We start from the raw sequence: 106,933 nt of genomic DNA on the forward strand, positions 1-106,933 counted from the left end.
TGGCAGCTCTCAGCCACTCTGACCCCAGCCTATAGCTCTGCATGGGGTTGCTGTGGCCAAAGTGCAGCCCCTGGCACTTGGACTTGTTGAATGCCATCCTGTTGGCCTCTGCCCATCTGTCCAGTCGGTCGAGGTCCCTCTGCAGAGCCCTTCTGTCCTCTAACTGACCAACATCTGCTCCCAGCTTGCTGTCATCTGCAAACTTGCTGATGACTGACTCAATGCCCTCATCCAGATCATCAATGAAGATGTTAAAGAGCACAGGGCCCAGCACTGCTCCCTGGGGCACACCACTGGTGCCTGGCTGCCAGCTGGCTGTGGCACCATTCACCACCACTCTCTGGGCTCAGCCTCCAGCCAGTTCCTAACCCAGCTCAGAGAGCTGCTGTCCAAGCCAGGGGCTGACAGCTTGGCCAGCAGTTTGCTGTGGGGGACAGTGTCAAAGGCCTTGCTGCAGTCCAGGCAGACCACATCCACAGCCTGCCCCACATCCACCAGGCAGTCACCTGGGCATGGAAGGAGATCAGGTTGGAGAGGCAGGACCTGCCCTTCCTAAATCCATGCTGGCTGGACCTGAGCCCTTGGCCATCCTTCAGGTGTGCAGTTATTGCCCCCAGGATAATCTGCTCCATCACTTTCCCTGGCACTGAGGTCAGGCTGCCAGGCCTGGAGTTTCCAGGTTCCTCCATCCGACCCTTCTTGTGGATGGGGACCACCTTGGCCAGTTTCAGTCACCTGGGACCTCTCCAGTGAGCCAGGACTGGAGGAAAACGATGGAGAGCGGCTTGGCAGCTCATCTGCCAGCTCTCTCAGCACCCTAGGATGGATCCCATCCGGTCCCATGGACTTGTGAGTGTCCAAGTGGCTCAGCAGGTCCCCAACTAATTCCTCATGGATTACCAGGGCACTACTCTGCTCCCCGAGCCCATCGCCCAGCTCCGGAGGCCACTCCTCCTGAACTCCTCCTGCCTGGCTGTTAAACACTGAGGCACAGAAGGTGTTCAGGACCTCAGCCTTTTCCTCCTCTGCAGTCACTGTGTTCCCCTCCAGGTCCAATAAGGAGTGGAGGTTCTTCCTGCCCTTCCTTTTAGTGCTGATGTATTTGTAACAATGCTTTTTATTGCCTTTCACAGAGCTGTTCAGCTTCAGATCCAGCTGGGCCTTTGCCTCCCTAATTTTATTCCTACATAATCTAACAGCTTCCTTGAACATACCTGGAGAAGCCTTCCCCTCCTTCCAAAGGTGATACAGCCTCTTCTTCCCCCTTAAATCCTCCAGGAGCTGCTTGCTCATCCAGGCCCAGAGCCTTCCCCTGGGCTCATCTTTCAGCACGTGGGAACTGCCAGTTCCTGTGCCTTCAAGAGCTCCTGTTTGAAGTAGGTCCAACCATCCTGGACCCCTTGGCTCATGAGGGCTGCTACCCAGGGGACTTTACAAATAAGTTTCTTAAACAGGCTGAAAACACCTCCAGGCAGGAGGCAGCCACAGCCTCCCTGGGCAGCCTGTGCCAGAGTCTCCCCAGCCTCACTCTCAACAATTTCTTCCTCATCTCCAGGCTCAATCTCCCCTCTCCCAGCTCAAAGCCATTGTTCCTCATCCTGGCACTCCCAGCCCTTGTCACAAGTCCCTCCCCAGCTCTCCTGGAGCCTTCAAGCACTGGAGGGGTACAAACTCGTGCCACTGTACCTTACCTTGCTCTCACCTCCTCTTCCTTTGTCCCCAGCCACTGCTCAGAGCATCTAAATGCTGGATGTGAGCTACCTGAGCTAATGCCTTCATGAGCAGAGATGGCTGAGCTGTGGCAAAGCTGAAGCAGGGAGGCCATGAGAGACATTCCTGCTGTAGGAAGTCCTGAGGAGAGCTGCTGCCAAGGCCTGGTGCTTCAGGGCAAAAGCAAGGGTCACTCTGCCACAGGCACTGTGGCAACTGCTCCAGGAAGAAGGTGCTGGTGCCAGAGCTGAGGGAAGCACCCAAGGCTGTTTGCTCAGGTGATGAAACTGCTGGAGGAGATTTGAGGAAGGATGGTTTGAGAAAGTGGTGATGAGGAATCAATTAAGAAATCAGCACTGGAGGAGACAGAATCACAGAATGGGAGGGGAGGAGGGACCCAGAGCAGGGGCACCCAGGGTAGCCCAGGCTGCCACTGCCCATAGCCTGGCAATGGCCTTCAGCCTGGGGCTGTGCTCTGTCCCTGGACATCAAACCTGGTTCTGCAGAGGTTGAAAAGTGGCCAACCCCTGTCTGTCAGGACATTGGCAGCATGCTCTGAGCATCTCTTAGCAGGACTTCAGAGAAGGTTGGGCACTTGCAGTGCATTGTCTGCCAGGTGCCTGCAGGGAGGGTTGTGGCTGGGGGCTTCCAGGCATGGCTGAGGTGAGCTGAGACTTCCTGCCTGGCATTGCAGGTGGCTAAAGAGAGTCACTTCTCTCAGCTGCTGGAGCTGAAAAGACAGCCACAGGAACAAGAGTTGACCTGGTTCTGCCTCCTTGAGCATCAGAAACTCACCAAGAAAGAAACAAAGATCAGGCAATGACCTGACCTTTAATTAGCCTCAGTGCTTCGACTCAGCTAAACCTACCTCATTACTGCTGAAACTGGGACCAGGCCTGAGATCAAAGGATCACAGAATGGAAGGGGTTGGAAGAGACCTCTGCAGATCCAGTCCAAGCCCCTGCCAGAGCAGAGTCCACCAGGACAGGGCACTCAGAACACATCCAGCTGGGGCTGGGAAGGCTCCAGAGCAGGAGACTCCACAACCTCTCTGGGCAGCCTGCTCCAGGGCTCAGCAGCCTCACACTCAAGAAGTTGCTCCTCATGGTCAGAGCTTCCTCTGTTCAACTTTGTGCCCACTGCCTCCTGTCCTGTGCCAGGGCACCACTGAGCAGAGCCTGGCCCCAGCTCCCTGACCCCCAGCCCTCAGCTATCTGTAAGCATTGATCAGATCCCCCTCAGCCTCCTCTTGCCCAGGCTAAGCAGCCCCAGCTCTCTCAGCCTCTCCTCAGCTGAGAGCTGTTGCAGTGCCCTCAGCAGCTCCCTGGCCCTGTGCTGGACTCTCTCCTGCAGTTCTTTGTCCTTCTGCAGCTGGGGAGACAGCTCAGGGGGCTTGAGCTGGAGAGGAGGCACTGTCCTCCAAGCCCATCCTGTGTTGCCTTTGGGGTTGTTTTTTTTGTTTGGTTGGTGGTTTTTGTTTGTCAAAGAACTACCCAGACACCACCCCGGGGTTCTGTGTGGTTTTATTTCACCTGAGAGACCCAGAAAACATAAAAATTACCCCAGAAAGCACACAAAAAACCCCACAGAGAAATATGGTCCTGGAGGAGCATGGAGTCAGAGTGTGAGTTCCTAGTGACCAGTGGGAGCTCAGAGTTTGCCTCACTCAGCCGTGCAGAGCTGTGCCGAGCCAGGCGCCAGGCAGCACAGCTCTGCTGGGGTGCAGAGCACTGCTGGGGTGCACAGCCCTGCTGGGGTGCACAGCACTGCTGGGGTGCAGAGCTCTGCTGGGGTGCACAGCGCTGCTGGGATGCAGAGCACTGCTGGGGTGCAGATTGCTGCTGGGGTGCACAGCACTGCTGGGGTGCAGAGCCCTGCTGGGGTGCAGAGCCCTGCTGGGGTGCACAGCGCTGCTGGGGTGCAGAGCACTGCTGGGGTGCACAGCGCTGCTGGGGTGCAGAGCCCTGCTGGGGTGCACAGCGCTGCTGGGGTGCAGAGCTCTGCTGGGGTGCAGAGCCCTGCTGGGGTGCAGAGCGCTGCTGGGGTGCACAGCGCTGCTGGGGTGCAGAGCACTGCTGGGGTGCACAGCGCTGCTGGGGTGCAGATTGCTGCTGGGGTGCAGATTGCTGCTGGGGTGCAGAGCTCTGCTGGGGTGCAGATTGCTGCTGGGGTGCAGAGCTCTGCTGGGGTGCACAGCGCTGCTGGGGTGCAGATTGCTGCTGGGGTGCAGAGCTCTGCTGGGGTGCACAGCACTGCTGGGGTGCAGATTGCTGCTGGGGTGCACAGCTCTGCTGGGGTGCAGATTGCTGCTGGGGTGCACAGCCCTGCTGGGGTGCAGAGCCCTGCTGGGGTGCAGAGCGCTGCTGGGGTGCACAGCGCTGCTGGGGTGCACAGCGCTGCTGGGGTGCAGAGCACTGCTGGGGTGCACAGCGCTGCTGGGGTGCAGATTGCTGCTGGGGTGCACAGCCCTGCTGGGGTGCAGAGCTCTGCTGGGGTGCAGAGCCCTGCTGCGGTGCAGATTGCTGCTGGGGTGCAGAGCTCTGCTGGGGTGCACAGCTCTGCTGGGGTGCAGATTGCTGCTGGGGTGCACAGCGCTGCTGGGGTGCAGATTGCTGCTGGGGTGCACAGCTCTGCTGGGGTGCAGAGCACTGCTGGGGTGCACAGCGCTGCTGGGGTGCAGATTGCTGCTGGGGTGCAGATTGCTGCTGGGGTGCAGAGCTCTGCTGGGGTGCAGATTGCTGCTGGGGTGCAGAGCTCTGCTGGGGTGCACAGCTCTGCTGGGGTGCAGATTGCTGCTGGGGTGCACAGCGCTGCTGGGGTGCAGAGCGCTGCTGGGGTGCAGATTGCTGCTGGGGTGCACAGCGCTGCTGGGGTGCAGAGCACTGCTGGGGTGCAGAGCTCTGCTGGGGTGCACAGCGCTGCTGGGGTGCACAGCCCTGCTGGGGTGCAGATTGCTGCTGGGGTGCACAGCGCTGCTGGGGTGCAGAGCACTGCTGGGGTGCAGAGCTCTGCTGGGGTGCACAGCGCTGCTGGGGTGCACAGCCCTGCTGGGGTGCAGATTGCTGCTGGGGTGCACAGCGCTGCTGGGGTGCAGAGCACGGCTGGGGTGCAGATTGCTGCTGGGGTGCACAGCCCTGCTGGGGTGCAGATTGCTGCTGGGGTGCAGATTGCTGCTGGGGTGCAGAGCTCTGCTGGGGTGCACAGCCCTGCTGGGGTGCAGAGCGCTGCTGGGGTGCAGAGCCAGCTGCTGCCATGCTGGGTGGGCAGCAGCCCAAAGGTGTTTGGGGAGCAACTGAAGTGGGACAGCCCCAGGAAACAACAATGAAAAATCAATAACAAAAAGCCTCTGCAGAGCCCGGGGCAGAAATGAAGTTCCTTGACTTCAGACACAGCCTCTGCTGTCTCCTGGGGCTTCTGGGCAGCCAGCGTGGGGTGGCTTCAACTCTAGAAGCAGCTGTGAGCAGGCAGTGGGCAGTGCAATGCTGAGCTTCACCTGGATGGAGCACTGCAGTGGCTGTGGGGAGGGAGCTGGAGTGGCAAGGCACTGACTGGTCAGCAATGTGCCCTTGTGGGCAAGAGGGCCAAGGGCATCCTGGGGTGAGCCAAGGGAGGTTCTGCTGCCCCTCTGCTCTGCCCTGCTCAGACCACAGCTGCAATCCTGTGTCCAGTGCTGGGCTCCCCAGTTCCAGAGAGACAGAGACCTGCTGCAGAGAGTCCAAGGGAGAGCCAGGAGCATGCTTAGGGGACTTGAGCATCTGCCCTGTGAAGAGAGACTGAGAGCCCTGGGGCTGTTTAGTCTGGAGAGGAGAGGGCTGAGAGGGATCTGATCAATGCCTATCAATACTTGAGGGCTGGGGGTCAGGAGGAAGGGGCCAGGCCCTTGTTTTGGTGGTGCCCAGTGATAAGACAAGGAACAAAGAATGCAGAATACAGACTCACAGAATTTCACAGACTCATCAAGCCCAACCTACCCCCAGCACCACCTGAGCAGCTAAACCATGGCACCCAGTGCCTCAGCCAGGGATGGTGACTCCACCACAGCCCTGGGCAGCACATTCCCATGGCCAATCTCTCTTCCTGGAAGAACTTTCTCCTCACCTCCAGCCTAAACCTCCCCTGGCACAGCTTGAGACTGTGTCCTCTTGTTCTGGTGCTGAGGGCCTGGCAGAAGAGCCCAACCCCCTCCTGGCTACAACCTCCCTTCAGGGAGTTGGAGAGAGCAAGAAGGTCTCCCCTGAGTCTCCTCCTCTCCAGGCTAAGCAACCCCAGCTCCCTCAGCCTCTCCTCACAGGGCTGTGCTCCAGACCCCTCCCCAGCTCACACCAGGGTACAAGCTGGAACTTCTTTGGTGTGAGGCTGCTGAGCCCTGGAGCAGGCTGCCCAGAGAGGCTGTGGAGTCTCCTCTGGAGAGTTTTAAGCTCTGTCTGGCTGTGTTCTGTGTGCTCTGCCCTGGGTGACCCTGCTCTGGCAGGGGCTTGGACTGGATGACCTCTGGAGGTCCCTTTCAACTTCTACCATTCTGTGTTTCTGTGATAGGAACATGAGAGGGGGAAGGACACAGGAATAAAGCTGTCTTGACCCAGAAGCAGCCCCAGGCCGGCAGACATCTCCAACACACACTCACCAGAGCAGGTCAGGGCAATGCAGAGCTCATGCAGGAGGCCAGAGGCAAGAGGCTCAGGACATCATTTTCTCCTCTGTGCTTGCTGCCCTCCTGCCAGCTGCAGAGTTCTCTTCCAGCCCTCTCTGGTCTCCAGGAGGCTTTTTGAAGGACAAGTGCCAAAAGCCATGCCCATGGTTGCCCCTGGCTGGCACAGGGCAGACCCTTGGCTCTGCCTTGTTCTGCAGGTGGTGTGCAGTGATGGGCCAGCAGGACAGGGCAGGCCCTGCCTCTCCTGCTCTGCAGCAGCAGTGCACAAGCAGAGAGGCTCAGCCAAGCTCCTCCCAGGGCATTTCAGGCAAGTCCAGGAACTGGAGGACTTTGGCACCCCCAGCACTGGGGAGCAGTTGGGTTTGGGGTTGGCAGAACTGCCACCAGGGCAGCAGCTCCTGCAGGGTCCATAGTGATTAGCACCGTGAAAAGCTCCAGAGAAAACTGCTGGAAAGAGTCCCACTGAGCTCTGCCAGCACTGGGAAGAGCTCCTGCAAGGCTCTGATGGTCTGCAGCCTCTTAGCTTAGACACCTGCTAAACCCCTGAGTGTGTCCTGAAGCTCCCCTCAGGGCAAAAGGAGGCAGGCAGTGGGAGCCCAGCCTGCTGCCCTGGGTCCAGCTGGCACTGGGCATGAGCATGTGGAGGGGGCCAAACACTGTGGCAGCCCTGACCTGCTGGAGGGCTTTCAGCTGAGTGAAAGTTTCCAGGCTGCTTTTGCCCAAAGAGAATTAAGAAGGGATGAATTGAAGAGTGCAGGGAAGGGGTGGCAGAGGAATGGGTGCTGTACCTCTGCAGCCAGGACACCCCAGAAAGGTCAGAGCTGTTTCAGTAACCACCACACACAGGAGCTGGGCTGAAGCCTGCCTAGAAACCTACCTGGTAACTAAGTGATAGATCAGGTGCCTCTGCTTGTGGTGTCTGCATGCTGCAGCTCTCAGGAGGCAAGCTGGGCCCGGCCCTGGGGCAGGGCTCCCTCCTCAGCCAGCTCTTCCCCTGCAGAGGGACAACCCCCGGCTGCTTTCTCACGGCATCACACCTGCAGTGCCTTCCAAAGCCACACAGACGCAGTGCTGAGGGTGATGGTTTAGCACTGCTGAGGGTGGTGGTTTAGCACTGGCCTTGGTAGTGCCAAAGGGTTGGATTGGATCAACTTTTCCAACTGAAAAGATGGGGTCCTGGGATGCAGCAAGGAAAGTGTGGCCAGCAGGGCTGGGGAGGTTCTGCTGCCCCTCTGCTCTGCCCTGCTGAGACCACAGCTGCAATCCTGTGCCCAGTGCTGGGCTCCCCAGCTCAAGAGAGACAGAGACCTGCTGCAGAGAGTCCAGTGGAGGCTGTGAGGATGATGAAGGGAATCAACCATCTATGCTGTGAAGAAAGGCTGAGAGCCCTGGGGCTGTTTAGTCTGGAGAGGAGAAGGCTGAGAGGGATCTGATCAATGTCTCTCAATAGCTGAGGGCTGGGGGTCAGGAGGAAGGGGCCAGGCCCTTTTCAGTGGTGTCCTGTGATAGGATGTGGTGGGTGCAATGAGCAGGAACTGGAACACAGAAGGTTCCACCTCAACATGAGGAGAAACTGCAGCAGGCTGCCCAGAGAGGTTGTGGAGTCTCCTGCTCTGGAGCCTTTCCAACCCCCCCTGGATGTGTTCTGAGTGCCCTGCCCTGGGTGACCCTGCTCTGGCAGGGCTTGGGCTGGGTGAGCTCTGGAGGTCCCTTCCAGCCTCTACCATTCTGTGATTCTGTGATGCCCTGTGCAAAGTTTACTTCTGACAGGTAGCCAGTCAGTAGTCCTTGCTAACAACCTGACCCTTGCTAGGAGCTGGTGATGCCCTGGGCAGCTCACGCTGAGACCTGGCAGGGTGCTCAGCTGGGGCAGTGGTGCTGCAGTCTCCTGTTACAGAAGGCCATGAGGATGATCAGGAGCTGGAGCACCTCCCCTGTGGGGACAGGCTGAGGGAGCTGGGGCTGTTCAGGCTGGAAAAGAGGCCTTGAGCAACCTTGATGAAGCCTTGAGCAGCCTGGGCTGGTGGGAGGTGTCCAGGCCCATGGCAGGGGCTTGGAACTGGCTGATCCTTAAGGTCCCTTCCAACCCAAACCCATCCATGAATCACTGAGCGGTTTGATTTTCCCCCTCCTATGTTTATAGACTTCCAACACATGCAGAAGCTCTCCTACAGTACTGCTCCAGAGTGCTTGAGTCATTTGCTGTGCTCCAGAGTTCATACTTGCAGTGAAGCACTTTCAAACCCCCTCCCTTTGGCATCCTCTGCTCTTATTGTTCCCTACTTGGGCTGGGCTCCCTGGGGCTTTTACCATCTAAGCCCCACAGGCCTTTGCCAAGCCACCTCCTCTGCATGTCCTGCAGACTGTTTTTGTTTCTCCTCTCTTTGCCTGCTAAAGTCTCAGAGCCTTTTGCTGGGGAACAAACCCCAACCATTCCTACAGAGATCTGTCCCCAGAGAAGCAGAGAATCACAGGATGGTCAGGGTTGGAAGGGACCTCAAGGCTCATCCAGTTCCAAGCCCCTGCCATGGGCAGGGTGAATGTCATTGTCAAAGCAGGATCCTGTGCCTGCTGCAGGGAAAGGCAGAATCAGTTTGACTCAGTTTGTCATGTCCCAACTGCTTTGGGCAAGGAGCAGAGCAGGGAAGGCAAATGCCAAGGGCTGTGAAATCGCAGAACCAGAGCTTCACAGCTTGCACTGGGCTGGAAGGAACCTTTAAAGGTCACCTTGTCCAACCCCCTGCAGGCAGCAGTGATGCCTCCAGCTAGAGCAGGCTGCACAGGGACACAGCCAGGCTGAGCTTGGATGGCTCCAGGGATGGAGCCTCAAGCACCTCCCTGGGCAGCCTGTGCCAGTGTCTCACCACCCTCCCTGTGCAGAGCTTCCTCCTGATGGCCAACCTACCTCTGCCCTGTTCCACTTTCAAACCCTTGTCCCTTGTCCTGTCCCCACAGCCCCTTCTGAACAGTCCCTCCCCAGCTGCCTGCAGCTCCCCTGCAGATCTTGAACTGCAGCTCTGAGGTCTGCCTGGAGCCTTCTCCTGTCCAGGCTGAACAACCCCAACTCTCCCAGCCTGTCCCCATAGGAGTTCTCCTCTCTAGCCATCTTTGTGGCCTCCTCTGGACCACTGGAAATACTGGCACAGGCTGCCCAGGGAGGTGCTTGAGGCTCCATGCCTGGAGCCATCCAAGCTCAGCCTGGCTGTGTCCCTGTGCAGCCTGCTCTGGCTGGAGCTGTCCCTGCTGCCTGCAGGGCTTGGACAAGACCTTGGAGCTCCCTTCCAACCCAGCACAATCTGTGACTCTGTGAATTCTGTGGTCCTCCCTCTCACCCTGAGCTGTTTTCAAGCTGTCAATTGCAAAGCAGTTTACCTTCTCTTTCCTCATTTCCCATCCTCACATTGTTTCATTTTCCTGGCTGAACACAAGGTGTTGAAGTGTTCCAACCACTACCATCTGCCAGTGGCTGCAGGATGTAAAGCAAGGCTCACATCTCTCCACTCCTCTTGCACCTGCAGAGGTGGAAAGGCAGCAGCTGTGTGCCCCCAGCCCAGGCCTCTCTGCTGAGGGTTTTCACACAGAATCAGAATGGTCCAGGCCAGAAGGCAGCTCCAGAGCTCACCCAGCCCAACCCCCTGCAGGCAGCAGGCACGTCCTCCACTGGATCAGGTCACCCAGAGCCCTCTCCAGCCTCACCTGCAATAGCTCCAGGGATGGAGCCTCAACCACCTCCCTGGGCAGCCTGCTGCAGTGTTCCAGCAGCCTCCTGGGGCAGAACTTGTTCCTCACATCCAATCTCAATCTGCTCTGCTCTCATTTCAAACCATTGCCCCTGGGGCTGTCCCTGCAGGCCTTTGCAGTCTACCTGCAGCCTTCCTCTAGCCCCTTTCAGGTACTGGCAGTCAGCTCTAAGGTCTCTCAGGAGCCTTCTCTTCTCCAGGCTGAGCACCCCCAGCTCCCTCAGCCTAGAATAGAGTAGAATTAACCAGGTTGGAAAAGACCTTCGAGATCAGCCAGGCTCTTCCTGAACACCTCCAGGGACGGTGACTCCACCACCTCCCTGGGCAGCACATTCCCATGGCCAATCTCTATTCCTGGAAGAACTTTCTCCTCACCTCCAGCCTAAACCTCCCCTGGCACAGCTTGAGACTGTGTCCTCTTGTTCTGCTGCTGCTTGCCTGGGAGAAGAGACCAACCCCCACCTGTCTACAACCTCCCTTCAGGTAGTTGGTGAGAGCAAGAAGGTCTCCCCTGAGCCTCCTCTTCTCCAGGCTAAGCAACCCCAGCTCCCTCAGCCTCTCCTCACAGGGCTGTGCTCCAGACCCCTCCCCAGCTTTGTTGCCATCCCCAGAGCAGAGCTGCTCTAACTCCTTGAGCATTTTCCTGGCCTCCTCTGGACCCTCTTCATCAGCTCCAGGTCCTTCCTGTACCGAGGGCTCCAGAGCTGCAGACAGTGCTCCAGGCAGGTCTCAGCAGAGCAGAGCGGTCCAGGAGCTGGCAGCTCCATGGCCACTGGGTGTCAGCAGCTGTACTGGGACTGGAGGAGGGAGCAGGGGCAGCATCTCCTCCGCCAGGATTCACTCTGTCCAGGAACATCCAGGGTGGGGGACAATGGCTCTGTCCCCAAGAGGCTCCTCCCTCCTCCTGCCAAGCACAGAGGTGCCACCACCTTTGGCCAGCCAGCCAGTGCCAGGCTGCCCGATGGGCACTGCCAGCCCTCATGCCTCCTGGTGTGGCGACCACAGCCCTGCCTCCCGCGGTGACACTGCAGCTGTCTCACCTGTGGCATGTGGCAGCAAAAGCAGCCTCTGAGCCTGCCATCCCCCCGTGCCCTCACCCACGGGGATGCACCATCAGCTCCCTGCCCGGGAGGAGCACCTGGGGACCCGGAGGGAGGGCCCCAGCAGGCACACGGCTGTCCAGGGCCCTGGCTGCAGGCTGTGCCTGAGGCTGGCACTGCCCAGAGGGCAGCAGGGATGGCAGCTGTGTGTGGTGTGAGCAGGGCAAGGACCTGCTCAGCCTGCTGGCAAGGCTAAGGGGCATCAGGGAGGGTAAAGGAGAGAGGCTCTGGTGGAGCCAGGCTCTGCCCTCCTCAGGTCACAAACAGGAGCCCCTGGCTGAAAGTCCCTGGGATCAAGGGGGCTCTGTACCCTGCCCCTGGCAGGCCAGCAGTGGAAGCCTGAGTGAAGAGAGTCACTGGAGGCAAGTTCATGGTGGGGGCAGCAGGCCAAGTCCCTCCTTGCCCTCCTCACTCCCCAGGAACTTCTGTGAAGTTTCTTACTTCAGCTCCTGCTGGGGGACTTCAACCACCCCAACTTCTGCTGGGAAAGCATCACAGCAAGCTGGAGGCCATCCAGGAGACTCCTGCAGTGCCTCAGTGATGACTTCAGCCAGGACATAGGCAGCCCAGCCTGAGGGGCTGTGACACTGGCTCTGATGGTGCCCAGCACGAGTGAGCTCTCTGCTGAGGTCAGGGCAGCCTGGGCTGCAGTCACCACGCCCTGGGGGAGTCCTAAGGGCTGGGAGTCAGGCAAGGAGCAGAGTCAGGACCCTGAAGCTTAGGAAAGCAAACTTCCAGCTCTTCATGGAGTCAGTCAGCAGGACCCCTGGGAGAGGACAGGGACAGGGGAGCAGAGCAGAGCTGGCATGTTCCTTGGAGTGCAAGAGCTCTCAGTCCCCAGGGAATCAGGCAAGGAAGGGAAGAGGCCAGCTTGGCTGAGCCAGGAGGTGCTGGTCAGACTGGAAGGCAGGAGGGAACTGCACAGGCAGCTCAAGCAGGGACAGAGGTCCTGAGAAGGGTACAGGGACACTGCCCAGGTGTGTAGGGATGGGGTGAGGAAGGCCAGGGTGCAGCTGGAGCTGAACTTGGCAAAGGATGGGAAGCACTACAAGAAAGGTTCTACAGGTGTGGCAGCAGGAAAGGAAGGATGAAGACACCCTACCCCAGTGATGAGTGAGAATGGAGAGCTGGCAGCAACAGGAGGAGAAGGCTGAGGCTCTCAACAACTTTTTTCCCTTGGTCTTCAGGCACAACCTCACTCCTCACATCTCCTGAGTTGAAGGAACACAAGATGGGGACCAGGCTACAAAGTCCTTCCCACTGTGAGTGAAGACAAGGTTTGTGGCCCCCAGAAGGCACCTGACATAGCCAAGGCTGTGGGACCTGCAGAGATGGATGCCAGAGGCCTGAGGGAACTGCCAAAGAACCTGAACAGTCCTGGCAGGCAGTGAGGACCCTGGGGGCTGGAAGGGACACAGCACCCCTCTTGTAAAAAGGGCAGGAAGGAGGAGCCTGGGAACTACCAACCTGTCATGGAACAGAGCAACCAGGCAGAGAGGGACCTGGGGGTGCTGGTTGATGGTAGGCTGAACATGAGCCAGCAGTGTGCCCAGGCAGCCAGGAGGGCCAATGGCATCCTGGCCTGCATCAGGAAGAGTGTGGCCAGCAGGAGCAGGGAGGTCATTCTGCCCCTGTACACTGCACTGGTCAGGCCACACCTCGAGTACTGTGTCCAGTTCTGGGCTCCTCAGGTCAGGAAAGAGGCTGAGCTGCTGGAAGGTGTCCAGAGAAGGGCAACAAAGCTGGGGAGGGGTCTGGAGCACAGCCCTGTGAGGAGAGGCTGAGGGAGCTGGGGTTGCTTAGCCTGGAGAAGGGGAGGCTCAGGGGAGACCTTCTTGCTCTCTCCAACTCCCTGAAGGGAGGTTGTAGCCAGGTGGGGGTTGGGCTCTTCTCCCAGGCAGGCCCCCAGTACCAGAACAAGAGGACACAGTCTCAAGCTGTGCCACGGGAGATTTGGGCTGGAGGTGAGGAGAAAGTCCTTCCCAGCAAGAGAGATTGGCCATGGGAATGTGCTGCCCAGGGCAGTGGTGGAGTCCCCATCCCTGGAAAGTTTAAAAACAGCCTGGCTGAGGCCCTTGGTGCCATGGTTTGGTTGGTCAGATGGTGCTGGGTGAGAGGTTGGACTGGATGATCTCTGAGGTCTTCTCCAACCTGGTTAATTCTGTGATGCTGTAATCGTTCTGTGGTCCAGAGGAGGCCAGAAAATGACCAGAGACTGCAGAACCTCTGCTGTGGGGACAGGCTGAAGGAATTGAAATTGTTAAGGCTGGAGAAGAGAAGGCTCCAGGGAGACCTCAGAGCAGCCTTCCTGTGCCTGAGGGGAGCTACAGGAGAGCTATGGAAGGACTGTTCAGAAGGGCTTGTAGTGACAGGATGAGGGACAGTGGCTTTGAGCTGGAAGAGGGCAGAGTTAGGCTGGGCATCAAGAGGAAGCTCTGCAGAGGGAGGGTGGTGAGACACTGGCACAGGCACAGGCTGCCCAGGGAGGTGCTTGAGGCTCCATGCCTGGAGCCATCCAAGCTCAGCCTGGCTGTGTCCCTGTGCAGCCTGCTCTGGCTGGAGCTGTCCCTGCTGCCTGCAGGGGTTGGAGAGGATGCCCTTGGAGGCTGCCTTCCAGCCCAATGCAGTCTGTGATTCTAAGCTATGAGCTTGGCCAAGCTGGTGCTGCCCCCTGCTCTATGTCTGTGCCTCACTCTGGCATCTGCCCCTGCATCCCTGAGCCACCCTGGGTCTCAGCACCCATCCCCAAGCCGCTGCTCTCTAGGGAGGACCTGGATCTTGAAAGGGTAGCACAAGCCTTTAGGCTTCAGCTTCTAGATGCCAATGCTTTGGGAGCACAGTAAATAATGACATAATGAAACATCTGAGGAGCCTGATGGGCCCAGCAGGTTTGCAGCTCACTGCCTTGTGCCTCAGGGGGCATTTGAGGGCACTGTCAAGCTCCTGAAGTGTAGGCAGAAGCAGAACTTTCTCGAGGGGTCTGTGGCTCTCATAGCTGCAAGGCAAACAATGGAGCTGCTGCATGTGCTTAGGAGCAGGTCTGGAGCACCACACTGGGGCTGAGCAGCTGGCACAGCTCTGCCCCTGCCTGTGGCAAGATGCTCTTCCCAGAGTGCCAGCTGAGGAATGAGAGCCACAGCAAGCTTGGCACCAAACCCCACCCCTCGCCTCCCTGCCATCCTGGGCTGCCTGCCTCCTGCAGTGGATCCTCATCCAGACATGGCACAGGACTGTGTTGGTCAGGGGAGGGGAAGGGAGGGACTTGTGACAAGGGCTGGGAGTGCCAGGCTGAGGAACAATGGCTTTGAGCTGGGAGAGGAGAGACTGAGAGTGGAGCTGAGGAAGGAATTGTTGAGAGTGAGGCTGGGGAGACTCTGGCACAGGCTGCCCAGGGAGGCTGTGGCTGCCTCCTGCCTGGAGGTGTTGAAGGCCAGGCTGGATGAGGCCTTGAGCAGCCTGTGCTGGTGGGAGGGGTCCCTGCCCATGGCAGGGGGTTGGAGCTGGATGAGCTTGAAGGGCCCTTCCAACCCAACCCCCTCTAGGATTCTCTGATCAGCTTCCTGCATGGAATGGCTGCAGGAAATGCACACAGAAGAAACCAGAGACATCAGAGGCAGTTTCCCATCCCTCCTCTAGGCACCTGGACATCCCTTGTGCCTTCCCAGGCTCTGACTGCAGAGCTGGTGCTGCTCAGGGGAACCTGTGAGAGCCTCTCTCCCACCCAGAGGAGTCCCTCTGACTCATAAAGCCCAGGAGAGCATCGTCCCTGCTTTTATCTGATGTTCTAACCCAGGACTATTGGACTGGAAATAGGCTTCAGTCTCTGGGGCTTGCCATAGAGCCACAGAGCTGCTGAGGCTGGAAGAGACCTCTGAGATCACCAAGTCCAAGCTCAGCCAGAGCTCACAGTGCCACCACTGCTGCTGAGCCTCTGCCCCTGCACCACAGCCCTCAGCACCACATCCATGCAGCTTTCAAACCCCTCCAGGGATGGTGACTCCAGCACCTCCCTGGGACAGTGCCCGAGAGCCCTTACTGGGAAGATACTTTTGCTACCATCCAACCTGAACCTCCCCTGGCACAGCTCAAGGCCATTTCCTCTTATTCTGTCACTTGTTGCTTGTGACAAGGGACAGATCCCCACCTGGCTGAAGCCTCCTTTGAGGAAGCTGCAGGGGGAGATGATGTCTCCTTCAGCCTCCTCGACTGAAGACTAAAGAACCCCAGTTCCCAGTTCTCAAACTGGTCTTGGCTGGAGGGTGCCCAGAAGTCTGAAGCACTCCTGCTGAGACCACAACCTTGCTGCCTGCCAGCTGCAGCTGAGTCCACTCTCAGCAGCAGAGCTGAGGAGGCCAGCACCGTGGTTTGTTGCCCTGAAGCAGGGGCATGAAGGTGCTGGCTGCCAGCTGGAAACACAGCACAGAAGTGTTTAAAAGCCAGACAGGGCAAGCACAGAGGAGGCTCCCAGCCCTTCAAGCTGTCCTTTCAACAGCACCAGCACCAGCAGGACGTTACCTCAGTGCTGCAGCCTCCAGAGCAGACTGTGCCTGGCTCCCACAGTCCTCCAAGTCCACAAGAAGGCTGCTGTGAGTCAGTAAAACTCAGAGGTGTGACTGCAGGCAGCCAGCCCTGGGCTGGCTGGCTGTGGATGCTGCTGAGAATGCAGCTCAAGTCTGGCTTCATGCAGTGTGGGGCTGGGAACACACAGTGTGCATGATCCTTGAATCACAGAATCACTGAGGCTGGAGCAGACCTCTGAGACCATCAGTTCCAGCCCAGGACCCAACAGCACCACCAGACCTCGGCACTGAGTGCCACCTCCAGGCCTTCCTTGAACACCCCCAGGGATGGGGACTTCACCAACCCCCTGGGCAGCACATCCCAGTGTCTGATTGCCCTTTCCATGAGGAATTGCTTCCCAACATCCAGCCTAATCCTCTTCTGGCACAGCTCCAGGCCATGCCCTTTCCTCTGGTCACAAGGTGCCTGGGAGAAGAGCCTGACCCGCACCTGACTACTGCTTCCCTTCAACCTCATCATGAGGAGAAACTTCTTTACAGTGAGGGTCACAGGGCCCTGGAGCAGGCTGCCCAGAGAGGTTGTGGAGTCTCTGGACACATTCAAAACCCACCTGGAGGCATTCCTGGGTGGACTCCCCTGGGTGATGCTGCTCTGGCAGGGGGGTTGCACTGGATGGTCTCTGGTCCAGCCTCTAAGGTACTGTGACACTGTGAGCTGTAGAGTGTGATAAGGCCTCTCCTGAGTTTCCTCCTCTCCAGGCTAATCAAGCCCAGTTCTATCAGCCTCTCCTCATCAGACATTCCCCCCATTCCTTTCCCAGTCTGGTCACTCTGCTCTGGACCCACTCCAGCCTTCACATTGTGCTGCCCATGGGAGCTGTGCTGCCCTGGGATGGCATTGCCAGCCCTCCTCCAGAGCCCTGGCATCTGGGATGGCTTGGCTGGGGCTGGGAAGGGGCAGAGCACACAATTAGTGCTCCTGCTTGGAGCTCTTTGTTCCTCCCCACTCTGGGACACAGCAGCAGGGAGGTCAGGGGTGCTGTGGTGCAGATGGGCTGGCTTGGTGCCTGAGCTCTGCCAGGCAGGAGGCTGAGGACAGAAGGGCTGAGCTGTGCCCTCCTACTGTGCCCCTGTAGCAGCAACTCCTGCTGAGTGCCAGAGCTGAGCCCTCAAGCAGCTCTCTGCTTGCTGTCACTGTGGCTCATCAGGAAGTGCAGGCCTGGAACCCTGCACTGGTAAGAAACCTGCTTCCAATTGCTGCCTTATTTCTGGCCCCTTTTGTGTGTCAGTGGCTTGTGGGGGGTTGTTTTTTTCTTTAGCCTAAGCAGATCCTCTTCTGCTAAGGACAAGCACTCCCTGATGTCCTGCTGGAGAGCTTTCTTCATGCCTCTTGGCTGCTAGGAAGAAGCTAAGCCTTCTGCTCTCTTCTCATTAAAGGAGCTCTCTGTGCCCCTGCTTAGACTTGTGTCCCCCCACCATGCCTATCACCAGGGCAGCTGCTCTGCTCAGAGCCCACCTGCAGCACTGCCTCCAGCTCTGGGCCCCCAGCACAGGAAGGACCTGGAGCTGCTGGAGAGGCTCCAGAGGAGGCCACAGAGATGAGCAGAGGCTGCAGAACCTCCCCTGTGGGGCCAGGCTGGGAGAGCTGGGGCTGTGCAGCCTGGAGAAGAGAAGGCTCCAGGGAGACCTCAGAGCAGCCTGCCAGGACCTGAAGGGCTCCAGGAGAGCTGGGGAGGGACTTGTGACAAGGGCTGGGAGTGCCAGGGTGAGGAACAATGGCTTTGAGCTGGGAGAGGAGAGATTGAGCCTGGAGATGAGGAGGAAATCCTTGAGAGTGAGGCTGGGGAGACTCTGGCACAGGCTGCCCAGGGAGGCTGTGGCTGCCTCCTGCCTGGAGGTGTTGAAGGCCAGGCTGGATGAGGCCTTGAGCAGCCTGTGCTGGTGGGAGGGGTCCCTGCCCATGGCAGGGGGCTGGAGCTGGAGGAGCTTTGAGGTCTCTCCCAACCCAACCCATTCTCTGAATACAATCTCCAGGGCCTCAGGGGTCAGTCACTCTGAGCTGCAGATCCTCTCTGAAGACATTTTGAGACCTGAACTGTTGGTGCCTCCACGGCAGGCACCCTCACCACAGCCAAGCCCTCTGCTGGGCTTCCCCAGTTACCTGTTTACTGAGCAGGGTCCTGACCCTTGGGGGCTGTGGGCTCTGCAGGAGGGGCACTGAAGTCTTCCTCCCCAAGAAGCTGCAGAAGAGCTCACCCTGGCCTAGCCTTGAGAGAAGGGCTCTGACTAAAATCTGCAGGGGCTGTGATGAGCACCCAGCAGCAGGACCTGCCTGCTCCTTCTGCAGGATGAGACACCAGCAGCAGCACAGGCGAGGGAAGAACTGCTCTGAATGTGAGCAAAGGAAAGCAGGCAGTGGTCTCTAAGAGGCAGCCTGCAGATGGCTCTTTGTGTGTCAGCATCTGAAATAACTCAAAATGCCACAATTAGACCCTGCTAAAAGCATATGGTGGCTAATGAGGCTGGGTTTAATTAAACACCAGTTGATCCAATTTGTTGAGCTAATTACAATTCCACCACAAGGCATCTGTGAAGGAAGGTGAAGAATTTCTTCCTTGGATGTGAGGAAGAAGTTGTTGCCCAGGAGGGTGGTGAGAGCCTGGCACAGGCTGCCCAGGGAGGTGGTGGAAGCCTCCTGCCTGGAGGTGTTTGCAGCCAGGCTGGAGGTGGCTGTGAGCAACCTGCTGTGGTGTGAGGTGTCCCTGCCCATGGCAGGGGCTTGGAGCTGGCTGAGCCTTGAGGTCCCTTCCAGCCCTGACAGCTCTGTGATTCTAAGTTCAGAACAGGGGATTTAACACCCCCTGCCTGATGCTGCAGGAGGCATTTTCCAAGTCACTTCACCAGGGTGGAGGGGCAGCAAACTGTGTGGCAGGAAACTGCTGGGGAAATGGTGTTTCTGTGCTGAAGGAAGCTTGGGGAAGTAGAACATGAGGCAGCATCCATGAGAGGTGTCACATGCACCAAGGGTTTCCACAGTAACAGGACAGGGGAGGCCACAGGGATGCTCCAAGGGCTGCAGCAGCTCTGCTGTGAGGAGAAGGCTCCAGGGGGACATCAGAGCTGCTGCCAGGAGCTGAAGGGATCCTGCAGGAAGCTGCAGAGAGACTTTTGCTGAGGGGGTCTGGAGCCAGGCCAAGGGGCAAGGGTTTGGAGCTGAGGCAGAGCAGGGTTAGAGTGGAGCTGAGGAAGAAGCTCTTGAGAGTGAGGCTGGGGAGACTCTGGCACAGGCTGCCCAGGGAGGCTGTGGCTGCCTCCTGCCTGGGGGTGTTGAAGGCCAGGCTGGATGAGGCCTTGGGCAACCAAGTGTAGTTGAGAGGTGTCCTGCCCATGGCAGGGGCTTGGAGTAGAGGCTCCCTGAGGTCCTTTCCAGCCTGAGCCATTCTAGGATGCTACGATTCGATCACTGTTCACCCACTGGCCCTCCTGAGCAGTGTGTGGAGCTCTGCTTTCCCCACCACAGAGCACTCAGAGTTTGCTTCATCACCTTTGTGTATTGCTGGGCCCCTCCTCAAATCTTTGAAGTTCATAGAACCACAGAATGGGTTGGGTTAGAAAGGACCTCAAAGCTCATCCAGCTCCAGCCCCCTGCCATGGGCAGGGACCCCTCCCACCAGCACAGGCTGCTCAAGGCCTCATCCAGCCTGGCCTTCAACACCTCCAGGCAGGAGGCAGCCACAGCCTCCCTGGGCAGCCTGTGCCAGAGTCTCCCCAGCCTCACCCTCAACAATTTCTTCCTCATCTCCACTCTCAATCTCCCCTCTCCCAGCTCAAAGCCATTGTTCCTCATCCTGGCACTCCCAGCCCTTGTCACAAGTCCCTCCCCAGCTCTCCTGGACCCCTTCAGGTCCTGACAGGCTGCTCTGAGGTCTCCCTGGAGCCTTCTCTTCTCCAGGCTGCACAGCCCCAACTCTCCCAGCCTGGCCCCACAGGGGAGGTTCTGCAGCCCTCTGCTCATCTTGGTGGCCTCCTCTGGACCCTGTGCCAGAGTCTCTCCACCCTCTCTGTCAAGGATTTCTTCCTCATCTCCAGTCTCAATCTCCCCTCCTCACTCTTCAGTCCATTCCCTCCCATCCTATCACTACAAGCTCTTGTAAAAATTCCCTTTCCAGCTTTCTTGTAGGTCCCTTTGGAAAGCCAGCACCTAGGAGGCCAGGCTTTAGCAACCTTTTCCCTGCTCAGCACAGAGTGGAGCAGATCCCCAGGGCAGGGTGCCAGGGCATGCTTTGTTAGGTCCTAAAGCAAGACCCTGCCCAGGGAGCATGCAGAAGGAGCCTGGAGCAGGGTGCCCCCCTGGGCCTGTACCTGCACCCCTCCTGCCAGCAGCACAATCCAAGGTTCAGCAGAGTTTCCAGCAATTTATTTCCATTGGTTTGGGTTGGCAAAGCCCTCTGAGCTCACCCAGTCCAACATCAGCCCAACCCCACCATGGCTACCAAACCATGGCCCCAAGTGCCATGCCCACAGGGTTCTTCAACACCTCCAGGCATGGGACTCCACCACCTCCTTGGGTAGCCTGTGCCAATCCCTGACCACATTTTTCCTCATCTCCAAGCTAAACCTACACCCAGTGTGGCAGAGCCCTCCTGGCGTGGCTCTGCAGCTGGCCAGCAGCCCTGGCTGCCCTGGCTGTCCCTCCCTGTGCCGTCCCTCACCTGCAGGCTCTCCACCTCCTCCTTGCCCTGGGCCTGCAGCATCCCTGCAGAGCTGAGGGAACAAGGCAGCATGGAGGCACTGTGTCAGCTGCTGCCAGCTCCAGAGCACGAGTGCTGGGGTGGGTGCAAGCAAGCCAGCAGAGGAGCTGGGACTTGAAGGGAAAGGAGTGTGAGGCAGAGCAGCCACTGCCAATGTCACAGCCAGAAGGAACAACGGAAAGCTTCTTTTGGCACTTGCACCCCCAGCTCTACCCTGGCACTGGAGCAGTCCACACGTCAGTGACACCCACAGCTCCAGCTGATCTCCCCAGCACAGCTCTCCTGCTCAGCTCTTCAGCTCTGCCCATCTTTCCAAGGGGAGGCTGAAGCGTTCTGACATCTCCTGTTGCTCCCAGGGGGCTCTGGGGTACCAAAGCCACTGTTCATCTGTGCACCTCTCTGCTTCTGCCCAGGCTTGGTGCTCCTCCTAAGCTTTTTTTTGGGGGGGAAGGGGTGTGTGTTTGTGTGCTTGTTTCCCCAGCAAAAAGCTTCTGTTGCATTTTCCACCCCAGTCTGCAGTGGAGTCCAAGCCAAGTGCAGCTCTTGGCTTGAAGCTTTCCTCAGGACCCAGGGAGGAAATCCATCCAGGAGGCATCTGCATCTTTAGCACATGCTGGACAGTGCTTTGGGAAGGTGGAGCTGGCATCAGACACCCTTCATTAGCTTGAAACTAACAACAGCCCTGAAGAGCTGCTGGTGCTTTGCCTTCCCCCCCTCCCCTGCCTTTGATTTTATCTCCCCCTTTTAAAAACAGTTTTTCTTTGGGAATTTGGGTCTGGATGTCCAGGGCTCTGCTGATGGCTCCAGCACTCCAGCTGACTGCAGGCAGCCTGCTGACTGGGAAGGGAAGAGCACTGGCCAGGCTCCACAGCAGTGCTGTAGCTCTGGGCAGGGCTGTCCAGATTTCTGGGCTCCTCAGGTCAGGAAAGATGTTGAGCTGCTGGAAGGTGTCCAGAGAAGGGCAACAAAGCTGGGGAGGGGTCTGGAGCACAGCCCTGTGAGGAGAGGCTGAGGGAGCTGGGGTTGCTTAGCCTGGAGAAGAGGAGGCTCAGGGGAGACCTTCTTGCTCTCTCCAACTCCCTGCAGGGAGGTTGTAGCCAGGTGGGGGTTGGTCTCTTCTCCCAGGCAGCCAGCACCAGAACAAGAGGACACAGTCTCAAGCTGTGCCAGGAGAGGTTTAGGCTGGAGGTTAGGAAGAAGTTCTACACAGAGTGATTGGCCATTGGAATGTGCTGCCTGGGGAGGAGGTGGAGTCACCATCACTGGAGGTGTTCAGGAGGAGACTTGATAGGGTGCTTGGTGCCATGGGTTAGCTGTTTGGGTGGTGTTGGATGATAGGTTGGACTTGGTGATCTTGAAGTTCTCTTCCAACCTGGTCTGGTCTATTCTATTCCATTCTATTCTATTCTATTCTATTCTATTCTATTCTATTCTATTCTATTCTATTCTATTCTATTCTATTGGCACTGATCAGGCTAGATGTGAGGAGGAAATTCTTCCCCATGAGAGTGGTGAAGCCCTGGAATGGGTCGTCCAGGGAGGTGGTTGGGGCCCTGTCCCTGGAGGTGTTTAAGGCCAGGCTGGATGAGGCTCTGGCCAGGCTGATCTAGTGTGGGGTGTCCCTGCCCATGGCAGGGGGGTTGGAACTAGATGATCCTTGTGGTCCCTTCCAACCCTGACTGATTCTATGATACTACTATGATACTATGATCACAGAACCACAGAATTGTCAGGCTTGGGAGGGACCCCAAGGCTCAGCCAGTCCCAAGCCCCTGCCATGGGCAGGGACACCTCACACCACAGCAGGTTGCTCACAGCCACCTCCAGCCTGGCTGCAAACACCTCCAGGCAGGAGGCTTCCACCACCTCCCTGGGCAACCTGTGCCAGGCTCTCACCACCCTCATGGGCAACAACTTCTTCCTCACAGCCAATCTCAATCTCCCCACTTCTAGCTTTGCTCCACCCCCCCCAGTCCTATCCCTCCCTGACACCCTCCAAAGTCCCTCCCCAGCTTTCTTGGAGCCCCCTGCAGATCCTGGAAGGCCACCAGAAGGTCTCCTGGGAGCCTTCTCCTCTCCAGCCTGCACAACCCCAACTCTCTCAGGCTGTCTCCAGAGCAGAGCAGCTCCAGCCCTCTGCTCCTCCTCCTGGCCTTTCTCTGGGTGGCTGATGTGAGGCACTAACCTCCCTGCTCACACACCAGATCAAATCAGTAGCTTCACATCAGCACTGGGGCAAAAACTATTGCAGGCTTACAGCCACTAAACCAAGCAGAGCCATGCTGAGGGGAGATGCCTTGAGGCATTGCCTCTGAACTGTATCTCCTCCTCAAAGCCTCTGGGTAGCTGTTCTTATCTTCACTGAGCACAGAACTGAAGGAGCAGGCACATGGCCTCCAAGGGGAGCCTTTGAGCCTCTCAGAGGTCCTCAGAGACACCAGGTCTGGCATTCCAGGCTTCACTGTGTGCTGCAACATGTCACAGATGTAGAGCATAGAACCACAGAATGGGTTGGGTTGGCAGGGACCTCAAAGTTCATCCAGCTCCAGCCCCCTGCCATGGGCAGGGACCCCTCCCACCAGCACAGGCTGCTCAAGGCCTCATCCAGCCTGGCCTTCAACACCTCCAGGCAGGAGGCAGCCACAGCCTCCCTGGGCAGCCTGTGCCAGAGTCTCCCCAGCCTCACTCTCAACAATTTCTTCCTCCTCTCCACTCTCAGTCTCCCCTCTCCCAGCTCAAAGCCATTGTTCCTCAGCCTGGCACTCCCAGCCCTTGTCACAAGTCCCTCCCCAGCTCTCCTGGAGCCCTTCAGGTCCTGGCAGGCTGCTCTGAGCTCTCCCTGGAGCCTTCTCTTCTCCAGGCTGCACAGCCCCAGCTCTCCCAGCCTGGCCCCACAGGGGAGGTTCTGCAGCCTCTGCTCATCTCTGTGGCCTCCTCTGGAGCCTCTCCAGCAGCTCCAGGTCCTCCTTGTGCTGGGGGCCCAGAGCTGGAGGCAGTGCTGCAGGTGGGCTCTGAGCAGAGCAGAGCAGAGGGCAGAATCCCCTCCCTGTGCTGCTGCTCTCCCTGCTCTGGCTGCAGCTCAGCACTCAGCTGGCTCTGGGCTGCCAGGGACCAGTGCTGGCTCCTGGGGACTTTGTCACCACCTGACAGCCCCAAGGCCTTCTTCTCAAGGCTGCTCTTGAGCCACTCCTCACCCAGCCTGGACCTGTGCTAGATGAGCCAGCTCAGATCTGGAAACCATGAAGCCTCAAGGCTTTGTGGCTGAGCAAACCCTGCCAGCCTTGCTTCTGGCCTGTGGTGGGGAGGGCTGTAAGCCCTTGTAGCTGAGGAAGGTTGAGGGGCTGGCCCCATGAGTATGTTCCCCAGCAGAGGCAGCAGACTGGTCTGGCTGCTGGCGTGGAGCGCCGCTGTGCACGCTGCGCCTTGCTGGCAGCCTGATCGTGTCCCATCTGGTTTGGGAAACAAAGCAACCCACACTCCCAGCCCCCAGCACCATTTCCCAGGAACTGTTCTCACTTCTTCAGTCCCAGCTCGAGCCAAACCACCACCACATGCTGTTCAGAAGACAGAACCATACCTGAGCTGACCTTTGAGGACCCACAAGCAGCTTCCAGCAGGGGCTCCCAGCAGGGCAGTCTTAGGGAAGGGCTTCCCGAGGCACTGCCATGGTTCATGGCTGCAGCTCAGGAGAACCAAGCTGCTGTGGGGACAGCCTGACTTGGGCTGAATTGCAGAGAACAAAATGGGTTCTTGGAGCTGAGGTAATGCAAACATGTGGTTTTGTTTGGTTTCTGACACTTCTTCTTGGAGGCACCAGGGAGAAGAGGGGGAACAGCTCCATCCCCACCTTCTATTGAACAGGTTTTGGGGGGTGGAAGAGTTGGGATGCCTGAAGTGTGGGGGAGAAGTGAAAGTTGTCCTCATGCTCATTGCTTTGTTTTGGTTGTGGTTGGGTGTTTTTGGTCAGGACAGGTTCTTTTCCTTCAGGAAAGCTTTTCACTGGGGACAGATGAAAGCAAGAGAGGGCACATTCAGTCATTTATTTTCTCACAGGCCATGGACAAGAAATGAAGAGTGATTAAACCAACAAACTTCCTTTAATAAATTAATAGCAGCATCACAAAACCCCTGATGTGAAATGGCCCAGAGGAGCTTGGGTAAGTGACAGTTATTCAACCATGCCAGAAACCTCCTCACTGGCTGGCCAGGAGAGAAGGCAGGGGCCAGAAGGCAGTGCCCTTGTCTGCCTGTCTGTCCAGACAAGTGATGTAGGTCAGTATGGGTCCAGCTGAGCATCCACAGTCCAGCTATTGACAGGTCTGGCCTGGAATTTGTTAAAAACATTGATAAAAACTCTGTAAGGTCTCTGTTCAGCTCCCATTATTTACACCCAGACAGAGCAGGCTCCCTGTTTGCCCACCCAACACAACCAGCAAGGGGAGGACCTGGAGGCTCCTAGGCAGAGGTGATGCCTGCCTGTGGCCTTCTGCTGAGCTGGGAGATGCTGTGGACAATGAATCTGTTCCCACCTGACCCTGTTCCCACCTGTGCCAGAAGTTACTCTAGTTCAGCTTATTGCTAAATGCTTTCCAAGCCTGTGGTTGGCTTTTCAAGACATAGAGAGAGATATATATGTATATATATGTACAGCCTCACACATATACACACACATATACAGCTCTGGCAGAGGAGAGCCAGGAGCCTGGGAGCTGGAGCCAGGGCAGAGCAGGGCAAGGCAGCTGGGAAGGGCCTGGAGAAGAAATCTGATGGAGAGAGAGTGAAGGAGCTGGGGCTGGTTAGTGTGAAAGAGGGGAGGCTGAGGGCAGACCTCCTGGCTGTCTACAGCTCCCTGAAGGGAGGTTGTGGAGAGGCTGCTGCTGGTCTCTGCTCCCAGTAATTAGTGACAGAACAAGAGGGAAGGGCCTCAAGCTGCAGCAGGGCAGGGTTAGGCTGGACAGCAGGAAACATTTTTTCCCATCAGGAGTGGTCAGGGTTTGGAATGTGCTGCCCAGGGAGATGGTGGAGTCCCAGGCCTGGCTGTGTTTCAAGGTGCTTTGGATGTGGTGCTTGGGGCTATGGCTCAGGGCTGAGCCTTGCAGGGCAGGGCTCTGGGTTGGGCTTGGTTATCCTGAGGCTCTTTCCCAGCCTGAGTGATTCTGTGGTTCTGTGATTTCAGTGAACCAAGGTGAACCAAGGCCTCCAAAGCAATGTGGATCCTTTCTGAGTTTTCTTCACCCTTTGAGGCAGCCAAATCTGGTTCAGTGCAAAGGGCAGTTGCTGAAGGCACAAATTTGTGTCTCTGGCCAGTCCTTTTCCTACTGGTTCCCAGCCCTCTTTGGAGAGGCAGGAGGGTTCCCAAGCACTCCAGCCTGTGGTGGTATCAGCAGAGGGGCACATGGTGTGTATCTGCTGCCTTCTGCACGGGGGAAGGGAGGCTCCACACTGGGACAGCCCTCCTGCCTGCATGGAAGTAGTCCCAGGAAGAGATGAGGAAGAAGGAAGGACTATCAGCTTCAGTCATAGGATCACAGAATTGTCAGGGCTGGAAGGGACCTCAAGGCTCAGCCAGTCCCAAGCCCCTGCCATGGGCAGGGACACCTCACACCACAGCAGGTTGCTCACAGCCACCTCCAGCCTGGCTGCAAACACCTCCAGGCAGGAGGCTTCCACCACCTCCCTGGGCAACCTGTGCCAGGCTCTCACCACCCTCATGGGCAACAACGTCTTCCTCACAGCCAAGCTCAATCTCCCCACTTCTAGTTCTGCTCCATCCCCCCCCCCCCCCCCCCCCCCCCAGTCCTATCCCTCCCTGACACCCTCAAAAGTCCCTCCCCAGCTTTCTTGGAGCCCCCTGCAGATCCTGCAAGGCCACCAGAAGGTCTCCTGGGAGCCTTCTCCTCTCCAGCCTGCACAACCCCAACTCTCTCAGGCTGTCTCCAGAGCAGAGCAGCTCCAGCCCTCTTCTCTGGGTGGCCCAATGCATCATGCTGGCAGCCACCCAGCAGCAGATGCAGTGCCTGTGCTGCATTCTGATAGCATCCTCAGAGGCTGCTGCTCACAGTGCAGCACACTCAGACACTCAGCAGGATTTCCCATTTCTTCTGCAAGTCTGGTGGGATGAACACAACCAGCTTAGGGCACAGGCAGTTCCTGTCAGGAAAAGGCAATTTCTCCATGCCCAGAGAAAGCTTTGCTGTTCTGAAGACTTTCACAGACAGCGATGCTCAATGCATCCACTGCAGCATCTGGGTTAGTGAATGAAGATGGCAAACACTTGTAGACAATACTCCACACAAGGAGAACTACATGGAAGGCATCACCCTAGAGGCACAGTGCCAGCCAGACGTGCTGCCTTGAAGGCAGAGGGGAGGATCAGTTCAGATTATCCATGGTGTGCATTAAAAGCAGATTACTTAAGCTGCATTAAATGCTGCTGTGGGTGCTCTGGTTGAGATGTAAGTGGCATTAATGAGATGTCCTATCATTTACCTGGGGACTCAAATGGGCTGTATCACATTTAACACTTCAATCAGATTAATCTTCCATGTAGACCAGCTCCAGGTCTGCTTCCCTCCTGTCCCTGGCCATTGTTTGCTTTTCAACCTCATCACCAGCTAATTGTTCTGGTCCCATACTATGCCCTCCCCATCCTGAGGCAGAAGAAAGGAGCAGGGGCCTTTGTTTAGGCCTCTCTCCTGTGTGCTTCAGCTCACAGCCCCAGCCAGCACCACCTGTACAGCAGCCCCTGCTCACCACACACAGCAGCAGTTCATCATTGCACTGCAAGTCCCAAGAGGTTGAAAACCAAAAGCAAATGCTAAAGAAGCTAAGGAATAAATAGATGTGAGGACTGAGCCCTTGTTTTTCTCCAGGTCAACCAAAGACCCTGATCATCTGAGCAACCTGTGAAGCCAGTGCCATTCACACTGAGCACAGCTTGCTCCTTCCCAGAGCTGATGCTTAACTGTGAGATCCCAGGAGGGCTTCCCATAAGTCAGAGGCCCTTCCATCTGTAAGGTGGTTGAAGCAGGCCACTGGGGCTTCTCATGCTGCTTCTCCAAGGGTGCAAGTGATCCCAGCCAGGAGCACAAAACCACACCACAACTGAATTCCCCATCTTCCTGAGGGGAGCTGGAGACTCCTGGGGAATTGAAAGCAAACAAGAGGATTGGAGAGGGAGTCAAAATCTAGCTGAGGTCCTTTGGAAAGAAAACAGTAGGATTGGAGTGGGTATCAAGGTCTAGCTGAGATCCCTTGCAAATAACACAAGAGGGCTGGAGAGGGAATCAAATACTAGCAGATGTCCATTGGAAAAGAAACAAGAGGATTGAAGAGAGAATCAAGGTCTAGCTGAGATCCCTTGGAAAGATCACAGGAGGATGGGAGAGGGAATCAAAATCTCAATGAGGTCCCTTGGAATGAAATGAAGAGGACTGGAGAGGGAGTCAAGCTCTAGCAGAGATCCCTTGCAGGGCAAGGTTACCCCAGCACGCCGGCAAGCCACTGCCCATCCCAGGCCACGTCTGGCTAGGTGCCTGCAGAGCCACCAGGCTGCTGCTGCCTTTCTGCCAGCATCCTGTGCAGCCCTGCCATGGTGTGGACCAAGGTGAGGATTTAAAGTATATATTTACTGTCAACTTGAGAAAAGAAAGGTCTACTGGCCCAGAAGACTTAGGAGCAGGTATTCTCTAGCTAGCTATTGTCGTGCCACTCTGGACACCAGCAAGTGCCACCTGAGATAAAGATTCAGCATTAGGAGGAGGAGGGTTTTTTTTACTTGTTTGTTTGTTTGTTTGTTTGCTTTGCTCATGCACTGGAAGAAGAATTCAAACACTTTTGTTTTTCTTTTGTCCATGACATTAGGCAAAGTAACTGATAGCTCTGATCCAGTAGGAACAGTAAATTATAAAACAGTAAAGTATAGTCAGAGAGAGGATTCTCAGTACTGAACTGGAAGGACAATTCCTTTGGGTTTGGTGGGGGTTTTCCCTTAAGAGAAAAAAAAAGACAAGAAAAAAGAAAAAAGGAAAAAGAAAAAAGAAAAAAAAAAAGAAAAAAAAGAGAAAAAAAAGGGGAAAAAGAAGAAAGGAAAAAGGAAAAACAGGAAAAAAGAATAAAAAGAAAAAAAGGGAAAAGAAAAAAGGAAAAAGGAAAACAGACAAAAGGGGAAAAGAAAAAAGGGGAAAAAGAAAAAAAGGAAAAACAGAAAAAAGGGGGAAAAAGAAACACAAGAAAAAAGAAAAGAGAAAAAAAGGGGGAAAGAAGAAAGGAAAAAGGAAAAACAGAAAAAAAAAGGAAAAAAGGGTAAAGAAAAAAGGAAAAAAGAAAAAAGGGGGGAAAAGAAAAAAGGAAATAATGAAAAAGGGGAAAAAAGAAGAAAGGAAATCAGAAAAAAGGGGAAAAAGAAAAAAGAAAAGGGAAAAACAGAAAAAAGCAAAAGAAGGAAAAAGGGAAAAATAGAAGAAAGGAAAACAGAGAAAAGGGGAAAAGAAAATAGGAAAAAATAAAGAAGGGGAAAAAGAAAATAAAGGATAAAGGAAAAAAACAGAAAAAAGGGAAGAAAAGAAAAAAGGAAAAAAGAAACAAGGGAAAAACAAGGGGGAAAAAAGGAAAAACTGAAAAAAAGGGGGGAAAAAGAAGTAAAAAAGAAAAAAGAAAGAAAAAGGAAAAAAAGAAAAAAGGGGAAAAAGAAGAAAGGAAAACAGAAAAAAGAGGAAAAGAAAAAGAAAATGGAAAAAGGGTGAAAAAAGGAAAAAGAAAAAAGGGGGAAAGAAAAAAAAAAAGAAAAAAGGAAAAACAGGAAAAAGGAAAAAAAGAAAAAAGGGGAAAAAAAACCGAAAAAAGGGGGAAAAAAAGGGAAACCAGAAATAAGGAAACGAATAAATGAAAGGAAGAGAGAAGCAAGAGGCTTTGTTGAGAGTGCAATATTTACATCGTCCTGGGCCCAACACGTACACGTTTACACCATGCCACCTCATCCGCAGGCAGACCTCAGCCAGGCCACCAGAGCGCCTCCGGCTGCCCGGGGAGGAGCCAGGCTGACAGGCAGCTCAGCCCCTCTGGAGCCAGGCTCACAGGCAGCTCAGCCTCTCAGGAGCCGGGCTCACAGGTAGCTCAGCCCCTCAGGAGCCAGGCTCACAGGCAGCTCAGCCCCTCTGGAGCCAGGCTCACAGGCAGCTCAGCCCCTCTGGAGCCAGGCTCACAGGCAGCTCAGCCCCTCTGGAGCCAGGCTGACAGGCAGCTCAGCCTCTCAGGAGCCGGGCTCACAGGTAGCTCAGCCCCTCTGGAGCCAGGCTCACAGACAGCTCAGCCCCTCTGGATCCAGGCTCACAGGCAGCTCAGCCCCTCTGGAGCCAGGCTCACAGGTAGCTCAGCCCCTCAGGAGCCAGGCTCACAGACAGCTCAGCCCCTCAGGAGCCAGGCTCACAGACAGCTCACCCCCTCTGGATCCAGGCTCACAGGCAGCTCAGCCCCTCTGGAGCCAGGCTGACAGGCAGCTCAGCCTCTCTGGAGCCAGGCTCACAGGCAGCTCAGCCCCTCTGGATCCAGGCTCACAGGTAGCTCAGCCCCTCTGGATCCAGGCTCACAGGCAGCTCAGCCCCTCTGGAGCCGGGCTCACAGGCAGCTCAGCCCCTCTGGAGCCAGGCTCACAGGCAGCTCAGCCCCTCTGGAGCCAGGCTCACAGGCAGCTCAGCCTCTCTGGAGCCAGGCTCACAGGCAGCTCAGCCCCTCTGGAGCCAGGCTCACAGGCAGCTCAGCCCCTCTGGATCCAGGCTCACAGGCAGCTCAGCCTCTCTGGAGCCAGGCTCACAGGCAGCTCAGCCCCTCTGGAGCCAGGCTCACAGGCAGCTCAGCCCCTCTGGATCCAGGCTGACAGACAGCTCAGCCCCTCTGGAGCCAGGCTCACAGGCAGCTCAGCCCCTCTGGAGCCAGGCTCACAGGCAGCTCAGCCTCTCTGGAGCTGGGCTCACAGGCAGCTCAGCCCCTCTGGAGCCGGGCTCACAGGCAGCTCAGCCTCTCTGGAGCCAGGCTGACTGGCAGCTCACCCCCTCTGGAGCCGGGCTCACAGGCAGCTCAGCCTCTCTGGAGCCAGGCTGACTGGCAGCTCACCCCCTCTGGAGCCAGGCTCACACGCAGCTCACCCTCTCGCTCACAACATTGCAGCTGTTTATAGAGAGCTCGGAGGTCCCTGGCCGCAGCTCCAGCCCCTCCTCGGCCTCCTCCAGCTCCACGCTGTTGAACTCGTTGCCGTTGCGGTAGCTGGTGAGGGTCAGGTCCTTGCCGCACAGGGCCGTGGAGGCCACGTTCAGGCACTGGTTGTGCCTGGGGGCGGCTCTGTGGGCGCCGCGGTAGTGGCAGCGGATGTAGCTGGAGAAAGCCCTGCGGTAGGTCTTGTTGAAGAGGGTGTAGACCAAAGGGTTCACCCCCGAGCACACGTACCCCACCCACACAAAGACGTCCAGCAGCTCCCCCAGCAGGTCCCTGTCGCAGGCCTCCTTGCAGAGCACGGACATGACGTTGGTGATGAAGAAGGGGCACCACATGACGAGGAAGAGGAAGAAGACGATGCCCAGGACCTTGGAGGCCCTGCGCTCGTTGTTGATGGACTGCATGGTCCCCTTGCGGAAGAGCACGGCCTCCCTGCTGGCCGGGGAGTTCAGGTGCGAGGCTCCCTCATGGTTCTGCAGCATGGAGACGTGCTCAGGGTTGTTCTCCTTCTTGAGGCAGTTGACGCTGCTCCTCCTCTGCTTGGACACCTCCCCGCACAGGAACACCGACGCCTGCCTCTGCAGCACCTGCACCGTCAGGCAGTAGGTGATCACCATGATGATGAGGGGGATGAAGAAGGCCATGAAGGAGCCGATGAGGACGAAGTTCTCGTCGTTGAGGACGCAGGTCCCGTTGACAAACACCCTGGAGTCATCCTGCAAACCAATAACCGGAATGGGCATAGATATTCCTAGAAGAAGGAGACCAGAAAAGAAAGGGTTACCTGCATGGCTGGGGGCCCCAAAGGGGGAGCAGGGCTGCTGCAGGTCCGGCATGCAATCGCCCTGCTGACCAAAGCTGCCAGAGAGAAGGTACTGCTCCCAGCTGGAAGGGATCAGCCTCACCCAACAGCACTCCTGAGAGAGCAGCTCCAGGACGTGAGCAACTCCTGAGAGAGCAGCTCCAGGATGTGAGCAACAACTGAGGGAGCAGCTCCAGGATGTGAACAATTCCTGAGAGAGCAGCTCCAGGATGTGAGCAACAACTGAGGGAGCAGCTCCAGGATGTGAACAATTCCTGAGAGAGCAGCTCCAGGATGTGAGCAACAACTGAGGGAGCAGCTCCAGGACGTGAGCAACTCCTGAGAGAGCAGCTCCAGGACGTGAGCAACTGAGGGAGCAGCTCCAGGACGTGAGCAACAACTGAGAGAGCAGCTCCAGGACGTGAGCAACAAGTGAGAGAGCAACTCCAGGATGTGAGCAACAACTGAGAGAGCAGCTCCAGGATGTGAGCAACAAGTGAGAGAGCAACTCCAGGATGTGAGCAACAACTGAGAGAGCAGCTCCAGGATGTGAACAATTCCTGAGAGAGCAGCTCCAGGATGTGAGTAACTCCTGAGAGAGCAGCTCCAGGACGTGAGCAACTCCTGAGAGAGCAGCTCCAGGATGTGAGTAACTCCTGAGAGAGCAGCTCCAGGATGTGAGCAACAACTGAGGGAGCAGCTCCAGGATGTGAACAATTCCTGAGAGAGCAGCTCCAGGATGTGAGCAACTGAGGGAGCAGCTCCAGGACGTGAGCAACAAGTGAGAGAGCAGCTCCAGGATGTGAGCAACAAGTGAGAGAGCAGCTCCAGGATGTGAGCAACAAGTGAGAGAGCAGCTCCAGGGCGTGAGCAACTCCTGAGAGAGCAGCTCCAGGATGTGAACAATTCCTGAGAGAGCAGCTCCAGGATGTGAGCAACTGAGGGAGCAGCTCCAGGACGTGAGCAACAAGTGAGAGAGCAACTCCAGGATGTGAGCAACAAGTGAGAGAGCAGCTCCAGGATGTGAGCAACAACTGAGAGAGCAGCTCCAGGATGTGAGCAACAACTGAGGGAGCAGCTCCAGGATGTGAAAAATTCCTGAGAGAGCAGCTCCAGGACATAACTCCTGAGAGAGGAGCTGAGAGATGCCACTTGTCACTGGCCTCCTTTTGGACACTGAGACGTTGATTGCAGCTGAGTGCAGCCATCCAGCCAATGCCTTATCCAGCCAATGCCTTATCCAGCCACTGGCTTCTGCCTTTGTGGCCCCTTCTCAGCTATCTCAGTGCAAGCAGAGGGTGGTCTCTGCAAGTTCTGCTGCCCAGGAACGTCCCCACAAGCAGTGTGAAACTGAGAGGGAGCCCAGAGACAGCCTTGCTCCATTTCTTGGAGGAGCCAGTGAGACAGCTAGATGGAAAGTCTGCGGCACGCAGCCACCTGATTCCTACCCCCTGACTCGAATACAGGGCTGAAAAGCTGAACAGCAGGCTACAGGAGAGCAGAAAAAGACACAACTAAAATGGGAATCAGATTGAGATGAGAGTCTGAAATCAGAAGCCCAGCTCCAAGCCCTCCAGCTGAAAGGGAGGAAGACTTAAATGACTCAATTATAGTAATAACAACTGGAGCACAGCTGCCAGCTTCTCCTCAGCTCAACACAGGCTACCCAGCCTCAGGAAGCACAGCATCTGCCAAAGCTCTTCTGCCCTGGAGGCACAGCACTTTTTCTAGTCATGGACTTCATGGCACAGAAGAGATTAAGAACGAGGATGAGCAGAGGGCTGGAGCACCTCTCCTGTGAGGACAGACTGAAGGAGTTGGGGCTGTTCAGTCTGCAGAAGAGAAGGCTCCCAGGTGACCTCATTGTGGCCTTCCAGGATCTGAAGGGGGCTACAGGAAGGCTGGGGAGGGACTGCTCAGGATCTCAGGGAGTGATAGGACTAGGGGGAATGGAATGAAGCTGGAGGTGGGGAGATTGAGGCTGGAGGTGAGGAGGAAGTTCTTCCCCATGAGAGTGGTGAAGCCCTGGAATGGGTTGTCCAGGGAGGTGGTTGAGGCCCCAGCCCTGGAGGTGCTTAAGGCCAGGCTGGATGAGGCTGTGGCCAGGCTGATCTAGTGTGGGGTGTCCCTGCCCATGGCAGGGGGGTTGGAACTAGGTGATCCTTGTGGTCCCTTCCAACCCTGAATGATTCTATGATACTATGATTCTATGTTTCCCATTGCAGCACTGCCAGCAGCTGTGCTGATGGCACCAAACTGGGAGCTGTGGCTGACACAGAAGGGTTGTGCTGCCATTCAGCCAGAGCTGGACAGGCTGAGAGCTGGGCAGGGAGATACTGAATTAAATTCAACAAGGGCAAGGGGAGAGTCCTGCACCTGGGAAAGAACAACCCCATGGAGCAGGAGAGGCTGGGGTCTGACCTGTTGGAGAGCAGTGAAGGGGGAAAGGATCTGGGGGTCCTGGAGGTTGACCATGAGCCAGCAATGAGCTCTGGCGGCCAAGGAGGCCAAGGGCAGCCTGGGGTGGATCAGAAGGGCTGTGGTCAGTAGGTCAGAGAGGTTCTCCTCCCCCTCTGCTCTGCCCTGCTGAGGCCACAGCTGGAATCTTGTGTCCAGTTCTGGGCCCCTCAGGCTGTGTTCTGTGTGAGCTGCCCTGGGTGACCCTGCCCTGGCAGGGGCTTGGACTGGGTGATCTCTGGAGGTCCCTTCCAGCCCCTGGCATGCTGTGACTCTGTGATTCCACAGAGTTCTGGAGAATACATCTGCAGCTTGTCACTAACATCAAACTGCCGTTCAGCAGTAACCTTGAGAAAGGATTGCTTCTGGAAAGTGATAATTACAAATGTCTGCTGCCATTGTGTGTCCTCATGCAAGTGACAGTTCCAGGATTCACATCATCTTCATGGCCCTTCTCTGGGCCTGCTCCAGCAGTTCCATGTTCCTCTTGTGCACCCAGCTCTGGGGCCCCAGCACAAGAAGGACCTGGAGCTGCTGGAGAGGCTCCAGAGGAGGCCACCAAGAAGAGCAGAGGCTGCAGAACCTCCCCTGTGGGGCCAGGCTGGGAGAGTTGGGGCTGTGCAGCCTGGAGAAGAGAAGGCTCCAGGGAGACCTCAGAGCAGCCTGCCAGGACCTGAAGGGCTCCAGGAGAGCTGGGGAGGGACTTGTGACAAGGGCTGGGAGTGCCAGGATGAGGAACAATGGCTTTGAGCTGGGAGAGGAGAGATTGAGCCTGGAGATGAGGAAGAAATTGTTGAGAGTGAGGCTGGGGAGACTCTGGCACAGGCTGCCCAGGGAGGCTGTGGCTGCCTCCTGCCTGGAGGTGTTGAAGGCCAGGATGGATGAGGCCTTGAGCAGCCTGTGCTGGTGGGAGGGGTCCCTGCCCATGGCAGGGGGCTGGAGCTGGATGAGCTTTAAGGTCCCTTCCAACCCAAAGCATTCTATGACTCTGTGGCTCTAGGATTTGGTTTCCTTCCCCTCTAGAGGCTGATGTTTATCCAGCACCCTTGGCAATGCTGCTGCCTCCTTTCTGATCTGCTGAGCTATTGCCCTGCCTGTGCCAAAGCTCTGGATCTGCAATAGCCTTCACCCCATCAAGTCATTGACTCTTTATCATCAGAGACATCTCTTTAATGCCTTGGCTCCACCAACCCACAGGCACTGGGGCAGTGTTGGGAGAAGGACACAAAGAACTCTGAATGAGATCAGTGGCATCCCCCTGGGGTCCTATCTGCATGGAAGGGTTTGTGCTTTAGAGCTCCCCATAGCACAGTCTGTGCAATAAATCCCAGCAAGTGGCAGTCCTGCAGCAGTCCTCCTCGAATTTATGTTCCTGCTTTAGCCCAGGGAAATCAAATCAGGATTGGAGATATCTTCACTGTACATTTGGGGAGAATAACCTAGTTCTGGGACAGGAGGAATGTACAAATCAAGAGCACTGATGGCAGCTTCAAACTGCCTGAGTGTGAGAGACCTCAGCTCTGCTAACGAGCAGAGAGGAGGGAGCTGCTGCTCTGGGGGTGTCCCTGACCTCCCTCCTAACAAAGTGGAGATTTCAAACAGAAAGCACAGGAGAGAGGCTGCACCAGGCCTTTGATTGCTCTTGTCTCCCATCCAGGCAAATCCCCTCATTAACCTCAGCAGCAAGAAGGATGCTGCTGGAGGAGCTGCCAGCACACATTCATTCAGCTGACAGCAAGCCTGCAGCACTGCTGAGTGGGCAGCCTTGCTCTCAGGTGCAGCCCATGGCTCCACCTCTCACTTCTGCTCTCTAACTCCTTCTTCAGTAAGAGATTTATGCCTGAGCCACCCCACAGCCCAGCCCTAGAGGGAACCAAATCTGTCACACAGTATCGTAGTGTCACAGTAACACCAAGGCTGGAAGAGACCTCCAGGATCATCGAGTCCAAGCTGTCACCACAGACCTCATGGCTAGACCATGGCACCAAGTGCCACATCCAATCCCCTCTTGAACACCTCCAGGGATGGGGACTCCACCACCTCCCTGGGCAGCACATTCCAATGACAAACAACTCGCTCGGTGAAGAACTTTCTCCTCACCTCGAGTCTAAACCTCCCCTGGCACAGCTTGAGACTGTGTCCTCTTGTTCTGCTGCTGCTTGCCTGGGAGAAGAGACCAACCCCCACCTGGCTACAACCTCCCTTCAGGTAGTTGTAGAGGGCAATGAGGTCACCCCTGAGCCTCCTCTTCTCCAGGCTAAGCAACCCCAGCTCCCTCAGCCTCTCCTCACAGGGCTGTGTTCATGGCCTCTCCCCAGCCTTGTTGCCCTTCTCTGGACACCTTCAAGTCTCTCAATGTCCTTCTTAAACTGAGGGGCCCAGAACTGGACACAGGACTCAAGGTGTGGCCTAACCAGTGCTGAGTCCAGGGGCACAATGACCTCCCTGCTCCTGCTGGCCACACTCGTCCTGATGCAGGCCAGGATGCCCTTGGCCTTCTTGGCCACCTGGCCACACTGCTGGCTCATGTTCAGGCAGCTGTCAATCAGCACCCCCAGGTCCCTCTCTGTTTGGCAGCTCTCAGCCACTCTGACCCCAGCCTGTAGCTCTGCCTGGGGTTGCTGTGGCCAAAGTGCAGCCCCTGGCACTTGGACTTGTTGAATGCCATCCTGTTGGCCTCTGCCCATCTGTCCAGTCGGTCGAGGTCCCTCTGCAGAGCCCTTCTGTCCTCTAACTGACCAACATCTGCTCCCAGCTTGGTGTCATCTGCAAACTTGCTGATGAGTGACTCAATGCCCTCATCCAGATCATCAATGAAGATGTTAAAGAGCACAGGGCCCAGCACTGATCCCTGGGGCACACCACTGGTGCCTGGCTGCCAGCTGACTGTGGCACCATTCACCACCACTCTCTGGGCTCAGCCTCCAGCCAGTTCCTAACCCAGCTCAGAGTGCTGCTGTCCAAGCCAGGGGTTGACAGCTTGGCCTGGAGTTTGCTGTGGGGGACAGTGTCAAAGGCCTTGCTGAAGTCCAGGCAGACTACATCTGCATCCCCCAGGCATCCACCCACATCCACCAGGCAGTCACCTGGGCATGGAAGGAGATCAGGTTGGTCAGGCAGGACCTGCCCTTCCTAAATCCATGCTGGCTGGACCTGAGCCCTTGGCCATCCTTCAGGTGCAGTTATTGCCCCCAGGATAATCTGCTCCATCACTTTCCCTGGCACTGAGGTCAGGCTGCCAGGCCTGGAGTTTCCAGGTTCCTCCATCCGACCCTTCTTGTGGATGGGGACCACCTTGGCCAGTTTCAGTCACCTGGGACCTCTCCAGTGAGCCAGGACTGGAGGGAAATGATGGAGAGCGGCTTGGCAGCTCTTCAGCCAGCTCTCTCAGCACCCTAGGATGGATCCCATCCGGTCCCATGGACTTGTGAGTGTCCAAGTGGCTCAGCAGGTCCCCAACTAATTCCTCATGGATTACCAGGGCACTACACTGCTCCCCGAGCCCATCGCCCAGCTCCGGAGACCACTCCTCCTGAACTCCTCCTGCCTTGCTGTTAAACATTGAGGCACAGAAGGTGTTCAGGACCTCAGCCTTTTCCTCCTCTGCAGTCCCTGTGTTCCCCTCCAGGTCCAATAGGGAGTGGAGGTTCTTCCTGCCCTTCTTTTTAGTGCTGATGTATTTGTAACAATGCTTTTTATTGCCTTTCACAGAGCTGTTCAGCTTCAGTTCCAGCTGGGCCTTTGCCTCCCTAATTTTATTCCTACATAATCTAACAGCTTCCCTGAACATACCTGGAGAAGCCTTCCCCTCCTTCCAAAGGTGATACAGCCTCTTCTTCCCCCTTAAATCCTCCAGGAGCTGCTTGCTCATCCAGGCCCAGAGCCTTCCCCTGGGCTCATCTTTCAGCACGTGGGAACTGCCAGTTCCTGTGCCTTCAAGAGCTCCTGTTTGAAGTAGCTCCAACCATCCTGGACCCCTTGGTTCATGAGTGTTGGGCAGCAGGCATTGTCCCTCAGGGATCAGTGCTGGCACCAGGCTTGTTCAGCATCTTTGTTGGTGCCAGGGGCAGTGGCACTGAGGCTCCCTCAGCACCAAGCTGTGTGGTGCTGCTGACAGCTGGAGGGAAGGATCCATCCAGAGGCACCTGGACAGGCTGCAGAGCTGGGCCCAGGACAGCCTCAGGAGGTTCAACAAGGCCAAGGGCAAGGTCCTGCAGCTGGGGCAGGGCAATCCCAGGCACTGCCACAGGCTGGGCAGGGACTGGCTGGAGAGCAGCCCTGGAGAAAAGGCCCTGGGGGTGCTGGGGGAGGAGAAGCTCAGCAGGAGCCAGCAGGGAGCACTTGCAGCCCAGAGAGCCAAGCAGAGCCTGGGCTGCAGCAAGAGCAGTGTGGCCAGCAGGGCCAGGGAGGGGATTCTGCCCCTCTGCTCCACTCTGCTGAGACCACAGCTGGAGCTCTGGGGCCAGCTCTGGAGCCTCTGTGCCAGGAAGGCTCTGGAGGGGCTGGAAGGTGTCCAGAGCAGGGCCAGGAGGAGGAGCAGAGGGCTGGAGCTGCTCTGCTCTGGAGACAGCCTGAGAGAGTTGGGGTTGTGCAGGCTGGAGCCAGGCCAAGGGGGAATGGTTTGAAGCTGAGGCAGAGCAGGGTTAGAGTGGAGATGAGGAAGAAATTGTTGAGAGTGAGGCTGGGGAGACTCTGGCACAGGCTGCCCAGGGAGGCTGTGGCTGCCTCCTGCCTGGAGGTGTTGAAGGCCAGGCTGGATGAGGCCTTGAGCAGCCTGTGCTGGTGGGAGGGGTCCCTGCCCATGGCAGGGGCTTGGAGCAGAAGATCTCTGAGGTGCCTTCCAACCTGATCCATTCTATGATTCTTTTTCCCTGCACCAGTGCAACTATGGCCAGTGTCAAATGAGGAAGGAAGCTCTGAGGCTGCTGGCCAGCCCTCCAGGCACCAGGGCAGTGCTGTGTGAGCTTCTCCCTTGCACCCAAGCTCACTTGCCCTTGGTCAAGCAATGCCAGGTTGATGTTGTGAACTTAGGGCACCTGTCTTGAAGGCATTTGACAGTTGTATCAACCCACCCTTTCCAACTGAGGTGGCAGCAGATTCCAAAGGAAGGCAGTGCTGTTCCATCCCCATGCAAGGACAGCCTTGCACAAGCTCATTGCACAGCACACTGCACTCAGTCACAGCACACACACTGCTCTGCCCTGCTGAGGCCACAGATGGAATCTTGTGTCTGGCTCTGGGCCCCTCAGGTCAGGAAGGAGCTCAGGGAACTGCTGGAGAGAGTCCAGCACAGAGCCACAAAGATGCTGAAGGCAGTGCAACATCTTCCTCAGGAGGAGAGCCTGAGGGAGCTGAGGGCTCTGGAGCTTGGAGAGGAGGAGCCTGAGAGGTGAGCTCCTTGCTGTTGCTAAAGCTGTGCAGGGGGAGTGCCCAGAGGCTGGAGCCAGGCTCTGCTGGGTGCTGCCCAATGCCAGCACAAGGGGCAGTGGTGGAAGCTGAGGCAGAGGAAGTGCCATGGACACAGGAGGAAACATTTTGTCCCTGTGAGGGTGCCAGAGCCCTGGAGCAGGCTGCCCAGGGGGGCTGTGGAGTCTCCTTCTGTGGAGATCTTCCAAGCCCACCTGGCTGTGTTCTGTGTGAGCTGCCCTGGGTGACCCTGCCCTGGCAGGGGCTTGGGCTGGGTGATCTCTGGAGGTCCCTCCCAGCCCTGAACATTCTGTGATTCTCCTGCTTGATGTTGATGGGGAACTGGTTTTGCCCTGCTAAGAGACAACTGTCCAGCACCAGTCAGCAAGTCATGAACCAGGTCCCTCTAGACTCAGCACTGTGCACCCTCCTGCCAGGCAGCACCTTGAGCAGCTGGTGAATGGTGCCACAGCCAGCTGGCAGCCAGGCACCAGTGGTGTCCCCCAGGGATCAGTGCTGGGCCTCAGCCTGTTCAATATCTTTATTGATTATCTGGAGGAGGGCATGGAGTCCCTCAGCCCTAAGTTAGCAGCTGACAGCAAGCTGGGGGCAGAAGTTGATCTGTTAGAGGGTTGGAGAGGCTCTGCAGAGGGAGCTGAACAGGCTGGGCAGATTGAGAGAGGCCAAGGGCAGGAGACTGAACGCATCCAAGTGCCAGGTTCTGCACATTGGCCACAACAACCCCAGGCAGAGCTACAGGCTGGGGTCAGAGTGGCTGAGAGCAGCCAGGCAGAGAGGGACCTGGGGGTGCTGGTAGACAGCAGCTGCACATGAGCCAGCAGTGTGCCCAGGGGGCCAAGAAGGCTAATGGCATCCTGGCCTGCATCAGGAACTGTGTGGCCAGCAGGAGCAGGGAGGTCATTGTGCTCTGTACTCTGCACTGGTTAGCATTGAGGGAGCTGGGGTTGCTTAGCCTGGAGAAGAGAAGACTCAGGGGAGACCTTCTTGCTCTCTCCAACTCCCTGAAGGGAGGTTGTAGACAGGCAGAGGTTGGTCTCTTCTCCCAGGCACCCAGCACCAGAACAAGAGGACACAGTCCCAAGCTGAGCCAGGGGAGGTTTAGGTTGGGTGTTAGGAAGAAGTTTTACACAGAGAGAGTGATTGCCCATTGGGATGGGCTGCCCGGGGAGGTGGTGGAGTCGCCATCAGTGGAGGTGTGCAGGAGGAGACTTGATAGGGTGCTTGGTGCCATGGGTTAGTTGATTAGGTGGTGTTGGATGATAGGTTGAATGCAATGATCTTGAAGGTCTCTTCCAACCTGGTCTATTCCATTCCATTCCATTCCATTCCATTCCATTCCATTCCATTCCATTCCATTCCATTCCATTCCATTCCATTCCATTCCACTCCATTCTATTCTATTCCATTCTATTCTATCTTCCTTTGCAGTCTAATAGCTTCTCTTTCTTTTTACCATTCTCATGGGGTTGGGTTTGTCTAATATCTTGTGAGGGGTTTTAGTTATTTGTTTGTTTAATAGCTTCTTTTTTCCTCTCTAATATCTTCTTATCCTGGTTGAGAGCTTCTTATGCTGTTTAAGATCTTCTTTTCCTGTTTAAGAGCTGCCTCTTCTGGTTTTATGTTTTGTTTAATAGCTTCTTGTTTTCTGTTCAAGATCTTCCTTTTCTGTTTAGTATTTTTGCTTAATATACTCCTTTTCTGTCCAATATCTTCTTTTTATGTCTAAGGTCTTCTTATCCTCATATCATAGTATCACAGTATCAGTCAGGGTTGGGAGGGACCACAAGGATCAGCTAGTTCCAACCCCCCTGCCATGGGCAGGGACACCCCACACTAGATCAGCCTGGCCACAGCCTCATCCAGCCTGGGCTTAAACACCTCCAGGGACAGGGCCCCAACCACCTCCCTGGACAACCCATTCCAGGGCTTCACCACTCTCATGGGGAAGAACTTCCTCCTCCCCTCCAGCCTGAATCTCCCCACCTCCAGCTTCATTCCATTCCCCCTAGTCCTATCACTCCCTGAGATCCTGAGCAGTCCTTCCCCAGCCTTCCTGGAGCCCCCTTCAGATACTGGAAGGCCACAATGAGGTCACCTGGGAGCCTTCTCTTCTGCAGACTGAACAGCCCCAACTCCTTCAGTCTGTCCTCACAGGAGAGGTGCTCCAGCCCTCTGACCATCCTTGTGGCCCTTCTCTGGACACCTTCCAGCACCTCCACATCCCTCTTGTAATAGGGGCTCCAGAACTGGAGGCAGTACTCCAGGTGGGGTCTCACCAGGGCTGAGTAGAAGGGGAGGATCACCTCCCTCGACCTGCTGGCCACACTTCTCCTGATGCAGCCCAGGATCTGATTGGCTTTGTGGGCTGCAAGTGCACACTGAGAGCTCCTGGTGAGCTTCTTGTCCACCAGCACCCCCAAGTCTCTCTCCTCAGGGCTGCTTTCCAGCCAGTCCCTGCCCAGCCTGTAGTTGTGCCTGGGATTGCCTCCACCCAGCTGCAGGACCCTGCCCTTGCTCTTGTTGAACCTCATGAGGTTGGCTTGTGCCCACCTCTCCAGCCTGTCCAGGTCCCTCTGGATGGATCCCTTCCCTCCAGCCTGTCTGCTGCACCACACAGCTTGGTGTCATCAGCAACCTTGCTGAGGGTGCACTCAATGCCACTGTCCATGGCACCCACAGAGATGTTGAACAAGACAGGTCCCAGGACTGATCCCTGAGGGACTCTGTCCCTGGCCTCCCCTGGGACATGGAGCCATTGATCCTGTTTAAGATCTTCTTTTCCTGTTTCAATCTTCTGTGTCAGATTAATGTTTCTGTCACTCAATAGCCTCTTTTTCTTTGCAGTCCCTTCTTCCTCTGCTCAAGAGTTGCTTTTTTCCTGGTTAATATTAATTTTTTAATATCTTCTTGTTCTGTTTCAGATCTTTTCCCCCTGTTTTTTAATATCCTCTTTCCCTGTTTCATCTCTGCTGTTCTTTGGCAAAATCCCAGGAGGCTGACAGAGGTTACTGGGAAGATGAAGTCTTTGGTGGTGATTCCCACTAAGAGAGGAAGCAATTTCCATCCTTTCTCACCACATTCTCATGCAAGAGAGATTTCACTGCCTCCAGGGACAAGAATCTCACTAAGGAAAGCAGAGGCTTGCCTGAGGGTTTACTCTGTCCCTCCACGTGTGGGATTCCCAGGGCTGAGCACTGGAAGGGTCACATTCTGCTGCCTGGCACTGCTGAGGGCTACCTCCTTGATTCACCACGGGATACAAAGTCCCCTGCGGCCCAGGGCAAGGGCTCAAGTGACTCCTGTGGGCTTTGGACCTCTCTACGATCCTATGGCCTTTGTACACAATAAACCCCCTAGAAAACAGAGGAAAAGCTGACAGCTGGGTGCCAAGCAAGGCTGGGGGGAGACTGCTCTGGCAAGAACTCATCTGCAGTGCTGTGCTCAGCTCTGGAGCCCTCCATGCAGGAAGGACCTGGAGCTGATGGAAAGGGTCCAGAGGAGAGCCATGAAAATGCTCAGAGGGCTAGAGAGCCTCTGCTGTGGGGACAGGCTGAGGGAGCTGGGGGTGTTCAGCCTGGAGAGGAGAAGGCTCCAGGCAGACCTAATAGCAACGTTCCAGTCCCTGCAGGGGCTCCAAGCAGGCTGCAGAGGGACTGTTCCCAAAGGCCTGCAGGGACAGCCCCAGGGGCAATGGTTTGAAATGAGAGCAGAGCAGATTGAGATTGGATGTGAGGAACAAGTTCTGCCCCAGGAGGCTGCTGGAACACTGCAGCAGGCTGCCCAGGGAGGTGGTTGAGGCTCCATCCCTGGAGCTATTGCAGGTGAGGCTGGAGAGGGCTCTGGGTGACCTGCTCCAGTGGAGGATGTCCCTGCTGGGTGCAGGGGGTTGGGCTGGGTGAGCTCTGGAGCTCCCTTCTATGATTCTGTGATTCTATGACTGGTGGCTGTGGTGGGGTTGGGTTGATGGTTGGACTCGATGACCTCAGAGGACTTTTCCAGCCAATACAGTTCTATGATTCTGTGATTCTAAGCCTACAGCTGCCCCAGAAGCAGTCTGCACTGGGAACCAAAGAATGTTGCTCTCCATGTTGTGTGTTTAAACCCTTATCTTTAGCCTCCTAGTCATTATGATACAAAACACACATGGGTTACAGCTTGGAGAGACATTCACCTGGGGGTTGGCAGCTGTGGTCCTGTGACAGAAGGAGAGGACACAGTCTCAAGCTGTGCCAGGGGAGATTTGGGCTGGAGGTGAGGAAGAAATTAATCACAGCAAGAGAGATTGGCCATGGGGATGTGCTGCCCAGGGAGGTGGTGGAGTCCCCATCCCTGGAGGTGTTTAGGAAGAGCCTGGAGGAGGCCCTTGGTGCCATGGTTTAGTTGATCAGATGGTGCTGGGTGAGAGGTTGGACTGGATGACCTCTGAGGTCTTTTCCAACCTGGTTAATTCTGTGTTCTGTGGTAGCCATGCAGCTGGCATGAAAGTCAGTTAGAGGCAATCAGAGCTGGAAACTAAATCAAATCTGTTTGTTTTCTCAACCCAAGTGCCTGTGAAGTGCTTGCACATGTGTCTGACAACAGCTAACACACAGTGAGGAGCAAATCCCAGCAGGCAGCAGCCTCCTGACTTGCACTGAGGAAGAGAAGGCAGCAGCTTCAGGAAGCAAAGCTCTTCAGATCAGAGGCACAGGGAAGGATGTGGGCCTCTGAAGTGATCAGAGGCAGGAGCATTCCACATCTTCCCCTTCTGTCAGCAGCCTGTTGCATTTCATGTTCTAACTCAACAGCAATGCACCCTCAGGGCAGGATCAGCTCTGGTTCTGTTCTGATGAAACAGCAGCAGCAGCCTTGAGTTGGTTGAAGGGGGTGAACTGTGCAGGATCTCCCTGCCTGCAAGGAGCAGAGCTGCAAACAGAGGAGGGTGAGCAGTGGCTGAGCCTGGGCAAGCTTCACTTTCACTTCACAGCATTGGGAGAGCACTGCACAGCCTGAGCCCAGCCTGTTCAGCCTGGAGAAGAGAAGGCTGCAGGGAGACCTCAGAGCAGCCTGCCAGGACCTGAAGGGCTCCAGGAGAGCTGGGGAGGGACTTGTGACAAGGGCTGGGAGTGCCAGGCTGAGGAACAATGGCTTTGAGCTGGGAAAGGGAATATTGAGACTGAAGATGAGGAAGAGATTGTTGAGAGTGAGGCTGGGGAGACTCTGGCACAGGCTGCCCAGGGAGGCTGTGGCTGCCTCCTGCCTGGAGGTGCTGAAGGCCAGGCTGGATGAGGCCTTGGGCAGCCTGTGCTGGTGGGAGGGGTCCCTGCCAGGGGTTGGAACTGGATGAGCTTTGAGGCCCCTTCCAAGCCAAACCATCCTGTGATTCTATGACTCTGATGGCAAAATCAAGGCAACCCAGGCTACCATGCCTGGAATCCCCAGGGAGTTCCCTTGTTAGGAGTTCATCTTGTATTCATCTGCTCTGATCTTCCTCCCCTTGAAAATTCTTCCCCATGTGCCATCAACATCCCTCTCAGGAGTCATGGCACAGGCCCTCAGGCAAAAGAATGGCTTCAGAAAACCATAACCTTGTGGCCAACCTAAATGAATGGAGTCCCCAGCTCAGGAGGGACAGGGATCTGCTGCAGAGAGGCCAAGGGAGGCTCCAAGGATGCTGAAGGGACTGCAGCAGTGCCTGGGGAGGAGAGGCTGAGAGCCCTGGGGCTGTTCAGTCTGGAGAGGAGAAGGCTGAGAGGGATCTGATCAATGTCTATCAATAGCTGAGGGCTGGGGGTCAGGAGGGAGGGGACAGGGACAGGGACAGGGACAGGGACAGGGACAGGCTCTGCTCAGCTGCACCCTGGGATAGGCCAAGGGGCAGGGGATGGAAACTGCAGCACAGGAGGTTCCACCTGAACATGAGGAAGAACTTCTGCACTGTGAGGCTCCCAGAGGCCTGGAGCAGGCTGCCCAGAGAGGTTGTGGAGTCTCCTGCTCTGGAGCCTTCCCAGCCCTGTCTGGATGTGTTCCTGTGTGACCTGTGCTGGATTCTCTGCTCCTGCTCTGGCAGGGGGTTGGCCTGGAAGCTCTCCAGAGGTCACTTCCACCCCCTAATATCCTGTGAGCCTGTGAATGGGAAATGAAGGCAGAAAAAGTCTTAGTGTGATGCTCTTGACAACACAGCAAAGGTTTCTGTCTCACCCACAGGCCTGAAAAGAGTTCATGAGCACAGAGCTGCTGTGCTGCTCCACCAGAAGCAGGCATTAGCCTGGCTGGCAATGCCAGCTGCACCTTGGTGCTCACTTAGGGCCAGATGATCAGGATGGCCTTCAGGGCACCACCTCTGGCTACAGAAAGCATCAGGGACTCATGAGAGAAGAATTATCATAGAATCATCAGGGGTGTAGGGACCTCAAGGCTCAGCCAGTCCCAACCCCCTGCCATGGGCAGGGACACCTCACACCACAGCAGGTTGCTCACAGCCACCTCCAGCCTGGCTGCAAACACCTCCAGGCAGGAGGCTTCCACCACCTCCCTGGGCAACCTGTGCCAGGCTCTCACCACCCTCATGGGCAACAACTTCTTCCTCACAGCCAATCTCAATCTCCCCACTTCTAGTTCTGCTCCATCCCCCCCAGTCCTATCCCTCCCTGACACCCTCAAAAGTCCCTCCCCAGCTTTCTTGCAGCCCCCTGCAGATCCTGCAAGGCCACCAGAAGGTCTCCTGGGAGCCTTCTCCTCTCCAGCCTGCACAACCCCAACTCTCTCAGGCTGTCTCCAGAGCAGAGCAGCTCCAGCCCTCTGCTCCTCCTCCTGGTCCTGCTCTGGACACCTTCCAGCCCCTCCAGAGCCTTCCTGGCACAGAGGCTCCAGAGCTGGCCCCAGAGCTCCAGCTGTGGTCTCAGCAGAGTGGAGCAGAGGGGCAGAATCCCCTCCCTGGCCCTGCTGGCCACACTTCTCTTGCTGCAGCCCAGGCTCTGCTTGGCTCTCTGGGCTGCAAGTGCTCCCTGCTGGCTCCTGCTGAGCTTCTCCTCCCCCAGCACCCCCAAGGCCTTTCCTCCAGGGCTGCTCTCCAGCCAGTCCCTGCCCAGCCTGTGTCAGTGCCTGGGATTGCCCTGCCCCAGCTGCAGGACCTTGCCCTTGGCCTTGTTGAACCTCCTGAGGTTGTCCTGGGCCCAGCTCTGCAGCCTCTTCCAAAGGCTTTTAGCTTTTAGCCTTTTTTTCCCCATGAAATGCGCCCAAAGGTTTGTTGAAGCCTGCCCAGAAATTGCTGGGGCTGTGCTCCTGTCCCAGAGCTCCAGCTCTCAGGAACAACTTCTGCCCTGCATCAGGCAGAGGGTGCTGAGGGTCAAACAGACCTCATCCAGCCAGCACAGCATGGGAGCAAACAAATGCCTTGTGAGGTATTCCCTGATCCCAGAGACACAGCTCTGGCTTGGGAAGCACCCCAACCCCCCCAGACATGCTGGAGAACCCCGAGGGAGGCTGTGGGAGCACCTCCAGCCTCCCCATGCCAACCTCTCTGTAGCCTGTAAGGAGGCTACAGTTCCTTTCAGTCTCAGTGGTGCCATTCCAAGCATGTTCCTCAAACTAAGAGTCACTTCCCCTGGGATTATCCTCAGTGAGGCAGGGCAAGGCTTGACTGGTACCTGGAGACTCTGCAAAGGCAGCATGCTTGGGATCCATGGAGCTGCTCAGCCTGGAGGAACACCCAGGGCTGAAGGAAAAAGCTGTTAGACAAAAGATCAGAGAATCAGAACATGGGAGGGGCTGGAAGGGACCTCTGGAGCCACTCAGTTCAAGCCCCTGCAAGAGCAGGGTCAGCCAGGGCAGGGCACTCAGAACACAGCCAGGGGGGGTTGGAAAGGCTCCAGAGCAGGAGACTCCACAGCCTCTCTGGGCAGCCTGCTCCAGGGCTCAGCACCCTCACACCTAAGAAGTTTCTCCTCATGTTGAGGTAGAACTTCCTGGCTTCCAGCTTGTAGCCCTTCATCCTTGTCCTATCACTGAGCACCACCAAAACAAGAGCCTGGAACCTTCCTCCTGACCCCCAGCCCTCAGCTATTGATAGGCATTGATCAGATCCCTCTCAGCCTTCTCCTCTCCAGACTAAACAGCCCCAGGGCTCTCAGTCTCTCTTCACAGGGCAGATGCTCAAGTCCCCAGAGCATCCTCCTGGCTCTCCCTTGGACTCTCTCCAGCAGGTCTTTGTCTCTCTGGACCTGGGGAGCCCAGCACTGGACACAGGATTGCAGCTGTGGTCTCAGCAGGGCAGAGCAGAGGGGCAGCAGAACCTCCCCAGCCCTGCTCCACACTTCTCTTGCTGCCCCCCAGGACCCCATTGGCTCTCTTGGTCCCCAGGGCACATTGCTGCCCCATGCAGAACTTGCTGCCCACCAGCACTCCAAGGTCTTTCTCCATGGAGCTGCTTCCCAGCAGGACAACCCCCAGCCTGCCCTGGTGCCTGGGTTGTTCCTCCCCAAAACCACTTAATGAGAGGAGCATTTACAGACTCATAGCTTGCCCCACACTGGAAGGGACCTGCAAGGCTCATCTTGTCCAGTCCCCCAGCCCTGCAGGTGAGGTCTCCCCAGAGCAGAGCAGAGGGGCAGGATCCTCTCTCCAGCTCTGGCCACACTGCTTTGGATGCAGCCCAGGCTGCCCTTGGCCTTCTGTGCTGCCAGTGCCCAGTGCTGGCTCCTGCCCAGCTTCTCCTCCCCCAGCACCCCCAAGGCCTTCTCTGCAGGGCTGCTCTCAATCTCTCCACCCCCAGCCTGGGTTGATAATGAGGATTGTTTCATTCTCAACTGTGTGGCTATTTCTGTTGCCTACATTTCTGTCCCCAGCCTCAGCACAGTCCTCTCTCTCACAGAACTCCTCCTCACAAGCCCACCCAGAACTTTCCAGCCCCCACTTTTTCCCTCCAGCTGAACACAAGACCCTCTTGCTCAGGTTACATTTGCTACAGCACAGGACAAGTGGCTGTGGTGTCCTTGAATGTGGAACAAAGAGGACTTTGGAGGAGACCCAACCACAAAGCAATTGTCAGCAGCCAGGAGGGCTCTGCTATGCTCCTCATTAAAAGCCTAATCACAGGTTTAGGCTTCTGCAACCTGCCAAGTCCAGAGCTGGATGAGCAAAGACTCTCTGTGCTGTGCTTTGCTGTCAGGGATATGGAAAGCAAAAGCTGCTAAATTAAGATCAATGACATGCTCTGGGATTGTTTTGCTTCCCATTTTCTGTCCTGATTTAGAGCTGAGTTCAGGAGGCTTTGCATGGGATGCAGTTAAAAGTTTCTTCAGTGCCCCTGCAGCAGGACTGCAGGTGTGCAACCTGACCAGCCTGCCCTTAGCTGCTGCTTGGGATCTGGTGCTCCATCCTGACCAGAAATAACAAACTCCTGAGGGGAGGATTCATTCACTTCACCTCTTTCATCCCCTTGACAATGCCTTGGATTTCATAAGGCCCTTCCAAGTGGCTGGTGGGGCAGAGCTGTAAGACAGCTGCAAGCCAGGAGTGTTCTGCTTCACTTCATGTCCAGGTTACTCCTGCCTCTGTCACATCTCTAAATTGAGTTATGAAGCAAAAATAGTGATGCTAAACCAAGCTGGATGCCACAGAAGCACAGAATCAGAGCTACAGAAGCACAGAAGCACAGAACACATCCTGTTGGAAGAGACCTCCAAGCTCATCAAGTCCAACCCTGGGCCCAACTCCCCTGGGGCAACTTGAGGCCATTTCCTCTCATCCTGATACTAGGGAGCTGTAGAGAGCAATGAGGGCTCCCCTCAGCCTCCTCCTCTCCAGGCTGAACACTCCCAGTTCACAGAATCACAGAACACATCCACTTGGAAGAGGCCTCCAAGCTCACCCAGCCCAGCCCTGACCCCAGCCCTGCAGGCTCAGCATCAAACCCTGTCCCTGAGCACCAGCTCCATGCTGCTCGGGCAGCTACTGAGGTCACCCTGGGCTGTACTCCCTGGGGGAAGGGCAGCAGGCCTGTGGCACAGCAGGGAACTGGTTTCCAAGAGAGAGCTGTATTCTGTGCATGAGGAGAGAAATGATCTTTCCCCATTGTTTGATTTTTGGCCTTTTTTCCACAGGGTTTTCCACTGACAAACTTCTGCCCTGCAGCAGCCAGACATCCAACAGCCTCTTCCACTGCTGGGTCAGGAACGAGCCAGGAGAGCTGCAGGCCCCTGAGCCATGCTGCTCAGGGAACCATGAAGCAATGTCTGGTGGAGAAGATCTTTAGGATCACCAAGTCCAAGCATTTGCTAGCTCTACTAACCCTGGTGCTAAACCATGTCGCCCAGCACCACACCTCTGCCTCTCTGATGGGATGGGGATTCAACCATCACAGAACCACAGTATGGGTTGGGTTGGAAGGGACCTCAAAGCTCATCCAGCTCCAGGCCCCTGCCATGGGCAGGGACCCCTCCCACCAGCACAGGCTGCTCAAGGCCTCATCCAGCCTGGCCTTCAACACCTCCAGGCAGGAGGCAGCCACAGCCTCCCTGGGCAGCCTGTGCCAGAGTCTCCCCAGCCTCACTCTCAACAATTTCTTCCTCATCTCCACTCTCAGTCTCTCCTCTCCCAGCTCAAAGCCATTGTTCCTCAGCCTGGCACTCCCAGCCCTTGTCACAAGTCCCTCCCCAGCTCTCCTGGAGCCCTTCAGGTCCTGGACCATGGGGATGGGGATTTTCCTTGCAGTACAGCACTGCACAGCACTTGATGAATGTTGAATGTTAAACCTTTGTAAGACTGCAGTTCCCAGGCTGTAAAAGGCAATGCAGCAGAGGGCAGTGGCCCTGCAGGGGCTGCCCTGCCTAGATGTCCTTTTTGTAAGGTGTATAGAAAAGTTTTCTCACACAGCTTCACAGGTTGCACTGGCTTGGAAGGGAACCTCCAAGGTCAGCTGATCCAACCCCCTGCAGGCAGCAGGGACAGCTCCAGCCAGAGCAGGCTGCACAGGGACACAGCCAGGCTGAGCTTGGATGGCTCCAGGCATGGAGCCTCAAGCACCTCCCTGGGCAGCCTGTGCCAGTGTCTCACCACCCTCCCTCTGCAGAGCTTCCTCCTGATGTCCAACCTACCTCTGCCCTGCTCCACTTTCAAACCATTGCCCTTCAACCTATCCCTACAGACCCTTCTGAGCAGCTCTGAGGTCTCCCTGGATCCTTCTCTTCTCCAGGCTGAACAACCCCAGCTCTCCCAGGAGAGGTTCTCCATCCCTCTCTTCATCACCTTTGTGGCCTCCTTTGGGCTTGCTCCAGCAGTTCAATGCCCCTCACAAGTTAGGGCCCCCACAGCTGGCCCCAGCCCTGCAGGTGAGGTCTCCCCAGAGCAGAGCAGAGCAGAGGGGCAGGATCCTCTCTCCAGCTCTGGCCACACTGCTTTGGATGCAGCCCAGGCTGCCCTTGGCCTTCTGTGCTGCCAGTGCCCAGTGCTGGCTCCTGCCCAGCTTCTCCCCCACCAGCACCCCCAAGGCCTTCTCTGCAGGGCTGCTCTCAATCTCCTCACCCCCAGCCTGGTCTGATTCTGAGGACTGCTCTGTCCCAGGGGCAGGACCTTGCCCTTTGCCTCACTGAACCTCACAGTGCTCCACAGCCCTTTCTGATGCTGTTTACTCAGCAGCTTTATGGCACCCTCTGTTGGCATTACTGCTGGTATTGGCATGTTGCTATGTCCCACAGCAGTGAGCTCTGAGCTCTGAGAGGGGTGGCAGCCTGTCAGACGCCTCCTTGGTGAAGTCACAGACCGAGCCCCAGCCAAAGCCTTCTGCTTCCCAGCAAGGATTTGTTACACCGCAGGCCGGTCAGGGGAGAGGCAGTTTGAGCATCCTCTTGAACGAGTCAGACCCTCACTGAGCAAAAGGGGAGGGAGAGCAGCCTCCCTGAGCCAGAGGGAAGATGCTGGGGCTGTTGGCTTACCTATGGATATGGTCCAGACGGCAGCGATCTTCATGATGGCCTTGGTGCGGGAGTTGAAGCGGCTGTGCTCTATGGGGTTGCGGATTGCTACGTACCGGTCAAGAGAGATGGCACACAGGTGCATGATAGAGGCAGTGGAAAAGAGCACATCTAGGGAAATCCAGATAGGGCACAACTGGTTAGGCAAAGGCCAAGCATAATCTGAAACATAGAGAGAAAAGAAATGAAAGGAAAAAAAAAGAAAGAAAGGGAAAAACCAAGAGAAAGAAAAGGGAAGGAGGCAGGGGGGAGGCCAGGGGGCCAGAGAGCCTGGGGGGGGCCAGGAAGCCTAGGGGGGGATGAGGAGCTCTAGGGAGGGCTGAAGAGCTCTAGGGAGGGCTGAGGAGCTCCAGGGAGGGCTGAAATGTGTGGTGTCACACTATCACAGTATCACCAAGGTTGGAAGAGAGCTCAAAGCTCATCGAGTCCAACCTGTCACCACAGACCTCATGACTAAACCATGGCACCAAGTGCCACATCCAGTCCCCTCTTGAACACCTCCAGGGATGAGGACTTCACCACCTCCCTGGGCAGCACATTCCCATGGCTAACAACTCCCTCAGTGAAGAACTTTCTCCTCACCTCCAGCCTAAACCTCCCCTGGTGCAGCCTGAGACTGTGTCCTCTTGTTCTGGTGCTGGTTGCCTGGGAGAAGAGGCCAACTCCCACCTGGCTACAACCTCCCTGCAGGGAGTTGGAGAGAGCAAGAAGGTCTCCCCTGAGCCTCCTCTTCTCCAGGCTAAGCAATCCCAGCTCCCTCAGCCTCTCCTCACAGGGCTGTGCTCCAGACCCCTCCCCAGCCTGGTTGCCCTTCTCTGGACACCTTCATGGGCACATTCAGGAGTGAGGCAGTCACAGGACAGGAGGTGTTGGAAGGGACCTCTGGAGCAGGGTCACCCAGGGCAGGTCCCACAGGAGTGCACCCAGCTGGGCTCTGAAAGCCTGCACAGAAGGAGACTCCACAACTCTCTGGGCAGCCTGCTCCAGGGCTCCAGCACCTTCACACCAAAGAAGTTTCTGCTCAGTTTGTGTCCATTGCTCCTTGTCCTGTCACAGGACAGCACTGAGCAGAGCCTGGGCCCTGCCTCTTGCCCCCCACCCCTCAGACATTATAACCATTGATCAGATCCCTCCCAGCCTTCTCCTCTGCAGGCTAAACATCCCCAGGCCTCTCAGCCTCTCCTCACCAGACAGATGTGCCATCATCCTCAGAGCCTCCATTGGATGCTCTCTAGTCTATCCCTGTCCCTCCTGATCTGGGGAGCCCAGAACTGGACACAGTCCTCCAGATGGGTCTTCATGAGGACAGAGTAGAGGGGCAGGAGGACCTGCTGGCCACACTCTCAATGCAGCCCAGCACTTCTCAGTTGCTGCCTGCTGAAGAGAAAGGCAGCAGACAGTTTTTCTGCCCAGTCTGTCAGCTACCTGAACAGCACTGCTTCCCTGAGCCCCTCCCCAGGCAGTGTGCCTTACAGCAGAGGGCTGCTTGCCTCCTGCACAGCAGCTGGGATGGAGTGGCTGCAATGTGCAAGCACTGAGCTCTGTAGGCAGCCTGGGCTGCATCCAAAGCAGTGTGGCCAACATGGAGTGAGGGATCCTGCCCCCCTGCTCTGCTCTGGGCAGACCTCACCTGGAGTACTGCATCCAGGTCTGGAACCCCCAACCCAGGAAGGTCCTGATGGAGAGGGTCCAGGGCAGAGCAGGAAAATGCTCAGGGGGTTGGAGCAGCTCTGCTCTGGGGACAGGCTGAGGGAGCTGGGGCTGTTCAGCCTGGAGAGGAGAAGGCTCCAGGCAGACCTCAGAGCAGCCTGGCAGCACCTGCAGGGGCTCCATGCAGGCTGCAGAGGGACTGTTCCCAAAGGCCTGCAGGGACAGCCCCAGGGGCAGTGGTTTGAGATGAGAGCAGAGCAGATTGAGATTGGATGTGAGGAACAAGTTCTGCCCCAGGAGGCTGCTGGAACACTGCAGCAGGCTGCCCAGGGAGGTGGTTGAGGCTCCATCCCTGGAGCTATTGCAGGTGAGGCTGGAGAGGGCTCTGGGCAACCTGCTCCAGTGGAGGATGTCCCTGCTGCCTGCAGGGGGTTGGGCTGGATGCCCTCTGGAGCTCCCTTCCAGCCCAAACCATTCTGTGATTCCATGGAACTACTCTGAGCTGTGGCAGGGCAGCCCAGGAGCCCTTCAGCAGGAGCAGAGCAGGAGGAGGTGGACACAGTAGCTCACTCTAGCAGGGCATAACCCACAGAAGAATTGCTAAGTGCCTCGTGAAACCTCCAGCTGTGGGCAGAGAAACCATTTATTGCAGCAAGTGTGCACTGCTGCTGCTGGGTGGACTGTGAGAGACCTGAGATCCACAGCAGCAAACACTGCAGAGGCCCTGACCCACGGGAGCTGAGCAAAGCCCTTCCTGGCTGCAGCTGCAGCACTCTGGGGGCAGCTCTGCTGCACAGGACTTGGGCTTGGGTCAGTTATGACTCAGGCCCTTTATGAGGCTCACAAATCAAATTCTGTGCCTCCTGCTCTTGTTCACACTGACACTGACCTGCAGTTGAGCTCACAGCTCCAGCTCTGCACATCTCTGATGTGCTGATGGGGGCAGAGTACAGAACTAACCAGGTTGGAAAGGACCTCAGAGCTCATCCAGTCCAACCTACCCCCCAGCACCATCTGATCAACCAAACCATGGCACCAAGGGCCTCAGCCAGGCTCTTCCTAAACACCTCCAGGGATGGGGACTCCACCATCTCCCTGGGCAGCACATTCCCATGGCCAATCTCTCTTGCTGGGAAGAATTTCTTCCTCAGCTCCAGCCCAAACCTCCCCTGGCACAGCTTGAGACTGTGTCCTCTTGTTCTGGTGCTGGGTGCCTGGGAGAAGAGACCAACCCCCACCTGGCTCCAACCTCCCTGCAGGGAGTTGGAGAGAGCAAGAAGGTCTCCCCTGAGCCTCCTCTTCTCCAGGCTCTTTGATGATGCTTTTGGGAGGAACAAGTTTGACCTCCTTCAAGAGGGACCCTTGCCCCCCCTGCAGCCCTGTGGTTTTGCTGCCATCCCCAGGCTTCTGCTGCCAGCCCAAGCTAAAGTGCATTAGGACACATTTCATCCCTGCTTGCTGCTGCTGAGGAGCCAGAGGCAGCTTCCTGCCATGAGCACAAGGCCTGGAGAAGAGCCCCAGGGAGCCTGGTCCCTGTGCATAGGCTGCTCATGGATCTGGAGGGGCTGGAAGGTGTCCAGAGCAGGGCCAGGAGGAGGAGCAGAGGGCTGGAGCTGCTCTGCTCTGGAGACAGCCTGAGAGAGTTGGGGTTGTGCAGGCTGGAGAGGAGAAGGCTCCCAGGAGACCTTCTGATGGCCTTCCAGGATCTGCAGGGGGCTGCAAAAAAGCTGGGGAGGGACTTTTGGGGGTGTCAGGGAGGGATAGGACTGGGGGGGATGGAGCAGAACTAGAAGTGGGGAGATTGAGATTGGCTGTGAGGAAGAAGTTGTTGCCCATGAGGGTGGTGAGAGCCTGGCACAGGTTGCCCAGGGAGGTGGTGGAAGCCTCCTGCCTGGAGGTGTTTGCAGCCAGGCTGGAGGTGGCTGTGAGCAACCTGCTGTGGTGTGAGGTGTCCCTGCCCATGGCAGGGGGTTGGGACTGGCTGGGCCTTGAGGTCCCTTCCAGGCCTGACAACTCCATGGGTGTTCAGCAGTCTCTGCACAGGGCACACTGCTGGTGACAGCTGGTGCCCCCCAGCAGGCAGACAGCCAGGGAAACTTCAGTCTCTCCAGAAGGGGACACCAGGCCCCCAGGCTCCCTGTGTGGTGGAGCAGTTGCAGCCTGGCCTGTGGGGTTGCAGTGGGGGCAATGTGATGGTTGACACTGGCAGGATCTGTGTCATGGTTTGAGGAGGCTTCTTTCTTAAGGAAAACATAGAGCTGAGTCCTCCAGGAGGAGCAGAAGGGTCCAGGAGGTGGACCCAGGACACTGTCACTGTGATTTGTGTTAGTCAGTCTCACAATTCTGCTCTCTCTTTACAAGCTGGCTGCAAGGCCAGCTCGCTCTCTTTGCTCCCCTTCTCCTCCCTGGAGGCAGTGAGCACCCCCAGCTCCCTCAGCCTTCCTCTAGCCCAGGGGCTCCAGCCCCTCTTTGCCCTTCTGTGGACAGGCTCCAGCCCCTCAATGTGCTTCCTGCAGTGAGGGCCCAGAGCTGAGCACAGCACTCCAGGTGTGCTGAGCACAGGGGGATGGTCACCTCCTGGCCCTGCTGCCCGCCCTGCTTCTGACTCAATCCAGGATGCATTGGCTTTCTTGGCCCCCTGGGCACTGCTGGCTCATGGTCAGTGAGTGCCAACCAACACCCCCAGGTGTGCATTTGCAAAGCACCTACCCAGCAAAGGAACAGCAACAATAACAGGAACAACAACACTAACAAATAGTTATGGCTGTTATTGTTATTCCTTTTCTCCTTCTCCTTCTTCACTTTCTCCTCCTCCTTCTCCTCCTCCTTCTCCTCCTCCTCCTCCTCCTCCTCCTCCTCCTCCTCCTCCTCCTCCTCCTCCTCCTCCTCCTCCTCCTCCTCCTCCTCCTCCTCCTCCTCCTTCTCCTCCTCCTTCTCCTCCTCCTTCTCCTCCTTCTCCTCCTCCTTCTCCTCCTCCTTCTCCTCCTTCTCCTCCTTCTCCTTCTCCTTCTCCTTCTCCTTCTCCTTCTCCTTCTCCTTCTCCTTCTCCTTCTCCTTCTCCTTCTCCTTCTCCTTCTCCTTCTCCTTCTCCTTCTCCTTCTCCTTCTCCTTCTCCTTCTCCTTCTCCTTCTCCTTCTCCTTCTCCTTCTCCTTCTCCTTCTCCTTCTCCTCCTCCTCCTCCTTCTCCTTCTCCTCCTTCTCCTTCTCCTCCTCCTCCTCCTCCTTCTCCTCCTTCTTCTCCTTCCCCTTCCCCTTCCCCTTCTCCTTCCCCTTCTCCTTCCCCTTCCCCTTCCCCTTCTCCTTCCCCTCCCTATACTATTATCATTATTAATCACTATTAATATGTCTTTAACAGCAATACAGCCCCCAGCAAACATGCCCTGGGACTGTGCCAGGATTCAAACAGGGATTAAGCAAACAACTCTGTAATTGATGTTATACTTTTCAAACCATCTTCCCCTCACTGACACTCCCTCTGGAGCAAGCAACATTTCTCTCCCTGGTTCTATTTTCTCTGCCTTCCCACACAAAGAACAGCAATTACCATGCATTTACAAGTGCAGATGACTAAGTTAAGTGCATCTTGGACTCCAGCACTTCGAAGCTTTAGCAGTTCCATTTCCAATGGCAAACCTGTGTCTTGGCTGCAGCTTGGCTCCAGAAAGCATGGGACAGTGCAAACAGCTGGGCAAGCACCTGGGTCAGGCCAACCCAGGCACCAATCCAGGCTGGGTGCAGAGTGGGCTGAGAGCAGCCCTGCAGAAAAAGCCTTGGGGGTGCTGGGTGCTGAGCAGCTCCCCAGGAGCCAGCAGTGCCTCCTGCTGCCCAGCAGGCAGCTGTGTGCTGGGCTGCAGCCAGAGCAGGGTGGGCAGCAGGGCAGCAGAGGGGATTCTGCCCCTGGGCTCTGCTCTGCCCAGACCTCACCTCCAATCCTGCCTCCAGTTCTGGTGTCCCCAGCAGCAGGAGGACACAGAGCTGCTGGAGTGAGGCCAGAGGAGGCCACAAGGATGCTCCAAGGGCTGCAGCAGCTCTGCTGTGAGCACAGGCTGAGGGAGCTGGGGCTGTGCAGCCTGGAGAGGAGAAGGCTCCAGGGGGACCTCAGAGCTGTCTGCCAGGAGCTGAAGGGATCCTGCAGGAAGCTGCAGAGAGACTTTTGCTGAGGGGGTCTGGAGCCAGGCCAAGGGGCAATGGTTTGGAGCTGAGGCAGAGCAGGGTTAGAGTGGAGCTGAGGAAGAAGCTCTTTAGAGTGAGGCTGGGGAGACTCTGGCACAGGCTGCCCAGGGAGGCTGTGGCTGCCTCCTGCCTGGGGGTGTTGAAGGCCAGGCTGGATGAGGCCTTGGGCAACCTGGTCTAGTTGAGAGGCATCCTGCCCATGGCAGGGGCTTGGAGCATATTATCTCTGAGGTCCTTCCAACTTCAGCCATTCTGTGGTTCTGTTTCTCTTGCCAGATGTCTGTTCTGTCCAGGGCTGCAGAGCATCAAGAAGGCAGCAAGTAAGTTCTTCAGTAGGAGGGTGGTGAGGCTCTGGAATAGGCTGCCCAGAGAGGTTGTGGATGCCTCCTTCTGGAGGTGTTCAAGAAACCTGTGGCCATGGCACCTGGGGGCATGGTTGGATGGTTATGGTGGTGTTGGGTTGATGGTTGGTCTCAGAAGGCTTTTCCAACCCAAACAATTCTCTGGTTCCATGATTCTCTCTATTTTGCCTGGAAAAGGCCTCTGAGCTCACCTAGTCTAACCAGCAGCCCAGCCCCACCATGGCCACCAAACCACAGGGTTCTGGAACACCTCCAGGCATGGGGACTCCACCACCTCCCTGGGCAGCCTCTGCCAGGCCCTGACCACTCTGGCACCAAAGACATTTTCCCTCCTCTCCAACCTAACCCTCCTCTGGCACAGTTTCAGGCCAGTTCCTCTCCTTCTAGCAACTGAGGTCGATAGATTAGACACAACGATCTTGAAGGTCTCTTCCAACCTGCTGTATTCTATTCTGTTCTGTTCTGTTCTGTTCTGTTCTGTTCTGTTCTGTTCTGTTCTGTTCTAAGAGTAGGGAGCAGAGCCCAACCCCAGCTCACTGCAGCCTCCCTCCAGCAAGGTGCAGAGAGCAAAGCTGCTTGCCTGATGGAGGACTTCCAGAGCAGCAGAACTCCATGATTAGAATCAGAGAATCAACCAGGTTGGAAAAGACCTCAGAGATCATCAAGTCCAACCTATGACCTAACACCTCCTGACAACTAAACCATGGCTCCAAGTGCCACATCCAATCCCCTCTTGAACACCTCCAGTGATGGGGACTCCACCACCTCCCTGGGCAGCACATTCCCATGGCCAATCTCTCTGTCTGTGAAGAACTTTCTCCTCACCTCCAGCCTAAACCTCCCCTGGCACAGCTTGAGACTGTGTCCTCTTGTTCTGGTGCTGGGTGCCTGGGAGAAGAGACCAACCCCCACCTGGCTCCAACCTCCCTTCAGGACATTTCCTCTCCTCCTCTCTCCTGAGCCTAGGGAGCAGAGCCCAACCCCCACCCCACTGCAGCCTCCTCTCAGGGAGCTGCAGAGAGCAATGAGGTCTCCCTCAGCCTCCTCTGCTCCACACTCAGCACCCCCAGCTCCCTCAGCTGCTCCTCCCCAGCCCTCTTCTCCAGACCCTTCCCCAGCTTGGTTGCCCTTCTCTGGACCTGCTCCAGCTCCTCAATTTCCTTCTTGGGGGCCCAAAACTGAACCCAGGACTCAAGCTGTGGCCTCAGCAGGGCCCAGTCCAGGGGCAGAGTCCCTGCCCTGCTGCTGCTGCCCACACCACTGCTGCTCCAGGCCGGCTGCTGGTGGTCTCCTTGCCCACCTGACAACATGCAGTATGACAGCTGGGACAAAGCTGGCATAAAGCTGACAAAAGAGCTGCTTAGAGCACAGTAAAGCAGAGTTATGTAAAATTCCTCCCAGCTTCAGAGGTTGTTCATGGCAAACTCAGAGGGAGCTACAGCAATCATCTCCTTTCCAGTCATGGACAGGAATTTGGGCAAGGCTTCAGCACACATTTGTTGTGTTTGCCCAGGGCTTCCTATCCAGCAGGATGGATGAAAGGGGAAAGAGTACCCTTCAAAATCACAGCAGAAGAATCAGTCACAGGAGCATGGAATGGTTTAGGTTGGAAAGCACCTCAGAGATCATCTGCTCCAAGCCCCTGCCATGGGCAGAGACCCCTTCCACCAGCACAGGCTGCTCAAGGCCTCATCCAGCCTGGCCTTCAACACCCCCAGGCAGGAGGCAGCCACAGCCTCCCTGGGCAGCCTGTGCCAGAGTCTCCCCAGCCTCACTCTCAAGAACTTCTTCCTCAGCTCCACTCTAACCCTGCTCTGCCTCAGCTCCAAACCCTTGCCCCTTGGCCTGGCTCCAGACCCCCTCAGCAAAAGTCTCTCTGCAGCTTCCTGCAGGATCCCTTCAGCTCCTGGCAGGCAGCTCTGAGGTCCCCCTGGAGCCTTCTCCTCTCCAGGCTGCACAGCCCCAGCTCCCTCAGCCTGTGCTCACAGCAGAGCTGCTGCAGCCCTGGGAGCATCCTTGTGGCCTCCTCTGGCCTCACTCCAGCAGCTCTGTGTCCTCCTTCTGGGGACAGCAGAGCTGGAGGCAGGTTGGAGTTTCCCTCTCCTAGGCAGCTCTCACTGTCTGCTCTGTCTCTCAGGCTCATGACATTCTGTATGTATATACACATGCACACACAGATAGATGCCTTCATAAAGCTGTGTGTAGCTGTGTATAAGAGCTGGGAGGAGCAGAGCAGGAGCTAGGGAGGGTTAGCTGGTCACACTCAGCCTCTTTTGCCATTGCTCAATGGATTGGCCTAAAGCCCTCCTTTGGGGCTCTGCTGTTATCTGTGTTCACATTTTGCTTTAGCTACTGACAGGCCTTGGAATAAAATGCAGTGGAAGAGGTAGGGAATGCAAGAATGCCAGAGTGGCTCAGGAGGGAGGGGATCTGAGAGATCATCTGCTGCAACCCTCCCCCATGGGCAGAGGCACCTCTCCACCAGACTCAGCTTCTCAGGGGCTCACCAGCCTCCTACTGAAGAATTCTTCCACAGATCCAGGCAGGATCATTGGCTTTGAGTGACTCTCAACCCCAGGAGAAGGCACAAAGCCCCAGCAGAAAGCACAAGTCCTCAGTACTCAAGATGGGCACACAGCACATGCTGGAAGCACCTCTTGATCCTGCCATGGATCTGTTCCAGGTCATGTATTGATCTGCTGCTCTGTGTAGAGCTCTGACTCTCACAAAGCTCAGAGTCAAACAGACAGGAGAGGCCTCAGCTAAGCAATCAGGATGAGGCTTTTCAAACACTGAAGATGGTGACACTTCAGAGCAGCATTTGCTGAGGTTTCCTTTCTGTATCCAGCTCTGGGCCCCCAGCACAAGAAGGACCTGGAGCTGCTGGAGAGGCTCCAGAGGAGGCCACCAAGATGAGCAGAGTCTGCAGAACCTCCCCTGTGGGGCCAGGCTGGGAGAGTTGGGGCTGTGCAGCCTGGAGAAGAGAAGGCTCCAGGCAGACCTCAGAGCAGCCTGCCAGGACCTGAAGGGCTCCAGGAGAGCTGGGGAGGGACTTGTGACAAGGGCTGGGAGTGCCAGGAAGAGGACAACGGCTTTGAGCTGGGAGAGGAGAGATTGAGAGTGGAGATGAGGAAGAAACTGTTGAGAGTGAGGCTGGGGAGACTCTGGCACAGGCTGCCCAGGGAGGCTGTGGCTGCCTCCTGCCTGGAGGTGTTGAAGGCCAGGCTGGATGAGGCCTTGAGCAGCCTGTGGTGCTGGGAGGGGGCCCTGCCCATGGCTGAGCTCTGAGGTCCCTTCCAAGCCAGGCCCTGGTGTGGGGTGACTCAGAGCAGTGTGCAGACAGTGCTCAGCAGGAGCCCAGCTGCTGTCTCTGCCCCACAGATTTTGCATCTTCTGAAGATTCTTTGCCCCATCCTGGGGAGCTCCTCTGCTGTGGGCTGGGGGTGCTGCTGGAAGCCTTTCATGGCCATGGCAGCACTGCAGCTGGAGCATTTGACAGGACCCAGCCTCTCCAGTGCTCCCTTTAAAGCTGTGTAGCTGCCACAGGCTTTACCAAAATAGAAAGCAATTACAGAGTGCTTGAACATCTCTGCACTGCATCATCCCCAGGGGAGCTGGCCAGGAATTTAAATCATTCTCTTTGCTCTCTCTTATCTAGGAATTAAAGCATTTCCTCAGCCTGAAATACCACATCAGTGAGTGTAAAGCCATGTTATCTCTTCTGAGCTCCTTTATTTCCTTCAGCTTTCCATAGACAAAGGGCTGGGAGACATCCATGTCACCCTGAGAGGCACACAGACCACAGTGCTCAGCATCCCAACCAGGCCTGAGCAGAACACAACCTCCTGCTGACCCCCCCAGGCCTCACTGGCTACCAGCATGCCCACAGAGGGGATCAGAGAGCCATGGAATGGGTTGGATGCTGATCACTCCTGGTGACACAGGAGACATAGAATCAGAGAATCACAGAATGGTCCAGGCCAGAAGGGAGCTCCAGAGCTCACCCAGCCCAACCCCCTGCACCCAGCAGGGACATCCTCCACTGGAGCAGGTCACCCAGAGCCCTCTCCAGCCTCACCTGCAACAGCTCCAGGGATGGAGCCTCAACCACCTCCCTGGGCAGCCTGCTGCAGTGTTCCAGCAGCCTCCTGGGGCAGAACTTGTTCCTCACATCCAATCTCAATCTGCTCTGCTCTCATTTCAAACCATTGCCCCTGGGGCTGTCCCTGCAGGCCTTTGGGAACAGTCTCTCTGCAGCCTGCATGGAGCCCCTGCAGGTCCTGGAACGTTGCTATTAGGTCTGCCTGGAGCCTTCTCCTCTCCAGGCTGAAGACCCCCAGCTCCCTCAGCCTGTCCCCAGAGCAGAGGCTCTCCAGCCCTCTGAGCATTTTCATGGCTCTCCTCTGGACCCTCTCCATCAGCTCCAGGTCCTTCCTGGGTTGGGGGCTCCAGAGCTGGACCCAGCCCTGCAGGGGAGGTCTCCCCAGAGCATGTAATATGTAAGAAGGAGGGAGGGACAGCATGTACTCCGTACTTGAGACTCATAGAATGGTCTGGGTTGGGAGGGACCTTACTTAATGCTTACCTCCAGGCAGGAGGCAGCCACAGCCTCCCTGGGCAGCCTGTGCCAGAGTCTCCCCAGCCGCACTCTAACAATTTCTTCCTCATCTCCACTCTCACCCTCCCATCTCCCAGCTCAAAGCCATTGTTCCTCAGCCTGGCACTCCCAGCCCTTGTCACAAGTCCCTCCCCAGCTCTCCTGGAGCCCTTCAGGTCCTGGCAGGCAGCTCTGAGGTCTCCCTGGAGCCTTCTCTTCTGCAGGCTGAACAGCCCCAGCTCTCCCAGCCTGCCCTGCTAGCAGAGGTGTTCCAGTCCCCTCATTTTCATGGCCTTCCTGTGGACCTGAAGCCAAGCTTCCTGGCCAGAGGAAGAGCTGGCCCCCAGGGCAGCAGTGCCAGTGCTCCTGATTTACCAGCAGCAGGGCAGAATTCAATGCTTTTCTGGCATCTTGACCTCCTGGCCACTGGCTTACAGGAGAAATTAATCTGACCTTTAAGTCTCTAGCCTGCCTTTTGCTAAGGGCAAACCCCAGCCACTCTAAAGCTATCCAGGCCCCTTAAGGAGGATGCACCCAGCACAGCCAAGCATGGCACACAGTCTGCACACAGAGAATGGAGTAGAAGGGTTTGTATCATGAATGCTGCCAGTGCCAGAGGGCTTGGGTCCCCAGCAGATGCTCAGCAGAGGATGGGCTCTCAGGTGATGTGAGAGGGTGGAAAAAACACCAAGACAAAGAGGTTGATCCTGTGTCCAGAGCTGGTGTTGGTGAGACCTTGCCCTTGACTAACATCTGCACAAGGAGGAGGTCATTTTGCCAGTCTAACAGCCCCACAAAGGATTTACTTGAGTCCATGCCCCTGATCACACCCAAACCCAGCTGTGCCACCACTCCTGAGCCTCACTCCTCCTCTGAGGGACTTCTTCTTCACACATGGAGCTGTCACGGTACAAGTGGGCTTGGGGTGGGGAGCAGCCAGCAATGAGCACAGAACACAGACTCACACAGGCATTGGCTTGGAAGGGAGCCTGCAAGGGCATCCTAACCAAGCCCTGCAGGCAGCAGGGACAGCTCCAGCCAGAGCAGGCTGCACAGGGACACAGCCAGGCTGAGCTTGGATGGCTCCAGGCATGGAGCCTCAAGCACCTCCCTGGGCAGCCTGTGCCAGTGTCTCACCACCCTCCCTGTGCAGAGCTTCCTCCTGATGGCCAACCTACCTCTGCCCTGCTCCACTTTCAAACCCTTGTCCCTTGTCCTGTCCCCACAGCCCCTTCTGAACAGTCCCTCCCCAGCTGCCTGCAGCTCCCCTGCAGATACTGAACTGCAGCTCTGAGGTCTGCCTGGAGCCTTCTCCTCTCCAGGCTGCACAACCCCAACTCTCCCAGCCCGTCCCCATAGCAGAGGTTCTGCAGCCCTCTGATCATCTTGGAGGCCTCCTCTGGACCCTCTCCAGCAGCTCCAGGTCTCTCTTATGCTGGGGGTCCCAGAGGTGGACCCAGCCCTGCAGGTGAGGTCTCCCCAGAGCAGAGCAGAGGGGCAGGATCCTCTCTCCAGCTCTGGCCACACTGCTCTGGATGCAGCCCAGGCTGCCCTTGGCCTTCTGTGCTGCCAGTGCCCAGTGCTGGCTCCTGCCCAGCTTCTCCCCCCCCAGCACCCCCAAGGCCTTCTCTGCAGGGCTGCTCTCAATCTCTCCACCCCCAGCCTGGGTTGGGACCGAGGGTTGCCCTGAGCCAGGGGCAGGACCTTGCCCTTTGCTTGTTGAACCTCCTGAGGCTCTCCTCAGCCTCCTCTGCAGCCTGCCCAGGTGCCTCTGGATGGCTTTGGCGACCCCCTGCCATTGAGGGAAACCTTGATGGAGCTGGATGTGCCTCCAAAGTTCCCTTGGTTCCTGCCTCTCAAGCTGCAGCAGTTAGGTGATGTGCCTGCAAGTAAACAACTGCTCCAGCTCAGCTGGCTCTGGAACTTCCTTCCAGGAACTGTAAATTTTGTTTTCTCTCCATTACTGCCTTGCAGCCTTGACAGGACCTGAAGGAAGAAGCAGATTTAGAGCCAGAATGGATGCAATTATGTGATGGAGGGAAAGATTGGTTAAATATCATCTAAGTCATATTTTAATTGCAAGGTGTCAGCTTTAACACACAGGATGCTAAAAAAAAGCCTGCTGCTGAAGTGGGATCTCTGCTTGGAAGCAAACAGCCCCAAAAGCCTTCCCAGAGCAGCAGCTCTTCATCTGGGGAGGTGTCCCACAGTGCTGGTGCAGTCTGGCACTAACTCAGTCATGGAGTTGGTTGGGTTGGAAGGGACTTTCAAGCTCGTGCAGCTCCAGCCCCCTGCCATGGGCAGGGACCCCTCCCACCAGCACAGGCTGCTCAAGGCCTCATCCAGCCTGGCCTTCAACACCTCCAGGCAGGAGGCAGCCACAGCCTCCCTGGGCAGCCTGTGCCAGAGTCTCCCCAGCCTCACTCTCAACAATTTCTTCCTCATCTCCAGGCTCAATCTCCCCTCTCCCAGCTCAAAGCCATTGTTCCTCAGCCTGGCACTCCCAGCCCTTGTCACAAGTCCCTCCCCAGCTCTCCTGGAGCCCTTCAGGTCCTGGCAGGCTGCTCTGAGGTCTCCCTGGAGCCTTCTCTTCTCCAGGCTGCACAGCCCCAACTCTCCCAGCCTGGCCCCACAGGGGAGGTTCTGCAGACTCTGCTCATCTTGGTGGCCTCCTCTGGAGCCTCTCCAGCAGCTCCAGGTCCTTCTTGTGCTGGGGGCCCAGAGCTGGAGGCAGTGCTGCAGGTGGGCTCTGAGCAGAGCAGAGCAGAGGGGCAGAATCCCCTCCCTGTGCTGCTGCTCTCCCTGCTCTGGCTGCAGCTCAGCACTCAGCTGGCTCTGGGCTGCCAGGGAGCACTGCTGGCTCCTGGGCACTCTGTCACCACCTGACAGCCCCAAGGCCTTCTCCTCCATGCAACAGTTCACATCTTACTGCTCCCTCCAAGCTTCTTGCCCACTGCTTCAGCACTGCTTGGGTTCAGCTGCACAGGGCAAGGCCTCTTTGGAGCAGGGACCACTGCCCCAGGTCTCCAATCCTGCTTCCTGTGCTGCTCAGCTCTGGATGGTGGAGCAAAGTTTGCTGAGGCACAGAGGATCTCCCCAGAGCAATCAGCATCAGCCTTAAGAGAGTTTAGTTACTCCTTTCTTACCTGCCTGGCAGCTCTGTGCTGCCTTGTTGGGACTCATTTGAGCTCAGCTGCTCTCAAGCACCAACACCCCACAGTACTTAGCTATCCTCCCAACTTACCAGGCTGTAGGGACCTCAAGGACTCTTTTCAGAGGCTTTGGCAATGATTTGCCACAGCAGGGCCAGAGCTGGAAGTTTCAGTGAGCAGTAAGGGGGACAGGGTGGTGCCTGCTGGCTGTCCTCCACAGCACAGGCAGCTGCAGGGCACAGAGCTGAGTGGGGAGCCCCTGGGGTGATCTGCTCCACTTCCAGCACCACTACAAACTGGGGACTTGGGAGGCTGATGTTCAATCAAAGCTCTCTGCTGGGAAGTAGCAGATCACAGGCTGGGGATCTCTCTGCACTGTGTCTCCAAGGGAAGAAGGCTCTGGACTTCACTTCAGCACATTGCAGTGATTCCTTCTGGCTCATCTCAGAGGCCTGCAGGCTGCTTCTGTCCTCAGCTCAGGAGCAGCCACTGCTATGGCTGAGAGGCAGCTCCTGGCCCTCCTGTGGAACTGGCTGCATTCAGCCTAGCTGGAACCAACCTGCCCCATCTCAGCTCCAGACCTCAGAGCTGCAGTTCAATACCTGCAGGGCAGCTGCAGGCAGCTGGGGAGGGACTGTTCAGAAGGGGCTGTGGGGATAGGACAAGGGACAAGGGTTTGAAAGTGGAGCAGGGCAGAGGTAGGTTGGCCATCAGGAGGAAGCTCTGCAGAGGGAGGGTGGTGAGACACTGGCACAGGCTGCCCAGGGAGGTGCTTGAGGCTCCATGCCTGGAGCCATCCAAGCTCAGCCTGGCTGTGTCCCTGTGCAGCCTGCTCTGGCTGGAGCTGTCCCTGCTGCCTGCAGGGGCTTGGACACGATGCCTTGGAGGCTGCCTCCCATCTCAGTGCAGTCTGTGAAGCTGTGGTCTGTGCTGAACAGCAGAATGCAGAGCACAATGCTCCTGGATCCTGCAGCATGGGGAATGCATTGCAGAGAGCTACCCTGGGAGGCAAGGTGGAGCTGCAGCCGTGCCACAGCCGGGCAGAGCTGTACCTCTCTTGTTGTTTTGCAGCCTGGCAGTGGCTGGGGGCCCTCTGTAAGCTCCATTCATAGGGAGCAGGAGATGACTTTGCTCTGTCTAAATGAAGTGTGGGTGTGCTGGGGGATCAGAAAGCAGACTGCTGCCCAGCTAATTGCAGTGGCCTCAGGAGGTGCAAAAGGAGACTAAACAAATAGTCCATCTAGTTCAACTGTATCACTGGGGGATTGGATGGACTTGGGTGTGCTTTGTGATCCAGTGCAGCATCACTGTGCCATGGTGCTCACACCACTGCTGGAGTGCATTCCTGGGCTGAGGACCAGTCAGACCCAGTGGGAACCAAGGTAATCAAATAACAGCTTGACAGAACCACCAGCAGAGCAGGAGAGAGGTGACTGGGGCCCCATCCCTGGAGAGCCTCCAGGTGAGGCTGGAGAGGGCTCTGGGCAACCTGCTCCAGTGGAGGATGTCCCTGCTGCCTGCAGGGGCTTGAACTCTGGAGCTCCCTTCCAGCCCAGCCCATTCTGTGACTCTCTGATTCTCAGTGTTGCTGCAGGCTTACCAAATGTGGGTGAGCCCCATGGGTGCCATGGCAGAGCTGCTTACTGCCCAGACACAAGAGGGACTTGCCAGAGTCACAGAATGGCTCAGGTGGGAAGGGACCTCAGGGATCATCTACTCCAACCCCTCCCATGGCCAGGGACACCTCTCAGCTAGACTTACAGAATCACAGAATTGTCAGGGCTGGAAGGGACCCCAAGGATCATCCAATTCCAACCCTTGCCATGGCAGGGGACACCTCTCAACTTGCCCAGGTTGCTCAAGGCCTCATCCAGCCTGGCCTTCAACACCCCCAGGCAGGAGGCAGCCACAGCCTCCCTGGGCAGCCTGTGCCAGAGTCTCCCCAGCCTCACATTCAAGAACTTCTTCCTCATCTCCACTCTAACCCTGCTCTGTCTCAGCTCCAAACCCTTCCCCCTTGGCCTGGCTCCAGACCCCCTCAGCAAAAGTCTCTCTGCAGCTTCCTGCAGGATCCCTTCAGGTCCTGGCAGGCAGCTCTGAGGTCACAGAATCAGAATGGTCCAGGCCAGAAGGGAGCTCCAGAGCTCACCCAGCCCAGCCCCCCGCACCCAGCAGGGACATCCTCCACTGGAGCAGGTCACCCAGAGCCCTCTCCAGCCTCACCTGCAATAGCTCCAGGGGTGGAGCCTCAAACACCTCCCCGGGCAGCCTGCTGCAGTGTTTCCCCCTTAGTGTTTTCCTATCCCAGTATGGAATTGAAGAAGCTTGGATAAAACTATGGAAAGCAGAGGAACCTACAGATAAAGGCTTTGTTTGAGAGACTTCATCCTGGAAGTAGTCTTTCCTGTCCCCATGCTTGTCAGCATCAACTCACCACCTTGCTTCAGACCAGGAACCTCCCTCTGCCCTGGTGCATCTTGGGGGGAGACACAGAGCTGGAATGTTTACACACCAGGAGGAGATTCTTCCCCAGGAGGGTGGTGAGGCTCTGGGACAGGTTGCCCAGGGATGTGTGCATGCTCCAAGCCTGGAAGTGTTCACAGCCAGATTGGAGGGAGCCTTGAGCAACCTGCTGTAGCAGGAGATGTCTCTGCTTATAGCAGCAGGCTTCTAATGAGATGAGCCAGGCTGGGAGAGTTGGGGCTGCTCAGCCTGGAGAAGAGAAGCTGCAGGCAGACCTCAGAGCAGCCTGCCAGGACCTGAAGGGCTCCAGGAGAGCTGGGGAGGGACTTGTGACAAGGGCTGGGAGTACCAGGATGAGGAACAATGGCTTTGAGCTGGGAGAGGAGAGACTGAGAGTGGTGCCTCAGCAAGCTTTGCTCCACCATCCAGAGCTGAGCAGCACAGGAAGCAGGATTGGAGATCTGGGGCAGTGGTCCCTGCTCCAAAGAGGCCTTGCTCTGTGCAGCTGAACCCAAGCAGTGCTGAAGCAGTGGGCAAGAAGCTTGGAGGGAGCAGTAAGATGTGAACTGTTGCATGGAGGAGAAGGCCCTGGGGGTGTCAGGTGGTGACAGAGTGCCCAGGAGCCAGCACTGGGCCCTGGCAGCCCAGAGCCAGCTGAGTGCTGAGCTGCAGCCAGAGCAGGGAGAGCAGCAGCACAGGGAGGGGATTCTGCCCCTCTGCTCTGCTCTGCTCAGAGCCCACCTGCAGCACTGCCTCCAGCTCTGGGCCCCCAGCACAAGAAGGACCTGGAGCTGCTGGAGAGGCTCCAGAGGAGGCCACCAAGATGAGCAGAGGCTGCAGAACCTCCCCTGTGGGGCCAGGCTGGGAGAGTTGGGGCTGTGCAGCCTGGAGAAGAGAAGGCTGCAGGGAGACCTCAGAGCTGCTGCCAGGAGCTGAAGGGATCCTGCAGGAAGCTGCAGAGAGACTTTTGCTGAGGGGGTCTGGAGCCAGGCCAAGGGGGAAGGGTTTGGAGCTGAGGCAGAGCAGGGTTAGAGTGGAGCTGAGGAAGAAGTTCTTGAGAGTGAGGCTGGGGAGACTCTGGCACAGGCTGCCCAGGGAGGCTGTGGCTGCCTCCTGCCTGGAGGTGTTGAAGGCCAGGTTGGATGAGGCCTTGAGCAACCAGGTGAGAGGTTTCCCTGCCCGTGGCAGGAGGCTTGGAGCAGACAACCTCTGAGGTCCCTTCCACCTTCAGCCATTCTGTGGTTCTGATTCTCTTGCCAGGTGTCTGTTCAGCCCTGGGCTGCAGAGCATGGAGGAGGCAGCAGCAGATTGGTGCAAGGCAGAGCAAGGGGCATGTGGCCTCCCTCCCATCAGTGCAACTCCCATTGAATTGCCAAGCAAGCAGAGCTCTCCCATCAGAGCCTCCTCCCCAGCGTGTGCTGGCAGAGCACACAGCATCCCCTCAGTGATGCTCTAAGAGTCAGGCCTGGGGGCAGTGGCCTGACCCAGCAGGGGGGCTGCACAGGTTTTAATGAACATTAGACAGCTCCAGCAGCAGAGCTACAAGGAATATGTCATGGGAATTGGAGGGAGACATAAACCCCACCATTTGCTGAGTGGAATTTAATGAGAGCATTTCAGCAGCCAGATGTGAAGGGAAGGAGAAGAAAAATGTGAATTAATTCTGAGTTAATTGACCCAATCCTGCAATCATGCATAATTCAAACTGATCTGCTGCTCTGGGATATTTGTCTTGGGCTCCATCTAGCAGCTTTTCAGAGGGTTCTCCTTGCCTCCCTGTATTTCATGCCCTGCTGAGCAGGGCAGGTGTCTGCACACCTCTGGGCTGCCATCGAGGCAGGGACTCTCCCCATACTTCTCAGCTCAAAAGCTGGCTTGGTCCATCCCATATCTTCCGAGCACTTCCAGGCATGGGGACTCCACCACCTCCCTGGGCAGCCTCTGCCAGTCCCTGACCCCTCTTGCAGCAATGACATGTCTCCTCATCCTTCATTCCTCACCTAACCCTCCCCTGCAACAGTTTCAGGCCAGGTCATCCTATCAATGGAAACTAGGGAGCAGAGCCCAGCCCTCAGCTGGCTCCAACCTCCTCCCAGGGAGCTGCAGAGAGCCATGAGGTCTCCCTCAGCCTCCTCTGCTCCAGGCTGAACACCCCCAGGAGCTCCTCCAGTGAAGCAGTGCTGTGTTCCTCAGAGCCTTGCCCTGTCAGAGGCTCTCAGGCTGAACCCTTGGGCAGGAGATTCTGATGCTGTGTGAATCACAATATCAGGTGAAGGGAACTAGGCACTGAGACCCTGCTTATGCTCACTCCATGCTGTCCCTCACAACAGGCCTGGGGGTGCTGATCCACAGACACCATATGCCCAGGGGGGCAAGGAGGCCACCAGCAGCCTGGCCTGGAGCAGCAATGCTGTGGGCAGCAGGGGCAGGGCAGGGATTGCCCTCCTGGACTCACCTCTGGGGAGGCCACAGCTTGAGTCCTGCCTGGAGGTGTTGAAGGCCAGGCTGGATGAGGCCTTGAGCAGCCTGTGCTGGTGGGAGGGGTCCCTGCCCATGGCAGGGGGCTGGAGCTGGAAGGTCCCTTCCAACCCAACCCTTTCAGTGCATCTCTGAGACAGGAGTGAGGTGTGGATGGGCAGAGCCAGCAGCTGAGCAGACAGCCAGAGGGTGCCTGGGGGGCTTGTACTGCAGTGTCCCAGCAGTGCCAGGGAGTGCTGCACCCCTCCAGGTGCTCCCTAAGCTGCAGGGAGGAGCAGGCTGCTCTCTGAACAGCTGGGGACAGCTGCTCTGCCTGCTTGAGTCACTTCTGACACCTACTGCTCTCTAGCAATGACTCTCCAGGTACGGCTTTGTGTTTCGTGCTGCCAAACAGCTCCACTGCTCCCAGATGCTGTGTGGGAAGCACACCAGGGTTAGATGCAGCTGCTTTGTAACCCTTCCTTCTCAAAGCAACAGAGAGGCTTCTGAGACCTCTTGTGCTACTCTTACACTCAGCACTGGGAGGCCACACCTTCAGTCCTGGGCTCAGTTTTGGGTCCCTCACCCCAAGAAGGACATTGAGGAGCTGGAGCAGGTCCAGAGAAGGGCAACAGAGCTGGGGAAGGGTCTGGAGAAGAGGGCTGGGGAGGAGCAGCTGAGGGAGCTGGGGGTGCTGAGCCTGGAGCAGGGGACAGCATGGAGTGAGCATAAGCAGGGTCTCAGTGCCTGGTTCCCTTCACCTGATATTGTGATTCACACAGCATCAGAATCTCCTGCCCAAGGGTTCAGCCTGAGAGCCTCTGACAGGGCAAGGCTCTGAGGAACACAGCACTGCTTCACTGGAGGAGCTCCTGGGGGTGTTCAGCCTGGAGCAGAGGAGGCTGAGGGAGAGCTCATGGCTCTCTGCAGCTCCCTGGGAGGAGGTTGGAGCCAGCTGGAGGCTGGGCTCTGCTCCCCAGTCTCAGGTGATGTGGCCTCAAGCTGTCCCAGGGGAGGTTGAGGTTGGACATTAGAAGAAACCTCTTCGCTGGAAGGGTTCTCCAAGCCTGGCCCAGGCTGCCCAGGGGTGGCTGAACCCCCACCCCTGGGAGTGTTTCAAAGAGACAGAGATGTGGTACCGGGGGCATGGCTTAGCCCAAGCCCTGGTAGAGTTAGAGAAGGCTTGGAGTGGATGATCTTGAAGGTGTTTCCCAAGCAGGAGAGTTCTGAGGTTGTCTGCTGTGCAGCAGAGAGGAGAGTGAGCCATATGTTATTGTGCACAGAGCCTCCAGGAAGCTCTGCTCCTGGAAATGCTCAGTGCTCCTTGGCAAGGGCTGAGCACCACTTGCTCCCAGCTACTTCCTCAGCCCAGTTTCACTCTGCTGGGCTGAGTGAGAGGAGATAGCAAGTTCTCAGCATGAGGTAATGCAGCCTAGATCTTGGGTGTGAAAGTGTGGCTAGATTTAGCTGCAAGAACCTTCTAGGAGGGGAAGGAAGAGCTGGGGTGGAGGATGGAGAGCAGAAGTGACATTAATGACTGGTAGAAGGTGGTGAGGAAGGCACTGCCACAGCTCAGGCAGGGCTGCTGTGGCATCAGCTGTGTTTGAAACCCCTGCAGGGGCTCCATGCAGGCTGCAGAGGGACTGTTCCCAAAGGCCTGCAGGGACAGCCCCAGGGGCAGTGGTTTGAGATGAGAGCAGAGCAGATTGAGATTGGATGTGAGGAACAAGTTCTGCCCCAGGAGGCTGCTGGAACACTGCAGCAGGCTGCCCAGGGAGGTGGTTGAGGCTCCATCCCTGGAGATATTCAGGGTGAGGCTGGAGAGGGCTCTGGGAAACCTGCTCCCGTGGAGGATGTCCCTGCTGCCTGCAGGGGGCTGGGCTGGAAGGGAGCTGCAAAGCAGCTGCATTCTCTGATTCTCTGACTCCAAAGGGAGTTCCCTGAATGATGAGGTGAAGCTCAAGGGCAGCTGCTATCCTTCCTGCTCTGCCATTCCCTGGCCTTTCCTGCTCCCTCTTTTATCCCCCTTTCTTTTTCATTGTAATCCCCACTCCCGACAGAAATCAAGGGAACCAGAGGTCAGTGCCCAGGCAGCTGCCTGGCTCGCTGAGGAGCTGCTTCTTAAGCAGCAGGCTTAGTGTCATGGTTGGGCAGGCAGGGCACACTCTCACAGAGCCACAGAATGGGTTGGGTTGGAAGGGACCTCAGAGATCATCTGCTCCACCCCCTGCCATGGGCAGGGACCCCTCCCACCAGCACAGGCTGCTCAAGGCCTCATCCAGCCTGGTCCTGAACACCTCCAGGCAGGAGGCAGCCACAGCCTCCCTGGGCAGCCTGTGCCAGAGTCTCCCCAGCCTCACTCTCAACAGTTTCTTCCTCATCTCCACTCTCAGTCTCTCCTCTCCCAGCTCAAAGCCATTGTTCCTCATCCTGGCACTCCCAGCCCTTGTCACAAGTCCCTCCCCAGCTCTCCTGGAGCCCTTCAGGTCCTGGCAGGCTGCTCTGAGGTCTGCCTGGAGCCTTCTCTTCTCCAGGCTGCACAGCCCCAACTCTCCCAGCCTGGCCCCACAGGGGAGGTTCTGCAGCCTCTGCTCATCTTGGTGGCCTCCTCTGGAGCCTCTCCAGCAGCTCCAGGTCCTTCTTGTGCTGGGGGCCCAGAGCTGGAGGCAGTGCTGCAGGTGGGCTCTGAGCAGAGCAGAGCAGAGGGGCAGAATCCCCTCCCTGTGCTGCTGCTCTCCCTGCTCTGGCTGCAGCTCAGCACTCAGCTGGCTCTGGGCTGCCAGGGCCCAGTGCTGGCTCCTGGGGCTCTGTCACCACCTGACACCCCCAGGGCCTTCTCCTCCATGCAACAGTTCACATCTTACTGCTCCCTCCAAGCTTCTTGCCCACTGCTTCAGCACTGCTTGGGTTCAGCTGCACAGGGCAAGGCCTCTTTGGAGCAGGGACCACTGCCCCAGGTCTCCAATCCTGCTTCCTGTGCTGCTCAGCTCTGGATGGTGGAGCAAAGTTTGCTGAGGCACAGAGGATCTCCCCAGAGCAATCAGCATCAGCCTTAAGAGAGTTTAGTTACTCCTTTCTTACCTGCTAGGGGCAGGGCCTGGCAGCTCTGTGCTGCCTTGTTGGGACTCATTTGAGCTCAGCTGTAATCCATATTTGGAGCCTCAGCTGAAATCCATATTTGGAGCCTCAGCTGATGGGACTCTGAGGACCAGTTCTGCTGTTAGGTACAGAGCTGCAGCTGCTGCTACTGCATTCGTTTTTTCTTTTTACTACCTGCCTCTTTATTGTTGTTCACTCTGAGCTCCCTGGGCAGCATCCAGCTCTGATTCACAGAATGCTTCAGGTTGGAAGGGACCTCAGAGATCATCTGCTCCACCCCCTGCCATGGGCAGGGACCCCTCCCACCAGCACAGGTTGCCCAAGGCCTCATCCAGCCTGGCCTTCAACACCTCCAGGCAGGAGGCAGCCACAGCCTCCCTGGGCAGCCTGTGCCAGAGTCTCCCCAGCCTCACCCTCAAGAACTTCCTCCTCAGCTCCACTCTAACCCTGCTCTGCCTCAGCTCCAAACCCTTCCCCCTTGGCCTGGCTCCAGACCCCTCAGCAAAAGTCTCTCTGCAGCTTCCTGCAGGATCCCTTCAGGTCCTGGCTGCAGCTCTGAGGTCCCCCTGGAGCCTTCTCCTCTCCAGGCTGCACAGCCCCAGCTCCCTCAGCCTGTGCTCACAGCAGAGCTGCTGCAGCCCTGGGCTCATCCTAGTGGCCTCCTCTAGCCTCACTCCAACAGTTTCACATGCAGGCAAGGGAGTCTTTTATTACCCTTGCTGTGTTCATTGCCCCTGGCAAGAACATCTCCTCAGTGTGGAAGCTTCAGAGCAGACAGCAGAGGAGGGCACACATTTCACATCTGTCAATGTTGTGCTTTGTTCCTGTGGCTGCTGGGGGTCATGCAGCCTTCAGCCTGTACCTGCTGGGGGTGGTCCTGTTGCACAAGGAGCTCAGGCTGCTCAGTCCAGCACAGATGAGCACAGCACAAACTCTTTCAACAGCTCCCACTCTTGGCAGCTTCCCTCGGGAGGGCTGGTGATGGACAGTGCTGCACAGCTGCTTCCTCTTGCTGCTAGGCCATCTATTGATGGCACATCCTTCCAGGCAGCCTGGGCTGGCTTTAACTGACCCCTTCCAGAGGGGTCCAGGGGATAACAGCATCCCTGGGGATGCACTTCAGAGGAGGGTGCACACTGATGGGGCAGGCTCACAGGATGTCAGGGGTTGGAAGGGACCTCTGGAGAGCTTCCAGGCCAACCCCCTGCCAGAGCAGGAGCAAAGAATCCAGCACAGGTCACACAGGAGCACATTCAGACAGGGCTGGGAAGGCTCCAGAGCAGGAGACTCCACAACCTCTCTGGGCAGCCTGCTCCAGGCCTCTGGGAGCCTCACAGTGCAGAAGTTCCTCCTCCTGCTGAGCTGGAACCTCCTGTGCTGCAGTTTCCATCCCCTGCCCCTTGGCCTATCCCAGGGTGCAGCTGAGCAGAGCCTGTCCCTGTCCCTTCCTTCCTGACCCCCAGCCCTCAGCTATTGATAGACATTGATCAGATCCCTCTCAGCCTTCTCCTCTCCAGACTGGACAGCCCCAGGGCTCTCAGTCTCTCCTCCCCAGGCACTGCTGCAACCCCTTCAGCATCCCTGGAGCCTCCCTTGGCCTCTCTGCAGCAGATCCCTGTCCCCCCTGAGCTGGGCAGCCCAGAGCTGGATGCAATATTCCAGGGGAGGTCTCAGCAGGGCAGAGCAGAGGGGGAGGAGAACCTCCCTGGCTCTGCTGGCCACACTCCTCTCAATGCCCCCAGGACCCCCTTGGCCTTCTTGGCCCCCAGGGCACATTGCTGTGCCCTGCAGACCTTGCTGCCCAGCAGCACTCCCAGCTCCTTCTTCTTGGGGCTGCTCTGCAGCAGATCCCCTCCCAGGCTGTGCTGCTGCAGTTGATTCTTCCTGCCCAGCTGCAGGACTCTGCTCCTCTCCTTGGTGAGCCTCAGCAGGTTCCTCTCTGCCCAGCTCTCAGCCTGCCCAAGTCTCACACAGCCTTCAGGTGTCTCAGCCAAGCTGTGCCAGTCTGCCAGCTAGGCTCTGGTGGGTGTCAGGGGTGGCAAGCCACGGGTGCAGTGTTCAGCAGTCACATCCCTTCCAGCACCGCCAGGCTGAAAGCTCATCCTTGTGGCCCAAGTTCCAAGGCCTGAGAGGGATGCTGCAGAGCCTCCTCCCTTACCCTGTGGCTTTGAGAGGCTTTGTCATGGGCTCAGCCTCTTGCAGAAGGGCCTGGGACACAAGTGGGTGTGCTAGTGTGGAAAGTGCAGCCTGGAGGCCTGAATCCCTGTGGCTGAGATCAAAGAGGAGCTGGCAGCTGGGAAAGGGAAGTCTCTTCTCTCCTTTTCTTACTTTGTTTTTCCCTTTGTAATGTTGAGAATGCAGAGGGAGGAGTGCTGAGCAACACCCCAGGCTCTGGCTCCTGAGTGTGTGGCTCTCTCCTCTGCTTTGGTCAGTGGCAGCAGGCTGCAGCTAGCTCACACAATGTGATGCTCTCTTTCTCCTCTCTGCAATGCCTTCCTACAAAGCAGGCCAGGGTGTGCTCAGGGCAGGGGGAACACAGGCAGCCAGGCTCTGCTGGAGCACTGCTTTCTCCTCCAACCCTCTTTACACTCCTGCTGCCTGGTTATGACTGTGGCTCTTGGCATGGCCATGGCAGCAGCCTACCTCTAGAAGGTTCCCAGATGTTTTCCTGCTCTCCTCTCAGGCTAAGGAAATCTCTTCTGCAGCTGCAATGCAGCTCCCTTCATGCAACTGCTGTTCCTTAGGGGTCAGCCCCAGCCCCCAAAGCAGGACCCACTCCTGACAATGTTATGGTAGCTGCAGCTGAAGAGGACTGAGCTGGCATTGGTCTAAGCAAGGTGATCTGGTGCTGAGCTCTGCTCCCAGCCCTTGCAGCACTTCAGCATGAAATGCATTCAGTGCAGATCTGCTGCTTCATGTGGCCTGGGATGAGGAGCTGCTGGTGAGTGCCTTTGTGTTGGCTCTGTGGGGCTGGCTGTCCCTAGGAGACTTCTCCTTTGCTCTGGGTTTGCTGCTGGAAAAGGAGTTCAGCTCCCTTCTGGCTTGGCTGATGCTGTCCAGGTGGTTTTGTTTCTCTCATATTCCTGCTCCTCCTCGTGGCCCTGCTCTGGACACCTTCCAGCCCCTCCAGAGCCTTCCTGGCACAGAGGCTCCAGAGCTGGCCCCAGAGCTCCAGCTGTGGTCTCAGCAGAGTGGAGCAGAGGGGCAGAATCCCCTCCCTGGCCCTGCTGGCCACACTTCTCTTGCTGCAGCCCAGGCTCTGCTTGGCTCTCTGGGCTGCAAGTGCTCCCTGCAGGCTCCTGCTGAGCTTCTCCTCCCCCAGCACCCCCAAGGCCTTTTCTCCAGGGCTGCTCTCCAGCCAGTCCCTGCCCAGCCTGTGTCAGTGCCTGGGATTGCCCTGCCCCAGCTGCAGGACCTTGCCCTTGGTCTTGTTGAACCTCCTGAGGTTGTCCTGGGCCCAGCTCTGCAGGCTGTCCAGGTGCCTCTGGATGGATCCTTCCCTCCAGCTGTCAGCAGCACCACACAGCTTGGTGTCTCCTGCAACCCTGCTGGTAGTTAATGCAAATGAAGAATTAGTTGAGTGCACCCTCAGCAAGGTTGCTGATGACACCAAGCTGTGTGGTGCAGCAGACATGCTGGAGGGAAGGGATCCATCCAGAGGGACCTGGACAGGCTGAAGAGGTGGGCACAAGCCAACCTCAGGAGGTTCAACAAGAGCAGGGGCAGGGTCCTGCAGCTGGGTGGAGGCAATCCCAGGCACAACTACAGGCTGGGCAGTGAGTGGCTGGAAAGCAGCCCTGAGGAGAGAGACTTGGGGGTGCTGGGGGACAAAAAGCTCAACAGGAGCTCTCAGTGTGCACTTGCAGCCCACAAAGCCAATCAGATCCTGGGCTGCATCAGGAGAAGTGTGGCCAGCAGGGCAAGGGAGGTGATCCTCCCCCTCTGCTCAGCTCTGCTGAGACCCCACCTGGAGTACTGCCTCCAGTTCTGGAGCCCCTATTGCAAGAGGGATGTGGAGGTGCTGGAAGGTGTCCAGAGCAGGGCCAGGAGGATGAGCAGAGGGCTGGAGCACCTCTCCTGTGAGGACAGACTGAAGGAGTTGGGGCTGTTCAGTCTGCAGAAGAGAAGGCTCCCAGGTGACCTCATTGTGGCCTTCCAGTATCTGAAGGGGCCTACAGGAAGGCTGGGGAGGGACTGCTCAGGATCTCAGGGAGTGATAGGACTAGGGGGAATGGAATGAAGCTGGAGGTGGGGAGATTCAGGCTGGAGGTGAGGAGGAAGTTCTTCCCCATGAGAGTGGTGAAGCCCTGGAATGGGTTGTCCAGGGAGGTGGTTGGGGCCCTGTCCCTGGAGGTGTTTAAGCCCAGGCTGGATGAGGCTCTGGCCAGGCTGATCTAGTGTGGCGTGTCCCTGCCCATGGCAGGGGGGTTGGAGCTAGGGGATCCTTGTGGTCCCTTCCAACCCTGACTGATTCTGTGATACTCTGATGATTATTTTTCTTTCCTGCTTTTGCTGTGCCACTGTGGGAAGCTGCAGCAGGGTTTTAATCCCCTGGGAATGGGAGGGCTCAAGGTCCTGGAGCTTGTGTGGCTCCACTGCTGTTTTACAGGAGAACTGATGTCAGTTTAACCACAGCAACAACTTCAGTGCTGTCAGTGCTGCAGTCTTCTCATGCCCAATTAGCTTCTAGATCAGGGAAGCTAAATCTGCTTTCAGATGCAGGGATCATTTTCAGTTCTCATGCCAGTAGCCCTGACAGGTCCAGGAGCAGCTTGGCCAGTGCCTTGCCTCGTTGTAGTTAGCTTTGGTGAGTTACCTGAGAAGTGCAGGGCAGCAAAGCACAGATGGGTACCAGAAAGGAGGAAAGAGGAATTGTTGTAGATAAAAAGAAAAATCCTGGGATGAGGAAGTGATAACGTTGCTGTTTTCCAGTGAACCACAGAATGGGAGGGCTGGGAAGGGTTGGACTTGGTGATCCTTGAGGTCTTTTCCAACCTTGTTGATTCTATGATTCTGCAGATCCAGTCCAGCCCCTGCCAGAGCAGGGTCAGCCAGGGCAGGGCACTCAGAACACATCCAGATGGGGCTGGGAAGGCTCCAGAGCAGGAGACTCCACAACCTCTCTGGGCAGCCTGCTCCAGGGCTCAGCAGCCTCACACTCAAGAAGTTGCTCCTCATGGTCAGAGCTTCCTCTGTTCGACTTTGTGCCCACTGCCTCCTGTCCTGTCCCAGGGCACCACTGAGCAGAGCCTGGCCCCATCTCCCTGACCCCCAGCCCTCAGCTATCTGTAAGCATTGATCAGATCCCCCTCAGCCTCCTCTTGCCCAGGCTAAGCAGCCCCAGCTCTCTCAGCCTCTCCTCAGCTGAGAGCTGTTGCAGTGCCCTCAGCAGCTCCCTGGCCCTGAGATAAGAAATGATGACAGCTAATGCTTGCCACAGCCAGATTCAGCCTCCTCTGACAGGAGGAACAGCAGCACCTGGGGGTGTGAGACATGGAACTGTAGGAAAGGGTCCAGAGGAGGCCACCAAGACAACCACAGTGCTGGAGAACCTCTGCTGTGGGGACAGGCTGGGAGAGTTGGGGCTGTGAAGGGCTCCAGGAGAGCTGGGGAGGGACTTGTGACAAGGGCTGGGAGTGCCAGGATGAGGAACAATGGCTTTGAGCTGGGAGAGGGGAGATTGAAACTGGAGATGAGGAAGAAATTGTTGAGAGTGAGGCTGGGGAGACTCTGGCACAGGCTGCCCAGGGAGGCTGTGGCTGCCTCCTGCCTGGAGGTGTTCAGGACCAGGCTGGATGAGGCCCTGAGCAGCCTGTGCTGGTGGGAGGGGTCCCTGCCCATGGCTGGAGCTGGATGGCCTTTGAGGTCCCTTCCAAGCACAGCCTTTGTGTGGTTGTGTGATCCTATGAGTGGGATGGAAGCAGACTGCAGTCAGAGTTTTCAGGGGCTCTGGGAAATCCTGCAAGTTAACATTCAGCTGCTGAAAAAGGCTTTGCAACCAGGCCCCTGTACTCTACAGGATATGGAGAGCATCCAAGGGGCAGTTTGATGGCCTCCCCTCTCACTCTAAGCACAATTTAAGGGCTGGGTGGCAGCAGGGCAGCTTTTACAGGGGTTCAGGGCACACCAGACCCTGTTTCCTTTCCCAACAGCAACATAAATGTGCCACAGAGTTAATCCCAGCTGTATTTTAGGCAGGCAGGCAGTTACTCATGTGGAGGAAATTCAGCAGCAGGATTCCCAGGATGTGGATTGCAGTTTTCCACACATCTGATAGCCTGGAAAGAGGCTGAGCAACAGTGCTTTTGATTTCACAGAGCTGTTTAGGTTAGCTGAGGGCTCAAGAAAGCTGTGAGGACTTTCAAAGAGAGTCAGTGGTGCTGGGTAAGCTCACAGCAGCCAATGGATTGCACTGGTGGTAAAGATAACTCCCCAGGAGCCAGCACTGGTCCCTGGCAGCCCAGAGCCAGCTGAGTGCTGAGCTGCAGCCAGAGCAGGGAGAGCAGCAGCACAGGGAGGGGATTCTGCCCCTCTGCTCTGCTCTGCTCAGAGCCCACCTGCAGCACTGCCTCCAGCTCTGGGCCCCAGCACAAGAAGGACCTGGAGCTGCTGGAGAGGCTCCAGAGGAGGCCACCAAGATGAGCAGAGGCTGCAGAACCTCCCCTGTGGGGCCAGGCTGGGAGAGTTGGGGCTGTGCAGCCTGGAGAAGAGAAGGCTCCAGGGAGAGCTCAGAGCAGCCTCCTGTGCCAGTCCCTGACCACTCTGGCACCAAAGACATTTTTCCTCCTCTCCAACCTAAGCCTCCCCTGGCACAGTTTCAGGACATTCCCTCTTCTCTGACCTGAGACTGGGGAGCAGAGCCCAACCCCCAGCTCACTGCAGCCTCCTCTCAGGGAGCCACAGAGAGCAATGAAGTCTCCCTCAGCTGCTCCTCCCCAGCCCTCTTCTCCAGACCCTTCTCCAGCTTTGCTGCCCTTCCCTGGCCCTGCTCCAGGACACATCTGCATCCCTAAAACCAATTTCCTTCTAATCTCACCTGAGCTGCAGTTGCAATGGAGCTTTCTTCAGAGCAGGGGTGGATGCTCTTCAGGCTCTGGGAGGCTCAGCTGGCACTGGCTCACACCACAGTTTTCCCCCAAGCCCCTAAGGGTTTTGCTGCTCTCCCAGGGTGTTGACTCATGAGCCATAGCAAGCTGGTTTCTCTCTGCTCCTTGCACCAGCCCAGCTCACTGATCAGAGGCAGCACAAGGGACCTGCTGTGGAGTGAAGGTGTTGTACCTCTGGCACTGTTTGTAAGGGCATTGTTTTAACAAGGTGAGATTTCACCTGCCTCCTGACAGTAATCACCTTAAGACTTAATACCAACCATATAAATATTTAAAGCCTCCCTCCAGCACTGAGAGAGGCAATTAGCAAGTATCTGTGCAGCCCTAGAGGGGCCCAAACACTAAGCCTGATAAATATTGATGTTAGAGAGCTCCTCGAGCTTCCACTGTGCTGGAAGAGGCTGCTGGTGCTGGCTGGGGACTGAGCCACGCTGATGCTGTACTTGTTTGTACTCCTTTGTCAACACAGGGCTGCTGCTCTCCTCTGCCATGCTGCCAGGCCTGGGCTCCAGGCACCACTCTGCCCATCAGCCAGGCTGGAGGGCTCCACAGTCCCACAACACTGAACATTTCAGCTGGCTCCATCAGCAGCAGAGCTGAGCACGGCGCAGAGGCTGCCACTGGCAGTTGAGCCAGCAGGGAGAGGGCAGGCAGCAGCAAGGAGGGGCCCTGAGGTGTGCAAGGGCACAGCAGGCATCCCAGAACTGAACCACACGATCACTCAGGCTGGAGCAGAGCCTCAGGATCCCCAAGTCCAGCCACTGACCCTGCTCTACAAGGGTCACCCCTGAACATATCCCCAAGCAGCACAATCTCCTTCTCTTCCTTCCTGCTGGCTCGGAGCAGCTCCAGGCTGCAAGGCACTTATCTGATGGGTGCTGAGGGCAGGGTGATGTCAGCAGGTCACTGTGGCAGGCACAAGACACTGTCTAGGCTATCCACAAGCAAGCAGAGGCCAAGCCAGGAGGCTGTCAGAAGGGAGACCTCATGGCTCCAGCTGGAGGGATCACTCACACACAGATGTGGCTGCAGTCAATTACCTCACAGCCATCACTGCCCTAAGAGAGGGCAGGAAGCACCACAGAGCCACAGCATCCTGTAGCACCCAGCCCAACCCTTCTCTGCAAGGCTGGGGCTAAGCCCTGGCCCTCAGCACCACAGCTCTGCCTCTTGGAAACACCTCCAGGCCTGGGGGGATTCAGCCACCCCCTGGGCAGCCTGGGCCAGGCTTGGAGAACCCTTCCAGTGAAGAAGTTTCTTCTAATGTCCAACCTGAACCTCCCCTGGGACAGCCTGAGGACATGGAACAAAACTGGGAGTGGGTAGAGTCAGCTTGGATGGCAGGAAGAAGTTTTTCACCATGAGGCTGGGGAGACTCTGGCACAGGCTGCCCAGGGAGGCTGTGGCTGCCTCCTGCCTGGAGGTGTTCAGGACCAGGCTGGATGAGGCCTTGAGCAGCCTGTGCTGGTGGGAGGGGTCCCTGCCCATGGCAGGGGGCTGGAGCTGGATGAGCTTTGAGGTCCCTTCCAGCCCTGAGAGTTCTGTAATTCTATGATTCCTCCTTGACACAAGGGAGCAGAGCCCAGCCCCCAGCTGGCTCCAACCTCCTCCCAGGGAGCTGCAGAGAGCCATGAGCTCTCCCTCAGCCTCCTCTGCTCCAGGCTGAACACCCCCAGGAGCTCCTCCAGTGAAGCAGTGCTGTGTTCCTCAGAGCCTTGCCCTGTCACAGGCTCTCAGGCTGAACCCTTGGGCAAGAGATTCTGATGCTGTGTGAATCACAATATCAGGTGAAGGGAACTAGGCACTGAGACCCTGCTTATGCTCACTCCATGCTGTCCCCTGCTCCAGGCTCAGCACCCCCAGCTCCCTCAGCTGCTCCTCCCCAGCCCTCTTCTCCAGACCCTTCCCCAGCTCTGTTGCCCTTCTCTGGACCTGCTCCAGCTCCTCAATGTCCTTCTTGGGGTGAGGGACCCAAAACTGAGCCCAGGACTGAAGGTGTGGCCTCCCAGTGCTGAGTGTAAGAGTAGCACAAGAGGTCTCAGAAGCCTCTCTGTTGCTTTGAGAAGGAAGGGTTACAAAGCAGCTGCATCTAACCCTGGTGTGCTTCCCACACAGCATCTGGGAGCAGTGGAGCTGTTTGGCAGCACGAAACACAAAGCTGTACCTGGAGAGTGATTGCTAGAGAGCAGTAGGTGTCAGAAGTGACTCAAGCAGGCAGAGCAGCTGTCCCCAGCTGTTCAGAGAGCAGCCTGCTCCTCCCTGCAGCTTAGGGAGCACCTGGAGGGGTGCAGCACTCCCTGGCACTGCTGGGACACTGCAGTACAAGCCCCCCAGGCACCCTCTGGCTGTCTGCTCAGCTGCTGGCTCTGCCCATCCACACCTCACTCCTGTCTCAGAGATGCACTGAAAGGGTTGGGTTGGAAGAGACCTTCCAGCTCCAGCCCCCTGCCATGGGCAGGGACCCCTCCCACCAGCACAGGCTGCTCAAGGCCTCATCCAGCCTGGCCTTCAACACCTCCAGGCAGGAGGCAGCCACAGCCTCCCTGGGCAGCCTGTGCCAGAGTCTCCCCAGCCTCACTCTCAACAATTTCTTCCTCATCTCCACTCTCAGTCTCCCCTCTCCCAGCTCAAAGCCATTGTTCCTCACCCTGGCACTCCCAGCCCTTGTCACAAGTCCCTCCCCAGCTCTCCTGGAGCCCTTCAGGTCCTGCAAGGCTGCTCTGAGCTCTCCCTGGAGCCTTCTCTTCTCCAGGCTGCACAGCCCCAACTCTCCCAGCCTGGCCCCACAGGGGAGGTTCTGCAGCCTCTGCTCATCTTGGTGGCCTCCTCTGGAGCCTCTCCAGCAGCTCCAGGTCCTTCTTGTGCTGGGGGCCCAGAGCTGGAGGCAGTGCTGCAGGTGGGCTCTGAGCAGAGCAGAGCAGAGGGGCAGAATCCCCTCCCTGTGCTGCTGCTCTCCCTGCTCTGGCTGCAGCTCAGCACTCAGCTGGCTCTGGGCTGCCAGGGACCAGTGCTGGCTCCTGGGCTCTTTGTCACCCCCAAGGCCTTCAGCCACTCCTGGATTTGTTCTTCAGAGTGCCCTGACCCAGGTGTGGGAGCTTGCTGAAGTTCATTTCACCTGATCAGGCCTCTGCAGGACTTTCAGTGCAGTGAAAGGGTCACCCTGGAAGGGGAAAGCAGGGTCAGGGAACACGAGACTGCAGCAGGAGCTGTTTGAGTGGCAGCTCTTACTGCACCCCCCCTCTGCAGGGGGAATAAACAGCAGAGTGTGCTGTGAGCACTCAGCCCATCCCTGTCACCACATAATAATGATGGTAATTAACAGTAATAACAATAATCTGGCTGTAAAGCCACTCCAGCACTGAGCATGATGAGTGCTGCATCTAACAGCAACCTTCCTGGGAGCTGCACCAGGCCAGCAGCACCACAGTGCTTTGCTGGAGCTCCAGAAGGATCAGAGAATAGTATCAGTGTCATAGAATCGGTCAGGGTTGGAAGGGACCACAAGGATCACCTAGTTCCAACCCCCCTGCCATGGGCAGGGACACCCCACACTAGAGCAGGCTGCCCTGAGCCTCATCCAGCCTGGGCTTAAACACCTCCAGGGACAGGGCCCCAACCACCTCCCTGGACAACCCATTCCAGGGCTTCACCACTCTCATGGGGAAGAACTTCCTCCTCACCTCCAGCCTGAATCTCCCCACCTCCAGCTTCATTCCATTCCCCCTAGTCCTATCACTGCCTGAGATCCTGAGCAGTCCCTCCCCAGCCTTCCTGTAGGCCCCCTGCAGATCCTGGAAGGCCACAATGAGGTCACTGGGAGCCTTCTCTTCTGCAGACTGAACAGCCCCAACTCCTTCAGCCTGTCCTCATCAAGGTGGGAAAAGCCCTCTAAGTGCCTCGAGTCCAACCATCCACCTAAGCTCACCATGGCCCCCAAGCCATGGCCCCAAGTGCACCTCCAGGCATGGGGACTCCACCACCTCCCTGGGCAGCCTCTGCCAGGCCCTGACCACTCCTGCACCAAAGACATTTCTCCTCCTCTCCAACCTCAGCCTCCCCTGGCACAGTTTCAGGCCAGCTCCTCTTGTTCCATCACCTGAGCCTAGGGAGCAGAGCCCAACCCCCAGCTCACTGCAGCCTCCTCTCAGGAGCTGCAGAGAGCAATGAGCTCTCCCTCAGCCTCCTCTGCTCCACACCAAGCACCCCCAGCTCCCTCAGCTGCTCCTTGTATGATGGTCTCTAGAGCCTTCACCAGCCTCAGTGCTGTTCTCTGGACAGCCTCCAGCACCTCAAGGTCTTTCTTATGGTGTGGTGCCCAGATGTGAACCCAGCACTGAAGCTGTGGCCTCACCAGGACCAAGCACAGTGGCACAGTCACCTCCCTACTCCTGCTGGACACACTCTTCTTGCTCCAGGCCAGGATGCTGGTGGCCTTCTTGGCCACCTGGGCACACTGCTGGCTCACCTTCAGCTGCTGTCCACCAACACCTCCAGATCTTTTCCACCAGTCTGCTTTCCAGCCCCTCTGCCCCAAGCCTGTAGCATTGCTTGGGGTTGTTGTGACCCAAGTGCAGCAAGAGAGCAGCCTGGGCACCTGGGGTCTCAGAGGAGTGTGCTGGCCACTTGCTGGCCACTCTCTGGCATCTTGTTGGCAGCTGTGAAGCCATTTCACTAGAATGAAGGAAGCTTCACACCTTCTGTGGTTTCCACTCACCAGCTGGTCAGTCTCTTGCACTCTTTCCCTGCTCCTAGCAGCCAGAGCAGCCTTCTCCCTCCTGCCCAAGGCCACCAGGCAGCATGCAAAGCCAGCCCTGCCTGCTGCAAGGCTCCCAGGCCAGGGAGCAAGCTCCAGATGCTGGCAGAGGCTGCCTGGCTTGCAGAATACCTGGTGCCCTAGCAGATGAGTACTTAATTAATCAGAAGTTTCTCCCCTGAGATTAAACAAGGCCTTAATGTCTCATTTGCTCACCCTAATCCATGGTTAGTAATTAGCATGCTGATTTGTTTCCCTCTTGAAGAACCTGCAGGCCATGGCTAATGCCCCAAGGTCTCCAGTGGAACTCATTGATTAGTCCAAGACATCTAAGAAAGCCTAATTGATAAATATATCAAAGTGCTGACTAACTGCTGAAGAATCCATCCTCTCATCACTGCCTTTGCAGTGAGAGCCTCCAAGCACTGACAGCTTCATTGCTCCTCCTTTGCATTAAGTAAAGCAGAGGCCTTTGTGGAGGCTTCTCTCCAGTCTTCTGCTTATGCTTGAAGTGGAATCTGCTCCATCTCCACCCAACACTGGGGTGGCCACACCTTGGGTCCTGGGCTCAGTTGTGGGCTTCTCACTCCCACAAGGACATTGAGAGGCTGAAGCAGGGCCAGAGAAGGGCAACCAAGCTGGGGATGGGTCTGGAGAAGAGGGCTGGGGAGGAGCAGCTGAGGGAGCTGGGGGTGTTGAGTGTGGAGCAGAGGAGGCTGAGGGAGACCTCATTGTTCATAGGTTGGAGAGGAGGAAAAATGTCTTTGGTGCAAGAGTGGTCAGGGCCTGGCAGAGGCTGCCCAGGGAGGTGGTGGAGTCCCCATGCCTGGAATTGTTCCAGACCCCTGTGGCTATGGCACCTGGGGCCATGGTTTGGTGGCCATGGTGGGGCTGGGCTGCTGGTTGGAGTGGGTGAGCTCAGAGGCCTTTTCCAACCCAGACAATTCTCTGCTTCTCTGCCATGAATTATATCACCTAAAGCAGGAACCTCTGTTCTCTGATTCTATCCTCCTCATTAGCCACAAAGTGAGGAGCAGGACCTACTCCACAAGCTAAAGTGTGTCAGTGGGGCTCAGGCAGCTGAGGGCCAAACTTGACAGCACCTTTTCTACATGTGGGCTTTGGTTAAAGGTTCCTTTCTGGTGACATAAATCAGAAGTAGCTCCTACAGAGGTGGAAGTGCTGTGCTCCATGCAGCACCTGCCAGCTCCTGCAACAGCCCAGCCTTGGGATGGGTGAAGTGAAGAGTACAGAGAGGGTAAAATACACAGAGCACAGCTGCCTGAGCACTCCCAATTCCATCTCCAAGCAGCAAGGCTCTGCCTGCTCAGTCCCTGGCTGTGACTCTCAGTTACTACCAGCAGAACTCTGCTGCTGTGTGAATACAGAATAGAATAGAATAGAATAGAATAGAATAGAATAGAATAGACCAGACCAGACCAGACCAGACCAGGTTGGAAGAGACCTTCAAGATCACCAAGTCCAGCCTATCATCCAACACCACCTAATCAACTAACCCATGGCACCAAGCACCCTATCAAGTCTCCTCCTGAACACCTCCACTGATGGTGACTCCACCACCTCCCTGGGCAGCCCATTCCAATGGGCAATCACTCTCTCTCTCTAGAACTTCTTCCTAACCTCCAGCCTGAACATCCCCTGGCACAGCCTGAGACTGTGTCCTCTTGTTCTGGTGCTGGCTGCCTGGGAGAAGAGACCAACCCCCACCTGGCTACAACCTCCCTTCAGGGAGTTGTAGAGGGCAATGAGGTCTCCCCTGAGCCTCCTCTTCTCCAGGCTAAGCAACCCCAGCTCCCTCAGCCTCTCCTCACAGGGCTGTGCTCCAGACCTCTCCCCAGCTTTGTTGCCCTTCTCTGGACACCTTCCAGCAGCTCAACCTCCTTCCTAACCTGGGGAGCCCAGAACTGGACACAGCACTCGAGGTGTGGCCTAACCAGTGCAGTGTACAGGGGCAGAATGACCTCCCTGCTCCTGCTGGCCACACTGTTCCTGATGCAGGCCAGGATGCCATTGGCCCTCCTGGCTGCCTGGGCACACTGCAGGCTCATGTTCAGCCTACCATCAACCAGCACCCCCAGGTCCCTCTCTACCTGGCTGCTCTCAGCCACTCTGCCCCCAGCCTGTAGCACTGCCTGGGGTTGTTGTGGCCAATGTGCAGCACCTGGCACTTGGATGTGTTCAATCTCCTGCCCTTGGAGTCTGCCCATCTGTCCAGCCTGTTGAGGTCTCCTCACTCACTGGTACTGCTTTGTGTGCTCCCACCTCAAAGGGAACAGCAAACCTCCTCAGACATCTCTGTCTGGTTGGATTTCCCAACCTCTAGCTCTCAAAAACCAAGTCCAAGTCCACTGTCCCACTGCTCATTGCCCCCCAGAGTGCTGGCAGGCTGCCCTGTGCAGAACCATTTCTCCAAGAACTGTAGCTGGGAGGAATTTGAGTCAAGAAGCCCCCAAAGGTCAGATCTGTCCTCAGGCCCAGTGTGAGGAGATGCTCCTTAGCACAGCAGCTGAAGCAGCCTCAGGAATAAGTGATGCAGCTCTGGAAGCTCTCAGTTACAGCAAGGATCATAGAACCACAGAACGTTAGAGGCTGGAAGGGATCCCCAGAGCTCACCCAGCCCAACCCCCTGCCAGAGCAGGGTCAGCCAGGGCAGGGCACTCAGAACACATCCAGGGGGGGATGGAAAGGCTCCAGAGCAGGAGACTCCACAACCTCTCTGGGCAGCCTGCTCCAGGGCTCAGCAGCCTCACAGGGACAAAGTTTTCCCTCCTGTTGCCCTGGCACCTCCTCTGCTCCAGCTTGCCCCCAGTGCCCCTTGTGCTGTGCTTGGCCATCCCTGAGCAGAGCCTGGCTCCAGCCCTGCACACCTTTATCCCCAGCCATGAGGGCAGCCCTCAGGCTCCTCTGCCCCAGCTCCAGTTCCTCTGATGCTCTGTTTTTCCCAAGTGGAATTTCTCCTCCTTCCCTTACAAAGCCTGAAGCCATCATGCCTGCTTTGGCCACCAGGACAGCCCAGGGGAGCAGTGCCAACAGCCAGCAGGGATCCTGCATCCTCCCCAGCAGCTATTGCCACAAATCTTCCATGCCTGCTCTGGAATTAGCACTTTGACCACAAATCTCTTCAGTGCCAGTTCCCTGTGTTGAAGACCACCAACAGCTCCTCCTGGTGCTCTGACAGGAAAAGAGGAAGAACAGCAGTTCCTCCTCAGATCAATGACATTTATTTGCCTCTAAATATGCCACATGTTTTACACCTTCCAACAGCCCCAAGAAATCCCTTCCCATCAGCTTCCAGGGCCTCAGAAAAGTCTGTCTGTAGGAAGAAGGCTCTCACAAATCCAGCTGTTTAGAGTCACAGGCTAAGCCAGGATTTATGCCAGTGCAGGTCAGCCAGACCATGCAAGTGACCTCCAGGCTCCCTTTCAAGCTCCAGGGAATGGCAGCAAAAGGCTAAAAATGAACCCCACACTTTGGAATAAGCAGAGGATTTAGAGCTGGACCAAGGCTGACAGCCTCCAACAGAAGGCTTTCTGCATGCAACCTCAATGGCCAGAGCTGGACCTAAATCACAGATCAATTTAACCCCCTGCAGACAACTTCTATAAGCCTTGGAGTGATGGATGCTTGATCAATGTCTCTTAGAAATTAATCTCTGTCCAACTGAATCATCTGGGGAAGTGAAGAAGTCCCATAAATACCCTTACATTTGACTTGAAGGGACAGCAAACCGATAGCTAATCAAATCTGGGAGCAAACAGCGTTATTGCTTTCCAAGAAATATCAATACCCAAACATTTCCCTGGGAAAATCTGAGAGCAGCCTTCAAAACTGATTCATTGTTGCCTGTTAAGTGCATGCATTGCACTGATGGGAGACCACTGATGGGCAGAGACTCAGGGGGGCAGGCAAAGCTTCTCTGTAACATCCAGGGATGGACTCCTAGAATCATGATGAGAAACAGACCCCCTGAGATCCCAGCCCCATAGCAATCAGCCCCTGAGATCCCAGCCCCTGACCAATCAGCTCCTGAGAACTCAGCCCCTGAGATCCCAGCCCCTGACCAATCAGCTCCTGAGAACTCAGCCCCTGAGATCCCAGCCCCTGAGCAATCAGCTCCTGAGAACTCAGCCCCTGAGCAATCAGCTCCTGAGAACTCAGCCCCTCAGAAATGAGACCCAGAGAACTCAGCCCCTCAGAACTCAGCCCCTGAGCAATCAGCCCCTGAGAACTCAGCCTCTCAGAAATGAGATCCTGAGAACTCAGCCCCTCAGAACTCAGGCCTTGATAGCAGTTTCACTCCTTTGAAGTGCCAGCAGTGTTGTACACTGGGAGGAAGGAGCAAGTCCTCACTTCAGCTCAAGCACACCGCCCGTGGGGTGGTGGAGGAGAAACAATCCCAGACAGATCAGAAGTGGGTTTAGAAGGGAAGGGATTTCCTCAGGTGAGAGAGTGAGAAACAGAGCCACAGAAAGGCAAAATGCCCCCAAGAGGCACGAGGCAGGTGGAGGGATAAGAGCCACGAGTGAAGGCTTTGGTTTGAAACACAAATCCACTGGTGCACAGCTCCTCTCTCCACCACATCCCATCCTGCAGTGCACAGCTCCTCTCTTCACCACATCCCATCCTGCAGTGCACAGCTCCTCTCTTCACCACATCCCATCCTGTAGTGCACAGCTCCTCTCTTCACCACATCCCATCCTGTAGTGCACAGCTCCTCTCTCAGCCACATCCCATCCTGCAGTGCACAGCTCCTCTCTCAGCCACATCCCATCCTGTAGTGCACAGCTCCTCTCTTCACCACATCCCATCCTGTAGTGCACAGCTCCTCTCTTCACCACATCCCATCCTGTAGTGCACAGCTCCTCTCTCAGCCACATCCCATCCTGCAGTGCACAGCTCCTCTCTCAGCCACATCCCATCCTGCAGTGCACAGCTCCTCTCTCAGCCACATCCCATCCTGTAGTGCACAGCTCCTCTCTCAGCCACATCCCATCCTGGAGTGCACAGCTCCTCTCTTCACCACATCCCATCCTGGAGTGCACAGCTCCTCTCTCAGCCACATCCCATCCTGTAGTGCACAGCTCCTCTCTCAGCCACATCCCATCCTGTAGTGCACAGCTCCTCTCTCAGCCACATCCCATCCTGGAGTGCACAGCTCCTCTCTCAGCCACATCCCATCCTGCAGTGCACAGCTCCTCTCTTCACCACATCCCATCCTGCAGTGCACAGCTCCTCTCTTCACCACATCCCAGCCTGCAGTGCACAGCTCCTCTCTTCACCACATCCCATCCTGGAGTGCACAGCTCCTCTCTTCACCACATCCCATCCTGGAGTGCACAGCTCCTCTCTCAGCCACATCCCATCCTGCAGTGCACAGCTCCTCTCTTCACCACATCCCATCCTGTAGTGCACAGCTCCTCTCTTCACCACATCCCATCCTGCAGTGCACAGCTCCTCTCTTCACCACATCCCATCCTGTAGTGCACAGCTCCTCTCAGCCACATCCCATCCTGCAGTGCACAGCTCCTCTCTCAGCCACATCCAGCCTGTAGTGCACAGCTCCTCTCTCAGCCACATCCCATCCTGTAGTACACAGCTCCTCTCTCAGCCACATCCCATCCTGTAGTGCACAGCTCCTCTCTTCACCACATCCCATCCTGCAGTGCACAGCTCCTCTCTTCACCACATCCCAGCCTGCAGTGCACAGCTCCTCTCTTCACCACATCCCATCCTGCAGTGCACAGCTCCTCTCTTCACCACATCCCAGCCTGCAGTGCACAGCTCCTCTCTCAGCCACATCCCATCCTGTAGTGCACAGCTCCTCTCTCAGCCACATCCCATCGTGCAGTGCACAGCTCCTCTCTCAGCCACATCCCATCCTGTAGTGCACAGCTCCTCTCAGCCACATCCCATCCTGCAGTGCACAGCTCCTCTCTTCACCACATCCCATCCTGTAGTGCACAGCTCCTCTCTCAGCCACATCCAGCCTGTAGTGCACAGCTCCTCTCTCAGCCACATCCCATCCTGTAGTACACAGCTCCTCTCTCAGCCACATCCCATCCTGTAGTGCACAGCTCCTCTCTTCACCACATCCCATCCTGCAGTGCACAGCTCCTCTCTTCACCACATCCCATCCTGGAGTGCACAGCTCCTCTCTCAGCCACATCCCATCCTGTAGTGCACAGCTCCTCTCTTCACCACATCCCATCCTGCAGTGCACAGCTCCTCTCTCAGCCACATCCCATCCTGTAGTGCACAGCTCCTCTCTCAGCCACATCCCATCCTGCAGTGCACAGCTCCTCTCTTCACCACATCCCATCCTGCAGTGCACAGCTCCTCTCTTCACCACATCCCATCCTGCAGTGCACAGATCCTCTCTTCACCACATCCCATCCTGCAGTGCACAGCTCCTCTCTTCACCACATCCCAGCCTGCAGTGCACAGCTCCTCTCTCAGCCACATCCCATCCTGCAGTGCACAGCTCCTCTCTTCACCACATCCCATCCTGCAGTGCACAGCTCCTCTCTCAGCCACATCCCATCCTGCAGTGCACAGCTCCTCTCTCAGCCACATCCCATCCTGGAGTGCACAGCTCCTCTCTTCACCACATCCCATCCTGCAGTGCACAGCTCCTCTCTTCACCACATCCCATCCTGCAGTGCACAGCTCCTCTCTTCACCACATCCCATCCTGGAGTGCACAGCTCCTCTCTTCACCACATCCCATCCTGCAGTGCACAGCTCCTCTCTTCACCACATCCCATCCTGTAGTACACAGCTCCTCTCTTCACCACATCCCACCCTGCAGTGCACAGCTCCTCTCTCAGCCACATCCCATCCTGTAGTGCACAGCTCCTCTCTTCACCACATCCCATCCTGCAGTGCACAGCTCCTCTCTTCACCACATCCCATCCTGTAGTGCACAGCTCCTCTCTTCACCACATCCCATCCTGCAGTGCACAGCTCCTCTCTTCACCACATCCCATCCTGCAGTGCACAGCTCCTCTCTCAGCCACATCCCATCCTGTAGTACACAGCTCCTCTCTTCACCACATCCCATCCTGCAGTGCACAGCTCCTCTCTTCACCACATCCCATCCTGCAGTGCACAGCTCCTCTCTTCACCACATCCCATCCTGCAGTGCACAGATCCTCTCTCAGCCACATCCCATCCTGGAGTGCACAGCTCCTCTCTTCACCACATCCCATCCTGGAGTGCACAGCTCCTCTCTTCACCACATCCCATCCTGGAGTGCACAGCTCCTTTCTTCACCACATCCCATCCTGGAGTGCACAGCTCCTCTCTCAGCCACATCCCATCCTGGAGTGCACAGCTCCTCTCTCAGCCACATCCCATCCTGGAGTGCACAGCTCCTCACTCAGCCACATCCCATCCTGCAGTGCACAGCTCCTCTCTTCACCACATCCCATCCTGTAGTGCACAGCTCCTCTCTCAGCCACATCCCATCCTGGAGTGCACAGCTCCTCTCTTCACCACATCCCATCCTGGAGTGCACAGCTCCTCTCTTCACCACATCCCATCCTGGAGTGCACAGCTCCTCTCTTCACCACATCCCAGCCTGTAGTGCACAGCTCCTCTCTTCACCACATCCCATCCTGGAGTGCACAGCTCCTCTCTTCACCACATCCCATCCTGGAGTGCACAGCTCCTCTCTTCACCACATCCCAGCCTGTAGTGCACAGCTCCTCTCTCCACCACATCCCATCCTGTAGTGCACAGCTCCTCTCTCCACCACATCCCATCCTGCAGTGCACAGCTCCTCTCTTCACCACATCCCAGCCTGCAGTGCACAGCTCCTCTCTTCACCACATCCCAGCCTGTAGTGCACAGCTCCTCTCTTCACCACATCCCATCCTGGAGTGCTCAGCTCCTCTCTTCACCACATCCCATCCTGTAGTGCACAGCTCCTCTCTCAGCCACATCCCATCCTGTAGTGCACAGCTCCTCTCTTCACCACATCCCATCCTGGAGTGCACAGCTCCTCTCTCAGCCACATCCCATCCTGCAGTGCACAGCTCCTCTCTTCACCACATCCCATCCTGCAGTGCACAGCTCCTCTCTCAGCCACATCCCATCCTGCAGTGCACAGCTCCTCTCTTCACCACATCCCATCCTGTAGTACACAGCTCCTCTCTTCACCACATCCCACCCTGCAGTGCACAGCTCCTCTCTCAGCCACATCCCATCCTGTAGTACACAGCTCCTCTCTTCACCACATCCCATCCTGCAGTGCACAGCTCCTCTCTTCACCACATCCCATCCTGCAGTGCACAGATCCTCTCTCAGCCACATCCCATCCTGGAGTGCACAGCTCCTCTCTTCACCACATCCCATCCTGCAGTGCACAGCTCCTTTCTTCACCACATCCCATCCTGCAGTGCACAGCTCCTCTCTCAGCCACATCCCATCCTGCAGTGCACAGCTCCTCTCTCAGCCACATCCCATCCTGCAGTGCACAGCTCCTCTCTTCACCACATCCCATCCTGTAGTGCACAGCTCCTCTCTTCACCACATCCCATCCTGTAGTGCACAGCTCCTCTCTCAGCCACATCCCATCGTGCAGTGCACAGCTCCTCTCAGCCACATCCCATCCTGTAGTGCACAGCTCCTCTCAGCCACATCCCATCCTGCAGTGCACAGCTCCTCTCTTCACCACATCCCATCCTGTAGTGCACAGCTCCTCTCTCAGCCACATCCAGCCTGTAGTGCACAGCTCCTCTCTCAGCCACATCCCATCCTGTAGTACACAGCTCCTCTCTCAGCCACATCCCATCCTGTAGTGCACAGCTCCTCTCTTCACCACATCCCATCCTGCAGTGCACAGCTCCTCTCTTCACCACATCCCATCCTGGAGTGCACAGCTCCTCTCTCAGCCACATCCCATCCTGTAGTGCACAGCTCCTCTCTTCACCACATCCCATCCTGCAGTGCACAGCTCCTCTCTCAGCCACATCCCATCCTGTAGTGCACAGCTCCTCTCTCAGCCACATCCCATCCTGCAGTGCACAGCTCCTCTCTCAGCCACATCCCATCCTGGAGTGCACAGCTCCTCTCTTCACCACATCCCATCCTGCAGTGCACAGCTCCTCTCTTCACCACATCCCATCCTGCAGTGCACAGCTCCTCTCTTCACCACATCCCAGCCTGCAGTGCACAGCTCCTCTCTCAGCCACATCCCATCCTGCAGTGCACAGCTCCTCTCTTCACCACATCCCATCCTGCAGTGCACAGCTCCTCTCTCAGCCACATCCCATCCTGCAGTGCACAGCTCCTCTCTCAGCCACATCCCATCCTGGAGTGCACAGCTCCTCTCTTCACCACATCCCATCCTGCAGTGCACAGCTCCTCTCTTCACCACATCCCATCCTGCAGTGCACAGCTCCTCTCTTCACCACATCCCATCCTGGAGTGCACAGCTCCTCTCTTCACCACATCCCATCCTGCAGTGCACAGCTCCTCTCTTCACCACATCCCATCCTGTAGTGCACAGCTCCTCTCTTCACCACATCCCATCCTGCAGTGCACAGCTCCTCTCTTCACCACATCCCATCCTGTAGTGCACAGCTCCTCTCTTCACCACATCCCATCCTGCAGTGCACAGCTCCTCTCTCAGCCACATCCCATCCTGCAGTGCACAGCTCCTCTCTTCACCACATCCCATCCTGTAGTGCACAGCTCCTCTCTTCACCACATCCCATCCTGCAGTGCACAGCTCCTCTCTTCACCACATCCCATCCTGTAGTACACAGCTCCTCTCTTCACCACATCCCACCCTGCAGTGCACAGCTCCTCTCTCAGCCACATCCCATCCTGGAGTGCACAGCTCCTCTCTCAGCCACATCCCATCCTGCAGTGCACAGCTCCTCTCTCAGCCACATCCCATCCTGTAGTGCACAGCTCCTCTCTTCACCACATCCCATCCTGCAGTGCACAGCTCCTCTCTTCACCACATCCCATCCTGTAGTGCACAGCTCCTCTCTTCACCACATCCCATCCTGCAGTGCACAGCTCCTCTCTTCACCACATCCCATCCTGCAGTGCACAGCTCCTCTCTCAGCCACATCCCATCCTGTAGTACACAGCTCCTCTCTTCACCACATCCCATCCTGCAGTGCACAGCTCCTCTCTTCACCACATCCCATCCTGCAGTGCACAGCTCCTCTCTTCACCACATCCCATCCTGCAGTGCACAGATCCTCTCTCAGCCACATCCCATCCTGGAGTGCACAGCTCCTCTCTTCACCACATCCCATCCTGGAGTGCACAGCTCCTCTCTTCACCACATCCCATCCTGGAGTGCACAGCTCCTCTCTTCACCACATCCCATCCTGGAGTGCACAGCTCCTCTCTTCACCACATCCCATCCTGGAGTGCACAGCTCCTCTCTTCACCACATCCCATCCTGTAGTGCACAGCTCCTTTCTTCACCACATCCCATCCTGGAGTGCACAGCTCCTCTCTCAGCCACATCCCATCCTGGAGTGCACAGCTCCTCTCTCAGCCACATCCCATCCTGGAGTGCACAGCTCCTCACTCAGCCACATCCCATCCTGCAGTGCACAGCTCCTCTCTTCACCACATCCCATCCTGTAGTGCACAGCTCCTCTCTTCACCACATCCCATCCTGGAGTGCACAGCTCCTCTCTTCACCACATCCCATCCTGGAGTGCACAGCTCCTCTCTTCACCACATCCCATCCTGGAGTGCACAGCTCCTCTCTTCACCACATCCCATCCTGGAGTGCACAGCTCCTCTCTTCACCACATCCCAGCCTGTAGTGCACAGCTCCTCTCTTCACCACATCCCATCCTGGAGTGCACAGCTCCTCTCTTCACCACATCCCATCCTGGAGTGCACAGCTCCTCTCTTCACCACATCCCAGCCTGTAGTGCACAGCTCCTCTCTCCACCACATCCCATCCTGTAGTGCACAGCTCCTCTCTTCACCACATCCCAGCCTGTAGTGCACAGCTCCTCTCTCCACCACATCCCATCCTGTAGTGCACAGCTCCTCTCTTCACCACATCCCAGCCTGTAGTGCACAGCTCCTCTCTTCACCACATCCCATCCTGGAGTGCTCAGCTCCTCTCTTCACCACATCCCATCCTGTAGTGCACAGCTCCTCTCTCAGCCACATCCCATCCTGTAGTGCACAGCTCCTCTCTTCACCACATCCCATCCTGGAGTGCACAGCTCCTCTCTCAGCCACATCCCATCCTGCAGTGCACAGCTCCTCTCTCAGCCACATCCCATCCTGCAGTGCACAGCTCCTCTCTTCACCACATCCCATCCTGTAGTACACAGCTCCTCTCTTCACCACATCCCACCCTGCAGTGCACAGCTCCTCTCTCAGCCACATCCCATCCTGTAGTGCACAGCTCCTCTCTTCACCACATCCCATCCTGCAGTGCACAGCTCCTCTCTTCACCACATCCCATCCTGCAGTGCACAGATCCTCTCTCAGCCACATCCCATCCTGGAGTGCACAGCTCCTCTCTTCACCACATCCCATCCTGCAGTGCACAGCTCCTTTCTTCACCACATCCCATCCTGCAGTGCACAGCTCCTCTCTCAGCCACATCCCATCCTGCAGTGCACAGCTCCTCTCTCAGCCACATCCCATCCTGCAGTGCACAGCTCCTCTCTTCACCACATCCCATCCTGTAGTGCACAGCTCCTCTCTTCACCACATCCCATCCTGCAGTGCACAGCTCCTCTCTCAGCCACATCCCTGCTGCAGCGTCTCTGGTAGCAGTGGGAGCTCGCTGCCCAGTTCTGGCCTGCCTTACAGCTGCATCAGCCACAAGCACACTCCTGAGTTTTTCCCCACGCTGTTGTGTCCCAGGACACTCTGGGGCAGTCCAACCCAGAGGTGTGAAGCTGCCTCTCTGTCACAGTTCCTCTGGGAGGCCTCAGCTATCATGTAGCCCACGTGATGCTGCTGGCACCCAGGGGGCAGTGCCAGCAGCTCAGAGAGCAGCTCAGCTCCCAGCAGAGCATCGCCCTCACCCAACAGAGCAGGAAGCATGGCCTGCCACAGCCACACTGATCGTGCCCCAGCTACCAGCAGAGGGGAAGTGAGGCCCAGCAGCCTGCTGCAGCCCGAGGGCATTCCCTGGGAACCACCTAGGCAAGGAGGAAGGGCAGGCACTTACCATAGAGGACGGTAATGAGGGACACGGGCATGACCAGGATACCCACCAGCATGTCTGCCACTGCCAAGGACATCAGGAAGAAGTTGGTGGCGTTCTGCAACTTCTTCTCCAGGGACACAGCCATAATTACCAGGATGTTGCCCCCAATGGTTAGCAGGATGACCACGAGGATGAGGAGGGCCGGCCAGTTCTTCCCCCTGCCGGCCAGGCGGGAGAGCTCGTCCTGCCCGGAGGCATTGAGGGGGTCGGCTGTAGGCGAGCTGTGATTCAGAGTCCAGTTGCTGCTGAAGGCCCAGGCCATCAGGCCAGCGCCGGGCGGCCCCAGGGCCGGCGTGCCCGCCAGGGCGGCGAGGCTGAGCGCTGCCCCGGCGCTGCTGACGCTGCTCATGGCGCAGGGCTGGCGCCGCGGGCTCCTGGCCCTGCCTCAGCCGCGAGCCCCTGGCCGGGGGCAGGTGCCAGGCCGGTGCCCGACTCCAGAGAACCCGAGCCAGCAGCCCCTTTGCTCTTCCATAGCCAGCCGGAGCAGTCGGGCAGCGCTCAGTGCGGGGCTCCCCCGGCGGCGCGGGCTGCGGCGGAGGATGGCGGCGCGGCAGCGGCCGGGCGGGGAAGGAGGCTCTGCGGTCTCCAGCCGGCTCCCAGGTCCATGGTTCTGCGAGGGAAAGGAAGAGAAAAGTGCATTTCTCACTGAGCTCACAGGCTACACAACACCTTCTTCACGCCCATGCAAATGACATTCTCCTTCTCTTCCTTCCTGCTGGCTAGGAGCAGCTCCAGGCTGCAAGGCACTTATCTCATGGGTGCAGACTGTGCCTGCAGCTCTGGGGGAGAGCATCCCACCGCTGTGCTGGGGCTGGGCAGAGGCTGATTATCACTAAGTAAACCTTTGGGTGAGGCTTGCAGGAGCAGGCCGGAAGAGCACCAGGGATGTGTCAACCGGTAGCCACTCCACAGACATTCTGCTGCTGTGGGACAAGAGGCACTGCAGGGAACCCCAAGCAGTGCAGACAGCACTGCCAGAGCACAGCTGCAAAGCAGCTCCAGGAATGGAAGCAGCATCTGGGGACATTTTGCTACTCTGAGATCAACAACAGAACCACAGAATCACTCAGGCTGGAAAAGAGCCCCAGGGTCACCAAGTCCAACCCAGAGCCCTGCCCTGCAAGGCTCAGCCCTGAGCCATAGCCCCAAGCACCACATCCAAAGCACCTTGAAACACAGCCAGGCCTGGGGGCTCCACCACCTCCCTGGGCAGCACATTCCAACCCCTGACCACTCCTGATGGGAAGAAATGTTTCCTGCTGTCCAGCCTAACGCTGCCCTGCTGCAGCTTGAGGCCCTTCCCTCTTGTTCTGTCACTAATTACTGGGAGCAGAGACCAGCAGCAGCCTCTCCACAACCTCCCTTCAGGGAGCTGTAGACAGCCAGGAGGTCTGCCCTCAGCCTCCCCTCTTTCACACTAACCAGCCCCAGCTCCTTCACTCTCTCTCCATCAGATTCCTTCTCCAGGCCCTTCCCAGCTGCCTTGCCCTGCTCTGCCCTGGCTCCAGCACCTCCACCTCTCTCTTGGCTGGAAGTGCCCAAACCTGGCCACAGCACTCGAGGTGTGGCCTGCCCAGAGCTGAGTGCCAGGGGACAGTCCCCTCCCTGCTGCTGCTGGACACAGCATTGCTGACCCCAGCCAGGAGGCCTTTGGCTTTCTTGGCCCCCTGGGCACACTGCTGGCTCCTGTTCAGCTGCTTGTCCCTTAGAGCCCCCAGGTCCCTTTCTGCCAGCAGCTTTCCAGCCACACTGCCCCAGGCCTGGAGCACTGCTTGGGGTTGTTGTGGCCAAGGGCAGGCCCTGGCACTTGGCCTTGTGGAAGCTCCTCCTGGTAACACTGGCCATGGATCCAATCTGTAAAGCAGAGCAGTTGTGGTCAAAACCCTCAGATGCTAATGGTGCACTCCCCTAGAGCAATGAGGGCCCTGGGCTGGGTGTTACTGGGAGATCAATGGTGCAGAAGATGCACTGTACCTCAGGTATGCATAGGTCTGTGTCTGTATAGCTCTCTGTATCTGAAAGGATCGAGTGCTGAGTGCTGCACTTGGGTCACAACCACCCCATGCAGCAGCACAGGTGTGGGGCAGAGGGGCTGGTGAGCTCTCAGCAGAGAAGGACCTGGGGGTATTCATTGATGGGCTGCTCTACATGAGCCAGCAGTGTGCTTAGGAGGCCAAGAAAGTCAACAGCATCCTGCTTTGCATCAGGAGTGGTGTAGGCAGCAGGACAAGGGTTGTGATTATCCCCTTCTGATTGGCACTGGTGAGGCCACAGCTTGAATACCAACTTCAGTGTGGGACCCTCACTCCAAGAAGGACATTGAGGAGCTGGAGCAAGACCAGAGAAAGGCAACAAAGCTGGGGAAGGGTCTTAAACAGCTGAGGGAGCTGGGGGTGTTCAGCCTGGAGAAGAGGAGGCTGAGGGGAGACCTCATTGCTCTCTACAGCTCCCTGAAAGGAGACTGGAGGCAGGTGGGATTGGTCTCTTCTCACATGCAACAAGGGACAGGGCAAGAGGGAGCAGCCTCAAGCTGTGCCAGGGGAGGTTCAGGTTGGATATTAGGAAAAATATCTTCCCATCAAGGATTCTCAGGCACTGTCCCAGGCTGCCCAGGGAGGTGTTGGAGTGCCCATCCCTGGAGGTGTTTCAGAGCTGCATGGATGTGGTGCTGAGGGCTGTGGTGCAGTGGCAGTGGCTCAGCAGCAGTGGTGGATTGTGAGCTCTGGGTGGGCTTGGACTTGGTGACCACAAAGGTCTCTGAACCTCCACAGCTCTGTGGTTCTAGGTGACACTGAATGATAAACATATAACAAAGGCTTAACAGAAGAGAAAGAACAAACTCTCATCACAGCTGAGCAGTTGTCTCTGCTGCTCTCCATCCATTTTTGTGCAGCTGTGCTGCTGTGCTGCTCACAGCTGGGCCAGTAAGCCCAATCCCCCAGCCTGCTGCCCAGCACTACAGCCCAGCAGGTCTCAGCAGCCTCAACACAGCCACAGATTTCCTCCAAGTCTCCCACATGATGCAGAGAACCACAGAATTCTCTTGGTAGGAGAAGACCTCACAGATCCAGCCCAGCCCTCAGCCCACCACCACCACACTCTGTCCCAACCTGCCATGGCCACACGATTCTCGAACATCTCCAGGGACCACAGAGTAGCTGACAGTGAGGACAGGTCACAGCCCCTCCCTGCCCTGTGGTTCAGGCAGGAAAGCATCACCCTGCTGCCTTGAAGGAGTCCACCAGCCTCACACATTGACCTCATCCAGCAAATCATAGAATCACAGAGCTGTCAGGGCTGGAAGGGACCTCAAGGATCACAGAATCACAGTATCACCAAGGTTGGAAGAGACCTCAAAGCTCATCAAGTCCAACCTGTCACCACAGACCTCATGACTAGACCATGGCACCAGGTGCCACATCCAATCCCCTCTTGAACACCTCCAGGGATGGGGACTCCACCACCTCCCTGGGCAGCACATTCCAATGGCTAACAACTCTCAGTGAAGAACTTTCTCCTCACCTCCAGCCTAAACCTCCCCCGGTGCAGCTTCTGACTGTGTCCTCTTGTTCATCAGGGTTGGAAGGGACCTCAAGGCTCAGCCAGTCCCAACCCCTGCCATGGGCAGGGACACCTCACACCACAGCAGGTTGCTCACAGCCACCTCCAGCCTGGCTGCAAACACCTCCAGGCAGGAGGCTTCCACCACCTCCCTGGGCAACCTGTGCCAGGCTCTCACCACCCTCATGGGCAACAACTTCTTCCTCACAGACAATCTCAATCTCCCCAAACACACTCTTAAATGCAGCTCCTGTATTCCCAGTCCCAGCTGGGTTGTCTCCTCAGGATCTCAATGCTTTTGGCTGCCAATAACTACAACTGATGGCAACAGCAGCTTTCAGCTGCTCTGTGTTTGCATCCCATCAGAGTCAGCATCCTAACAGCCATGTACAGCAGGGGACTAAAAGCACAGAAGGAAGGCAGTTAGTAGAGCAACAACAAAACCTCCAGCAACCATATGGAAGTCAACCAAATAGAATAAAATCAATAGCATGCTGGTAGGAGAGCTGGGGCTGTTTAGCCTGCAGAAGAGAAAGCTCCAGGGAGACCTCAGAGCAGCCTACAGGTATCTCAAGGGGCTCCAGGAGAGCTGGGGAGGGACTTGTGACAGGGCCTGGGAGTGCCAGGACAAGAGACAGTGGCTTTGAGCTGGGAGAGGAGAGATTGAGCCTGGAGATGAGGAAGGAATTGTTGAGAGTGAGGCTGGGGAGACTCTGGCACAGGCTGCCCAGGGAGGCTGTGGCTGCCTCCTGCCTGGAGGTGTTGAAGGCCAGGCTGGATGAGGCCTTGAGCAGCCTGTGCTGGTGGGAGGGGTCCCTGCCCATGGCTGGGCTTGGAACTGGAAGGTCCCTTCCAAACTGTGGTGGGTCATGCACATCCTGAAAGTGGGGAGGAGGGCTTGTGTGAGCCTTGCTCTACCCTGGAGGGGGTTTCCCCCTGGGAAACTGCTGCTGGCTCCCTGCTTCTCTGCCACGTGGTCAGGCCTGCTCCTCCTTCTCCCTGCTACATCCACACCTCTTCAAAGGACTCTTTTGGGACTGGTTTTGTAGACATATTTCCTTGTTCCTTACCATCCTTGTTCCTTGTGAACCTTTCCTGTTATATATATATGTATTGTTTAAAGACCTTTTTTCCCCTCTCTACTTCCAAACCAACTCCAAACTCTTTCTTGGTAGATTTGCCTCTTCCCTTTCTTTCTTCTCTCAATCAGGAAAGAGGAGAGGGGAGCAGGGGAGGGATTCTCAGCCTTGGCCCCATCTGAGCTCTTAAGTCCCAGTGAAGGCTCAAAGCACCACACAAACCAAAGCATTCTTTGCATCCATGAGACAAGAAGAAGCTGTTGATGATCTTTAAGGTCCCTTCCAACCCAAGCCATTCACTTTGAGCACTGCCTGAGCTTCTGTGTGCAGCGTGCAGGAGCAGAGCTGCTCTGTCACTCTGAAATGCAGTGTGCCCAGGCAGCCAAGAGGGCCAGTGGCATCCTGGCCTGCATCAAGAGCAGTGTGGCCAGCAGGAGCAGGGAGGTCATTCTGCCCCTGTACACTGCACTGGTTAGGCCACACCTCGAGTCCTGTGTCCAGTTCTGGGCCCCTCAGTTTAGGAAGGAGGTTGACTTGCTGGAAGGTGTCCAGAGAAGAGCAACAAAGTTGGTGAGGGGTTTGGAGCACAGCCCTGTGAGGAGAGGCTGAGGGAGCTAGGGCTGCTTAGCCTGGAGAAGAGGAGACTCAGGGGTGACCTTATCACTCTCTACAACTCCCTGAAGGGAGGTTGTAGACAGGCGGATGATGGTCTCTTCTCCCAGGTACCCAGCACCAGAACAAGAGGACACAGTCTCAGGCTGCGCCAGGGGAGGTTCAGGTTGGATGTTAGGAAGAAGTTCTACACAGAGAGAGTGATTGCCCTTTGGAATGTGCTGCCTGGGGAGGTGGTGGAGTCACCATCAGTGGAGGTGTTCAGGAGGAGACTTGATGGGGTGCTTGGTGCCATGGGTTAGCTGTTTGGGTGGGTTGGATTGGTTGATGGGTTGGACACCATGATCTTGAAGGTCTCTTCCAACCTGGTTTGGTTTATTCTAATGAAGGTTTATTCAATGCTCAGGAGAGCTTGTGAATAAACCCCAAAACCCCTTCTTGCACTCTCAGGGGAAAATAACTAAAGAAGAGCCAGAGCTTGCCCCTGGGCTGCCCTGTGGCCCGGAGGGTGGCACAGCTGGCTGCTGGGCAGGGAACAGAAGCTGAGTGCAGCGCAGGGGATCCCATTACACTTCCTGTCAAATCAGAAGTGCTCAGAGCCCTGCAATAATAATAATAATAAAAACATATTGAACGTTCCTGGAGCTGTTGGAAACTAACTAATGGGCTCTGTGCACAAACCCAGCTCCTCACAGAGCAGTGCAGACAAAGAGCACAAATTTGCTTCAGCATGATGGCTAATTGCTCCCCAAGGGTCTCTAAACCTCCTATTTAGGAAGAAGTTTCACACTATGTGCAGAGAAAATAATGCTGCAGCTGCACAGGCAGATGAATGAGCAGCAGGCACTGCAGCCAGTTGTTGTTCCAACTTAGCTGCTCTGAACACCAAACCACAACAAAGAAAAAGGCCTGCAAAAAGTTTCCAAATGCTTCAGAGTGGTTTCCGTCCAGCCCAGGGCTGTGCTTTACAGCTGCAGACACAATTAAGCACTTTCCCAAACCCCCCTATCCTGCAGGAAGGCAGCTTGGGGGTACTGGAGCTGTGCTGTGAGGGACACCCCCATGTAGCAATGGCATTGATGAGGGGACAGGCAGGCAGACAGGCAGACAGACAGACTGACAGACTAATCATTGAACTCAGGCAGCTCATGAATTTCCAGGGAAAAGAACAAATTATCCTCTCCAAGCAGCAGTCAGAAGTTTGCCTCATTAGCAGGCAGATGTTCCTCCCCTCAGGGGCAGCTGCTGCAGTGCCACTTTGGAGGCTGTTGTGGCAGCCTGGGCAGAGCTGGGTGCCAGGCAAAGAGCAGAGCAACTCCTGCACTAGAGAGGCCAAAGGGTGCTGCTCAGTGGGGCCAAGCCCAGCTGGAGAGCAGGCACCAGTGGAGTCCCCCAGGGATCAGTGCTGGGTCCAGTCCTGCTCAACATCTTCATCAATGACACTGATGGCAATGACAGACAGACAGACAGAGGCTGCTCAGCAGCTTTGCTGATGACACCAAGCTGGGAGGCTTGGCTGAGACACCTGAAGGCTGTGTGAGACTTGGGCAGGCTGAGAGCTGGGCAGAGAGGAACCTGCTGAGGCTCAACAAGGAGAGGAGCAGAGTCCTGCAGCTGGGCAGGAAGAATCAACTGCAGCAGCACAGCCTGGGAGGGGATCTGCTGCAGAGCAGCCCCAAGGAGAAGGAGCTGGGAGTGCTGCTGGGCAGCAAGGTCTGCAGGGCACAGCAATGTGCCCTGAGGGCCAAGAAGGCCAAGGGGGTCCTGGGGGCATTGAGAGGAGTGTGGCCAGCAGAGCCAGGGAGGTTCTCCTCCCCCTCTGCTCTGCCCTGCTGAGACCTCCCCTGGAATATTGCATCCAGCTCTGGGCTGCCCAGCTCAGGAGGGACAGGGATCTGCTGCAGAGAGGCCAAGGTTCTGATTCTCTTGCCAGGTGTCTGTTCAGCCCTGGGCTGCAGAGCATGGAGCAGGCAGCAGCAGATTGGTGCAAGGCAGAGCAAGGGGCATGTGGCCTCCCTCCCATCAGTGCAACTCCCATTGAATTGCCAAGCAAGCAGAGCTCTCCCATCAGAGCCTCCTCCCCAGCGTGTGCTGGCAGAGCACACAGCATCCCCTCAGTGATGCTCTAAGAGTCAGGCCTGGGGGGCAGTGGCCTGACCCAGCAGGGGGGCTGCACAGGTTGTGGATGTCCCCTGACTGGAGGTGTTGAAGGCCAGCCTGGAAGAGGCCTTGAGCAAGCTGTGCTGGTGGGAGGTGTCCCTGACATGGCAGGGGATTGGAGTAGATGATCTCTGAGGTCCCTTCCAACCTGAGCCACTCTGTGATTCTGTGAAAGCCCTTTCTACACGAAGCTGATGCTGCAGCTCTGGATCACTGCCCTCTCAGCAAGGAAACGATGGGGCTGGGAGTCACAGGATCACAGGATCACCAAGAGACCTCAAAGATCATCGAGTCCAAGCTGTCACCACAGACCTCATGACTAGACCATGGCACCAAGTGCCACATCCAATCCCCTCTTGAACACCTCCAGGGATGGGGACTCCACCACCTCCCTGGGCAGCACATCCCAATGGCCAACAACTCTCTGTGAAGAACTTTCTCCTCACCTCCAGCCTAAACTTCCCGTGGCACAGCTTGAGACTGTGTCCTCTTGTTCTGGTGCTGGCTGCCTGGGAGAAGAGACCAACCCCCACCTGGCTACAACCTCCCTGCAGGGAGTTGCAGGGAGCAATAAGGTCTCCCCTGAGCCTCCTCTTCTCCAGGCTAAGCAACCCCAGCTCCCTCAGCCTCTCCTCACAGGGCTGTGCTCAAGGCCTCTCCCCAGCCTTGTTGCCCTTCTCTGGACACCTTCAAGTCTCTCAATGTCCTTCTCGAACTGAGGGGCCCAGAACTGGACACAGGACTCAAGGTGTGGCCTAACCAGTGCTGAGCACAGGGCACAATGACCTCCCTGCTCCTGCTGGCCACACTGTTCCTAATGCAGGCCAGGATGCCCTTGGCCTTCTTGGCCACCTGGGCACACTGCTGGCTCATGTTTAGGCAGCTGTCAATCAGCACCCCCCAGGTCCCTCTCTGTTTGGCAGCTCTCAGCCCCTCTGACCCCAGCCTGTAGCTCTGCATGGGGTTGCTGTGGCCAAAGTGCAGCCCCTGGCACTTGGACTTGTTGAATGCCATCCTGTTGGCCTCTGCCCATCTGTCCAGTCGGTTGAGGTCCCTCTGCAGAGCCCTTCTGTCCTCTAACTGACCAACATCTGCTCCCAGCTTGGTGTCATCTGCAAACTTGCTGATGACTGACTCAATCCCCTCATCCAGATCATCAATGAAGATGTTAAAGAGGATGGGGCCCAGCCTAAGAGATTGCTCAGTGATCCTCTCCCCAAGCCCTGCCAGTGGGTAGGAGCGGCCCTGGTCTGCAGTGCAGGACTGCAGTTGGGCTGTGCTAGCAAGAAAAGCAATGGTTCCTTCTCCTTGCTGGGGAGTTTTGTTCAGGGGGTTTATTTGCTTGGGTTTGTATTTGCATTTGGCTTAGGCTTGGGTTGGGTTTTTTTTAAGTCAGGAATAAAATGGTAAAAATGAATCTTCAATCTTTGTCTTCTTTGTATTTGGGTTTGGGGCTTTTTTTTTTTTGTTTTGCTTGGTTTTGTTTGTATTTGGTTTCTGTTTTCATTTGTTTGTATGTGGTTTTGGGTAAGGAACTGGCTGGAGGCTGAGCCCAGAGAGTGGTGGTGAATGGTGCCACAGCCAGCTGGCAGCCAGGCACCAGTGGTGTGCCCCAGGGAGCAGTGCTGGGCCCTGTGCTCTTTAACATCTTCAGTGATGATCTGGAGGAGGGCATTGAGTCCATCATCAGTAAGTTTGCAGATGACAGCAAGCTGGGGGCAGGAGTTGATCTGCTGGAGGGTAGAGAGCTCTGCAGAGGGAACTGGACAGGCTGGGCAGATGGGCAGGGGCCAAGGGCAGGAGATTGAACACAGCCAAGTGCCAGGGGCTGCACATTGGCCACAACAACCCCAGGCAGTGCTACAGGCTGGGGTCAGAGTGGCTGAGAGCAGCCAGGCAGAGAGGGACCTGGGGTGCTGGTTGATGGTAGGCTGAACATGAGCCAGCAGTGTGCCCAGGCAGCCAAGAGGGCCAAGGGCATCCTGGCCTGCATCAGGAGCAGTGTGGCCAGCAGGAGCAGGGAGGTCATTCTGCCCCTGTACACTGCACTGGTTAGGCCACACCTTGAGTCCTGTGTCCAGTTCTGGGCCCCTCAGGTTAGGAAAGATGTTGAGCTGCTGGAAGGTGTCCAGAGAAGGGCAACAAAGCTGGGGAGGG

General features: G+C 56.8%; 1 protein-coding gene across 1 annotated transcript; it reads right to left on the reverse strand.

The window, feature by feature from the left end:
- Positions 1 to 30,506: 30,506 nt before the first annotated feature.
- On the reverse strand, positions 30,507 to 97,713 carry LOC137453892 (5-hydroxytryptamine receptor 2A-like). The gene is made up of 3 exons (XM_068163575.1): positions 97,326 to 97,713; positions 51,280 to 51,480; positions 30,507 to 31,432 (listed from the first exon to the last, which is right to left on the reverse strand). Exons 1-3 carry the CDS (start codon positions 97,711 to 97,713, stop codon positions 30,600 to 30,602), a joined length of 1,422 nt encoding a protein of 473 aa, XP_068019676.1. The 3' UTR covers positions 30,507 to 30,599.
- Positions 97,714 to 106,933: the final 9,220 nt, after the last annotated feature.

This window comes from Melanerpes formicivorus, unplaced genomic scaffold, assembly GCF_026170545.1.
Source record: "Melanerpes formicivorus ecotype bairdi unplaced genomic scaffold, bMelFor1.0.p_v2 SCAF_73, whole genome shotgun sequence".
NCBI lineage: Eukaryota > Metazoa > Chordata > Aves > Piciformes > Picidae > Melanerpes > Melanerpes formicivorus.

Coding starts and splice junctions, on each gene's coding strand:
- LOC137453892 (XM_068163575.1), bottom strand. CDS start 97,713: ATGAGCAGCGTCAGCAGCGCCGGGGCAGCGCTCAGCCTCGCCGCCCTG. Junction 51,481..97,325: donor CCTCATTACCGTCCTCTATG/GTAAGTGCCTGC, acceptor TCTATGTTTCAG/ATTATGCTTGGCCTTTGCCT. Junction 31,433..51,279: donor CGTCTGGACCATATCCATAG/GTAAGCCAACAG, acceptor TCCTTCTTCTAG/GAATATCTATGCCCATTCCG.